Raw genomic sequence first — 144,179 nt, forward strand, 5'->3', positions numbered from 1 at the left:
TCATGTCCACTTCACTCTTGGACAAAGGCCAGACCTCTTCTGTGTCCGTGGACAGACCTAAACCTCATCTGCACAATGTCATTCGTAAACTTAGGAAACACAGGTGATGTAATTGAAAAATGTGGAGTTTCTTTTCCTCATTTCACAATCACATCACCTGTGTTTCCTTTGCTTAGGTATCTCATAGTGCAGATGGACTCTAGCATATCAAAGAGTACACATAAGTTGAGCAGTGAATACAACAATTTTGACATTTAGAGAAGATTCAGCTTCTTATGTTGTTGGAGATGAAATGAGGCCTGTCTTGCAACATGGTGCATCTTTTGCATCACTGCTGCATCGGTTTCATGTGGCACGGGACTTTACAGCATGACACATCTGCCTAGATGCATCAAGTTGTAAATATGTCGCCACATAGCAAATCTTTTGCACCGCCGCTGCGTCACAAAAGTCACGCACAGTGACGCAAAATAAGCTTACACCTATCATAAATCTGTCCCTAACATTTTAAATGATTGATTCAGGATGACGATAAAGTGTGGCCTATCCAGAGGTTTGTTTGAGGTGAGGCCTACTCAGGGTTGCAGATGAAATTTACGCTTTTTGAAGAGTACAGAGGAGATAATACATGTGAAGGCCTACCAATGAAGTAAGTCATGTCCACTTCACTCTTGAACAAAGGCCAGACCTTTTTTGTGTCCGTGGACAGACCTAAACCTCATCTGCACAATGTCATTCGTAAAATGTGGAGTTTCTTTTCCTCATTTCACAATCACATCACCTGTGTTTCCTTTGCTTAGGTATCTCATAGTGCAGATGGAGTCTAGCATATCAAAGACTACGCAGAAGGTTACAACTGTATGGAACATGGCTATGTAAGTCAAATAATCAAAATCTAGATTTGCCAAGCACACATGGGGGCGTATTTACAAGGACCTTGCACCACAGGGAAAGGTCTTAAATTAAAATGGGAAAAATAACATCAGAGAGACTCAAAGGCCTTATAAATATGCCCCAAGCAACCTATGAAGCTCTAGCATTACATAACAAGAAACCTAATTGATTTCAAAAATCGTTTTTAAACACATCATCTAAATAAATTATATACCTACATTCATCAGGAAGTGACTTAAAATGCCCTAAGACACATGAAAGCGTTTTTTTTAAGCCCTTGCTCCATTTTTAGATCACTTTTAACATGGCTATGTAAGTCAAATAATCAAGATCTAAATTTGCCAAGCACAGATGGGGGCATATTTACAAGGACCTTGCACCACAGGGAAAGGTCTTAAATTAAAATGGGAAAAATAACATCAGAGAGACTCAAAGGCCTTATAAATATGCCCCAAGCAACCTATGAACCTCTAGCATTACATATCAAGAAACCTAATTGATTTCAAAAAACGTTTTTAAACACAACTTGTAAAGCAATTATATTCATACATTCATGGGGAAGTTACTTAAAATACCCTAAGACACATGAAAGCGTTTTTTTTAAGCCCTTGCTCTATTTTTAGATCACTTTTAACATGGCTATGTAAGTCAAATAATCAAGATCTAAATTTGCCAAGCACAGATGGGGGCGCATTTACAAGGACCTTGCACCACAGGGAAAGGTCTTAAATTAAAATGGGAAAAATAACATCAGAGAGACACAAAGGCCTTATAAATATGCCCCAAGCAACCTATGAAGCTCTAGCAGTACATATCAAGAAACCTAATTGTTTTCATAAATCGTTTTTAAACATATCAACTAAATCAATTAGATACCTACATTCAAGGGGAAATGACTTAAAATGGCCTAAGACACATGAAAGCGTTTTTTTTAAGGCCCTTGCAACATTTTTGGGTCACTTTTAACATGGCTATGTTAGTCAAAGAATTAAAATCTAAATTTGCCAAGCACAGATGGGGGCATATTTACAAGGACCTTGCACCACAGGGAAAGGTCTTAAATTAAAATGGGAAAAATTACATCAAAGGAAGTCAAGAGCCTTGAAAATATGCCCCAAGCAACCTATGAAACTCTAGCAGTACATATCAAGAAACCTAATTGATTTTTAAAAACGTTTTTAAACACATCTTGTAAAGCAATTATATTCATACATTCATGGGGAAGTGAGTTAAAATACCCTAAGACACATGAAAGCATTTTTGTAAGACCCTTGCACTTTTTTTGCATCATTTTTAACATGCCTATGTAACACAAAGAAACAAAATCTATTTGTAAAACACTTGACACAAAGCAACATTTTAAATACACAACTTTCTTCATAATTTTCTCCCTAAACCATACTATTCTCTACCTAAATTAAATGAATCTTTTCTCACCTTAGCAAATACTTTATGAGTTTCAAAACAGTCTCAGAAACACACCAAATTGTCTTTGCAGAGCAAAAGGTATGCACTCCAGAGTCTGCAGCTATGAAAAGCACAGAAATGCTGTAACTCATCACACATATCTCTCATGTCACCCAATCAAAACTCTTCCCTCACTTTTTTCAAATCAACACCCTTCCCCCCTCTGGCCTTTCTGCCTTTTTTGCATAGCAACCACCTCCTGAAAGACCTCTCATGTTTGCAAGTTCACACAACAATGTTTCAATTGAACTCTGAACTCTCAGTGCACCTGCGTATCCAGTGCAATCTTTCATTAAATGATTTTTTCTTGACCATTCAAATTACATCTTTCAAACAACACATCCATGCACCCTAACTTTCTGTTTTCAGCAATCAAAATCCACCAATCACTGCTACTGCTTCCTTAACACAGAAACTCCACAGTTTTTTTCATTTTAAACTCTTGTTTTTTCAACTCCCATTTCATTGCCACACTTCATCTGACTGCAGCAGAACCTCCTCTCACCATGTTTTCTGTCTGGATTGTTGGACATAGTTACATCTACTGGGCTCAAAGGTATGCTGAGAACAGAAATTTACCTAACCTCAATTTACAAGATGTGGAAATTAAGTGGTTTGGCCACAGAGGATTAAAATGTCACCAATTGATACCATTGGTGAAAACCTTTATGCATTTGCCTAAACCTGACCTGTTAATTGTGCACTGTGGAGGAAATGACTTGGGCACTTTGACTGGTGTAGGTCTGGAAATGCTTTTAAAGGACACCTTTGAGCAATTGATGGCACTTTTCCTCAAACTGCCTTGGTATATTCAAATATATGCCAAAGACAGAAATGGAGGTAGTCGAACCAATTTTGTCCACAAATTGAGAAGTCGAGGAAGCATGTAAACAAATCTGTTTCAGCTTACATGAGAGACCATGGAATGGGCTCCATGTACAACAATAACTTGCGTTACTACATGCAAGATATCTACAGAGGAGATGGAGTTCACTTCTCAGATGAGGGCAACAGAGTTTTCATTTTGAATTTAAGACTGTGCATTGATACCTACTTATAAGTACCTAAATGTACCATAAACCCAAAAGCTCTTCTCAGAGCTACCCTACATCTGATCACTCACAATTATTATTTTACTCTAACTTTTTTCACAAATTTTCAACAAAGTACGCTCCCCGGAGCGCTACCCTGTACGCGAACCGGAAGCTAACCGCGCGAAATTTTTAAAAAAAATGTTTTTTTTCCTCACATATGGGCCTCCTCAGCCACCCTCAGAAAACCTAGGGGGTCAAGATACGTCTACCGTGCCCCCTTCTACCCATTCTGAACATTATTTCCCCTCCATCTTGTATCTTAATTCGACCGAAACACAAAATGATGGACTCCCGTAACGCTGCCGGTTCGCGTACCGGGGCGCTCACCGGGAAGCGCTCCATCAAAAAAGGTGGGAAAGTAATTTACAGAAGAAACCCTGGAGACACTTTCACCAAATATAGATTAGCTCATACTACATACCAATCCCTACCATTTTCACAAATTTGGTTGGAATTCCATTTAGCCATTTAGCCTGTAGACCTCTCTAAATACCCTGAGGTAAATTACTTCACAAAACACATCTGAAGTGTTGGAATTGACAACCAATTAAAATGTTACTTTAATTTTCTATTTTTTTTTACCTGACATTTGATTGGTTATGTACCTGAATATATATAAAGGAAGAGAAGGAAACACAGCCATTTTTACTACTACTTCCTGGTGTACATTTCAATAGGATTTTCACTAATAACTTCAACTTCTTTTTAAAGGTAAGTTGTTATTTTAAAAACTGAAGTATATTGTGCACTTTAAGTTAATATGGTAAACTTTTTCTGATAGTTATATACTATCCCTCTGTAGTAGTTATAGATTTAGATAGACTTCTCTGTTATAGTTATGGATGGACTTAGGCTTCTCTTGTATAATTATGAATTTACTTACGTTAAATCACATACACTTTTTTATATTCCTACTTCCACCCTGATACTATACACTGCCCAAAGATAAATTCACTGTTAAAAACTGCCTATCTAAAATTAATCCCAACAGTGCCCTATCTCTACTAATATATATTTTTTTAATGCAAATTTCAGACAAAATGGAAGGCGAACAGAAAGTTTCATTTGAAATTGTCCTTGCAGAGACCAACCAAGAAATCATTGATCCAAATGACATTGAATTTATGGATGAAACTTGGGACCAAGAACTACTGCAATGTGTGCAATCAGTAGATGTCCTCCTTGAAAATGAGGACATTTTACACACTCAAACATTACAAGCTATGTTCAATGAAAATAACGACATTTCAGACAGTGAAATATTAGACATTTTATTAAATTTTGAAACACAATGACAATAATAAATAATTGCTTAAAAAATAAAGAAATTAAAAAAAAATCAACAAAACAAACAATCAATTAACATACAATATTTGAAAAGTCTATCATTCTTTTTTCCTTATAGTACGCTCCCCAGAGCGCTTCCCGGTGCGCGTACCGGGCGCTCCCCACGCAAAAAAAACAAAAAAAAAATTATATTTTTTTGCCCCGCGGGGCCCTTTTAAAGCCTCCACATCAAACCTAGGGGGTCAGGGAGAATCTACTATGCCCCCTTATGGTCATTTCCCCCTTTGTTTTGGCCTCCTCTTGTCTCTCGATCCTACCGAGAGACAAGATGGCGGCCGCTCCGGACTGTTTAGAATGTTGACAGACACCGGAGAGCCAATCAGCTTCGCTACGCAAAGTTCCGTTACGCGCCAAGTACGCGAACCGGAGCGCTGCCCGGAGCGCGCTTACAGATATATATCTTTTTTTGAACGTTAATTTCTCAAAATCCAATGGATCACATATATTGAGACCTAGCAAAGGCACATCAGGCTACCAGTCCCTACAATTTTGCCAAGTTTCGTGCAAATCCATTCAGCCGTTCGGGCTAAAAGTGAGGCCAACCGCCCTATGGAAATTAACATTGGAAAAACACGTTTTGGGACCCCCCTTTTTTCTCAGCCCCCCCTTGACAAACCCCCCCAAATTTTCAGTGGCTGCTCAGAAACAAAATGTTCCATTTTCCTGAAAATTTCAGCCAATTCCGTCCACAAACGCCAAAGTTATTAGACATAGAATTTTCAAAAATCCCATAGAGAAAAAATCCTAACTATATATACCTACTGGCTACCGCCAGTAGGTAATATATATATATATATATTTTTGGAAATTTTACTGTATTTTACATCTATTTGGAAATTGCATTGCTAAGTGTAAAAGAATGGTAGTATGTTTTCCATGTTCATTAGTAAATTTGCACAGGTGTTTTACGTTAAACACTCGCTTCCACTTTAAAAGGTGTACCCAGTCAAAAATACGCTGTCATGTGATCAAGGCTCCGTTAGAGCCGAAACGTTGGTGACTCTTTCTGCGTGAATAAAGCTGTTTATACCTCGAGGTCCGTGTCCGGAGTCTGCTTGCTGGGTCTGCACGAGCGTGCTAGCTGGGAGACAGACGGTGCACAGGAGATATAGCCAGTGGGATTCGTCCTGGCTTTACACGGGACCCTCCTCGAAAATTGGTCGGCATCTGGAAATCGAATCCTTTCCCTGAACGGCGTTTTGGGAAGTTGGAAACTCCGGTAGGAGTACGGTGCCTGACCCCCGGCTTCCGGTAATTGACCGGAACATTGAGCGAAAGATTCAAGCGTCCAGGGCTGTGCACGACTCGGGCTCGAGTCAGACGGAAAGCACACAACCTGAGGAAACGAGGGCGCTCGTTCAAGGAAGCTCATCAGCAATTTTGTCAGCTGGGGAAGGAGAGAGGACGATCCGGAACACAGGTCTGTGCCGGCAATTTGGAAAGCGGCCAGCCTAACGTTACCGGCACAAGTTTGAAACATTTGCAGAAAGATGTCAGGTGACAGCGTGAGGGAGCGGGAGACATTGGCGGCAACAATGTTTTCCGACGACACCCCTATCCCTGACAAGACTTCAGGGAAAAAGAACACAGAAGCTAGTGGCAGCAGCAACACCCCGAAAATAAAGGAATTATTTAAATCATTGGAAAAAAAGTCGTTTCAGGAGCAGGCCAAGTGGTGGGAGTCGAAGTCACTTCAACGCTACATTGAGGTGAACCGCATCCCACGGGGCTTAAGAATCTTAACGGCCCCCACGTATGAAAACCCAAATGCTGATCTCATGAAAGAGTGGGCAGAGATTAATTTGGAGGCCTCGCGACGCCAGGTGCAGGTACTCATTAAGTATGCAGATATTGACAGAACCAAGCTCCTTACGGAAATATCAGAATTATATGATGAAATTGATGGCCTTGGGGAGGAGGAAGAAAAAGGCAGACTCCTAAAGATAATGCAAGAACGTCTGAAAAAGGAGGAGGCAAAGATCGTGGCTAGAAAATCGTATAAATTCCAGAGGGACAGGAATGATTACGAGTTGGGCCAGATCTTTACTTTTGCACGGAAATTTGATACTCTTCGCAGGGGTGGCGCCAAGCAACAACAACCACCCAATAGAAGGAACCCCCCGAGCCACCTCAATCCCGCAAGGAAAGATGTAAGTGTAGCAAGCGACTCCTCAAATGCCACTGTGAGCTCTGATCCGGATTCGGATTTGGAAGGAGAACGCCATAGACAGGCGGAAGCAGCATCATTGCCTAAACTCACGCCCGGCCAGGAGATGATTTTTTTGGGCCAGGACAGGCGGAATACCCTGAGATCATACACAAAGGGCAATCAAGGAAACACAGGGCAAATTACAAGCGCCGCCAGAGGGCGAGGGTGGCAAAAAAGAGGAAATCAAAAGAAGAGGGGCGGGGGAGTTGGGCGGAGCCATCCGCAACAGGAATAAAGCCAGCTTCCAACCGCACTATTGTCAACCTCACAGAGCTAAAACTTACAGATAAAGAGGAAAACATACTTAAACTTGGTTTGTCATATGCTCCCCCTTGCGACTTTGATTATGCCAATACCAGATGCAATGTGTATAAGGCAGTCAGGAAACTGAAATTACGTAAATTCTACGCCTTAAAAAACAAAGGCGAAACAACGCCAGACATGGAAATACAGCAACCTGAGGCCTCGCAAGGAACACGCATCATAAGCGAGCTTTGGGAAACAGGGGGAATGGGATATGATATAGCCCAGAACACCAAAGGAGCCAATAAAGGGTGGGATGAGAGTGGCAATAGAACAACCACAGCTACAGATTTTAGAGCACCATCCACCTTTTTTCCTATCCTCCTACGAGACAATATAGACATTTTCCATGAGAATGTGGTATTGGATTTGAAAAAGTTGCAAATGAAGATGGGGAGCACTAAACGGAGATACTCAGCCCAACACCAACAATACAAAGCACTGACTGAGAAACTCAATAAGGAAAAGAATGTGATCATCAGAAGCAGTGACAAGGGGGGCAATGTAGTCCTCATGACTAAAATAAACTATGACAAAGAAGCCTACAGCCAACTTAATGATAACGATTGTTATGAAAAGATAAATAACCGGGAGCTCTTGACCATCAAGGACGATTATCATCGGAAACTAAGTAAGTGGCGGTCAGCCAAACTCATTACTGACAATGAATTTGAATATTTAAAGGTTGAACACCCAGTAACACCGATTCTGTATTTTTTGCCAAAGATACACAAAGACCCCATCCATCCACCGGGAAGGCCAATAATATCAGCAAGAGGAAGCCTCCTAGAACATACCTCAATTTATATAGATCACTTTTTACAAGGTTATGTTCAGCAATTGGGGTCTTATATACGGGATACTGGGGACTTCCTAGTAAAAATCAGAGATGTACAAATTCAGGAGGGGGATTGGCTGATAGCCCTTGATGTTACATCACTATATACTAGTATATCGCATAATGATGGTCTCGAGGCAATAAGGTATTATTTATCAAGAAGGAAACCAGGCAATGAAAAGCACACGAAAATGTTGTTAGACATGTTAAGTTTTTGTCTCTCAAATAATGTGTTTCTATACAACTTTCAGCTGTATCGCCAAAAACAGGGGGTGGCTATGGGGGCCAGTTTCTCCCCAAGCTACGCATGTTTGCACATGGGGGCTTGGGAGGAACTGGTCCTGGGACTTGGTTTCCAACATATCATTAAGAACAACCTAGTAGCGTGGTTCCGCTTCATTGACGATTTGTTCGTCATATGGAGAGGTAGTCATGAGGAGGCCCTTAAATTCATTGAGGATATCAATGATAACCCCCTTAACCTCAGATTCACTGCATCACTCAGTCAGGAAGCGGTCACCTTTTTGGATGCTGAGTTATATACTAATGGGTGCCGTTTGGAGTCCAGGATCCACAGAAAAAAGACAGCAGGTAACAGCATTTTACATGCTGCTAGTGCGCACCCAATCCACCTGATTTCCAGTATTCCATATGGGGAAATGCTGCGTCTAAGACGCATATGTAGCAACCCGGAGGAACTGGAACAAGCACAAATGGAAAGCAGGGAGAGGTTCATTGAAAGAGGTTACTCTGCAAAGGTGATAGATAAAGCTATGCAAAAATCCCTATTAAAGAGTAGAGATGAGCTCCTTATTAGTAAAGCAGATAGGGAACTCCCTAGTGGAGGCACATCCAAATCGGGCAATGGTGAGCCGGAAAGCTTCAGATTAATCACAGGATTCACTAGACAACATCAGCAAATTAAGAGTATAGTGAACAAGCACTGGCCCATTGTACTGAGGGATAATGTTATAGGCAAAAGTTTGCCCAAATCTATCTCTGTAACCTATAGTAAAGCCCCCTCCCTAAGGGACCATATAGTTAAGACCAACCCGGACCCTTTTGTCAGAACTGAGTGGTGGCAAAGCAACAAGGGCTTCTATAACTGCAAGATCTGCAAAGCGTGCACCCATGGTGAAAACACCAAAACTTATAGAGATGGGTTCACAGGCAAGGAACATCCTATAAACCAAGTGCTCACATGTAAAACAGAATATGCTATATATGTTTTACGCTGTCCCTGCGGCCTACAGTATGTGGGCAGTACCAGGAATGCTGTCCATAAACGCATTTTGCAACATCTGCGAGCTATAACGAATATGGACAGCACATATCCTGTTGCACGCCACTTCAAGGACCTCCACCAAAGTAACAATGGTGGTCTCAAATACTGGGTTATTGATTCTGTCATTAACACCAAAAGAGGCGGGGATAGGGAGACTAAGCTGAGGAAACTGGAAACAAAATACATCCTCATGCTTAACACCAAGGTGCCCCATGGGTTGAATGTGACTGAGGATCTCCACACTAGCCTGCTCTAGACGACTCCAAATATCAGGTATGTGTGCTCTCCCCCACGTGGGTAATGTCCATGGTACATACCCGGCTGGGAAAGTGCTGGGACAGACCCCGTGGGGGCTGCGAGCCAACACAATTCACAAGAATTTATATTGAGATTAATAATGCTGCTATAAGAATACTATTAATGTTTAGATATTTTTGTTTTTTCACTGTGCACGTTTTTTTCTTCAAACCAGGTTAATTACCATTGATATACGAGGAAATGTATAGGTATTTTAACATTTGGTTGTATATATATATTTATTTATAGTTTGAATTACTTTGGTGTTGGGTTACAGGCCCCGTGTGGACCTGATGTATTTGTTTTAACTCGTTTTAGCACATACATACTTTTAACATGGAAACCTTGGCACTCTAGTAGTGATTTTCAGCATGGATTTGTATGACTACTGAGTGACAATTTCGAAATTAGTTGTACCCGTTTAGGATTTGAGGCTATAGTAAAATAGACTATATAGATCCCTGTATGAGTAGAGATATATTATTCTGTCTCCTCACCAATATTATGAATCAGGACCCGAGCATATTACAGTATAAATATTTGCACATTGCCTATTTTGCACATAATGATGCACTTTTAAAGCACTTATGCACTTTAGAAAGTTAGCACGTAGCACTTTATATGTACTTTATATGTATTTTATGCTGGGATTCCTGAATTGGAAAACTAAAGTGGGGAAAAAATTCTTCTCACAGTTATGTAATTATAATGAACGGGGTTTGTTTTTATCTATTTATTTCCTATAAGCATGGTTTCTAAACGGGACAGTACAATAGATCAGTGCGCTTTTCCTTTAAACTTTTTTAGTCATCGATGTTACTTAATCTGTTGAAAGTCACTCTTATAAAATTTGAATCCAATTGTATTTTACATGTATTAAGAAACTTTTTGGAAATTTTACTGTATTTTACATCTATTTGGAAATTGCATTGCTAAGTGTAAAAGAATGGTAGTATGTTTTCCATGTTCATTAGTAAATTTGCACAGGTGTTTTACGTTAAACACTCGCTTCCACTTTAAAAGGTGTACCCAGTCAAAAATACGCTGTCATGTGATCAAGGCTCCGTTAGAGCCGAAACGTTGGTGACTCTTTCTGCGTGAATAAAGCTGTTTATACCTCGAGGTCCGTGTCCGGAGTCTGCTTGCTGGGTCTGCACGAGCGTGCTAGCTGGGAGACAGACGGTGCACAGGATATATATATATCTATATATATATATATCCAAACGGCTTGGCTCGAAATTTTGTGGTCCAACGGCGCTCTCTCCACCGGTGTCGGACTACTAAGCAGAGCCCTGCTTGGTAAATATTGCAAAAATCTCTTAGAATAAGAGAAGAAGTCCGCACTCACAAAGAGATTATTTCCCAATCTTTTGATTTATTTCGTCACAAATTCAGCATTTGAAGTTACAACCAACGCGTTTCACAACACACAGTTGCTTGTTCACGGTAAGGTAACCAGTGTCCAGGCTCCTCCTATATTTTTTCGAAAAGCCCGCCACATTTTCTGATGCTGATCTCACTTCCTGTGAGCCCACAGGAAGTTTGATGGGAAATGTAGTTTTTAATAGTAGTTTCTTCGTATTGTATGAAACAATTTACACAGTTGTTTATACCAAAACAAAAACTGGCCATATATACATAAACGAATATATTACTTCATATATTTAGTCAATATATTCATGTCATTCTATTTTAACAGGTAAATATCCCAATTATTATTGCAATTACCTAAACATTAGAATATTCTGCTCAAAAGCCCCCTGGTGGACATTTTTGCGTACATTGTTACCATAATTTGGCTACTATATTCGAAGCTGCAATTATATTCAATCATGCCCTCCGGTGGGCTTAAACAATGTAAAGCAATTTAGCAAAAAGGGGGTTCCCTTATTTCTACTACTCAAAGTATATTAAGGCAAAAGCAATTAGCATATTCTACACACTGTATTGGATTAGCCCGCATATTGACTACCTAATCAATCATAATACTCTATTTGGCCATGTGTAACAATAGAATTTTTTGTGTGTTTCATATATTCAAAAACTACATTTAATTATTTACATTTTTCTTAAAACCAATGTTATCACTGTTGTCTCATTTCCTCGTCCAAAGGTACATCATTGAAACACAGCCCCCAAAAGGAAACCAAGGAAAAGTAGAAATGTATAAATGTACATAAAGTTCTTCACTCTGATTTAAGCCCCAAGGGGTCATTGTTCGGAAATTCAGGATTTGTCTAGATTCTCTGCATCTGAGTTGTTTTTCCTGATCACCACCACTTTCATGTGGCAGTATACATTCAAGTGCATATGTCTTCAGGAGTTTCCAGTCACTGTTGTGAGCTATCTCCATGTGTTTCGCGACTGCATTACTCCTATCTTTGTTTGTAGTCGCTCTAATATGCTCCAGAATGCGTTTTTTAAATTCATTTTTCGTGCTTCCAATGTACTTTAAAGAGCACGGGCATTCAATCACATATATCACATGTGTGCTCATGCAATCAATCAATTGTCGTATTTGCCACATCTTTTGGTTGGGTAACATAACTTCCTTTTTATTTATAGCAAGTTGGCATACCTTGCAATGTTGACATTTTATGAATCCTTTGGTATTGAGCCATTGGATTCCTTTTTTCTTTTTCGTATGGTCTTGAAAATGACTCTGTATTAGTCTGTCTTTCAAGTTTCTTGCTCTCCGGAAACTGACAAGAGTATGGTTACCCATTAGTTTTCCAGTAGTTTGATCCATTTGTAGTAATTTCCAGTTTTTCCTCAAAATATTTACAATTTGTTTTGATTCCCTGGTATAATCTAGCACCAGTCTTATTTCTTTTTCCTCATGTTGTTTGTCACCCATGGTATTTCTTATTTCTTTTTTGGTGGTCAGGGCATCTTTTCGATTCTTTGTGTTAGCCCTTTTCCATCCTTTCATTATGACGTTGTTGTTGTATCCTCTGTGTTTGAATCTATGGGCCATTTCATTGCTTGTTTTTGTCCATTCCTCTTCCTCAGAACATATTCTTCTCAATCTGAGGAATTCCCCATACGGTATGTTCTCTTTAACAGATGGTTTATGGAAACTTTCAAAATGTAAGATAGAGTTAGTTGCTGTTTCTTTCCTGTGTAACGTCGTTTCCACTTTGTTGTCTCGAATATATATCTCCGTATCCAGGAAGATAGCTCTATCCTTACTGATTTTATATGTAAACCTTATGTTTGACGTAGAGGAATTTAGGATTTGGAAATAATTTTCAAATTCCTGGCTTGTTCCTTCCCATATTATCAACAGATCGTCTATATATCTTGTCCATTTGGCAATTTTTTCCACAAAGAAGTCGTTATCTGTGTGCCATGCAACTTGTTGTTCCCACCATCCCATGGTGAGGCAGGCGTATGCTGGACTGAAGGAAAAACCCATGGCGCATCCATGGATCTGCTGGTAAATTTCTTCTCCAAAAAGGAAAACATTTTGTGTTAAACACATCTCTACCATATCAATTAACATCTGATTATGTCGATTGAATTGAATGTCACGCTCTTTCAAGAAAAATGCACATGCATTTAGGCCAATGTCATTATCAATATTTGTATACAAAGATACAACATCCATTGTGACCAATAGAAAATTAGGTTGCCAAGGTAGATCCTCTAGATGTTTCAGGAGGTCCGGTGTGTCTCTTAAATAAGAGCTCAAGTTAGTTACTAACGGCATAAGAAAGAAGTCTATATAATTGGCCACTGGTTCCATTAAAGATCCTTTCGATGACACAATCGGTCTCCCTGGTGGTCTTAGTGGGTTCTTGTGCACCTTAGGAAGAAAGTAAATTGTTGCTGTTTTTGGATGTTCGGTGCATAGGAACTTCATTTCGTCCAAGTCAATCAGATTTTGACCATTCCACATTTTCAATTTTTGATCAAGTTTGTCCTTAAAGACTTTAGTTGGATTCATTTCCAATTTTCTATAATATTTGGTGTTATTTAGTTGTAGATGTGCCTCTGCAACATAGTCCTTTGTATTCAAAATGTCCAAGTTTGTTATTGCTACCAACGCGGGTAAATCTGCTGTTGTTAAGCCATCTTCTCCCAACATTAGATCCATCCGTCTCTTTTTTTTGGTTTTAGCATATGTAGCCATTTTTTCATTTTCTTCAAAGGTTTTAGCCAACTTGATTTTCCTGATATACTTGTATATATCTATTCTTGTTTGTGCCATATTCATTGATTCTGTTGGGCAGAAAGATATTCCTCTTTTCTGGCTTAACAACAGCAGATTTACCCGCGTTGGTAGCAATAACAAACTTGGACACAAACAATGAAAATGAGATGATCCCCGAATCCAAGGTGGTACCACAAAAAGGAGCAGGTTTAACTGGTATGAAGGTTCCATCTAAATGTTACCCACAATTACCTCAAGGAAATAAAATTGATCTATTCCAAGAGGCGATCATCAAAGATATTTACAAGATCAAAGGTACTAAATATAAAGATAATCTATCAAAAGATGAAAGGATTGCTTTGAAAAACCTAACTGATGACAAAACAATAACAATAAAGACAGCCGATAAGGGCGGAAATATTGTTATTTTGAATACAAAGGACTATGTTGCAGAGGCACATCTACAACTAAATAACACCAAATATTATAGAAAATTGGAAATGAATCCAACTAAAGTCTTTAAGGACAAACTTGATCAAAAATTGAAAATGTGGAATGATCAAAATCTGATTGACTTGGACGAAATGAAGTTCCTATGCACCGAACATCCAAAAACAGCAACAATTTACTTTCTTCCTAAGGTGCACAAGAACCCACTAAGACCACCAGGGAGACCGATTGTGTCATCGAAAGGATCTTTAATGGAACCAGTGGCCAATTATATAGACTTCTTTCTTATGCCGTTCGTAACTAACTTGAGCTCTTATTTAAGAGACACAACTGACCTCCTGAAACATCTAGAGGATCTACCTTGGCAACCTAATTTTCTATTGGTCACAATGGATGTTGTATCTTTGTATACAAATATTGATAATGACATTGGCCTACATGCATGTGCATTTTTCTTGAAAGAGCGTGACATTCAATTCAATCGACATATTCAGATGTTAATTGATATGGTAGAGATGTGTTTAACACAAAATGTTTTCCTTTTTGGAGAAGAAATTTACCAGCAGATCCATGGATGCGCCATGGGTTTTTCCTTCAGTCCAGCATACGCCTGCCTCACCATGGGATGGTGGGAACAACAAGTTGCATGGCACACAGATAACGACTTCTTTGTGGAAAAAATTGCCAAATGGACACGATATATAGACGATCTGTTGATAATATGGGAAGGAACAAGCCAGGAATTTGAAAATTATTTCCAAATCCTAAATTCCTCTACGCCAAACATAAGGTTTACATATAAAATCAGTAAGGATAGAGCTATCTTCCTGGATACGGAGATATATATTCGAGACAACAAAGTGGAAACGACGTTACACAGGAAAGAAACAGCAACTAACTCTATCTTACATTTTGAAAGTTTCCATAAACCATCTGTTAAAGAGAACATACCGTATGGGGAATTCCTCAGATTGAGAAGAATATGTTCTGAGGAAGAGGAATGGACAAAAACAAGCAATGAAATGGCCCATAGATTCAAACACAGAGGATACAACAAAAACGTCATAATGAAAGGATGGAAAAGGGCTAACACAAAGAATCGAAAAGATGCCCTGACCCCCAAAAAATAAATAAGAAATACCATGGGTGACAAACAACATGAGGAAAAAGAAATAAGACTGGTGCTAGATTATACCAGGGAATCAAAACAAATTGTAAATATTTTGAGGAAAAACTGGAAATTACTACAAATGGATCAAACTACTGGAAAACTAATGGGTAACCACCCTCTTGTCACTTTCCGGAGAGCAAGAAACTTGAAAGACAGACTAATACAGAGTCATTTTCAAGACCATACGAAAAAGAAAAAAGGAATCCAATGGCTCAATACCAAAGGATTCATAAAATGTCAACATTGCAAGGTATGCCAAATTGCTATAAATAAAAAGGAAGTAATGTTACCCAACAAAAAGATGTGGCAAATACGACAATTGATTGATTGCATGAGCACACATGTGATATATGTGTTTGAATGCCCGTGCTCTTTAAAGTACATTGGAAGCACGAAAAATGAATTTAAAAAACGCATTCTGGAGCATATTAGAGCGACTACAAACAAAGATAGGAGTAATGCAGTCGCGAAACACATGGAGATAGCTCACAACAGTGACTGGAAACTCCTGAAGACATATGCACTTGAATGTATACTGCCACATGAAAGTGGTGGTGATCAGGAAAAACAACTCAGATGCAGAGAATCTAGACAAATCCTGAATTTCCGAACAATGACCCCTTGGGGCTTAAATCAGAGTGAAGAACTTTATGTACATTTATAAATTTCTACTTTTCCTTGGTTTCCTTTTGGGGGCTGTGTTTCAATGATGTACCTTTGGACGAGGAAATGAGACAACAGTGATAACATTGGTTTTAAGAAAAATGTAAATAATTAAATGTAGTTTTTGAATATATGAAACACACAAAAAATTCTATTGTTACACATGGCCAAATAGAGTATTGTGATTGATTAGGTGGTCAATATGCGGGCTAATCCAATACAGTGTGTAGAATATGCTAATTGCTTTTGCCTTAATATACTTTGAGTAGTAGAAATAAGGGAACCCCCTTTTTGCTAAATTGCTTTACATTGTTTAAGCCCACCGGAGGGCATGATTGAATATAATTACAGCTTCGAATATAGTAGCCAAATTATGGTAACAATGTACGCAAAAATGTCCACCAGGGGGCTTTTGAGCAGAATATTCTAATGTTTAGGTAATTGCAATAATAATTGGGATATTTACCTGTTAAAATAGAATGACATGAATATATTGACTAAATATATGAAGTAATATATTCGTTTATGTATATATGGCCAGTTTTTGTTTTGGTATAAACAACTGTGTAAATTGTTTCATACAATACGAAGAAACTACTATTAAAAACTACATTTCCCATCAAACTTCCTTTGGGCTCACCGGAAGTGAGATCAGCATCAGAAAATGTGGCGGGCTTTTCGAAAAAATATAGGAGGAGCATGGACACTGGTTACCTTACCGTGAACAAGCAACTGTGTGTTGTGAAACGCGTTGGTTGTAACTTCAAATGCTGAATTTGTGACGAAATAAATCAAAAGATTGGGAAATAATCTCTTTGTGAGTGCGGACTTCTTCTCTTATTCTAAGAGATGTGCAATATATATATATATATATATATATATATATATATATATATATATATATATATTCCAACGAGCCAAGTACATTTGTGGCACACTGGAGGAGTATTGCGGTAGCGATGGTGTGCTTGGAGCGCTGCAAGCCACGGGAGGGCTTATACCGGGCCCTGATGGGACCGCGATTTCACGGTATAGCCCGGAGTATTGCCACTGGCTTACCGTATTTGCCCATAACGGAGGCTGCAGAAGGCGTTGGGCAGTGGGGGTTCATTGTTACAGCCCCAAGCGGATTTTTTCCGAATCCTGGCAGCCTGTTCAAACATCCCACCACTAGGGATGCTGGTACTTGCAGTCCACCATCTTTCCCCGAATGAGGAGGATGCACTCAACATTCAAAAGGGACTGCTGCAAGGAGTCAGGAGGGGAGCACAGGCATCTGAAGAGGGACGAATCCCGAAACGCGTCATGCCTTACGAATCTCTGTATACAATTGCCTTCCACTGCCCACTGAGTTCCTCGTTGTCTTCCTGGTGGAGGCGACTGTTTCTTTGATATATATATATATATATATATATATATATATATATATATATATATATATATATATACATACATATGTATAGTGTAACATAATTAAGAAGAATATTTATTTTACATTATAGTAATGTTGTTATTATTTTAAATGTATTACTATATATATAACCAGTTTCCCCGATGCCGGGGGGGGTTGGGGTCGCAGAAATAACGGAGTGCAATCGCTGATTTAAGTTCTTGTTGCTTTATTCATAATCCATGGGGGGTCAAAGAAACAAAACAACCGACGCGTTTCGGCAGCGTCCGCTGCCTTGGTCACGGTCAGCTTTGTGTATGTGACTCACACATTTTGAAACAAGCCAGAGTAGTCCAAAACACGCCCCTTGGGGGTTTGACCATTCCAATATGGGAATTCTGGGACTCGTAGTTTTTTATGACAATTCACTAGATCTGCATTTCAATCATGTAAAACAGTTAATGCCTGTATCTGTACATTCTGTGATTTGTGTATTTTAGTAAATCATAGTCCAACATGCTCAATTTAGTCTATTGCAAATTATTATCACTTTTCAACAATTAAAGCATTCTAGGCATTTTTTAGTGTGTTTTAGAGCAGTTGTGCAATGAAAACAAATAATGCCCTCCGGTGGGCCAGTGATGAGGCAAGTCATAGTTATAGATTAATATATTCATACACACGTGCATATTTCCATATTAATAGATTTCAAATATTGAAATACTAATAGAATGTAAAATATATAGAAACCCACATATGTATTTATATATATAGTATATATATAGTATTACATTTAAAATTGTTGAAAATAAAAAAATTTAATGGGAAAAAGATATTTTTATCAATTATGTTACACTATATATATGAAAATGTAGATAAATGCAAACATATATATATATATATATATATATATATATATATATATATGTGTGTGCTTGTATGATTATATGATTATATAAGCATATATTTATATTTTATTACATTTATATATTGAAATATTTAACATTCACAGTAAAAAAATCTTTTTTGTCTATTTTTGGACAATATTAGTGTCAATATTTTTTCTCCAATATCATTGGGCTTACCATTAAGGGCTCGATTACGATGGCAGTCGGGCAATTGTTCGACCACCATTGCAGCTGGATTGGGACCGACCGACGGTGGTGCCACCCACCAAATTATGATGCGACCGCCGCGTAGGAAGTCAGAATCATGGCTCTTTCCATTGCGGCTCCCAGTGCTGTAAGAACTCCTGTGGCCCTCCTAATCATTGATGCTGCAGCAATTTTAGACTTGTAGTGCTGCCATCAATGTCACATCACTGAACTCATAGGGATTCTGAAAAAATCCCAGCATCACATAGAGAAGATGTCTTGCAAATGAGCCACATCCATTCAGGAGAATAATAAGGGTGTAGTATGTGACTGGTGTTGCACTTAGGGGATCAGTGACATAATATCGAGAGAACAAATATCGACTCACAGAAATATCTAAAATGTGATATTGTTAACAAAAAGTTGCCTCCCTATACATAACTATACAAGTCACTTATATCAAACACAGGAATACCAATGGCAAGAATATCTAAATCTACATATATTGAAAACAAACATAATGGTAACAAAAATCTTGTGACTTATAAATACTCATATACTATGTGAAAAATATCAAAAACAATAATATCGACTACATAAATATCATTAAAACAACAAATAAATCTGATAAAAAATTGCTAAAAACACATTATGTAAAAAAAACAACAGTTAATATATCCTAAAAATATAACAAAAAGATATCAGTTTAGTTGAGTTCAGTTTAATAAGCTTTATTCAGTTAAAAGACAAACCATAAAAGCATACATACATATAAAAACTTGCTAAAAGGGGATAAACCCCAAAGCAGATTGTGCAAACATACAGAAAATGCAAACATTTTTGTAAAAATCAGTAGTAAAAAGTCTCAATGCATGAACATTAGTCAGACAATCATAATAACTGCCTGAGTATGCGTACAATGGACCAAAGACCACCAAACTTGTGGTGGCTGTCTGACCACCGCAACCTCCGCAGTCGGTCCGCCCGATTACATGTGCGGCGGTCAGACCATGAATAGCCTAACACAAGTCCGCCACTACTCCCAGGATCCTGGATCCCACATCGGTGGCGGTTGGGGTAGCTGACCACAATGGCAGAGGTGCCGATGTCAGGACTGCTGTGCATATTACGAGTTTGCTTTCTGACAGCCTTTTCATGGTGGGGATCCCACAGAAAGGCAGGGAGAGGGCCCCAAACAGGGCCCAATGCATTTTTACTAATTTTGGCATTGTGGCTGGAGGTACATGTTTTTGCCTGCACTGTCATGCGTGAACTGTGTGCCATGCTCAACATGCATGTCACAGTGTGTGCATCATAGTACAGGCGCTGCATTGTGCAACATTGCCTTCAGGCTCACTCTGTGACATGAAGCATGACCTCCCCAGCAAAATGCCGGGCTGGCGGTCAACTTGTAATAATGTGGTCGGGAAGCAGCAGGCTTGGCGACTTTCTCTTATCGTCACAACGGTGGTCCAGCGGTCGGACCGTCAATCTCGCAATCACCCCCTAAGTCTAAACACTCTAATTCTCCATCTGAGTTAACAAAGCAAACACATCCCTAAAATCAACATTATTACCCTCAGGAGTTGTACATAAATAATTACAGATGGAGCAATTCAGGAGGAAAATCAGTGTGGCTTTCACAGCTGATGCCATAGAAAATACACAGAGGCCCCCTTTAGATTAACCAATCAGTCAGACAGAGCATGATGTTGACATTCCATACTAACAATATTATATTGTCTTAGACAAAGGGAATGAATAGATAAAACATTTCTGCCAGTACATGTATTATTATTCACATTGTTTTGAATTGAAAGTGAAAAGAAAAAAAAATCACCTGTCTTTAACAGTAGAATAAATAAATCTGTGCACTGTGACACATACTCTATCAGTTTGGAGCAATTGTAAAATACACTAATTCTTCTTTACACTGTCTAATATTTAAAAACCTTAAGAAAGGAATTAAATCCTAGTTCACTGCTCTTTGTACACCCAACAACAGAAAAATATGTGTAGATGAGATTGGGGCGTAATAGAGTCAAATGGGCACAATGCCAATTCTTTTGCAGTATACGCGTTGGAAGGATAAGGCAGCAGAAAATGGGCTAGGCCTAACCTGAAACCTATTTCTAAAATATATAAATACAAAATATTATTTGTCACCAAAAACTTAACAATCAAACAATATTAACATACACCACCTCTAAAATATATAGGATACATATTTAAAACACATTTAAACACAATAAACATGTATACGTATAAAGAATATCTATTCCTAACTCAATACAAATAAATATACTATTAAATATATACACTTACATAAAGTACAAATTTACAGCATTAATGATAATTTCCAAAATAAGAATATAACTGCCAAAATATATTTAAATAAGCCTAAAGCAACCAATAATATTAAACTATACACAACTATAACCAACTATAACCAATAAAATAGCTCAAACAATTAAAAAACCAATATAAAAGCCAAACAAATTAAAGAAAATAATATCTCACGGTATACCAGACATTTCAAGAGGAGCGACCTCTGCTGAATTTTCCCAGAAAACTACAAGGCTACAAACTATACAACTATACGGCTACATTTCCAAGTAGGTATTAATTCTATTTAAAAAAAGTAAAATAATAGTAACTTGCAAAAACACAATTTAAGAAAAAATGTCTAACAAGCTGTTTAACATTTCGCTTTTTGAACAGATTATCCAAGATTCTACAATACACCAACACAAACTACACATCTAACACCACAAAATAAAATAAGTATGTTTAAATAACAACTTTAAACTTACTGCAACTGCAAAGCCAAAATATGCTAATCACCCAAGGGTCATCAAACACTAAAACTATATCACATGCAACAAATAAAACAGCCTTTTCTCTCCCAACAGAATAAAAGACATGTTACATGAAGTAGCTTCCTGAAAGAAAAGACTGCAAAGAGGCACAGCTTTTCTAAAGATCATACAAGTAACTTTAAGTAAGAAATAGTTAATGTATATGTATCAGTATTTTGATTTAAAAAACATATAGTAAATATCAAATTTGTTATATATTATCACAGTAATTAAAGAAATAATGAAAGAAGGCACAAAATATATAACATCACAGAAGGAAAAACTATTACTGTGTTACATGTGATACACCTACAGTCAAGAAAATGCTTCTAAAGAACATATCATTTGGAAATGTACAAAGTATTATTCCAATGCATGTTATTGGAGGGCAACTACCAAAGAAACACTAGGTTTTAATGTTAAAGAACATATTCACCCCCAAATGTAACAGAAATAGAAGTGAGAGAAGTTTTAGAAAATGTCAGAGAAACAAGCACTACTACTCAGAAACCCACAACACAAATAATCAAGAATATACTACTCCAAATACCTGAACATATAACGGGCCACTTACCATCAATACCCACATTCAAGCACCTGATACGTAGCCCTAATAGGGTCACCAGTGACACCCCACCTGCTCCTAAAACATACAGGGAGCTAGACATACCAACAAATTTAACATTAACGCATAGAAATAAACTCTGCCTACTATATGACAATACAAATAATGACAAACTAGTTCTAATCTTCTCTGCCTCGAATAACTTACTACAACTGTCCCAATGTCAAACATGAATGATGGATGTACATTTAAAATGTGTCCACAAACCATTCCATCAACTATATACCGTACAATGTGAATTTCAACACACCAATATTCCTATTGTTTATGATTTACTTCCTAATATATAAGACAGCACCTAAATTGAACTGCTCACGAAATTCAACAACAGAGAAACAACTTTGAACAAGCTATGATTCAATAATTCCTAAAAATATACCCCCACACAGCCATCCAAGGATGTCATTACTATTTTAATAAATGTATATAGTGTAACCTACAGAAATCTGCACTAAGGTCCTGCTTACAAGTTTGGCAGTCTTCCAGCAGGACTGCCACAATGGCGGTTCTAGAAAGACCATGAAACCCGTGGCGAACCCGCCCACTGGACTGAGTTGAATACAGGGTTGGTGGAGTGACGGTGGAGGTATCAAGGTGGCAGGTAAGTTTGGCTCATAGGAGAGCCTAAACAGCATACCACCACCGCGACAGTGACTCCAGCACATCTATGCATGGTGCGGCATGCACTATGTTGTGCATGGTACACAGTACACGCACGGCCCTGCATGTTTGGGGGCACACATCATGTGCCCGCCACATACACGCCCATTGTGAGATTTACCCAGAGCCCTCGTTCTATGCCTTTCCACCAAGCATTTCATAGTGAGGTGTCTGCCATGAAATCCTTGGTGGAAAGGCAAGTCAGAATCTGCTCAGCGGTGCTGGCATCAGAACCACCGCCATTTCCGTCTGCTTTCCCCACTGCCACGAGATCCTGGCTGTGCAGTCAGACCACCAGGGGGGGGTGCTGTCGGACCACGAGTACGGTGGTCCGACTGCCAATTTGCCTTTGAGTTTAAAAAAGTATTGTTCTAGCCTACGTCCCTGTCACAGAAGTAGGCAACCATTACAACATGCTAACAGAAAGCCCCTGTTATCAAAATAATGAAGAAAAACGTACTCCCTTAATGGACTATTTCAAGGACACATTGATTGGAAGACTACATAGGTCAGGACACAGATGCCAACCAAAATTTCAGATGCCATTGTGGAATGTCTATGACCGTATCTTGACACAGGAAGCAAAAACAAACAACGCAGAGGAAGGATGGTATAATACCTTCCAATCCACATTGGCAGAACCTAACCTACAATATACACATTACAAGAAGCCTTACAAAAGAACAAATCTACCAAGAACTTAGAATAGAACATTCAATTGCCGAGATCTGCCCTAAACTAAGTAAACAAACTAAAAAAAATTATGGGATGCTACAAAGCAAAGTAAAGGACTAGACTACTTAAAAGTAAAAGGCAAATGTATCCTGTAATCCACTTATAAAACTTACCACAAGGGGGCGTGGTCAAGATGGTGGATGGGTAGGACTTCTTTCCCTGTCTCTCTGTTCCTAATGCTGGCTAAACCATACAACAGCATGTGATCGCCCTAAGAAAGCCCTGGAGCAGTGCCGAAGTGTTGGGGACAGGAGAGTGGTCCCATCTGTAAACCAAACCTTACCCAGACGCCTCCTTTGGCCCCTTTTGGGAGTGACCGCTTGCGGCTGTGAGGCTTACGAGAGAAACACAGGGAGCAGCGCTCCACCTCGAAGCGGGGTCCATAAACCACGACTGCATTGAAGTGCAAAAGGCACCCGGTGGAGATATGGCTTTGTACCATAGATGTGGTTTCCGTATACACATCAATTCTACATGGAGAGGGTCTGGAAGCAGTGGAATGGATGCTACTCAACAATGATGACATACAAGCCAACAGGATTTTTCTCCTTGAATTGTTACACTTCAGTCTGTTTCACAGCTATTTCACGTGGAAGAATGCCTTTTTACTCCAAAGAACTGGAACTTCAATGGGCTTTCCTGGGGCCCCATCTAACGCTAATATATTGATGGCAAAGTTTTAAAAACACATACATCTTTCAGAATGATAATTGGTCCGGTAATCTAATAACGTATATGCGTTATATCAATGATATTTTACTAATTTGTAAATGAACAAAACAACAATTGAAGAACAGTTGTCAGGAATTGAATACATATCCAATCCATGAATCCAGTTCATCTTTAACATGAGTCAACACAGCATCAAATTCCTAGACATTTAATTGGACATCATGGAAAATGGGTTACAAACAATTGTATTCAAGAAACCGACAGACAAGAATAATGCCTTACATTATACCAGTTTCACCCCTTTTCACTCAAAGACATTTACCATTATCACAGTTTCAAAAGAATCACCTATGATTCATCAAATTGCACTGAAGCAATACAGGATTCATATTCACAATACACAAAAACAGGATATCCCATTAAGGTACTAGATAACGCAAAGAACTGAGTTCAAAACATGAAACTGAAGGTTTACTGCAAAAGTCTCCAAAATCATCTCAACAAAGAGAGATATGCATACTGAAGTTCTCTACGAAATACTCAGCCATCAAACGTATCAAACTCCAAAGATGAGACCAGATTTTAGGAACCTATGCACAGAAAAATTGCTGTTTGCACATTCTCCTTCCAAAAACTTAAAAGAACTTCTAAAGAAAAAATTGATACCCATTGATAATACCTACACTGGCTTGAAAAAGATTAAATTAAAACACTCCTCAGATTGTAATTCTGAGTTGGTCATATATGCCATCAAATGCCTGTGTAGTTTAGCATATGTGGGAAGGACACCAAGAGAAATCAGAATCGGGATAACCAAAAATAAAAGCATGATAAGGGCTAAGAATAGGAACTCATGTTTAGCAACACATTGGTTAGACACAAAGCACACCATACCACAACTTTGATTTGCAATCTTAGAAAGACTCACTCCTACTCCAAACAGGGGCACACACAAACTGTTAGCTCAGAGAGAAACCTCTTGGATCAAACAATTACAGATCTTAATACCAAAGGGGCTCAATGACAATATTGAAATTTCTTTGTAGAATGAAGGATAACTTTCAGATGAATTTGTTTCACATGTTATACTACTGTTAAATGAGTCCGAATTGGGACCACATAAATTCCTCCATTATTTCAGGCTTTGTATTACCATGTATATTCCCAGCATACATGTAAAGTATTTGCATGAAACTAAATATTTTTACTATCTTCTGTTATACACCACCACTATATCCCTTATCTCTCAACATTTAATTTTCATGATTTTAGGAGTTTATTTTTCATTTTTTCGTTTTTCCACTGATCATAATTTTCCACTTTCATGCATGCATGTTCTGAGCCATTTGCATAATTTTTGCGACTCTGGCAAACTTTTTTAGAGCAGGACGAGTCGACCGCCCACCACGAGTGAGGTCTTTTTTTGTGACATTCCTGTTGTTTTAGTCTTTTTTCACACTCTTTTACAAGACCATTGCACGTGGCATAAAAGATACGCCTGGATACAACACTGCTTGCTAGGAGGAACTTAGATGCACATCGAGTCACTTTCGCGCTTGCTTAATCGGTATAGCAGGTAAGCATTTACAGCCCTGCCGGCGTCCTTTAATTATTACGGTATCAGCACGGTCGCTTTTTCATGATGCGTTTCTTTTTACAGTTATTTTCCTTGTCACCTGTGGAACACTTCTGAAGACCAAAAAAAAAACATTGATCGCAGTTGTAAGTAACCTGGTAGAATTGTAAGAGTTGAGTAAGATAGGTCTTGGATATTTCGGTTTTTAACAGCAGGAATATTATTATTATTATTTTTTCAATGATACAGCACGCATCCTGCAAATAACAGATTGCACAAACAGATTTATTGAGACCTCCGGTATGTTTAAGATCTGACCATCAGGCGCACATAGCACATGGTGTCACAGGTGTTGGTTTTGATTAACAGTGAGGCTGTTGGGGATTATGTTGTGCACACGGCACCAAGAAAAATGGATGCAATACGCTATTTTCAACTTGTTGCACTAGGCTAATTTGTCATTTTTTGTAAACAAACATGTCATTTGGTATAAAGTTGGGCACATGTCACCACAAAAATGGTTGTAACATGCCATTCGCATCTGGTTTCACTGGGCCAATTTATCTTTTGTTCTGCAATACAAACATTCATACTTTCATGTGGGTTTGAGAACATATATATTTATTTAAGCTTCACCATGCTGAGAGTCAGCATGTATGAATACATGTAAATAATAACAACTATAATAATTCTAATTGTTCCTGGATGGATACAAATCAGATTGTGTAAACATAAATATGTTACTTTTGCCGTTCCCCTGAGGAAGGGTTTAAAGAAACCCAAAAGGTATTGGGAAACAAATCAGAAGCACAACAGAAAGATTGTTACTGTATGATACAATGTGATGTAACATTGTTTATTTTATGTATGTTCTGGCCGCATTGAGCCTTATGGATTATGGCAAAGTTGTTTTTCTTGTTTTCAACAAAAAATTGATGACGAGAAAACAAAATATAGAGAAAAGGCATAAATAAATGTATGTCTTATCAGATTAAATTGTTGAAACATTTACTTTATCGTAAGAACCCTAGTGGTCGAGAGTGGGGTGCATTGTGTTGTGTGCACAGTTTTCTGTGCACCTACTCAGGATGCTGCAGCAGAATCAGTGACTCGCTCCTTCCTTGAATCCCTTTTCACGTCCCTCAGAGAGGACCTGCAGGTAGTCAAGAGGGACCTATCCAATGATATAAAGGAGAACTGGAGAGTTCTTGACTCCTTCGGAGATCGTATAACCACCTTGGGGAGCAAGGAAACAGCCAAGCAGAAGATGTGAAGATCTGGCAGCAGGAAATCATGCGCCTCCGTGACCAGCAAATTGATCTTCAGTCCCATGCTGAGGATCTTGAAAATAGATCTTGTCTGCACAATATTCGAATTAGAGGAATATCATCAAAGGCGGAGGGTGAGTACCTCATTGGTTACATCATGTATCTCTTTTGTGCTATACTGGAGGCCCCCCCAGACCTAGAGATAAAAATTGACCGATCACATGGAACTGGCCTAGCACGATAGGAGTCAGCCCCTCCCAAAGACATTCTGGGCTGCATCTACAATTTCCAGGTGAAGGAAAACATATTGCGCAGGGCCTGGGAGATGCATCCTAACAACTTTGGAGACAAAACACTAACACTCTGCCAGGATCTGGCGATGATTACCTTACAGAAAAGGTGAGATTTCCAACTAGCTTCTTCCCACTTGCGAAACATAGGGGTGTCATATTCATAGGGGAATTAATTCCACCTCATCATTTGCTTCAATGGAAAACTTTTTCAGCTGCAGTCTCTGGAGGAAACATGTCGAGGTTTGGGCATAGACTTTCCAGCTGATGGATCACCATCAAAGACTTCCCATTCCCATTCAACAAAATGTTTGCCTCGCTAGGGTGGAGGCGGGGCAGGATGGGGAGTACTCGCCCAGACCCTGCAATGATTGGCAAGAGACAACAGGAGGTGCTATAGTGAATCGTTAAGGCACTGGATGAGACAACTCCTCATGACATGGCTGGGCACGTAACTATCACCATTCATACTGATGGCTCGCTGTGTAGGTGTTGCCACTGTTTGGACCCCTCTATTTTGGACATATAGAACTGTAGGTACATTCTCTTAACTGTAAGTTTATGTTCCCATTTGCACTCTCATATGTTTTCTTGTTGGAGTTCTTTAGCCTGGGGTTACAGGGACACAATACTGTCTGTATAACTAGAAACAAAATGATGTTTAATAAGGCTTTCAGGCCTATTGGGAAGAACAATGACAGTTAGACTTTTAGGGTCCTTACACTTAATATGAAAGGCCTCAATAACATAGCCAAACGCAGTGTGGTTCTGTCTTATCTGGAGAATTCACAGGCAGAAATATACCTGCTCCAGGAGACACATGTTCTGTCAAAGGACTGTTATCGACTCCACTCACGTACCTTTCCAAACCAATTTTTCTCTTCTGCGTCCACTAAGACAGCGGGTGCGGCCATCCTGGTGGCATACACTTTTAAGGGGAAAATTGTATGCTAGGTGGCACAATTGAAAGGCCGTCTCCTTACCTCCACTTCCTCTCGGATGCCGGAGAGAGGTACCGACGGATAGAGCGGGGCCTCACATACCTGAGCGGTTGCCGGTAGAGGTGAGGTCTTCACCCACAGAAAGCTGGGAGAGAATTGTTGGTCTACTTCGCTAGGATACATTGGGGCTCCAAGGTCCCGGTAGTAAGCCTTTTTATACTGTTTGATCAAATCTATCACATATATATAATTTTTTATCACTCACCATTTTGGGTTTTTTGCAGTAGCATTCGATCCTTTTAGGTCCTGATGAAAGCCGGATAAATTAGTCCTTATGGCAGAAACATGTTGACCTTCCTGCACCATACAACGGGGTAGCCATAAATTTCTAACTACCTACATGTTTGTTTTTAATTATTGGCACTGGAACATCCCTTATTAAACATATTTTTGTTCCATTGATCAATTTTTATTTCACTATAAATTTTTTTGCACTGCACTATATCAGTACCACCTTTGAGATACCTTAGGCTGGAGTATACCATTGGTATCCACCTCCACACCATCAGATGATGGCCAGGGTGATGGTTGGATCCTTCATGAATCTCAAGTGACGACACTCCACCAATCAGGGTGGTCTGATGAGACTTTTTCAGAATTTTTTCCAGCCTTGGGCATTACTCAAAAGGTATAGCTGCATCACTAGTCCCACTCCAGTTCACACTCTGTGACACTATTTGTAGACCCTATCGTTCTTTTTCTTGTTGTTTAGCTGTAGTAGGGGTTTGGGACATAGAGGTCTTTAAATATTCCCCTTTCTTTGACCCTCATTAAATGTAGTTATTTCGTCTCCTTACCTATCAATTTTATGACTGGTCTTTCATGGTGGGCACTGTCTTTGCCCCGAATGAGGGACAAAAAGCTTTCATACGCATTGCACTGACTGAGGTAATGTCAACACAGGAGCGGAGGGTCCTCATGGGGAGGAACTTAATTTAGTCTTGGACAATGATCTAGACAGGACGACACACAGACATGGCCAGATAGGGGCCCTGTCAAAAAGTGGGCATAGGTGGCTCATCGACCTGTGGTTTCAGGATTAAGGGAGAGTGTTCCACCCACGTGCATGTGAATATTCATTCTTCTCCCACATGCATAAAACCTTTGGTAGGCTAGATTATCTCTTAGGGATGAACGACATATACACACTGACTTCTAAAACAGAGATACTCTCAGCTGTGTTATCAGATCATGCAGCGGTATGACTTACAGTGGCACTTCCCCCGATCAAACGTGCTGTGTGGACTTGGAAACGAGGGACACACTGCTGCAGCACCCTGAAGTGGTGAAACGGGCCCCCAAGCTATAACTGATTATCTTGAACTTAGTAGCACTCCAGAGGTCTCCATTGCTATGGTATGGGAAGCCCTTAAAACGGTTATAAGAGGGAAATGTATTGCTATCTATGCCACAGATAATAAACTGTGCAAGTAGAAAAGAGACCACCTATCCCACCAGGTGAAAGAGTTGGAATGCATCCACCAGCATGCCGATAGATCAACTGACAGCTCTCCGCTCACAATTAGCAAGCATAGATTTTGAAAGGGCTGAATATGCAGCTTTCTGTTTTCGTCACTCCTTTTGTGTCAGAGTGGACAAATGTGGCCGCCTCCTGGCCAACAGACTGTGAGTCCAGCAACAGGCTTCTGTCCTGTATTCTCTCAGCACCTCAGCTGGGGCACACGTTACTGACGATAAACTATTATTGGACGCATTTAAGGATTTTTATGCAGAGTTACGCACCAGCCACCACCTCGATCCTGCAGACTGTGCCTCGTATCTCCACGATGCACACAAGTGCCACCTTTCCCCTAACCAGACAAATTCACTGGAGGCCTGCATTCGCTTAGAGAGACAAAATTCAGCCCTCTCTCGACAGAAAACATTGACATCCCCGGGGACAGATGGGTATCCATCTACTTTCTATAAAACATTTTGTCATGTTCTTGCATCTATCCTTACAAGAGTGTTTAACTCTTTTGTCTCCCCTGGCGCCATCCCTGCTTCGATGCTGACTGATTATGTGGCTGCCATTGAGCAGTTCATATCGACTAATCTCTCTAGTGAATGTGAATATCAAGTTATTTACTAGCATTTTAACCACCATATTAAGTCCTCATATATCATCTATCATTGACCTGGACCAAGCAGGATTCCTTCCCCAGAGACAAACCAGTGATAACACTAAGCACATACTACATATCATAGGGAAGACTACCTGATAGATGGGGTAGCTTATGCTCTTAGCGTTGGATGCTGAAATTGCCTTCTACAGAGTTTATTGGCCTTGCCTGTAACAAGTCCTGGCCCACTTTGGATTTAGAGAAAGATTTAGGACATGGATGCTGAACTGTTATCACCACCCCAATGAGACAGTTAGAGTGAATGGCCATGTTTCCACTCCCTTTCCAACTAGCAGAGGCACACAACAGGGGTGGCCATTGCCACCCAGTTATTTGCCCTTAACTCAAAAGTTCATGACAATCCCAAGATCACTGGGCTGGTTTTGGGGGAGAACATCATACTATTCACTTATACACTGACAATGTACTGATGACTCTTGATAAGCCCACCATGGGCCTTCTTGAGCGAACTGGAGACTTTTGGCCTGGCTTCAGGGTTTCAAGTTAATGTGGTTAAGTCCCAGGCACTTAATCTTTTGTTGTCCTCTGCCCTGGTAGTTCAGCATGTGGCACAATACCCTATCCAGTGGGCAGAGGTGGCAGTTCCATATCTGGGGATTCTGCTGGCCTCTTTCACACAGATGGCTTCTACAATGAACAACCATACACTGTACACACAAATCAAAACTATGTATCCCGCTGGAGGCATCACCAGATTTCATGGCTTGGAAGAATAGCAACCCTTAAAATGACTATTTTACCTAAGATCCTCTATCCCCATCAAACGCTCTCCCTGACACTTCCAAGAGGGGTGATTCCCAAATTGCGAACTGAACTGTATCAGTTTGTGTGGTTAGGGAAGAGACTGCGAATGAAGAAAGAGCTTTGCTACGTTTCACTTCACGCTGGAGGCTTAGGTATCCCGAACCACCAACTATACTACCAAGCAGCTCAATTATGCTATCTGGAAGAATGGAACAGGGATCTAAAAGACTTTGATTATTTCAGGATCGAGCGGTGGAAGGTACTCTGTGGAAAATCACCTTTTTGAAAAAGACACACCAACCCAAAAGTTTATACTTATTCCCTATCACGAAGGCGACAATGGAAGTCTGGGATAAAACCAGTGTCAAGCGTGGCCTCACGTCCTTCCGCTTTCCTCTAACAGCGTTAATAGACATCACGGACTTCTCACCAGGGGGGGGGCCTGGAACATTCGATAAGTGGTGTCAGAACAGCTGTAGCTCACCAGGTCATATGATTGACGAGGAGGGAGGATCCCCTTTACTCAATTACTCTCAGATTGTGCTCCCTACCAGAGATGGCTGATCCCCAAGTCTACCGATAAATGGCTTATTTCTGATTTATATGCCCTTTTGAATCAGCCCACTAGGCACATGTAAAAGGCTAGTCAAAACCGATGGGAGAAAGAACTCAGTAGGCAGCTGACTGCCAAGGAATGGGGAGATATATATTACAGAGCCAGACACACAGCTTGTAATACAGCCCTTTCTGAAAAATTCACTAATGTGGTTACCTATTGGTACTTCACTCCAGTATGCTCACACAAAACTAACCTGGAGCGCTGCAGAGATTGCTGGAGGGAGTGTGCAGCCAAGGGGACATTGATATGTCTATTATGGGACTGCCAGCGAATTCTAACCTATTGGACTCAAGTGATTGATGACATCGAGCTGCATCTTAATACACAACTTCCAAGATTTCCCTCTAACACACTAATGGGTCTATTTAATCCCTCACATATCCATTAAAATCTATGTGAGGGAGACAAATAGGTTTAGCTTTGGGTGCAGCTGTCCAGAACATCCTCATGAATTCAGGGCTGACAAATATGCCTACACATCTGGGATGGCTCCACTGTTTGTGGTATATACTTAGCATGAAAAAGATGACACTATGCCTCAACAATCAGGGCACATCGTTTGGAGAACTATGGCATCCTTACTTGACATGCAAGACTTCTGGGAACTAATGTGTCCTAAATATCTTAGCATACTGCACCTCCCTGAGTTTGTCCCTGTTCCCCGATCATGGAAGGGCTCTCAGTGATATCTATTGTGCTGTTGACTACTTATCCTCACAGGAGAAAGCTGAGTGATTTGGGGTGGGTGGTGGGTGGGACCTTGGGTTGGGAATTGACTTGTTTGTTATAATTTAATGCCATGGATTGCATAACTTTGTATTGTGCTGTGCAATATGACACACCTGTGCTATATTATTTGACATTCTTGATAAAGATAGTTTAACCATAAAACTTACCACAAAGCTCAGAAAGTACAATACACAACAGCAGAGAAATAAAATATTTTTTATACAAATAAATTATTAATATTATTTCACTGAATTCAAAATAATAAAATAAACATTACTCACTGATATAATAAAAGTATTTATATTAACATTTAAAAAAGGTATTAAAATATTAAACAAATACAACTAACAAACTTATTAGACATAATAGTATAAATACAATATACAATATCTGAAGCATATCACATTTCCCACCCTTACTAAATAAATAAATAAATTAAACTTACAATTTTTTTGCTGCATATCTTTGTCCAAATCCAGATAGGAAAAAAACGTCTAAAAGTCCTTAGAATGATAATGAAAAGCCACCCAAAAAGAGCAATAATTAAGAAAAAGCAAAGGTATTCCTTCGAGGCAATCCACAGCCTGTAGGTTCCATAAAGAACCCAAACAAGGATTAAGAAAATGAACCGCTCCAGAAAACACAAAAAACAAGGAGATATATATATTTTTTTAAATTTCATTTAAAACCAATGCATATTTCCTTTTTTTTTTTTTTAAAAAGGGAATGTCCAACTTCCCTGAAAAACACTTCGGAAACATAAACCAGCAAAAAATAAATGACACACCCTCCCGTATAAAACACTGCGGAGATCATTACGATGTCGGTCGGAATTGCCTCTGACCAACATTGCAACGATCTAGAGACCAACTCTGACCAACATTGCAATGATCTAGAGACCAACTGACCTCCGGTCTGTGGGCCCGACACCGCAATTATGATGTGACCGCACCTTTCTCTATGGGAGCTTGTGCTGTGGTTGGAAACTCACCACAGCACAAGCTGTCATAGGGAAATGGGAGTTTCATTAACCCTGCACTGCATGGCAGGCATGACATGGTGCCTGCCATATGGTGCAGGGATTAACAGGGGGGTGCCATAAGTGCCCCCCGGCCTCCCAACTGCAGGCCACTGAGGCATGGGGGCACTGCTAGGGGGCACCAAAGTCACTTTCTGATAGGCTTTTTATGTCAGAAAGCCGAACATTAAAGGCCTGTCCGAAACCAACATCATAATTCCCAATGCCGAAATGCCATCCATTCGGGATTATGTGCGGCCCCTGACTGGACTGGAGCAGCTGGTTTAACCTCTGACCACCTTCATTGTAATTATGCTGTAGGATTTTAAACCTATGATGTCAGTTGGTAAACCTCCGATGAGTGGTCTGAGGCTCACCGACCAACATCGTAATATGGCCCTACATTCTGAAATTATAACAAACATACCATTAAAGTATACATAACTAGTTAGCAACACATATCTTAATCATTACTAAGGGCCTGATAACGATGACAATGGGAAGAGTCCCACTGTCACGTTTTCGGTGGTCCTCCCTCTCACTTTCCTGGCAGATTGACTGCCCGATCCGAAAGTGAGTCGAAACACTGCCTCAAGACCACAGCCTCTGCTGACATTTCTGCTCCAACAGCAGCAGAGGTGGCCCATGGTGGGGAGTCCCGTGCAGCTCACTGCCAGCCCAATCAGGACTTGCATTTTTGGTGACCTGTTCCTTGCAGAGACACCACCATGCGAGAGTCAGCAGAAAGGCATTTAATGAGCTGAATTAATGGCTCAAGGGCAAATGTGCCCATGTGTTATGTAGCTGGTGCCCATGCAGTACCTTCCAGTGCCTTTAGGTCAGGTGCGTACAATGTTTCACTTGCACAGAATGCAAGGAAACAGTGCAACTGGCTGGAGGCACCATACTATGGCCGGCATTGGCTGGAGGCTCATTTTTAGAGTTGAAGCAAGCCGATGCCATGTTTCTACCACCCACACCCCGCAAGCCATGCGGTACACTTATAATACAGCAGGCAGAATGCTGCCGATGTGGCAGCATTTTCTGGACTGCCACGGCAGCGGGCTGGTTGTAAGGCTGCCTTAGTTGTAATCAGGCCCTCAGACTACAAATTACTTTCCAGTCCTATAAACATCTCAAAACACCACAATACCAAATGCCATTACAAACACAGTAAAACTCACAAAACACTAAGTAATAACAACACACACATTGTTTACACAACTATACTAAATACCCCCAACCTTAACCCGCTCGATGCGTCAGACGGCCCCCAGCTGCCCGACATCACGGTTAACCCTGGGCATAGTTGGCGTAGTAGCACTTTGCACTACGTGAGCTACGCGTAGCTACGTGACCTGCGTAATGCACTGTGCAAAATGCTGTTCGCACTGATTGCACAGTGCCGGATGCTTGTCCGCACTGTGCAATCAGTGCACACCACATCTTGCACACTGCAAGTGGTCGTTTTCTGCCGCTCGAGTAGATTTCTACTCAAGCGGCAGCTTTCTCAACGCGGACTGGTAGTTTCTCATCATGAGCGGTCGCGAGCATACGCGACCACTCGCAATGAGAAATCTGACCTCCCTGCGTTGAGAATCTCGCCGGGAGGTTTATTTTCCACACTCGCGATTGGCAACTTGATGTTGCTGATCGCAAACGAGGAAAAAGTCTCACCGGGATGTCATTTTGCTCGCCCGCAGGCGCCAACTTGCCGTTGAGGACAGCGAGCAAGCAGAAAAGGACTGCTGCACTACTCTACGCTACACGTGTTTGCACTGTGCTACGTGCAATTCGCGTAGTGCGAAGTAGCGCAAACTTTGTAAACTACACAAGCATAGCGTAGTACTTCACCCAGGGTTAGACATGGTGGGCATGTGCGGAGGATGGCCGGGGGCCATCCGAACCACACCCACCCTTTATTTTGCCCACACCGCAATGGAATTTCCGCCGCGGTTAAAGGGTTAAAAACCCCTTAGGAAACAGTACAAAGTACTGTACATTTAACGATGAACAGCAGCATCCAACTGCGACTTCTTCCTTCCAGAAATAGCCTTAATTATCACTAATAGACTACTAAATATGGTTAGTGGGAGAAAAAAAATGGCCACCTAATAAAAGTGAACAGATGTGAAGAGTATCTCCCTATAGGAATCAATGGGAGAAATAGCAGGTATGTTATTAAAATGTGTAAAAAAATTCAAAATGTAAAAAATATTAAACATTTACAAAAATGTCATAAAATTACAAAAACATTGTAACATATATATTAAATATTATACCATATATAAAATTATTTGATATATATTAATAGTATTATGTTAATTAAGACGTTCATTATGTATATGAAAGTATTGCAAATAACATTAAAAAATATTTTACAATGTTCCAAAAAAATGAACATTTATAAAATGTAAAAAATAATTAGGAATATTATTTTTTGTATATATATTACAACAATTAAAAAATGTTGGGCCCGATTCACAAAAGTAGTCTGAGAGAAAATCCTAACTTTACGACTTTCGGTATTCACAAAGGGCATTTAGGAGTAGTAAAGTTAGGAATCCTAACTTTACTACTCCTAAATGCTCTTAGTGAATACTGAAAGACGTAAGTTTGGATTTTGTCTCAGGTAAACTTAAGTTTTGGTCTTCTTAAGACCAAAACTTAAGTTTAACTGAGACAAAATCCTAACTTTGCAACTTTCGGTATTCATAAAGGCCATTGTTATGTATCTATGTAAACATTTACTTCCTTTTTATGTATAACTGTATTTCAAAACTACTACAAAATTATAAATGGTATTTTCCTTAATTAAAAAATGTATAAATATATATGTATATTTTGTTTTTCTTATACGTGATAATGTATAAATAAAAATATTTTACAAAATAAAACATTATGTTACCACACCAATTCAAAACAAAATGATTACAAACTATTTCACAATACCAACATACAACTTAATATTACCACTTCAGTACAAACAAACTAAACACATATTTAACATTTAGAGGTTAAACTAACTATACACACAACAATATAACTTAACTGAGGAAAGGCATCATACACTAAATCTGTTAAATATACTATTCCTACTGCAATCTTAAATAACTAAGGTAAGGTGTTAGTAACTAAAGGGGCAACATTTACTATGCCCACTCCAATATACCTTAACTAAGGGAAGATGTTGACACTTAAAGGGTTACATTTTCTATCCCCACTCTAATATAAAGTACCTCAGGGAAGGTGCTGGACACTAAAGGGACAACATTTACTATTTCCACTCCAATATAAATGTAGAGCCTTATTAAGAGTTATGTGGTCTGTGGACCGCCGTACCGGTGGTGGTGGTGGTCCGACCATGGCAAGCTCATCTGTCCGAATGACATATTACGAGTTGGATGGATTGGCTTTGTGAAGACCGCTGATGAACTGCACACACCACCAGCCAATTTTGACTGTGGCGACTGGGGAATGTTCCTATGAGGCTTTGGGAGGCTCGGACCACCAGTGAAACAGCCCGCACAATTCCGAGTTGCTTTACAGCTGCCGTGATCGTGGTGGTCCAACCACCACATCTAAGAAGGCAGAAAGGGAGGGATATAAGGCTGAAACTCACCTCTCTCATCTCCACTTTTACTCTACCATCACAGAGCCCACCGTATACCTCCTGCTGCTGTTCTACCTGATCGACCACATTCAAAACCCACTCCGTTGTGGAAGAAATCGGCGGTAAGTTGCCATAGATTCCTCTGCAAAATGATATGCCTTCATGGACCAGGCAAGGGAGTTGGGGTCCCTAAATAATTTACACGTATACAGGGACCCTGTCTGGGATTGTTTTATAACAATCATCAACAATTCATCTGTAGGATGCCCTCCAAAGCTAAAATAGTGGTACTGCACAGGAACACTGTACACAAAGGGACATGTGTTTGCAAATTATATACATATATACATTGATAGTGATTTGTGCATTATTTTGTGTTCCGCAACAGCACCTCCTCAAAAATATCACACATATAAATGTCTGCCACACATCTTTTGACCTTTCTCAATTGTCACCCATGTTACTTCTGATCTTCTCTAGTCACACAGGTTACCATTTCTGAAGTGTTGCTAAAGTGAGATTGAACTGACTACAACTGCCATGAGGCCTTGTCACTCAACTCTAACCAAGACTCTACACTCCTTTTGCCCCTTCTCATTTGTCAGCCTTTTCAATACTGATCTTCACAAGTCATACAAGTTACCATTTCTGAAGTGTTGCTGAAGAGAGATTGAACTGAATACAACTACCATGAGGCTGTGTCACTCTAACTCTGACCAAGACGCTACACTCCCTTTGCCCCTTCTCACTTGTCTGCCAGGTTACTCTTAATCTTCACTTGCCATGCAGGTTACCATGTGTCAAGTGTTGCTAAAGTGAGATTTAGGTGACTACAACTACCATGAGGCCTTGTCACTCCAACACTAACCAAGATGCTCAACTCCTTTTGCCCATTTTCACTTGTTCTCACTTGTCTGCCATGTCATTACTGAAGTTCACTCATCATGAAGGTTACACTTTGTAAAGTGTTGCTAAAGTGAGATTGAACTGACTACAACTACCATGAGGCTTTGTCATTCCAACTCTAACCAAGATGCTATAGTGAATGTGACACAGTCACATTGCACACATCCCAGGCGCTGTTTAGATAGAAACTCTCTCTGCAGGATAACTATGTCTCTATCAGGGGGGGACCCTGATAGAGACATTGGAGGGGTAGGTTTGTTATTTGCAGTGGGAATCTTAGGTTTGGGGTGAATTTAGTGTCAGCAGTTACTTTTCTTTTTTTTCTTTTCTGGGCTGGGTGTAGGGAGGTGAAAGTCTGTTTTTTAGGGGTGGAAGGGATGTATTTGGGTGTGGTAGGGGGTTTTGGGGCTTTGGGAGGGAGGCAAGTTGATGAGGGGTAAGGGCAAGTGCAAACAAGAGAGATTCACAGAGAAAGGGGTTGGGTGTTCAGGATGGAGTTTTGATTGGGAAGAAGGGGGAGTGGAAGTCTGGGCTGGGTCTTCTGTCTGCACTGTCTGTTTTGTCTGTGTCAGTTGTGTGGGTGACTGAGAGTTTGTGAGGTTTGGTGGGAGTAATGTGGATGTGCTGGGTGTTGTGGGTGGCTGTTGTTGTGATGTCTGCAGGTATGGATGTGTCTGTGGAGGGGTCAGTGTGTGTTGCTGTGATGTCCACTGGTATGGTTGTGTCTGTGGAGGGGTCAGTGTGTGTTGGTGTGGTGTCTGCAGGTATGGTTGTGTCTGTGGAGGGCTCTGTATGTGTTCCTGTGGTACCTGGGGGTATGCTGGGGTGGTGGGTGGTGAGGGAGGTGAGTGTTTGCTGTATGCATGCATGTTTGAGTTTCTTGGATGTCTTCTGTTTGAGTGTGGTGCTTGTGTCTGATGTAGGGGTGCATGTGCTTGGGATAGGAACAGGAAGAGGAACTTTGGATGGAATAGAGGTAGGAGGGGGTTAGAAGGATGGGATGAGTGGAAGGCTGCCATGAGAGAGGACACCAGAGCCTGAAAAGGTCTCTGTAGGTTAGACATGCAGTGTGAATGCCTAACCATTAGGCAACCATCTGGTTCAGCTGGGTGCGTTGCTGCCTAGATGGAATTCAGTCCTGCAGTCTGACTCACAGAGTTGCTCCTCAAGAGGTCAATTGCCTCTTCACTCGGGGCAACAAGCATATCAGGGGCAGGGGCTGAGGTGCCTGGAGTGAGGGAGACTGCTCCCTTCTTAAGGGAGCATGGGCAGCCAACTAGTGGGGGGACAACAGGGAGGGTGGCAATGGAATGGGGGATGGCGGTCAAGGATGCACGTAAAACTTATCCATTTGGATCTGCCACCAATCGGTAGTTTCCACCGGAGGATGACTCAGATGATGATGAGCTTTGGCTGATGTCCTCTGGAACACTCCCCACACATTCCTGGTCACAGGTTCCCTCCGTGTCTGACGTCTCACATCTGGAACTACAGTAACCAGCTGTATCACCATTGATGTTGGCCCCTTCTCCTCCACTGGCCCTGGATGTATCTGAAATTACATGGAACGTAGGTTTATTGCAACTGCATTTCCACACCTGACCATCACAAATCCACAGAAAACATTGAAGAAGTCCCCATATCACACCACCTACATGGTTTACTCCATAGGCTTTACATTTACAATGAGCACATGTCTGCATGCTACATAACCTTGAGTCCACTCATGTCATAACCCCAGACAGGCCCAAATGCATGGATGGAATTCTCTACACTCCATCCTAATGTCCATACTAGGATACTTGAACAAACACCTTACGTACTTTGGTGCTTGTTGTGTACCATTGTAAAAAGATGTAACCAACAAGGATGGATCTAAGTGGGAGATTTACACAATGCTCACACAATACCCAAAAGCCAACAAATCTAACTATTACTCATAACACATCATGATGTCATGAAGGTCAAGTTGAACACCTAATGTAGCATCAATTACTGGTGTGACAGACATCATGTCACATGCAAATGCTCATTGCACACGGTTGACACTTTGCTTTCCAAATTGCATCACATGTCCACTGCCTGAACAGTCAAAAGAAAGCTGGACACATGTAGTTTAGCTATGTATCACAGTTAAGAGATAAGCTTCCCTGAAAATAATGAGGACAAAACATTTGGGCATTAGATACTCTGAATTCACACAGCCCAACACTCAATATAGCCATATGATTATCCCCAATCCTGCTTGGTACAGATGATGATGCCAGTCATAGATTGTATGTCCACAAACCAATACTCCTTTGAAGAGTTTGGGTGTCTCTTAACATCTACGACATGAATATGTGGGATCACTAGAATCCCAATGGGCAGGTAGAGCACACCACTCTTTGGTATTGCTTAATCAGATTGCCTTGTAACAATCAATGTAGACACTCACATATGATCCCCACAGTTCTACATCTCACTCCCTCATGCATATCACCAGTCAGTCAATGAATGTTTGAAACACTATTGCAGAGGAACCATCAGCTGGCGAATGCACACTGGCCAACATGTAGGCATTAATGTTGATGGCACCAGTGATGTTTGCACCCTCATTTCATGGCATGACCACTACTTACCAATGAGAAGTATTGTACAGTCACTGCATGTACTGTAAACTCTATGTCATGCCATATGCAATAGGCTCACCAGCACATGAGAGACATGGCTCCTCACACAAGCAAGACCTGTGTGGTACAATTGTCACCCAGATTTGCTGAGAACATGAGACGATTACTGACTTCACTCTGCCAGATGTCTGATCAAAAGGATAGAATTGGATGTGGACAAGACTTTGCTGTCTTCCAGGTCAGAAAGATAATAGGCACAGTACAGCAGCATGCACCTACTACCACATTGACTCATCTTATGTGTGGCACATGGGCCACCACCAATATGATTGGTGAAATGCCTGTCTGTAATGATCAAAGTTGTCAATATGACATGTATGACTGTTCCAGGACTCACCCCTTTGTTGCTGCTGTTGGGTCCTCAACTGCCCATCAAAGTCCAGATAGGTCACCACCAGTATGCGGGCCATCTGGGGGGGGTCAGGGTCTGGCACATGCCCATTCCACATTAGGAGGACATCCCCATCTGGACCTCCACGGTCTTTCAGGTCCAGCACGACAATTTCTCCTACCTCCTCCTGCAGTGGGCACTACACCAGTTGTAGACCCTCAGGGTCCACATGGGTCTCCAAATGGCCTTCTTCTGATGGGCATTGACCTGCATGGGTGCAATAGATGTAGAAACAGATTGTAACTGGAAGTTTGAGGATAACTATCAGCTTGATAAATAATACATTGACATCTAGCAAAAGCCTTCATCAAGAGTCATTAAAATTATGTATGTCACATTCTACGCAAAACTAAATCATGGATAAACACTTTTGTGATCATCTGTTGACTAACCTTGACCCTGGTCATGACCTTAACTGAGTCATCCCACTAACATAATGTAGTCCAGGCCCATCCTACATGGAATGTGATGTGAGGTTCCATGACAGACAAGACACACCATTTTGACCCTTTGAAGGGTAAACTACCAGTGCATGACTGTCCAGCCACCTTTCCTCCCTGGCCCATTGGATTGATGCATATGGTTCATAGAGGCAAGTTCCATAGTATACACAACATCCTAAGACTAAGGTCACAAGATAATGGCTGGCATGTGTGACATTGAGAGCTACCTGTCAGGGGGCTGTGTTGGCATGTGGACTACTTCTTTGAATATCCTAATAAGTCAATATAAGTTTGTGTTGTTTGTACCCCTTTTGCCATATGAGGCACTGTATCAGGGATGACAATAAACATACCAGTGTATGTGTTGTGTCATACTGAACATTGCAGCCAAGCAGATTATTCACATTTCTAAGTCTCTTCAAAGGTAACTCACTATCTACCATGTTCATGTCTCAGATGTGTAATAGGCAAGTACAGTGAGTGCAACATTATTGGAAAAGTGTCAACAGACCTGTGTAAGTAAGGGGGCAGTCATTAGTGACAGACACACCTTGACACTGTTGGTCAATGGAAAGAAGTGTTAGGTCAGGGGGTCGCCTCAGTCACCATGACTCATATAATCCATATAACAGCTATCATGGCTACTAGTGGTATGGATAGCTCTTTCTGGGAATATCCATGAGTTAGCAGGTCTACATGCACATTAGTCTGTGCATCAGTTCTCCTCGCACAGTAACTCTGGCCCAGGCTGGGCCATGGCCCAGACTGCCCAATAACCAATGTCAGCCCTTGTTCTCTGAAGGCTGAGGCTACTTATCCAGAAAAAGACTCACATTTCCACCAATTCAATACTGAAAAGTCAAACTTCTGGCCATTCCATATGTGAACATATTGTTGTTTGGTTCTCTGAAGGGGTCTGTGAAGTATAGCTACCTCCCGGACAACCTCTTACAAAGTCTGGTGTGGACTGAGTGATCAGTGGGATGGTGCATTTGGCTAACATCACCGTCAAATGTTTCAAACAGAATACAGACATGACTCATGTTGTGAAGCCTATACATAATGCACATATACCATGATGTGATTTGAGAACTCATTGTAGCTTCTATGAATTTGAGCCCAATATAGAGAAATGCATATAACACACGCAGAAATCACCCTCATTACACATTCCAATGGTGGCCTTCTCTCCACAAAGCCCAGGGCCCCATAATCTATTGCATGTGTGCCCTATATAGGGGCCACACAATGTATGCAAGCAACATAATTCTTACACTCTGATTCTCAGAATCACAATGTAGCCTACGGGAATAGAAAGGAAGCAGTGAAATTGAGTAAAAAAAGTATTTGAGTGCTTACCTATTCCTCTGGTAAGCCATAGATCTGAGAAAATTGGGCAAGTACCTCATCTAACTGTGTATCCAGCTCCTCTGGAGTGAAGGGACGGACCTTCTCCCCTGTAGTTCGTGACATGATTGCTCCCAAAGATGTCAAACAGCAACTTAAATGGAGGAGATGTTGATAACAGCAATGTTAGGAGGCAAGTGAGATTTTTTTCCTACATCCGCGTATATGTACGTCGTCATCAGCGTTAGTACACACAGTCATTGGGCCGCAAATTTCATTGTCCCCAATAGAGGCAAGGCATTCACTATGTTAGCGGTGGGAAAAACTGTACATAGGCAAAATGTGTGTGGCGCACTGTCCTCCTCAGTTGGAGGTAATATATGTTATGCTGCTCTGACTAGCGTGGCAATTTAAATTCTCAGAAATAATGATGTGCAGAGTACTGTTACAGACCTGTGAAGGGCCCCTTTGAGATGAAAGGAGGATGTTCAAGAATTGACATTGATGATGTAAATGTGTACTGCTACATGAAGCATTGATGTTCAGGCACATGACGTTTGTCTTACTCTTCACATATGTTACTCTGCACACTGTGACCAAAATAGATTTTTGCATTACTCCTCACATAGGTACCTTGGGAGAGGGAGGAGACGCCAGCCTCCAGTGAACTGCCCATTTTCAGACCTACACACCATGGAAGAGCAACATATCCAGAAATTCAGTTTGAATAGGCAAACAATCCCGGATCTATGTCATCAGTTGGAGCCTGACCTCCTACCTCACATCAATAATCCTACATCAAAACCACCACTTGTTAAACTCATTTCAGTTTTGCATTTTTTGGCCACAGGCTCATTTCAATTCATTGTTGCTATTTCTGGTGGAATGTCACAACCTTTGTTCAGTTGGGTCCTCACAAAGGTTCTATCAGCACTTTGAAAGAAAATGTGGGCAGATCATCCAGTTCCCCAGACATGATAGCCAATGTGTTGGTGGTATTCTACGGATTTGGTCACATCCCATATGTGATTAGATCTATTGATGGCACCCATATTGTTTTAGTACCACCACATGACTGGGAGCAAGTTTACTGGTTCAGAAAGTACTTCCAATCTATCAACGTGCAAGTTGTCTGCTTACCAGATTTGTACATATGAAATGTCTGTGCCCGGTTCCCAGGATCTGCACATGATTCCTTCATACTGCGGAAAAGCACCATACCCTAGCTGATGTCCTCTACTCACCCAGGAAGATGTGTAAGATCACCGTGGCCTGCTGCATACTCCACAACATTGCCCTGCGACAGAACATACCTTAAATCGCAGAGGATGCAGGCCATGAAGACCCACCGGTGGAGACTCTGGAATGCCAAATGAAGGTGATGATAATGGTGAAGAGGTAGGGGCTAACTTGTATCAGGATTACATCCAGAACTACATCTCCTGAGTGTAAGTATGGTGTGGGATGTGATGACTTTGACTTTTCTTGCAACACTTATCTGGGGGAAGGTGTGGGTATTGTAAATATAGCTTTGTTCATCTGCAAATTACTTTGGGACTGTGTTCTCTAGAAGTTGACAGAGTCATGTGTGTCATATCCATGCTTTCTTAGCTAATCTCTCTGTGATAGTCTGTTTTAGGTACATTCACCATGTCATTTTCATTTGGAAATTTCAGAGTTGTGACATTAGCAGGTATATGATGATATTCAGATGTCAGAAGTGGACATGGATTTGTCCTGAGAATGTCTGTCACAGAGTTTGGGTGTACAAAGCCAGTACAAAGACAGCTTCACAGAGATAGGATGGAAATCACCTGGCTTCCATTGGACTTGTTCCTTGTGGTGCGTTGCAATATGTGTGCCATCATGTTACTCAACACAATGTTGTGTTGTGCTCAATTCATGCTATCCTGCCTTCCCATTGGCTAATTCCTCATTGTGTATGAACTGGATGTAGCTGTTGGTGTGTCTCCTCATTGTAGGCCAAAGTGCTTGTGGCACATCACTGACATTTGTTTGTCACATTCCACCACTTGCAAGCAACACTGAGTTAAAATGACCCTGTGGTCAGAACGGTTGTACTAATATGTGTTTGTTTATTTGATGTAGGATTCCTTTTGTGAGGTAGGCAATATGGCTCCAGCTGATGCCGCAAACCTAATTAATTGTTGCCTATTGTGTGGGATATTGTCAAATGTATCTCCTCCTTCCATGTTGTGAAAGTCTGAAAGTGATTGTGTGATCATTGATCCAGAATAATTGAGTCATGTCTTATTTGCTATGTGTCTGACATCATGTCAGCCTATGATTTGAGCTATGGAATAAAGATGTTGTAGGCCAAGCCACTTGCATGTATGTTTTTTGTGACATGGTAGTGATCCTGAGTTGAACATTGTTTACATACAACATGTCCATGCTTCCAGAAGTCCCTGTTTTTAACGTTGCAAAGTTCTCATGAAAGTTCATTTACAATGTTATGTTTGAGAATTACAACAGGAGACAATGCTTTGGTGATGTGTGTTTTTGATGAAGTAAACAAGGCCAAGGATTCAACTTAAAATTAAAGAGAACATAGGAAGGGGTAGATGCGGGTGAAAAAGCCCTGCAGAGGGTGGTGTTGATGTCCCGCTGCACCCCAACCAGGGAGGCTACCTCGGTGTAGATGTTGGCCATCTTGGTGCAGATGCCAGCCACCTTAGTGTAGATGCTGGCCACCTTGGTGTGTATGGCAGGAATCACCTGGTATTTTTCCCTCTGCAGCCCTTTAATTTCCTGGATTTCAGTCAATACCTGGCCCATTGTACTTTGTGAGTCCTGGTAGACTCCCAGGACTTGGGTGATGGCAGCCTGGGTGTCAGTGGCCTCAGTGGGCTCAATCTGCGGGCCCACAGTTACCCTCCCACTATGCATAACCCCACAGACCTATACCCTTAGCACAGTCTACAACCTCCCACTTGGTCCTAGTTCCTCCGTGACTGGGATAGTGTTAGCTGTCTGAGAACTCAGGACTGCGGGAGCACAGGATGGGATTGACTGTTCAAGGTACACAGGTTGGGGGGCAGTGGTTGGCTGAGATGTTGCAGCTGTGGTGGAAAGTGTTGTGGGCACAGTGAGCCCCACTGTTGATGTCTGCCCATGCTGACCAGATGGGCCAGGACCGTCTTCCACATCCACCTCTTCAAGAGCATTTTCATCACAGGGGGCTTCGTCCTGGGGTGGTGACGTACTCTGTTCGGGTTCCAAACTCTGTGCAGGTGCAGAGGCAGATCGACCTGTTGAGAAATAAAGAACATTGTTAATAGTGGAAGTGAGGTATCTACATCCACATTGATTGTGTCAAAGTAAATGGGAACCAAGAATGGAACAAAATAGATAGAGATTAGTATTGCCATCTATTTGCTTGGAGTTGACGTTGGTTACTAGACATTTTCTGACATTCAATAGATGTTGTAGATTTCATAAGCTCATTAGATCTGCAGATATGTGGCATTTTGACTTTAGGGATGGACATGACATCTCCAGAACTCTGCTACAAACACAGTGTAGTCATAACATGTGTATTTGTCCATTCCAAGGCCTTATTGTATCTAATTCAGGTAAACATAAAACTTAGTTGTATCTGAAGCATTGCTCATCATGTGAGAAGTGAAGAGTCAAGGGGTCACCTGGCACTGCTAATCAGTGAGGTTTCCTTCATGGCTCACATATATCAAGGGTACACCATTGCTATTGTGTCGCTCACGCCTACAATAGTTTCAGTTGATGGGTCCAGGACACCATCAAGCAAAGTATTCAGACATATATCTGGGTGGAGCATTGTCTGTACATTGCATAGTCCTGGATGAGTGAAGATCAGTGGTGACATGGCAGGCAAGTGAAAAGGGGCTAAAGGAGTGTAGCATCGTCGTCAGAGTTACAATTACAGTGTTTCATGGTAGTTGTAGTCAGTTCAATGCCACTTTACCAACACTTGACAAATGGTAAGCTGCATGACTAGTAAAGATCAGAAGTGACATGACAGACAAGTGAAAAGGGGAAAAAGCTTTTTAGCATCTTGGTTAGAGTTGTAGTGACAGGTCCTCACAATAACAGCGGTAGCTTTTCTACCTCTACTTACCAACACTTGACACATGATAAGCTGCATGCCTAGTGAAGATCAGTTGTGACATGGCAGACAAGTGAGAAGGGGCAAAAGGAGTCTAGCATCTTGGTTAGAGTTCCAGTCATAAGGCCTCATAACTTAACTCAACAAAGGTGTTGGTGACTTAAAGGGTTCAATTTACTATTCCCACTCCAGTATAAAATAACTCATGAAAGGTGGTGGACACTGTGAGAAGTTGGCCTGGTATATGATGTTCACTATTCTAGTGAGCACCTTGCACCAGTCCAAACAACCCTTATGGTGATGGTTGTAAAGTCAACCTTATAGACCAGCTATCCTAGGGGTAGGAAGGACAAAAGCAGTGTTAGGCTAAACTCAAGAGGGCATGTGAAGCCAGCTGTTTTACCATATGCAATCCTTTTAATACCAAATGAAAGGACACCACACAGGTTATATATTCAAAATATATATGTATTTATTTCTAAAACAACCCACTGGACTCTTTATGAGAAGAGGAGCACAAGCGCATAACAAGTAACTTAATATAGCATCCAAAAGTTGCACAAATATGGATAGGCCCTGGTGGCCCGCTAAACCATATACTAAAATAGTGGTATAAGAACCACGTCCCAAACAATGGTAAGGCCTAGGGCCTTGGGAATCACTGGGGCTACACTGTACTAACAATAGTTAGGGAGCAGGAGGCCCACGTGATGCGGGTGCAGTGTCTAAATGCACACGCGTGCACACATAGAAGTCAAAGGGTGCGGAAAGTTAGAAAGTTAAAGAATTAGGAGTCTTCCGACTTCACTAGAAGCTAACCACTTGAAACTAGGACACTAGGAGAGTTAATCTTTACAGGAGCACCGCAGTATTCGCGTTACCTCACCCACAGGAAGCGGGTGCATAGGTGTCAAAGTGTGTCAGGTTTCGTCGTGGAGTTCTATGGAGCCTTGGAGAAAAGATGCTGCAGGCGACCAGGAGAGAAGAGTCCGGTTGGATCCAAGGGTGGATCGAGGATGAAGAGTACCTGAAAGCAGAGGGGACAGAGTCTGGGTCACTAGCCAGTGACCAGGAAGGAACCAGGAAGGAACCAGGCGATGTCGGGATACGATCAGGTGATGTTGTGAAGCTTGTCTCTGTAGCCACGTTGACCAGGAGGTGTCGACCACAACCAGGAGCTGGATACAGACTGTCCCACAAAGGCTCTCGCTGTTGGCGGTGTTGTATCTTGATTCGGAGTCAACAGGCCTTGGCAAATGCAACCCATGCAGGAATCAAAGATGGCTTCTTACTCAGGCCAGCAAGGACTGAGGGGCTTTTTCTTTGCAGGGAAGCAAGGGCCAGTCTGGAGCAATCAGACCAGTGGTGTAGATTTCAGATTTCATCATCACAGAGGCCACTAGCTAACGGGCAAGTGACCGGACAGACACATCAAGCAGGAAAATGCAAAAGGGCCCCACACAGCACTCAGTGAGTGTGGAGAGGTGATCTTCAGTGCAGTTGGTGCTCGGGGCTGGGGCTTCTCAATCCCCAATGCACAACTTTGAGGGTGCCTCAGACGTTGCACGGAAAGCAATTAGTTGGCTTTCCAAGATGGTCGGTCCCACATCTCTCATCACCTCCACGGGTCTCAGCATTGCTGTGGCTGTGGATCGGGCTGTTGGATGTCTGTAAGTCTGGGTCTTGCCAGGCTCTGTGTTCAAGCTCCGGCGGGAGCAATGACAAAGCAAACCGTTGAGCACTTGATGGTGCCTGCTTGCACAGGGTGGTCACTCCTTGACCACAAGGGAGATTCTTCAGTCTTCTACGTCGAGTAGGATGTCGAAGGGTCCAGAGTTTCATATCAGAGTTTCAGTCAGGATTATCTAAAGTCTAAGGACACAACTCCTACCTATATACCAAATCTAGGGGCTGGATTACCTGCTAGGTCCCTCCTATGGGTGGGACCCAGGAAGGGGGTGGTTATACCCCTTTCCCTTTGTCCAGTTTCGTGCCATAGCTGGGGCTGGAGTGTCCCAGCACCGGTTTGAACTGGCCTATGCATGGGACACCTTGTGTGCCCCAGGCAGTGTCTCGTTTCATTCAGCCCTCCCTGCCCCAATCCACTATCTCCTGTCTGGGGTGGTGCTAGCACCTCCCTGTAACAGGAAACCTATTGTCCAAGCCTCCCTCACTGGAAGGACTCCCAGCAGCAGGAGGTCAGACTTGTGTCTGTGGCAGCAGCATCCATTTTGTGATGCTGAGGCTCTGGTTAACTTTAACTGGGATTAATGGAAGTAACATGTCTTTTCCCTCTAGAAGGGTGGAATGCTACCCCCGTCGCCAGAACTGGCAAGGGGGTAGTATTCCAAAGTGTATGACACCTTACACGACATGTTTTGATAAAGCCAAACCAAAGTTAGCAATAACCACGAGGATTATAATGCACTTAAGAGTATATGGTATGGTAATATCCTCGAACAGCTATAAGGACATGGTTCTGAAAGCTGCAGACAGGCTCAGCTCATGCTAAAGCACCATCTCACATAAAACCAAGCACTCTGCCTTCAGGATTGGTAAGGCCTGCCATAGGAGTGACTTATAGGTGCATATGTGTCCAGATATAAGGTTAGACATAGGAATACTATTTCTAAGCAAGGGGTGATTACACGACCTTGCCCCAGCTAAGTGATCAGCCAGTTGTGTCAGCTTGGATGGCCAGCCAGCGGTGGCAAAATATATGCTGCAGCCCCTGGTAGGCCTTGGATGCACCTTTGCCCTGGGTACCTACAGTACACTATACAGGGGCTCATAAGGTGACCCAATATCCAATTATTTATGTACCTAAGGTACATGGAGTCCATTTTATAGCGAGAGCAGATAGCCTGGGGCCCTGATTAGCAGGATACCTGGCCAACTAAGTCGAAAACTAGCTAAACACAAGGCAAAAAAAATCTGGGGTAACCAAAGTCCACCTTCCTACAGACACTAAAGGAGCAACATTTACTATTACCACACGAATATAAACTAAGGTCTTTATTATGAGTTTAGTGGTCCACGATGTTGAAAATGAGTAGGAAAAAAGGCCATTGGTGACAACGTTTTCATCTATAAATTTTTGTCATGAAGTCTGATTTACAAAAGCAATATACTATTACGTCCGCTAGACCCTTCTGATTGCGGGGGTATATAGGGTTCTTTTAGAACCCAAGGTACCCAGAGCCAAAAACTGAACTGCACCACACGATGGTTTTTCATTGTGTACTGAGTACAGACCAGTTCATATGGTGAAATATGTAGGGTTAAAAACGGGTATCATGGAAATCTATGTATTTTTTAAATGGGCATGAGATATGGTGTTTAGGAATAGTAGTTATTTGTACATATCTGAATTTATGGGTATCTGTACTAGTGTTTGATTTATAGGGTATTTTCCAAAATGTCTTCTTTCTTATACACTGACTTCATTTGGAATGCTCGAATACAGTGAAATCCAATTGGTAGTAAAAAAGTTGCATTATTCTATGGTCCCACATGCTTCCGATAAATATAGTACCTCACTTCTGTGGGTGGGCCTAGTGCCCACAACAGGAAAGGACCCAAAAGACAAAATGCAAACACCACATTTTTTAAACGGAAAACTGACCCTTTATTCCAATGTTGGTAACTGTGTATTTAGGGCCGTAGCTCATCCAGCACATAGGGAAACATAGCAAGCATGCCCCATTTTTTTAAACTAGACACCTGGGGATATCAAGGGATGGGTGACTTGCATGGCTCTCATCCGTTTTTTTTATTCAGAATCTCTGGCAAACCTTAAACTTTGACTAAAAAACTGATTTTCCTCACATTTCTGTGATGGAAAGATCTGTAATATGTGGGGAGCCACAAACATCCTTCCACCCGGCATTCCTCCAAGTTCCCTGTTAAAAATTGTTACTTACGTGTGTGGGTAGGACGAGTGCCCGCAGCAGGAAATGCCCCAAATGCAACATTGAAACATCACATTTTTCCACTCAAAGCTGACCCTTTTTTTTTGCAAAGTGGGTAGCTGTGGATTTTGGGCCTTACCTCAGCTGGCATCTAGAGAAACGTAGCATTCTTTCACATTTTTCAAAACTAGGCACCTGAAGGAATCTAGGGTGGAGTGACTTGTGTGGCTCTCACCAGTTTGTTTTTACCCAGAATCCCTTGCAAACCTCAGACTTTGCCCCCCCCCCAAATATCCTCACATTTCTGTGATGGAAGGTTCTGGAATCTGAAGGGTGCCACAAACGTCCTTTCATCCACATTCCTCCAGGCCTCCTGATAAAAATGGTACCTCACTTGTGTGAGTAGGCCTTGTGCCTGTGACAGGAAATGACCCCATATGCAACATGGATACATCACATTTTTCCACTCAAATCTGACACTTTTGTTGCAAAGTGGATAGCTTTGGATTCTGGGCCCTCTCTCAGCCAGTGCCTAGTGAAACCTAGGACACCTGGAAGAATCCAGGGTGGGGTAACTTGTATGGTTTTGACCAGGTTTTTGTACCCAGAATCCTTTGCAAATCTCAAACTTTGAATAAAAATGATTTGCCCTTACATTTTTGTGATCAAAGATCTGGAATCTGAGGGGAACTACAAATGTCCATCCACTCAACATTCCCCCAAGTCTCCTGATAAAAATGGTACTTCACTTGTGTGGATAGGAGTGGACTAATTCCGGCAACAGGAAACAGCCCAAAACGCAACATTAATATATCACATTTAGTCAATCGAACCTTACTCTTTTTTTGCAATGTGGGTAGCTGTGGGATTTTGGGCCTTAGCTTAGCTGGCCCCAAGGGAAACCTAGCAAACTTGTATATTTTATAAAAACCAGAAACCTGGACGAATCCAGGTCGGGGTGACTTGTGTGGCCCTAACCATGTTATTTTTTTACCCAGAATCCCTCGCAAACCTCAAGCTTTAACTAAAAAACACATTTCTGTGATGGAGGGTTATGGAATCTGTGGGGAGTCACAACCTTCCTTTCACCCAGTATTCTTTCAGGTCTCCTGATACAAATGGTACCTCACTTGTGTGGGTAGGCCTAGTGCCCATGACAGAACACAGGCCAAAATGTAGCATGGATACATCATATTTTTCTATTCATCAAATCTGACCCTATTTTGAAAAGTGGTTAGTGGTAGATTTTGGCCCATAGCTCACCCGGCACCTAGGGAAAGCTAAAAAAATTGCACATTTTTAAAAACTAGACCCCTGGGGAAATACGGGGTGGGGTGAAGTGTGTGAACTTCAGCAGCCTTTTTATGCGGAATCCTTTGCAAACCTCAAACTTTATCTAAAAAACAGTTCCTTACATTTCTGTGATGGAAAGTTTTGGAATCTGCGGGGAGCCACAAACGTCCTTCCTCCCAACAACATCCCAAGTTTCCCGATAAAAATGGTACTTCACTTAAGTAGGCAGGCCCAGTACCCACAACAGGAAATGCAACATGGATGCATCACATTTTTCCACTCAAAACGTGGCCTTTTTTTGCAAAGTGGTTAGTTGTGGATTTTGGGCCCTAGGTCAGCCACAACATAGGGAAACCTAGCGAACTTGCACAGCTTACAAAACTAGACACCTGGGGAATCTCGGGTGGGGTGACCTGCATGACTCTCACCAGTTTTTTTTAACCCAGACTGTTTGACTCCATTAAACACATTTTCCTCACATGTCTGTGTTGGAAAGTTCTGGCACCTGCGGGGACAGAAATGGATCATCCAAGGTCAGAGGGAGTCCCTTGATGAGTGCTCCGATTGACCTTGGTTTGATCTGTTCCAGTAGCAGGCACTAGGCCTAGTCTCACACATAAGGGAATGTTATTATTGGCGAAAGTTGGGTGATGCAGGGTGGCAGGAATTTTGTGGATTCCACAAGTTTCTGTCACAGAAATAGAAGGGAAATGTGTGATTTCAGACAGAGTTTGAGGGTTACTGAGTCTTGTGAGTAACAAAAATGGTGGGTTCTACACAAAGTATACCACCTTGGACTCCCCTGGTTGTCTAGTTTAAAAAAATGTCTGTAGCTCGTATGTTTGCATGGGTGATGCCTCAGCACAGCTCCAAATACTGCGGCTACCCCTGTTGCTTATCTCGCAACATAGCAATTTAGGGCCTTTTATGCCATGGTCTCTTGGTCCACCCACACAAGTGGGGAATTATTCTTATTGGGAGACATGTGGGAACTCAGGGTGGTAGGGAATGTGTGGGTTCCCCGCAGATTCCAGAATTTTCCATCACAGAAATGTGAGGAAAATGTGTGTTTCTTACCAAAGTTTGACATTTGCAAAGGCTTTTGGGTATAATTACCTGGTGAGAGCCACACAAGTCATGCACTCCCCTGGTTGTCAAAAATGTGCAGGTTTGCCTATGTGCCACCTGAGCTAGAGCCCAAAATCGACAGCTACCCACATTACAAACAAAAAAATACATTTTCCCTGCATAAATGTGATGCATCTGGGATGCATTTTTAACACTTTCCAATCATGTGCACCAGGGTCACCCACATAAATTGACTTCAGATTTTATGTGGAGACAAGTGGGAATGCTGGTTAATTGTCAAGTTGTGGACTCAACAGATTACAGAATTTTCCACAACAAAATGTAAATAAATGATTAAACGTAGCCATGTATGCGCTTTCAGGGTTTTTTGGGCATTTTTGGAACGTGAACATGATCAATGCAAGTTACACCATGCTAGACGTACCCAGTTTTTTAAATTGCAAAAAAATTAGGAGTTCTTAATAAGGGCCAGATTTTCACATTGGCGATGGAAGGGTGTGGTTTTCCAGAGTAATCAATTTGCCTCTATGGGAACATCTACGAAACTGAGCGACCTGTTTTACGATTTTTCTAGGAATAATAACAACTAACAGAGTGGCCCAGTATACATTGCAGACTCTGTTTTGAAGTATTATTGCACATATTGCACAGGATGCCTTTTTGAAGCTTCCAAGATTCAACGGTTTCTAGGGAAGTTTAGCCAGGCAACATTTGTCCTGATGAGATCTGAAAAGTAACCGTTAGTCAAAACATTGACATTCTCTCCCTAAGTTGCTTTCAAAACACATTATGATTTGCCGGGATACTCCATGTATGAACAGAGAGCTCTTATGTTTGTTTGATATAAAATCATATACCACCTTGGAATCTGTTTAGTGCCTTGTTCTAAGCTGTTGTACTGTATTGTTTGCACTAGTTTTGATACATACTGAAATGTATATTGACATTATAAAAAAAAGTGAAAATCACCATCATGCAAGATATTGTGTCCTGTATCCTTTTTCAACAACATTGCCTATGATACAAGTTGCTAATTAAGTTTAGAAGTAGAAGTGTTGCTGAATGAGTCCCACAGGACATTTGTTTGACTTATAACACTTACTCTGATTCTCGTGGGGAATCATGGTGGTCATTGTGTTGTATACATAAGTTCCCTAAAAATCACTTCAAAAACTTGTCAAGACTTTAAGTTTGTACCACACAGGGTACTCTGTGACCAACTTGGGTTATGTACTGTCCACTATTAGGTGAAGTGTGGGCACTATAACGCACTTGTCAATCGGTGAACAGAACACCTACCACGTTCTGATGGTGGATAAAGGTCTCAAGCAGGCCATAGCAAGTCAATGATTTTCTCAAGTAGAAGAAAACATATTCTACACATGCTTTCCTAGTAAGGTCATGGCAGTGGAAGGTAGGTATCCATGTACAGCCATTGAGAGCTTTGCCTTACGGCAGCTCCATCACAGTCAATTTCCTTTTGATATGGTACAACATAAAGCAAGAAGAAAACACAGGGCAGGCTGAGATGGGCACTGAGGACAGTAAACATGACTCTCCTGCTTCTTACCTTGCTTAGAGCAGACTTTACAATGATGGCATAGTCAAGTCTATGTAGCTGTTTGAGGAATGCGGTCGACTAAGTGCTGATCCAGCAGCCTTGCCACGTCCTCCAGAGCATATGCAGCAGAGTCTGCTGCTTCTGTAGCAATAAGTCTTCCTGTGGTAGTCTAATGATAAACAACATAAGGCCATCTAGATCAGATAGGTAAATAGCTTCTTATACCAAATGTGAGTTCTTACGAGTCGCATTGTATGACTGAAGAGCCTGGTCATTCTTATCTACTCCACCCATGTTCTTATTGTAATCAAGAATACAGTTGGGCTTGTAAACTTCGGCCATCTGATCCCAAATCATGACAGGGGAAGTGCTGTCATCATGAATTGTAAGCAGGTACATATCAGAGGGCTTTACTGAGAGCAGTTTGTTGGAACACAAGACAATGCTCCGGGATTTCTGTGACTTCTCACAAGCAAACTCCTGTGGGAATTCTGTGCGACAACAACAAACTGTACCACATGCCATACTACCAATTTTGTACAGGTCACTGAACAGTTCTGCTCCAGCTATAAAGTTGTCCACATAAAGGTTATAACCTTTGTGAAGGAGTGGCTGGGCAAGCTCCCATACAATGTTTTCTGTGACTGGTAGTGTGGGACGGCAACCTACTGGGATTAGAGTGGAGTCCTTCCCTGTATACCCTCTCAAGCTGTACCCATCGCCAGTAGAGCTTCCACACAGCATGTACAACTTGATGCCATAGCGAGCTCTTTTGATCACAATGTACTGCTTGAACAGCGGCCTCCCTTTGTACAGGATAAAGGACTCATCAGTTGCGATATTATTTCCAGGAATATCTGTCTCTTGAAACCTGGCAGACAATTGTTCCACAACAGGCCGAATTTTGAACAACCTGTCATTGTCTGGATGGTCCCGGGGTAATGCAGCAAAATTTAAATGCAGCTTTGGCTGCAATAGCAAAAACTATCTCTGCTCATGTGCAGTATGAAGATGGATGTTACCCAAACCGTGCAAGTAGATAAGTAGGACTGCAAGTCTGATTTGTGCACCAACCCTAGTTTGAGCATAAGGCTAAAAAATGTTTGCAACTCATCATGTGAAGTGGGAGTCCACTGATGTGCCCTAGGATGAGACCCTAGAGTGCCTCCATACTCCATCAGAAATAGTTCAGCACACACATTTGTTTGCTGCATAATTTGCTCAAGGAAGTCAACATCCAAAAAGAGATGGATTTAGGCAATAGGCAAAAAATTGGCTGTGTTGACTTCATATTCATTTGGGGCTGTACTAAATTGGGGGGCTGCCAAGAGAGCACTCCGTCTGTACTCCATCTGTACTTGCCGCTGCAAATGCTAGCTCTCTGGGTTGGTCTACCCTGCTATGGTCACTCCACTGCACAGAGTGTGCTTGTGAAGAGACTGCATGACTGCCATCATCATGTCCCTCAGAATCACTTGGAGATGAGTCGCCACATGGAACTCCATCAACTGAAACATAATTTCCAGATTCTGCTTCATTTTTGTCTCTCTCGAATGCTGTCTCAGTATATTCTGTCTCAGTCTCTGTCCTCCATAACCCATGTTAGGGCCTGGGCAGCAGTCATCCACTGCGACACCATCTCTGCTGACTGGCTAAAACCTTCCTTCTAAAACATTGTTCTACATAGAAGGCAAAAGTATTGTTCTAAATTAGTCAGTGGATGTTTGCGTGTTTAGATGTGTGCAACAGTAAATGAGCACAAAATTACTTTTCTTGTTCCCTGAATCTGCAGGTTCTCCAAAACCACTAAAAAGAATACCAAAAAAGGCACAGTATTATTTCACCCTGGAAGATACCAATTACCACAGCATCCTTTTGTTGTGGTTTTTGCAATACATTACTGTTGGTGGAGATGCTGGCCCTTTGCCAGTATAAAACTAATATCCTGGAGCCAAAAATCTACCTTTGGACGCAAGAAGCGCACATTTACTTACTAACCCCTGCAACTTTGTGCTCAGGCATGCTCCTTGCGAAAACACACAGTGCTATCATCATGGTCACTGGAATTATGTGGTGGGAGAACACCCAATTATGTGACAGGGTTGACTACATTATGTGGCAAGAAAAGGCTAGGTATGCAATACAATGCAACACTTTACTTCATTATTTTGTGAATTCAAAACATAATGATACTGCCTAGGCAAAGATTTCACCTCAGTTTTTCATTGGTATAGCAACCAAATAAAGAAATAAACTGAATGACGACCCGTTTATTTTGTGCAGTGCCTTCCACTGCATGACAATACATTTTTGACGCATGTGTAGCGTATAGTTTTTTTATATTTGTGTGTTTTCCCATGGAGGGCATGCAATCACCCCACCAGTGGAAAACACACATTCATTCAGAAAAGGGGCATCAAAGGGGGTCAACCCATGTGCTTAGGGCCAACCCAGTACTACATCACTTATAAGTTTTCTAAAAATAATGTGGGCCCAACAGGTCAGCCAATATGTCAAGAGGGCTCCCCCCTGACAATTTCCCTTTTTCGTGTGTTTTTCCCCTGGGGTGTGATTTCTGCCCTCAGATGAATAAACACTTTATTTATCAATTCTTTGAGCCCCTAAGGAGGGGGGGGGGCATTTACCTCAAGGACTAATCCACTTCTTGATCTTCTAATGGACTAGCAAAGGATCGTCATAAAATTTCAAACGTCTAGCTGGAACATAACATGTCAGGTCCAAGGACAAATTGCACAAACCAGTTTTGCTGCCACTTGTATGTATAGTAAGCAATAAAGTATTTCACCCGATCTGCTATTGGAAACCAATGCAATTTTTTAATAGCAGCGCCGATGAGATCCCAGTGCTGAGCACCAGAAATGGCTCTGGCAGAACTGTTGTTGATTTCGAGTCTACACAAGACCCTCCGTGGGTGACCATGAACAGTTTGCAGCAGTAATTCAATTGGGCCCTGAAAATAGTCCACCCATTGTCGTTGGGTCTTTTGAGAGAGCAATGCTGCAACCTATCAAGTCTCTCTATATATGTATATATCCAAGAGAGAAGTCACTCAAACAGATGGATTCACCAAAGAACAAAAATATATTTCCGCCACAAGTAATTTTGTACTCCCTGACAGAAAGTGGTAACATTGAAGTGGAAATATATATATTTGATAGGCACAGACTCTAATAAAGGAGTGGGCCATCCATGGTCATTTCATTGTCAAATACCAGCTCGAGAAAGAAAGCAAGTCATTTTTGCTGTAGTGGAAATCTCACCAACCGAGCGTTATCAGTTTTGCGATGTCCACAATCACCTTGGTCTGACATTCACATCCATCTCATGATTTCTACTCAGGGGTACCACCAATTGGGTATCATCAGCACAAATGTGAATTACTATTCCACAAGCGGCCAATACATCCTGCAAAAGCTTCCTAAAGTAATGATGATGGAGATGACCCCTGCTAAACCCCACAGTAGTTTGGCGTGGCATCCGCATACTTCCCATTTCTGGAGACCTGGATGAACCTCAAACCACTTTAAGATGGGATCCCTGCAACCTGTTGAGCCAATGGATAAACAAGACACAACAGAACTAAGAGTGCCCCAAGACCCTCCTCGGCCACAAAAAATTGCTTTTCTCTTAAATCCAGCAAGCCATCTCTGTGCTCATGCCAGGTCTAAAGCTTGACTGCAGCTCACCCAAAAAAGATGTAATGCTGGTGATGTTGAGACATGATTTTTACCAGGTAAAGTGCGCCTTTACGCCCTTGGGCATTTGTTCGCGCTTTATAAGTTGGTCAATCATTCATTAACTCAAGGCAATCGGTCTATAACTGACCTAATGTTTTTTAACTTCAGGATATCTTAGATTTCTTTTTTAGACAATCTGGAATGTAATTATTAACTACCTCAACAATGATAGTCACTAGGACAGGAGATATTTCGCTCACCAACGAGGATGGACAGTGCCACCTGTACGCTAAGTGGGATTTATAGTACTAATTATAAGCTTTATCCAAGCTGATGTTGCTTTAGCCAATGCAAAATTCAGAGATAGGTCAGACGTAGCATGGGAGAGATAAAGGAGGCCTTCTTTTTTATTGCAAATCCCCTGACTTACCAGTCTGATTATGCCCACAAAATAATTGTGAATGGTGGTAGCTGCGGATACTTCATGTGAGAGTCTGTATTTTCTGGGTGGATGTTTGAAGGTGAATCATATATATGATTATGTGACTTTGTATGTGTTTGTGTGTGTGTGTGTAAATTACGTTTATTTGAATTATGTTATTGTAATAGTTTATTTATGGACTTATGGACTTGTGAAAAGGATGAGTGTGGAAAAAATGTAATGGAACATTGGTCTTTTTGTTGCTACAGTTAATAGTGCGAGGTATGAATTTTATAGACGTGTGTGTGTGTGTGTATGTGTGTGTGTGTCCCCTGGCCCTCTTGGAGCCAGCATTTTCAACAAAATTATCTCCACCACTCCCTCAGACTAGAAACTTGAGATCTCTCTTCCGCGAGTGACATGCTAGTGCAGTGGCTATATTTTCCCAGTTATCTTTCCCCTGTAGTGCCCTGTCAGGGCTACTGAACTCAAGCAGTGTGGGCTTTTTCCCAGTAGTGTCCTGAAAGAATAATACGACTACAGTGATGAACGTATTCTCACAGCAGTGCCCTGTCAGCACTATGTGACTGCATGCAGTGTTCATTATTCAAAGGAGATCATTGGAAGTCCTCGATTCTTTTTCAAGTGAGGTTGTGTGTCCTTAATGTTTTGACAAATACGTGACAGTGTTTTGATTGAAAACCTCCCAAAAGAGCGAGAGAAGAAAGTGAGATAAAAGAATATAAAGAGTGAGAGAGAAGAGGGAGAAAGAAATTGCCCACACCTTGTAATTTGGCATTTCCGATTAATACGGTCTTTCTTTTTAACTGCGTGCATTTTATTTACTTTTGCTGAAGTAATTTGTTTTTAACATTTCACATAATCGCGATTTGGAAACATGCATCTGAGGACCTGCTGTTTGGCTCTCCTTCCTGTGCATGCTCAACTTGCTCAATGTGTTTTTTATTATGGCGTTAGGTGGAAAGGAGGCCAGAAAAGCCGGATACCTAATTAAAGTTCATGTGCACCGAACCATATCTAACATCATTTTAACCTGTCTCCCTGTATGACCACATGCCTCACATTACTTATATTAAATATTCTCCTAATACAATTTTAATTACTCCCGAAATATCAAGTTAGTAAGTGAATACGCATTTTTTTTAAATAAATGTATATGGTCAGACAAACATGGTACTAACACAACTAAAATACCAATAATATTTCCAAATGAAGGGCTTTAAATAAATCACACAACTATTCTGGTCCCACTTTATCCACTTACCTCACACTCTATAATCATATGATGATAGCATGTACCCCAATTAGGTATTTCCACTACCCAATCACTGCTATGTTATGTCATTAAATGTGAAATTATATCAGTGGCAGGGCACACACATGTCAGACATTACTTATATACTTAACCTGTATGCATAAATAAGGTAAGGCTTTGACTGCATGTGAATCTCAATATCAAAAGTTATTTCTATATTTATCATATAATTAATACAGTTAAATGATTCACACACACTAGGCCCTCTCAACAACACTCATAGGTCCTTTAACACGCTTGGGAAAGGGAATTAACTGAATCTCTCCCATTGCAACACCTTGGAAAAAATAAGATATGAAAATGGATGTTAATGGGTTTTTATACGTAACATACTGGAATACCGAATCACATATGTCAAACATTATAACATAAAAAAACAACTGTGAGAATGTGGGTTGTCAGTTGAGGGGGGAGAAACCCTACTCAAACAACAGCCACAATTCTTCACAGGGTGTAACACAACCATTCATTAAATTAACCTGTGCTTGCCCCTCTGCTGGCTTGGCACAAAAGCAGCACACACACAGTAATAAAGTGATAACACCAGGAAAAGTTCCACAACAATTTAGAAAAATAGAGTAAAATGTAATCAATTATATAACACAAAACTAACAAAAAGCCAATGAGTAGAACCGGAGATTTCACAAAGCACAAAGCACCACTTGAGGTGGCGGACCTGGTGAAAGTCACAAGTCACAGTTCAGGCCGACTGCAATAGAGAGTAGGTCAGATACAGGGACATGGTTAGTCCTACTGAAAAAGTTACCTTGCAAATCCCGGCATGAAGAGATCTGTTTGGAGGCCACAAGGAGCAGGAAGAGTGTCATGGATGGTCTTCGCTGTCAGCCGTGGTCCGTGAAGGTAACAGCTGTAGGGCGGTGGGGCCGGATAAGGAGGGATTTCGAGGAACGATGCTGAGGGAAAATTAATTATTTATTTAATTTTCCCTCTGCATCGTCCCTCGAAATCCCCCAGTACTTGACCCCACTGTCCTGCTGCTGTTAACTGCACGGACTATGGCTGTTCACTGTAGCGCGAAGAGTATGGTGGCTGGCGTAGACGGCTGCCACTTTAGCACGAGGATTCAATTGGGCTTCATGGACAATCGTTGCTGGAGATTCACTTTGGCGGTCACCGCAGGCTGTTGATGCAGTAGCACAAGGGGCAGATTTCATGCTGCCAGTGGTTGCTGGTCGTCGCCTTAGCACGAAGAGTTGGCTTGACTGCAGGTTTCTGTCTGCAGTCGGCTATGGGAGGCAAGATCTTGGAGTGAACAGGCCCATCTGTGGTCACGAAGAGCCCAAAACCTCAGAATGTACCCTGTTTGATTCAGAGGAGTGCAGTCTAATGCCAGCCGAGAGCTCAGGACCTGGGGAGGCAGCTAGCAGGGTTCAGGGACTGACTCTTGTGGAGGCCAGTATGGTTTAGGCAGATCCAGTTGCAGGTCCAGGCAGCAGGTCAGCTGGGTAGATGCAGGGCAGCCTCTGAAGCTCGTTATATCCCTGAAGCTCTGAACAGGAGGTCAGTCAGCTGGCACTTGGAGTCAATTCAGCCTGGAATGAAGGGTGCAGGTCCATTCTTCCTTCTCAGCAAGCAGAGCAAGCCTCAAGCAGCAGGGCAACAGGGCTTCCTTCTTTAGTATCCACAGGCCGAGGAGCGTACTGACAAGTGGATCTGAGGGTTCCCATTTTATACCTGGTGCCCACTTTGCAGTGGGAGACCCTTCTGAGGTTCCCACTACAGAGGCGTCTGGAAGTTCCTGCCTCCCTGCCCCAGTCACAGTCTGTCCGGGGGCACAAAAGGCTAGTGTGAAGTCCTTTGAGCGTGAGCTGGGTCATTGCCTTTGAAGTGCATTTGGGATAGGTGACAGCTCTGCCCGTCCATTAAGCCAGGATGCCCATCCAGCCAATACACAGACCCTCTATTGTGTGGCTGTCAGGGAGGAATATGCAACGGTCAACTGCCAACTACACCTAGTCATGTGACCCAGGGTCAGGCTGTAGGCACCAAATGGGTAGGACAAGAAAATTCCATCTTTCTAAAAGTGTCCTTTTCAGAATTGTGACTTAAAATCCAAATTTAACATCAAAGAGGGTTTTAAATTACAGTTCCTCAGACACTAAACATGATATTCCTACCTGCTCCCAATCAAAAGTTATCACTTATTGAATGTAATATGGTAACTCAGTGTTATCATATGAGAGAGATAGGCCTTGCTGCAGTGGAAAACACATTTTTTATTTTTTCATTACCAGGACATGTAAACCTAAAACGTACATGTCCAACTTTTTAAATACAATGCTCCCTGCCCTATGGGCTACTTAGAGCCTTACATAGGGATGACTTATACGTATTAAAAAGGAAACTTTTAGTCCTGGCAAAAAGTGTATTTTGCCAGGTTGACATGGTAGTTTAAAACTGCTCACACAGGCTGGTCTGGCAGGCCTGGGACATGTTTTCAAGGACTACCTTAGTGGCTGACACAATAAGTGCTGCAGGCCCACTAGTAGCATTTAGTTTACAGGCCCCGGTGTACCTATAGTACACCTTTACTAGGGACTTAAAAGACAATTAAATCTGCCAATTGGGTGTAAGCCAATTTTGCCATGTTTAAAGGAGAGAACATCAGCCTTTTAACACTGGTTAGCAGTGGTAAATTGTGCAGAGTCCTAAAGGCCAACAAAAATGAGTTCAGAAAACAGGAGTGTTAAGGCAAAAAAAATAGGATGACCCTGCAGAGGAGGTCAAGTCCAATACTAATTGCAAACAATAGACACAGAAAATTAAAACATAACATTTTATCAAATCAAAATAAGAAGGCACAACAAATATCTTCTTCTTCTGGGTTCATAAAAGTGTTTCAACAAAAGATGAATAGAAACTAAAGTCAGGGTTGGGAAAGAATAATTATTTTCTATCACAGTCTTATAGGTAGGGTCTTCTGTTTGCCTTCTCTTCATAGCAGTAGGTTCCTCCTCATGGGTCTCGTCATCCTCTTGGACTAGGTGGATGCCAAGGCACCTACTTTTTGGGCCGGGCTGAAGTTTTGACTTTTTGCTTAGGTGGGAAGGGCCACACAAACCTGATGGGCCAGACGGGTTTTGAAGATCATTCTCATCAGCAGGAGTGCTAATACCACTGAAGGTTTGTGATCTTCTTTTGTATGGCAGAGTGACCAACGCAGTTGAGGCTGACTACAGAGATCTTGCTGAGTCACCATGAATTTGTTTCTCAATAAAATGATAGTTGATAATAAATTATTCTATTTTTTTGCTACAGAACATTTCATCTTTATTGATGCTCATATTGTCAAACTGCTCTTTAATTATTTTATTCAACCAACTGATGGAATTGAGGATCCAGATACATTTTAAGTCAATTTACAAATAATTATTGTTAGAAAAATTGATTCAGAGTCAAGTAGGGTTTGAGGAACAGGACTGGCCTAGAGTGTATGTCAGCTGTGAAACCTAGGGTTGGTTGGCTCTCCTATCCCAGGGTCATTGTACTACGCCTTAGCAATACTATGCAAAGTAAAGTCCCTCAAACACTTAGCTGTCAGTATTAGTAATGGTGAACAATCCTAGACTTCTTATGGTGGTTAATGTGGATATAGATCACACTTTTATTGCAATCTACAAGCTCAACTACCATACATTTCTGACACACAGGTGTGATTCAAAGACATCTAGATTTGCTGATTCCCTGAACTCAACCTACCCCTTTTTGTAGAGTTGGGTCTACTAGATAGATTCACTGTTAAGTGCAGCACCACAGATCAGTTTTTGCATACTATTATTGACAGTATTTTCTATAATCAATCAATCAATCATGCCTTTTGTATAGCGCACTACTCACCCGGGAGGGTCTCAAGGCGCTTGGGGGGAGGGGTATGCTACTGCTCGAACAGCCAGGTCTTGAGTTGTTTCCTGAAGGCGAGATGGTCCTGGGTCAGCCGAAGGTGGATGGGGAGGGAGTTCCAAGTCTTGGCAGCCAGGTAAGAGAAGGATCTACCTCCGGTGGTGGCTCTTCGGATGCGTGGTACGGCTGCGAGGGCGAGGCTGGTGGACCGTAGCTGGCGGGTGGGCGTGTAGAAGGTCAGGCGGTCGTTGAGGTACTTGGGGCCCAGGTCGTGGAGAGACTTGTGTGCGTGGGTGAGGAGCCGGAACGTGATCCTCTTGTCGACGGGGAGCCAGTGCAGGTTCCTCAGGTGGCTGGAGATGTGGCTGCGTCGGGGGACATCCAGGATGAGTCGGGCGGAGGCGTTCTGGATGCGCTGGAGTCTTTTCTGTAGCTTGGCTGTGGTTCCGGCGTAGAGGGCATTTCTGTAGTCCAGTCGGCTGGTGACGAGTGCCTGGGTGACAGTCTTCCTGGTCTCGGTCGGGATCCAGCGGAAGATCTTGCGAAGCATACGCAGGGTGTTGAAGCACGATGAGGAGACGGCGTTGACTTGTCTGGTCATCGAGAGGGAGGGGTCCAGGATGAAGCCCAGGTTGCGTGCGTGGTCGGTTGGCTTGGGTGCGGTGCCCAGGGCTGGGGGCCACCAGGAGTCGTCCCAGGCGGAGGGCGAAGATCCCAGGATGAGGACTTCCGTCTTTTCCGAGTTCAGTTTCAGGCGGCTGTCCTTCATCCACTCGGTGACGTCTTTCATCCCTTCGTGTAGGCAGCTTCTGGCGGTGTCGGGGTCTCTGGTGAGGGAGAGGATCAGCTGGGTGTCGTCGGCGTAAGAGATGATGTTGAGGTTGTGCTGGCGTGCGATGGCTGCGAGAGGTTTCATGTAGATGTTGAAGAGGGTGGGGCTGAGTGAAGATCCTTGCGGGACGCCGCAGATGACTTCGGTGGCCTCGGAACGAAACGGGGGGAGGCGGACTCCTTGTGTTCTTCCGGCGAGTGATCCACTCCAGTGCCTTCTCTTGGATACCGATGTTGCTGAGGCGCTGGACTAGGGTGCGGTGGCAGACCGTGTCGAACGCAGCGGAGAGATCCAGGAGGATCAGGGCCACTGTTTCCCCCTTGTCGAGCAGGGTCCGGATGTCGTCGGTGGCTGCGATGAGGGCGGTCTCGGTGCTGTGGTTGGCTCTGAAGCCGGACTGCGAGGGGTCGAGGGATCCGTTCGTCTCGAGGAAGGCGGTCAGCTGTCTGTTGACGATCTTCTCGATGACTTTAGCAGGAAAAGGGAGGAGCGAGATGGGGCGGAAGTTTTTGAGATCGGTGGGGTCCGCTGTAGGTTTCTTCAGGAGGGTGCTAATCTCGGCGTGCTTTCAGCTCTCCGGGAAGGTGGCAGTGTTAAGGGAGGCGTTGATGATGTTCCGGAGTTGGGGTGCGATGGTGGAGTGGGCCTTGTTGAAGACGTGGTGTGGGCAGGGGTCGGTCGGTGATCCGGAGGGGATGGTGTTCATCGTGCGGGCTGTGTCTTCGGTGGTCACCGTGGTCCAGGTGCGAAGGGTGGCGGTGGGGGGCGTTGGTTCGACGGTTGGGTGCGTGGGTGGGGCGCCGAAGCTATTGTGGATGTCGGCGATCTTGCGGTGGAAGAACGAGGCGAGGGAGTCGCAGAGGTCTTGTGACGGAGTAATGTCGTTGGTGCCGGTGCTGGGGTTGGAGAACTCCTTGACGATAGTGAAGAGCTCTTTGCTGTCGTGGGCGTTGTTGTCCAGTCGTTCCTTCAGGGATTTCTTCTTGGTGGTGCGGATGAGCTGGTGGTGCTTGCGGGTAGCGTGTTTGAGGGCGGTCATGTTGTCGGTGGTCCGGTCGAGGAGCCAGGCTTTCTCGAGGGTGCGGCAGGTCTTCTTGGAGTCCTTTAGGTCGTCGGTAAACCAGGATGCCTTCTTGCTTCTGGGTCTGCTGGGAGGGTTCTTTAGTGGCGCGACTAAGGGCTTGACTTAGGGCTTGATTACAAGTTTGGTGTTGTTGCAGTGGCCGCCATGGCAGTGTATTCTGACTGGAAGAAATGCCAGGCAGTCCTGTGGCAGCGGTCCTGTGGTAGTACCGTTCTAAGGCTCAAAGAAGAGCCTTAGAAGGGCACTGCTGTGGAAGAACCGCAACAATGTTGTGCATTTCGTTCTGTGCAGGAACAGGGGTCTATATAGACAGGTGAGACTGTTTGCCCCCTTGCAGTCACTCCCATGCACAGAAGCAACAGGGTGCCCTGCCGGGCCCCCTTGGTTTCCTCACAGCCACACTTTTCATGGCTGGCTCACGACCACAAAAAGGGTCGCAGCGAGGAAACTCATAATATGCTTGGTGGGGCTACAGCAGTACCGCCAGCATATTACAGCCTCACACTACTGAACCACCACCGCGGGATCAGGAATCCCCGGCGGTTGAAGCAGTCTTTTGGTGGTACCACCACCGTAGTTGTAATATGGCAAGTGGACCGCAAGTCTGGCCATCCAGGGACTGCCACCACAGGTTTGGCGGTCCTCTTAAAACTTGCAATATGCTTGCAGCATATTACAGCCTCATACCAATGAGCCTCCGCTGCGGGATCAGGGATCGCTGGCTGTTGCGGTGGCCCTGTGGTTGGTCACACCTTGTAGTTGTAATACATTGGGCAGACCGCCAGTCTTGCAGTCAAAGGACCACCACCATTGGTTCAACAGGTCAGTTGCTTACAAGCAGGGTCTCAACTGTGCCCTGTGCAAGAGGCCTGCGCTAATGATACAGCCCCAAAGCCATTTGCAATGAGTAAACACATGACAAGAAATTTGATACTATTTGGACATTTGATTTGATTTGGTTGGTAGAGGATCAGTTAAGCAATAGAAAACCAATAAAATTAGCATTGATGAAGCCAATAGATTTGGCATTTGTATGACCTTTTAACATACATTTATACATGCACACATTCACATAGGGTATACACCATTTTTCTCTTGCAAACCACAAAACGAGCTTGACCCTTTTTTTCTCCCAAGTCTTGCTGCAGCCTTTCCCCTGGTTACAATCGGAGCTGCAGTATGCAATGCCAATAAAATTAAACCTTGTCTAATGTTAAATAAAAGGAATGGTGCATACTATTATCTATAATGTCTAGGAGAAAATAATGTTACGAAGCAGAATGTTGTGTTCATGTGAGTGGGGAAGCAATCCAAGTCACTTTATTCTATCCCCCTCCTAATATTCCAGACACCTTCTCACCTTATTCTTTTGTATTACTGGTGATGGGCCAGCTTGTTTTTAGTGAATGAGGGCTGTGCTCATCATGATTCAATCAGATACTAATTTCCCCCTTCGCAACACTTGTCTCCCTTCTATCTTGCCACCTGACAATTTGGGAGACCTTGGTCAAGTGGTTCAGTTGTGATGCTCCCTTTCATTGAAAAATGAAACTCCAACCCAAATGAACACCACAATTGTACCATGTTCACTCAGGACAGTCCAGCATGGGCAAAAGAAGTCCCAGAGTGCACCTTTGCTCTGATCTCTGTAGAAAGGAAGACATACGCAGATCCAGATCCTTACTTCTTTATTTCCAATGTAGTACAATTACAGCGGCACTGAACACACCTCCAACCTCCAACCCTCCTCCTTCAGCAACTGCCTTTCCTACCGCATAACCTTCTCAGTCATATCCCATGCATTCCACACTCCACACGTGCACACACAAACACGCGCTATCATACACTATCATACCACGAGACAATCCACGCGCACGACACGACACATACAAACCAATACCACAATCTCCATCCACACAAGCATGGACCAAGATCGTACATACATACATACACAGACTGTGACCCTCAAGAAATTTAGAAAGATTCTAGAATTTTGTGTATGGCTTTGATTTAGTAGCTCTCTGATCCATGTTTCGGCAAAATAGGACCCAACAACCTGTTGATGGTGAGATCATTGTCAAGTCTTTTATGAGCAATTGTGTACGTAAAAAAAACGTATTCAAGACCTGTGCTAATTTGTTAGTGCCTGGAATACTTTTTAAAGCCTGCCTGAACTGTCTATTCAATTCTAAGTGGCATTATGATTGAGTTGTGAAGTGAGATTGTACTACTTATAGGCATCCTCCTGTTCGCTCATCCTGCTATCAACAACAACAAGATATACACAAGATGAACAGTGAGCAGAAGGATGCATCTGGATGTGAACCTGCTTTCTGGCTGAGGTAGATTGCTGGTCATGCTCTGAGACGGTACCAGTGTTGATGCCTCAAATCACAGCATTAAGACGTCTCCTGGAAAACTCAGCTCACCATGCAAAAAGTGGAAATTAGGACCAGGGAGGCCATGAAGCAAAGAGGGCAAAACTTTACAATTAGCAACAGAGATGCACATTGCACATATAATGGACACAAGATTTTGGTTGTAGTGGATTCTTCAAAGAAAAGTTTATTGCATTCCAAAACATCCTTAAGAGGAAAGAAATGAGATATGGACTACAAGATCTTGCACTTAAGCTGAAGCTTGTCAGAGACAAGAGGAGAGAAATTTATGAGCCTGAAGAACTTGAGATATTTTTGGAAGGTCTATAACAGGTCCCAGTGAACACCAGATATTTTTGCCACTAGGAGCTAGGGTTGGCCTACCATGAGGATTGAACTCCCATTGCCCCGTTGCTTTTATGGGCCAAGACCTGGTCATCTGAGGATCTAATGTTCTCACAAGACTTTATGCAAGATTGTACCAACTTAGATAGTGCACTGTCTATCCCCTGGCTTCGCTTTGTGAAGGAACATCTATATGTTAGGTTTGGGGCATTTTTACTATAATCCTGAAAGTATTAACATAAATGCGAAAGATGTTATAAAAGAGGCATCTTATGCCAGGGCCCATCTGCGTCATGCACAATTGGTAGCACCAGATCGCCTTTGTTTATTTATCCCCTGGAGAACAGAAATTTTACCTAACCTTTACCACTAACGTCCAAGCACGATTTGATCTGACTAGGTTTTGATAAAATACATTACACTATTTAGTGGCATTTCCTAAACAGTCAGGTTGAGCTCATAGTTTTCACCCTATCCGTGTGACAATTTAACAGCACAGAGCACGTTGCCCTTTATCTTGTTTTGTCCCCTATTAAGAGCTGTGGGACAAATTTTTATCCCACTATTAAGGGAAATAAGGCTATGCAAATACATTGCCGGTTTTAATTTTCTACTGTCTTTATCTACTTTAACTATCTGCACTGCTGTTTCGAATTTTATTAGAGTTGCAATGTCTATAAGAAAACATTATGAACTATTATAACTGAAGACATTTTGAGTAACCTTTTTTTCTTTTACAAATTAGTTACATGGTCTATATTGTACGGGTGATACTAGAGATGGATGTTTAGCGTATTTGACATTAGGGTTAAGATCTCCTTTTAATTTGTATGCATTTTTCATTGATTCTTTCATTATCTGCTTTTATCTACGCCTCTGTAACCATGATACGTTAATTTTATTTTAGTAATGTATTTGTGTAAAACTTTTATGGTTCTGGTAACCAAACAAAGTTATTTTGACTGATTGATTGACACCAGAATAACATTTCATGTAAATGGGCCTAAACCAAATAACTCTGACTCTACTTCAATTGGACCCACTGATAACATACTTCTGTCCTCACACTCACAACAGTTTGAACTCAGCCATATGGAAATCATTCTTGACGAGCCTGCCCAGAAATGGGTGTGCAAAGTAGCAATGTACTAGGAAACAGCCGGGTAGTTACCAGCGGCTGAGATTAATTTAGGCATTCCCATCATCACTTTTTTGTATACTTCACTGCAAAGTCCTAAGTGTGACGTGTATGCTGACACGTGGGTCTCATGCTCATTGTGCTATCGGAACCACGCTTATCTTGACTAACAAACCTTAATCACAGTGACACCAGTCGTGGTTCGCTTGTGTTCTCGTTCAAGAAGGGTCTGGCCTGACAGTTCCGGACCAACTGTATCTAGAGGAGAAGGGTTAAGACTGATTTGCACATGGCTGGATACAAAGTGAAGTGGCATGGTGTACAAGATAATGATGGACTTGGATGTGGCATGTGTATTTACTAATGTCTGAGATTAATTTGACCGGAAAATCCATCTCTTTTTGATATACTCCAGTGCAACTCCCTAACTGCGATGGGTATGTCCAGACGTAGACCCAATGCTCACTGTGCCACTGGAACCAAGCTACACCCATCTGACAAATCCCAATCAGGGCGACACCAGTCTTGGGATGCTTATTTTCTGCTTCAGTGAGTGTCTAACCTGGCAATTTGAGCTTGATTGTTCCTATTCGAGCTAGGTCAAGACTGACTTACATACGGTTGGAACCAAACTGAGGTGGCATCGTATATAATAACCATTGACTGGGATGCAACCCTGAGTAATTGATAGTGGCTAGGCTTAATTCACGCATGCCATACTTCACTTTTTCTTCTACTTCAGAAATAATTATGGTAGCAGCAACTACCCAGTCACAAACCAAATTCAACCTGGAAATAAACTCACTGATCCAATTATCACACAATAATAAGCCCTGCCTCTGGGCTTTTCAATGAACAATTGCTTCATGAGAGAAGATGGACTCCCTAATGCCACAATTTTGAGAGTAGGGTAATAAGAAATACCAAATGAATCAATTTGATCTGAACTAATTAAACCAGTTGTGATTGGATCAGGCCACGTAGGCATCTCAGTGCTATTGGTAGACATCAATAACAAGGGCAACTCAGCTATATGGACCCCAGTACAATATCTCACAGATAACATAATATTCAGTGATAACTAGACCACCTCAAATATTCCGTAATGATGCAGCTCAATCACCTGAGATAATCTATCTCATCACATAGCTCCATTGAAGCCAATACATATAATTGGAACACTGGAACGGTGGAAACTTTATAGAAGTCAATGGAGTGGCTCAGGGGCAATATTGACTCCAACATTCCAATGCTTGTCTTTCTGTTTCTCTTATTTATTTAGAAAATTCTACTCTCAGTGACTGTAATCTTCTAACAGCCCGGGACTATGCCATTTGTTAAAGGCCGTTTCCCTCATTATAGGCACATGTCTGTCGTTTTGGTCTATAACACAGGATGAGGGCCTTTATTCATCATTATTGTCATCAGTAGTGGGCTATAATGCTGTAATTTAAATCAGTCACTGTCATTTATTATTCTCATGTGGCCTCAATCCATTGCCATGGTGTAGCACGGTTACAACGAATTTTTTACAACGCACTACCATTACATCGCAACTTTTACCACGCAAACCATTACAACGCAATGCGCTGGGGGGCGCTCTAGGATAGGGAATGTATTTAATATACTATCCAACACCTTCCCTGCTATCCACGGGGACTGGAGTTGGAATAGTAAATTAAATAATTCACTATCCAGCGCCTAAAAGCATTATGCGTTGTAATGGACTGCGTGGTAAAAACCGCGTTGTAAAGGCATGCGTGGTAAAAGCATGCGTTGTAGTGACACCAATCCATTGCCATGGCTGGCACACTTGCAGGTGACGTATTGGGCTTATTAGCACTAGGTAGAATGCATACCGTTCACTCTGATCAGTGAGCAGCTCTTATTTACAGTAGAAGAACTTACAAACATTGAAGTCTACCTCCAATTCTCTAACCCCAGTAAGTCTAAATCAAATGGAGTGGTAGAATGTATTAATGTATTATATCATTGCATGTAGTAATAGCATACTGTTGTAAATATACGTATGTGTTTTGTAGTTTTAGCTGAGATGAGGATCTTTCAGTGACATATACATATATATCTATATATATATATCTATATTCATTGAAAAAACCATAGGTTATAGACCATATATAGTTAGGAATTTGCATTTACAAAACCTTGAAAATTCACTGAAAAAACCATAGGTTATACACCATATATAGTTAGGAATTAGCATTTATAAAACCTTATTTTACTCACACAAAACCAATGAAATTCCATATATAGTTAGTGGTACTAACTATATATCACGCACCCGCAATCCACTGCTGATCATGTCACATATGACATCATTCATGACATGGTCAGTGACATCACTGATGACATCACTGATGACATCTCAAATGACATCACTGATGACATCACTGATGACATCTCAAATGACATCACTGATGACATCACTGATGACATCACTGATGTCATCTCAAATGACATAACTAATGACATCACTGATGACATCACTGATGACATCTCAAATGACATCTCAAATGACATCACTGATGACATCTCATTTGACATTACTGATCACATCACTGATGACATCATTCATGTGATATTATGATGAACCTCTTCAGACTCTTATATAACCTTAGATACACTCAGTATAAACAGACACTCACAGACTGTCACTCATCCATGGAGTTACTCACACACATAGTCAGTCATGCAAAGAATCAATCACACCTCCATTTCCTCAACTATACAGTTATACACACCTTACTTATTCAAACATATACTAAAACATATTTACTCACTTATACAATCCTGGATACAAGTTCACAATGATCCATACAGCCACTCACACATTCACTGGCTCTTATGCACAGTTATTTATATATGTCAACTCTCACATGTACTGTATTTTACATATGTACTTACTTTGACATGTAGCACTGAGATAGCCATTCACTCACCAATACACTCATGCACACAGTCAACCGCCCATACAGCTGTTTCCACATGCACTTTTGAACCCATACATCTAGTGAATCAACTGCTCACACATCTATGCACAGAGTCATACACCTCCCAGCCACCCACACACACACTCAGTCTCCCATAAAAATGCTTGGGCAACCAATCAATAACCCATATAGTTAATCATATAGCTACTGATCAACACATGCAGCAGTTTACAGAACAACAGACATAATGATGCACAAATTAAGACAGTTTAGTCACTAACCCATGCACTCAGTGAGACACATTTAATCAGTCACTCATACAGTCAGTCATGCCCCTACTAAATCCTTCATCCAGACACTTATACATCCACTCATTCTTAAATATGTAAGACATATTTTAACTTTACAGAAAAATACAGTCACTGGATGTTGTCATCAGTGATGTCATCAGTGATGTCATTTGAGATGTCATCAGTGATGTCATCAGTGATGTCATTTGAGATGTCATCAGTGATGTCATCAGTGATGTCACTGACCATGTCATGAATGATGTCATATGTGACATGATCAGCAGTGGATTGCGGGTGCGTGATATATAGTTAGTACCACTAACTATATATGGAATTTCATTGGTTTTGTGTGAGTAAAATAAGGTTTTATAAATGCTAATTCCTAACTATATATGGTGTATAACCTATGGTTTTTTCAGTGAATTTTCAAGGTTTTGTAAATGCAAATTCCTAACTATATTTGGTCTATAACCTATGGTTTTTTCAATGAATTTCATTGGTTTTTTAAAAGCTAATATCTATAGCTGTAAAATGTATTCTTCTTTAAATATAAAAATATATTTTATATGTTTATTAATAATTTTTTTTTAATATTTTTTTTGTTTCGCTCCCGGTCCGCGAACCGGGAAGCTTTCCGTTAGCTCAAATAGATGCCGCGACCCGGTCCGCGAACCAGTAAGAAATGAACATAGTGACGGTATCGCGTTGCCGCGAAATGCGTCTTGTGACGTATCGCGTTAGCGCACCCGGAAGTGCCCCGGGGCGCGGACCGAGGCGCGAAGCGCAGCGACCCAGAAGCGATCCGCGGCGCGTCGCGAAAGCGCGACGTATCGCGTTGCCGCGTAATGCGTCTTGTGACGTATCGCGTTAGCGCACCCGGAAGTGTCCCGGGGCGCGGACCGAGGCGCGAAGCGCAGCGAACCGGAAGCTAACCGGGGAGCGTTCCGCAGCGCGTAACATGAGCGTGAGAGGTCATGTGACTTGGTAATAAAACTTTTCATTGGTTCATTTCACTTTTGGTTTCATAATAATGGAAGGCTAGGTCAGGTGACCTAAAAATAACACTTTTCATTGGTTGAGAACTTTTGCTTTTCCCAAATGATGAAAACCCCTCCTTCTTTCCTCACTCTGACTTTCATCTTGGTGAGAGAAAGACCCTTTTACTTTATAGAGAAATGGCTTCCATTGTTGCTTCAGGTAGTGTTCCCCCACCACCACCCCCACCTCCTCAAGGGAAGAAAGGACCACCTGCTCAACCAATGTTTGAGGAAGATCAAGAAGAGGAGGAAGAGGAGGAAGAGCCTGAGTTTTTGCCAGAGGAGCCCAGGAGGTACAATAGAAAAGAACACTACATCTGGCAATTTTTTACATTTCCAGCAGGGCAAAAAAAAGTTAATGCAAGATATGTGTTTTGCCGTATTTGCAAAGATCGACTGTCAAGGGGCACTGACAAGAAGTACAGCTTCGGCAATTATACGATGCACAGGCATATGAGTAGGTGGCACCCAAATAATTATAGTGCTGCCCAGCTTCGTGATGAACAACAAAATCCCCTGGCAATGGTGAGAACATCTGCTGTGAAAGAAATATCGGGACCAGAGGCGAGGGAGGTGATCCCGAACATTCAACTAGAGATGGGGGAAGTAAGGCAAGTGTGCGTGTGGTGCGGCCAAACACTTTGCAACGGAGAAAGAAGCATTATTCTTATAATGAGAGCTATCAGAAATCATGATTGCCCGAAACGCCCCAAAAAATAAATTCTTCTTTTTTTCGTTGCTCCTGTTGAGCCCTTCTCAATGAATCATTTTTGTTTCCCCCCTCCCCCCCAAAAAAACAAAAAAATTACAAAATGTTCAGAAAAAACAAAAAAAATATAAAAAATGTTCAGAAAAATAATAAAAAAAATTTAAAACAACAAAAACCAAAAAAAAGTTCTTTTCAGAACTACCTCCCATTATAAAAAAAATTGGTAGAATTTTGGAAACTCTGCCAATCTCTATTTCTTATAGTTCGCTTCCAGTTCGCACTCCGGTACGCGAACCAGGAGCGAACCAAAAAATTTTTTTAAAAAAAGAACAGTAAGTATAAGGGAAGGAAACAGACAGTTATGTTAAAAGAAAGACAGCTACAGGGAGTAAAGAAAACATACTGTTACCCGCAATCCACTTCTGATCATGTCACATATTATATCATTCTTGACATGGTCAGTGACATCATCAGCAGTGGATTGCAAGTAACAGTATCTTTTGTTTACTTCCTATAGCTGTCTTTCTTGTAACATAAATGTCTGTTTCCTATCCTTATACTTACAGTTCTTGTTTTAAATTTTTTTTGAGATCATTCAGAAACAGTAACATTAATAGAGACAGAATGAGTGAATAATAATGAAGAAGTATGAGAAGAGAGGGACTGAGAAAAATACTGGAAGGAGTAGAATAATTAAGTAATAGAGAAAGGAATGAGAGAAGTAGCAAACGCAGGAAAGTAAGGATTAAAGAAATGAAGCAGTAGAACTAATAGATGTTAAATGTGATAGATTAAATGATTGATTCAGTATGACGATAAGGTGTGTCCTCTCCAAAATTTTGTTTAAGATGAGGCCTACTTAGGGTTGCATATCAAATTTATGCTTGTTTGAGAATACAGAGGAGATAATACATGTGAAGGCCTACCATTGAAGTAAAACATGTCCACTTCACTCTTGAACAACGGCCAGACCTCTTCTGTGTCCATAGACAGACCTAAAGTTCATCTGCACAATGTCATCCGTAAACTTAGAAAACACAAGTAATGTAATTGAAAAATGTGGAGTTTCTTTTGCTCATTTCAAAATCACATCACCTGTGTTGCCTTTGCTTAGGTATCTCATAGTGCAGATGTAGTTCAGCATATGAAACAGTACACAGAAGTGCAGCAGTGTATGCATTAATACATGTGACGGCCTACCAATGAAGTAAGTCATGTCCACTTATTACATCATTCATGACATAGTCAATGACATCATCAGCAGTGGATTGCGAGTTAAAAGAGTAGAAAACATTTACCTTATAATTCTTGTTAACTTTTTCAAATATTTTTTCATACTTTCAATCTGTAAAAGAGAGAAGAAACATTTCAAAAATATTAAAACATGTATTTAAACATTTGAAAAGACAAGGGAAAAGGTTCAAGAAGAAACAGTTTTTCAAAAACTTTGAGATTTACAGAAGCCTCTGCTGCTATACGTCCCCTACACAATCCTAAAGATATATATTTTAAACAAACAGTATCTTGATGCTGATGAAGTGAGGCCTATTTTGGAACATGGTGCATCTTTTGCACTGCTGATGTCTCACAATAGTGATGCAATAGCAGCGCAAAAAAGATGTAAAGCCATCATAAAATTGTGTCTAACATTTTAAATGATTCTTTCAGGATACAAATAAGATGTGTCCTTTCAAGAGGTTTCTTTAAGGTGAGGCCTATTCAGTTTTCAAAAAAAAAACAATACCCAGAAGTGCAGCACTGTAAGCATTAACTTTGACACTTACAGAAGCCTCAGTTTCTCCATATCTACCTCACATTTCTAAATGTATATCATAAGTACAAAAAATAGAACATTAATTATACATGTTAAATGGTTTATTTTTGCTGTTCTCAGAATGTATCAAATTTCACTAAAAACAGTGACTTGAAGGTATTCATCATGTAACAGCGGGGAAAAAAAACACAATCAAAATCATTGTGTTTAAAAAACCCATACAACATCAGAAATCAAAATTCAGAACTCCTTAAAGTTAACTTACTTTCCATGACGTCCAAGGATGTCCTATGAACAGCTTACACTCTTTTGTGCTGTTATTACTTTCAGCCCGCCACTTTCTGAAAGAAAATCTCCATCGTTTTTAAAAACACGTTACATGCAATAAATGACTTCTTGCTCTCTACCACAATTTTCCACAAGGCCAAATCTGGTCAGAGCCATTTATAACTCTTGGATTTCTTGTAAGCCAATCCCGTCATTTGGCATTTCCGCAACTTTCAGAATTAAAATGTTGAAGATAATTTTCACAATCCTGGAATAGTAATATCTTCCCCTTTTTGCTCAGTCATGTTCTACATTTCCTATGACACTGATACTGCTTACTATGAAGCAGACTTACACTACCTCTATGACTACTACAATTATTTAATTCTCTACATCACTTTTAATCACAAAGCAATGTAAAACAGTAGACAGCATTGCAGACTTACATTCCCTCTACTCCATGTTTTGATTGGCTGCTTCAATTAGCTTATAAAAAGAAACAGATTTTCTGAACTCATTGAAAGTGCACGTATTTCTTCATGACGTCCAGTCCTATGGTTAGAAGTTATGTCTCTGAACTACACTTATCCTCAAGGCCAAATTGTGTAGGAGCCATTAGAACTTCTTGAAATTCCACAGAGCACATCCCGAGATTCTTTCCCTAAAATTTTGGTTTTAAAAACACCAGGTAAGAGTTTTTAAGGTCATACGGCAATTTTTTTTTGAAAATTAAAACAGAATCATTGCAGAATGACCAGCCATTTCTAGACTTTAAATAAGCTGTGTAATGTCCTGATGTTATTGAAGGGCCGTCATGATATATAATTGCTGCAGTTACAAAAGTCCTTCCTGATATTGACAACTGCGAAGCTACAAATTTTTTTATTAAAGTTGTCAATTTTGTTCCATCAGGCCTACATCGTTGGAACATTAAAATGACATACTGGCCATATGTTCGTATAAATAATGTGGACATCATTTCAGATTTACATTGGCTACACTCCATGTTGTGATCAGCTGCTTTTACTAGCTTATTAAAGGAGACTGATTTACTGTCTGGCAAAGTTAAATATATAAATCTTTCTGAGTCTACACTAGTAGTACTTGATACCATACAGTTCTCGCAGTCATGCTGCCATTGATAAGAAAGCCCAAACAGGTGATCTACATCTACACCTTCAGCATGCAATACATCAAGCATATACATTAAAAACTCCTGACAATCTTGCTGAATATTTTGAGAGAATTGTGTTTGGCCTGAACATCTGTCTAACAGATTTCGAATTTCAGACACACTTTCTATGTTTCTTCTATCAGTGCTACATTTCTCTAACACAGAATTTAACAAACTGCAAAATCTTTGATCAGAATTGACCACAATCTCTTCTTTTACATTTTTTAGAGAAAACAAAACATTAACCACTACATTAGCATAGCAGTTGACACCAGAACTGTTTTCAAACTGAAAACCAACAACATCTTCAACAGAATCCTTTTTGTTTCTGCTTGTAATTTTAGGTTCATTGACTTTTTGTCTTTTTGCTACAACCTCCCCAGTATTGTTCTCATTTCTTCGTTTCCGGCCTACCACACGTTTCTCAAACAAAGGATACTGAGGCAAATGTGGCGCATACTCTCTTCTTAACCTATTGTATTCCTTAACACAATCTAGATCCGCACAAATGTTTGTGACATCACACTCAATCAAGTACAATCCCGATAAAGTTCTAACTCGTGACAATGCCACATATGCCATACCCTCCTTGAACACAGAACTGCCAATATTCACCAATGCACTGTCTACACTTAAACCTTGCGATTTATGGATTGTCACCGCATATGCCAAGCAAACAGGAAACTGCTTACGGCGAACATATAAGTCTTTTACAAGCAAAAATCTAGCAGAACAACGAGCAATTAGCTGTACTTCCTCAATGCCATCAAATTTAATTTTTAAAAATTCAATTCCATCTCTATTTCTGTATTTCACAAAATCAACAACATTACCCATTGATCCATTTACCAGACCTCTTTCAACATGTAAATTCCTTCTTAAAATTATACGGCAGTTCAAGCACACATTCAGAGTCTTTTCAAAACCTGCAGTTTTAGATATACTCTTCTCTAATGAATCCAATTTAGTTTTCAGATTCTCAGACAAAATAATTGTTGATCCCATATGCTCTACTCTATCAATAGCTTCCAGTTTCACAATCTCTTGCTTTTCTAAATGCAACATTTTGTTGTTAAATTTGGCACATTCTGCAAGAGTTGGCATCAAACATATTCCAGATTTCTTCTCAGTAATTTTCTGAAAAATATTCTCAGGCACAACATCTTGTTCTGGATATAAATTTGACAGTAATCGTGCATGTAAAGCTTCTTTCCCATGCTCGGTCACTTTTCCAATTCTAACATCTTGTAGAATAGTCTTGTAAACTTCATCCTTCGCCTGACGCATATTTTCATGCAGTTCAGCATAATTGAAGTTTAACCATATATTGACGTTGCCAATGCTGCCTAGGCACTTCCTGGTATCTTCATGCGTGAGCATTTTGAACACAGGTTGCCCTTTCACTGGTGTCAGCTGCAGAAGATCTCTGAAAACAATGATGTGTTTGCCACCAAATAACACATCATACTCTGTTTTGAGAACTTCTTGCATCCTCAAATGCACAAAGGCAAGCATGACATTGGAAACCATGCTTACTTCGTCAATGATAAGAAGTTTCATTTTCCTCAAGATTCTTGAAACTTCAAAACAAGCATCTCCAGATAGCTTGTGATATTGTAATTTGTTGTCATGCTCCACTGGCAGCATCAGTAAACGATGTAAAGTAATCCCTTTAATATTATGTGCTGCCAGTCCAGTTGGAGCAGTGACAACACAAGACAGCGATGACTCTGTCCTTTCCTGCAAATAGCATGAAATTGCTTTAATGAGGAAACTTTTTCCAGTTCCCGCTTCTCCACTCACGTACAGTCGGACAGGCTTCAACGACGTACATGAGCACTCTTTCTTATCATGACTTAATCCATGATCAATTTGCATGGTAACTTCGTCATATATTTTCCTCTGCTCAACGTTGAGTTGTCTTTCCAACTCTTCTAAGTTAACCGCATCCTCTTGAGCATGTGCCATGGCTCTTTCCACTTCATTCATAGCAGTGGCAGCTTCATTTTCGATAACAGGTCCTCCTAGTGGATCCTGACTCAATGAAGCAGAACTCTGACTGTCCTGAGAACTGTCTCTGGCAATCTCGGCTGCAATCGTTGCTTCCTGCTCAATTTCCGCATTCAACATTTCTACATATTTGGGAAAAGCAGGACATTCTATGGTCTCCTTGGCGGCATTGAAAGAGTCTTCGTAACAGAGGAAATCTCCAAGCAGTTCCTCTTCTGCACGCCAAGGCTTGAAAAGTTGCAAAAGTGCTAAATAGAAAAACTCCTTTTTTTCAGGAGATTCGCCACTCAATTTTCGATGGTTTACCAAGTGGCATTTTCTTTGCTTGACCAGACATCCCTCACTTCCTATTACAGCATACACTCCTTTCTCAGTATCTTCTTTGATGTTCCTCTTGAATATGTAATTTTGCAGAACCTCATACAGACAAACATTCTCGAGGTGACTGCTTCGATTTGGATAATATGTATCCAACATGTTTGTCTTCAAAATGTCGGTACTGTTTGGCTCCTTTTCCGCCAAATACTCAATTTCCCGCACAGGTTTGAGAACTCGATTACGCGTTGCTGCAAGACCAAGACTCGCCCAAACGATACTCCTGGACTTGGCATAGAGACTTGCTGAAGACAACCGGTCAGAACATTCGTACGCTCCGATTTCTCGATGCGACAACATCTTCAGACTGAAACTGTACAACTTCTTGCTGAGGCTCTTTTCATGGGAAATGTCCTCCCACATATCCTTCAATTCTGTCTTCTCTTTTTTGGTGATGTAAGACGTCACATACCGAGCCACAGCCATACAGTTATCAGCCACAAACTGTATATCCATGTTAGCATTCCACATGGACAAAATCACCGGGTTGTAGTCGTTGATGTACTTGGACTCTTGGTTCCTCTTCAAATTGTAAGTGTTTTTAGGTGATTTCTTCATGACATTGTGTCGCAGCGAAGACATCAAACTGTTTACTCTTCCTTTAGAAATCACCGGTCGTGGAAAGCCGAAACGACATTTAGTGTAGAACTTGTCCTTGTTTCGGAATTTACGACGGCAGTACTTTCCACATCGATGGCTTTGGAAACGCAGAACTTTTTCTCTTAGGCTTTTCTTCTCCTTTGCGTTTGGAACAGCACACGTAGAATACTGTTGGATAAAACTCATCACTGAGTCTTCTGGATCCGTTCCAAATTTAGGTGCATCCTTGATCCACAGCAACATATGTATATGATGAGCACCTCTTGCTTGGTACTCCTTTCTCCAGAAGAAATCCAACACCTCTCCAAGAGGTGGATTCTTCTTATTCATGATGAAAGACATCATAGCTTCAAATCTATGATTGAAGTACCTACATACATTGACTGGATCCAAAGAGCACAGTTCTCCAGGTGTCTTGAATTCGATGTTATCTACGTTAGCATTTGCCTCTCGTAGAAATTCAAGTAAGTCTTCCCAGCCATACTCGGCACAGCTCAGAGTGAGGAACCATGTGGGAGTACCTAAGTTCCTCAGCATACATTTTAAATCACCATGACGACGGTACCAGTACTCATTAGTACCACGCTGACACGCCATGAGATTAATCAGGTGAGAATCCAAAATACTGTCTTGGACATTGACTTTATCCATAAAGTCACTTGCCGAGATGTTTTGCATGTGTATACCACTTTTCAAGATGTGGTTCACTGCATATGATAGTCCAGACAGATCGCTTTCAAACAGGAGATGAAACAAATAAGGAATGCATTGTCGAAACCTAGCATCTCCTGCATACAATCGCAAAGTCCGGTATTCAGAAGCAGGAATTTGATGAGGTCGCTCATCATATCTTCCTCCCTGACCTGTTGGAAAAAGCTGTGGGAAACACCGAGCTTCCAAACTTTCCTCCCAAACACTAATGGGACTCCCTTTGGCTTGTTTCATTTGAAACAACTCAATAGCATTCCCCATGACTTCCTTGGAATGCAAAGGATGAACACTATAATGTTCATATATTTCTTCACTAGTAGAGGGTTCTACTTTCTCAATTTGACCAGCACACAAATCGCTATCCTCTTCCTCACTTACTTCCTCTTCTGCAACATATACATTCTTATAGTATTTATTATTTTTTTTCAAATACAATGTTGCCTTTTTAACTTTCCTAACATCTACTAAATCTTGCCATATTTTCTTATTCTTTGTCGGAACCCCATTAACTAAGATAACCAGAGGTTCCTCTTCCACTTTTTCTACTCCAATTGTGTTAATGTTTTTCTTCAAATCTAGAGGCAAATAAACAACTCTTCCCTTTAATCCTCTCTGTAAATCTGATGGAGGCAATTTCCTTGTCTTTGGCTCCATTCTTACAATAGCCTGAAAGGGATGGATACTTTGAATCAAAATAGATTCATAAGTATTTAAATCCTTCAATTCAGAAGGAATCTCAACCAATTCCAGATTATTATGAACTGCTCTAGCAGGCATCTGGTTTTGATTTAATTTGCAACAACAATAAGTACACACACGTTGATCCAATCCCAAATCAAAACAATTTTCTACCATCAAGTATGTTGCAAAATCCTTCCATTCACTATTATTTTCCCTTTCACTTTTTGCATATAAATCCACTAACTTAGTCTGATTCTTATAATAAGTGCGTCGACAACACACACAAGTGAAATTAGGCCTCTCACTTGATTTCACCTGAAACGTGGCAATTTCCCTCTGAAAATTATCTGTACTGGAAACCTGTACACTATCTTCCACATGACCCTCTTCTTCTTGCTCAATTTCAACATTCTCCTCTTTACTTCCAAAGTAACAAAACTCAATTTCTTCACATATATTCTTCACATCTATTTCAGAACCATGCAAAAGAGCAGCGCATAATTTTTTAAGCATAATTGCTGGACTCTTAGCATAATACAACATTCTAACTAATTTCCTCACTTTATTATGATGCACTGCTATCATCCTGAAATGATGAAAAACACTCTGGCATACTCTCCTGGAAAGACAAGCCAGTGAATGACCATGCAAACCTGTCACTTCTCTCACTCTGCAAGGATCTAATTCTTGCAACAACCTTATTTTCTGCTTCAAACTTTTCTTATTAAATGACCGTACAAAATCACAAAGCAAATTGATGGAATCCTGTCGCACACTGCAAATACTACTACACTTCCAGGTGTACACAGGACCCTTAGCACGTCTTCCTAAAACCTCATTACCTAACACCTCTTCTGCCTCTGTTGTCAAAAGTTTTTCTTTTTCAACTGGACAACCATCTTTCACTTCATAAGCACGACCACTGGTGTCAACTGCATGCACCAAATCATTATCCTGGAAATAACTCTCCTCATTAAAAAATGCCTCACAGCTTGAACTATGCATCCATTCTCCAGAAAAAACTTCACAAAAATTACTACGATTAACTATTCTCTTCCATCTACTATTTCTTTTGAAATCATAAATTGCCTTGTTTAGCTTCCTAATTCTATTGATTATCAAAATAAATAACTTACGTTTAATTTCAAATGCCTGATCAATAACTTTCTCAACTTTTTTTTTTCTCTTATAAAAAACCAGTTTATGTTGACGTTTCTTAATATTTTTTAACAAATTGCCAATTATCCTGTTGCGGAACATTCGTTTACGAATCTCCCTAAACTGTTGTTTCCTTCTACTATCATGCACAGAGTTATCTCTTGCTCTAGCAGTAACATTTTTCATTGGCCTTTCCTTTCCATTTGAATTCCTTCTCGTTTTATGGACTGAAACATTTTCTGTAGTAATATTTTTTTTACTACACATATTTCTTATGAATTGTTTTGTGCTCTTACCCGGTGCTTTCTTCGTGACTTGACAAATCTTTTTGTTAGAGGACTGCTGCTCATTTTTTTCACCTGCTGTCTTTGACGTTTTGCAGCCTTTCTCTGTCTTTCTATTGTAGGCATGGTGAAATCTTGAAATGATCTGCAGTTGAATCTGTGGTAAAATATAATAAAAAATGTTATTAACCATTATTACCAAACAGTAAAACAATAACAGTGATCAAAAACTTAACACACTACTTGACATTTTAAATAGAAGATTTTTTAGTCCTTGCAAATTTACAATACAGAAATACCAGAAAAGAAATGACATTTATATTTATGTTACCTATGCTATTTTATATGTGAATCTGATCTAATTTTATGAGCATATTTTAATATTTTATTGAAGACACTACACATAACCTGCTTTTGAAGGTGTCTTTATTTTTAAATTAAACGGTTTACCTTTTTACTTTTTATTAATTATACATTTTAAAAATAAATGTTTATATTTCCATAGGCTCAAGCAGGTCAGCTTCCCATCCTATTTCATATAATTCCGACAAATCTGCATCCTCATCACGCTCTTCTTCATCCTCAGGATTTAAATCATCCAAGGGATCAACATCCACTGATGTTTCAATTACAAGTTCAATGATGAGGTCAAAATCAACTGATTGCAGATTGTCGCTCATGTTGAGGTTGTCTTTATCTTTAAAGAAAGATAACAACAATGAGATGTTGCAGAGTAAGAGACAAATCTCAGAGATTATAATAGTAAAATTGTTTAACAAGAGTAAAATTTTGCAGCTATTATTTAGCCATGTCCAGCGATGCTGAACAGGTGAAGCCTATGTCTAATTTTTCACTGAACAGGACTCATCTCTTCTTAACCTTGGATAAGCCTCACCGACTCTGTGTCCCCTGCACATACTTAAATGTAAAGGGGCAGATTTATGTTAAATGGCACATCCCCAGGCATGCACCAGTTAACGTGCACCACTGCTCTGCCACCCATGGTGTGCCGCATTTACAATCAGATAGGAGAAACCTGCGTCAAAACCCTGCGCCTGCTTTAAGCAGGCATAGGTCTTGACGCAACATTGTGGAGATGGTGCACCCTTGAGCGTTGCTGGAGCTGCATCACACTTGCGATACAACTCCAGCAATGCGCCACCTTAACGGCACAGATGCGTCACGCATCTGTGCCGTTTTTGCCCCATGCTGCGCCGCATTGTAAGTGCAGCACACCATGGGTGGCGGAACAGCGGCGCAGGATGACTGGCACATCCCTGGTGATGCGCCAGTCATCATAAATCTATCCCTAAGCTTCTTATCTTGTTAGAGATGAACTGCCATATGTATCATCTAATCACTAATTGCAAGTTACCCATTCATTTCCATGGGCTAGGAGGCTCATAGGAATGAAGGTTTAATTTGCGATTAGCAATTTGCTCATCACAAATTAGGAATTTTTCCAAAGGTGCAGGGGTGTCTCAAGAACACCCTGCTGCACCCCTGAAAAAGAAATTTGGGGGCATATGGCACACATACATGCCCTAAGGGCATGTGTTGGCGTCATATGTGACCTTTTGTTTTTTTAAAAAAAAGCTTTTTGAAAAGAATTCACAAATTACCACCAATTTACCACAATAGTTTACAAATCCTTAATGTCATTTTTTACATATTTTTTGTTTGATACATTGCATTTAAGTAGTCTCAAAAAAATGTGCAAATCCTTCAGTGCAATTGCAAAATAAGGAATAGCAAATTTTGCTACTCCTTATTTTGCATCAAACTTGTTTGATACATACCATTTGTCTAATTAACATTCGCAAAGGCCGAAATTCGTAGAATTTTGATCTTTGCGAATGCTAATTAGCTTGATACATATGGCCCCAAGTGAGGCCTGTCTTGCGACATGGTGCATCTTTTGCATCACTGCTGCATCGGTTTCATGTGGTACGTTTTTTTTACACCATGACATATCTGCCTAAATGCATCAATTTGTAATGTTGTCGCCTCATAGCAAATCTTTTCCACCGCCGCTGCATCATAAAAGTGACGCACAGTGGCAGAAAAGAGGCATACACCTATCATAAATCTGTCCCTAGCATTTTAAATGATTAATCCAGGATGACAATAAGGTGTGGCCTATCCAAAGGTTTGTTTAAGTTGAGGCCTACTCAGGATTGCAGATTAAAGTTACGCTTGATGAAGAATACAGAGGAGATAATACATGTAAAGGCCTACCAATGAAGTAAGTAATGTCCACTTTATTGCGCCAGTCATCATAAATGTATCCCTAAGCTTCTTATCTTGTTACAGATGAACCACCATATGTACCATCAAACTATTTTGCATTTCCTAAATAGCAAATTTTAAGGAATAAATAGCAATTCTTTACCATTCCTAATTTGCAATGAGCAAATTGCTAATTGCAAATTACCCATTCATTTCCATGGGCTAGGAGGCTCATAGGAATGAAGGTTGCAATTTGCGATTAGCAATTAGCTCATCACAAAATAGGAATTTTTTCAAGCGTGCAGGGGTATCTCAAGAACACCCTGCTGCACCCCTGAAAAAGAAATTTGGGGGCATATGGCACACATACATGCCCTAAGGACATGTATGGGCGTCATATGGGACCTTTTGTTTTTTAGAAAAAAATGCTTTTTGAAAAGAATTCGCAAATTACCACAAACTAGAAGTTGGTGGTAGTTTCCAAATCCTTAATATCATTTTTTACATATTTTTTGTTTGATACATTGCATTTAAGGAATCGTAAAATTTGCAAATCCTTCAGTGCAATCGCAAAATAAGGAATAGCAAATTTTGAATTAAGGACATTTTAAGTCATTTCCATATGTGCAGTGTTTTGAAATTATGATTTGAAAATCGTTTTTGGGGAAAAGTAATGGTTTGCAAATTTATGACAAGGACATAATGGTGTATGCTTCTCTATAAGGCATTTCAGTGTCTCTGATGTCATTTTTCCCATATTACATTATAAGACCTTTCCCCATGGAGCACATTCCTTGTAAATATGCTCCCACCTGAGCATGGCGAATTTAGATTTTGACTGTTTGAGTCACATAACCATGTTAAAAGTGACCCAAAAAAATTGCAAACGTTTTAAAAAAACACATTCATGTGTCTTAAGGACATTTTAAGTCATTTCCCCATGGACAGTGTTTTCTAAGTGGCGCAAAAGAGGCATACACCTATCATAAATCTGTCCCTAGCATTTTAAATGATTAATTCAGGATGACAATAAGATGTGGCCTATCCAGAGGTTTGTTTAAGGTGAGGCCTACTCAGGATTGCAGATTAAAGTTACGCTTCATGAAGAATACAGAGGACATAATACATGTAAAGCTCTACCAATGAAGTAAGTGATGTCAACTTCATTGCGCCAGTCATCATAAATGTATCCCTAAGCTTCTTATCTTCTTAGACATCAACCGCCATATGTATCATATAACTATTTTGCATTTCCAAAATAGCGAATTTTAAGGAATAAATAGCGATTCTTTACCATTCCAAATTTGCGATGAGCAAATTGCTAATTGCAAATTACCCATTCATTTCCATGGGCTAGGAGGCTCATATAAATGAAGGTGCAATTTGCGATTAACAATTTGCTCATCGCAAATTAGGAATTTTTCCAAAGCTGCAGGGGTGTCTCAATAACACCCTGCTGCACCCCTGAAAAAGAAATTTGGGGGCATATGGCGCACATAAATTTTAACAACATTCCTTTACCTCAAAAACGATTTTCAAATCATAATTTCAAAACACTGCACATGGGAAAATTACTTAAAATGTCCTTAAGACACATAAAAGCGTTTTTTGATTGCCTTTGCAGCATGTTTGTATCACTTTTAACATGGCTATGTAACACAAACATTCAAAATCTAAATTTGCCATGCACAGGTGGGAGCATATTTACAAGCAATTTGCGCCACAGACAAAGGTCTTACACTAAAATGGGAAAAATAACACCAGGGACAGTCAATTGCCTTATAAAGAAGCATACACCATTATGTCCTTGTCATAAATTTAAAAACAATTCCTTTTCCCCAAAAACGATTTTCAAATCATAATTTCAAAACACTGCACATGGGAAAATGACTTAAAATGTCCTTAAGACACATGAAAGCGTTTTTTGATTGCCTTTCCAGCATGGTTGGGTCACTTTTAACATGGCTATGTAACACAAACATTTAAAATCTAAATTTACCATGCACAGGTGGGAGCATATTTACAAGCAATTTGCGCCACAGAGAAAAGTCTTACATTAAAATGGGAAAAATAACATCAGGGACAGTCAATTGCCTTATAAAGAAGCATACACCATTATGTCCTTGTCATAAATTTAAAAACAATTCCTTTACCTCAAAAACGATTTTCAAATCATAATTTCAAAACACTGCACATGGGAAAATTACTTAAAATGTCCTTAAGACACATAAAAGCGTTTTTTGATTGCCTTTCCTGCATGGTTGGGTCACTTTTAACATGGCTATGTAACACAAACATTCAAAATCTAAATTTTCCATGCACAGGTGGGAGCATATTTACAAGCAATTTGCGCCACATAATTCATAATTTTCTCCTTAAAGCACACTATTCTCTATCTAAATTAAAGAAATATTTTCTCACCTTAGCAAATACTTTGAGTTTGAAAACAGTCTCAGAAACACACCAATTTGTCTTCAGCAGAGCAAAAGGTATGCACTCCAGAGTCTGCAGCTATCAAAAGCACAGAAATGCTGTAATTCTTCACACATATTTCTCATGTCACCCAATCAAAACTCTTCCCTCACTTTTTTTCAAATGAAAACCCTTCCCCCCTCTGCCCTTTCTGTCTTTTCTGCATGGCAACCACCTCTTGGAAGACTTCTGGTGTTTGCAAGTTCACACAACTTTGTTGCAATTGAACTCTGAACTCTCAGTGCACCTGCATATCCAGTGCATTCTTTCATTTAATGATTTTTTATTGACCATTCAAAATACATCTTTCAAAGAACACATCCGTGCACCCTAACTTTCTGTTTTCAGCAATCAAAATCCACCAATCACTGTTACTGCTTCATGAACACAGAAACTCCACAGTTTTTTTCATTTTAAACTCTCATTTTTTCAACTGCCATTTCATTGCCACACTTCATCTGACTGCAGGAGAACCTTCTCTCACCATGTTTTCTGTCTGGATTGTTGGACATAGTTATATTCACTGGGCTCAAAGGTACGTTGAAAACAGGAAATTACCTAACCTCAATTTACAAGATGTGGAAATTAAGTGGTTTGGCCACAGAGGATTAAAATGTCACCAATTGATACCATTGGTGAAAACCTTTATGCATTTGCCCAAACCTGACCTGTTAATTGTGCACTGTGGAGGTAATGACTTGGGCACTTTGACTGGTGTAGGTCTGGAAATGCTTTTAAAGGACACCTTTGAGCAATTAATGGCACTTTTTCCTCAGACTGCCTTGGTATATTCAAATATATGCCAAAGACAGAAATGGAGGTGGTCAAACCAATTTTGTCCACAAATTGAGAAGTCGAGGAAGCATGTAAACAAATCTGTTTCAGCTTACATGAGAGACCATGGAATGGGCTCCCTGTACAACAATAACTTGCGTTACTACATGCAAGATATCTACAGAGGAGATGGAGTTCACTTCTCAGATGAGGGCAACAGAGTTTTCACTCTGAATTTAAGAATGTGCATTGGTACCTACTTATAAGTACCTAAATGTACCATAAACCCAAAAGCTCTTCTCAGAGCTACCCTACATCTGATCACTCACAATTATTATTTTACTCTAACATTTTTCACTAATTTCCAACAAAGTACGCTCCCTGGGGCGCTACCCGGTACGCGAACCGGGAGCTAACCTCGCGAATTTTTTTTTAAAAATGTTTTTTTTTCGCACATATAAGCCTCCTCAGCCACCCTCAGAAAACCTAGGGGGTCAAGATAACTCTACCGTGCCCCCTTCTACCCATTCTGAACATTATTTGCCCTCCATCTTGTATCTTAATTCGACCGAAACACAAAATGGTGGACTCCCGGAACGCTTAAGGTTCGCGAACCGGGGCGCTCAACGGTTCGCGTACCGGGTCGCTCTCTGGGAAGCGCACCATCAAAAAAGGTGGGAAAGTAGTTCACAGAAAAGCCACTGGAGACAATTTCACCAAATATAGATTAGCTCATACTACATACCAATCCCTACCATTTTCACAAATTTGATTGGAATTCCATTTAGTCATTTAGCCTGTAGACCTCTCTAAATACCCTGAGGTAAATTACTTCACAAAACACATCTGAAGTGTTGGAATTGACAACCAATGAAAATGTTACTTTCATTTTCTATTTTTTTTACCTGACATTTCATTGGTTATATACCTGAATATATATAAAGGAAGAGAAGAAAACACAGCCATTTTGACTACTACTTCTTGCTGTACATTTCAATAGTATTTTCACTAATTCCTTCAACTTCTTTCTAAAGGTAAGTTTTTATTTTTAAAACTGAAGTATATTGTGCACTATAAGTTAATATGGTAAACTTTTTCTGATAGATATATACTATCCCTCTGTAGTAGTTATAGATTTAGAGAGACTTCTCTGTTATAGTTATGGATGGAGTTAGGCTTCTCTTGTATAATTATGAATTTACTTATGTTAAATCACATACACTTTTTTATATTCCTACTTCCACTCTGATACTATACACTGCCCAAAGATAAATTCACTGATAAAAAATGCCTATCTAAAATTATTCCCAACATTGCCCTATCTCTACTAATATATATTTTTTTAATCCAAATTTCAGGCAAAATGGAAGGCGAAAACCAAGTTTCTTTTGAAATGGACCTGCAAGAGAGCAGCCAAGAATTGATTGATACAATTGATCAAATTGACATTGAATTTTTCGATGAAACTTGGGACAATGAACTACTGCAATGTGTACAAGCAGTAGATAACCTCCTTGCAAATGAGGACATTTTACACCCTCAGAGACTACAATGTATATTCCATGATAATTATGAAATTTCTGACAATGAAATGTTAGAAAGTTTAATAAATTATGAAACACAATCACATTAAAAAAAAATGCTTAAAAAATAAAGAAAATAAAAAATAATCAACAAAAACAACAATCAATTAACATACAGCATTTGAAAAGTCTATCATTCATTTTTCATTGCAGTACGCTGCCCAGAACGCTTCCCGGTTCGCGGACCGGGCGCTCCCCACGCAAAAAAAACAAAAAAATGTTTTTGTTTTTTTTGCCCCGCGGGGCCCTTTTAAAACCTCCACATTAAACCTAGGGGGTCAGGGAGGATCTAGTATGCCCCCTTATGGTCATTTTCGCCTTTGTTTTGGCCTCCTCTTGTCTCTCAATCCTACCGAGAGACAAGATGGCGGCCGCTCCGGACTGTTTAGAATGTTGACAGACACCGGAGAGCCAATCAGCTTAGCTACGCGAAGTTCCGGTACGCTTAAGGTCCGCGGACCGGAGCGCTGCCCGGAGCGCGCTTACAGATATATATCTTTTTTTAAACGTTAATTTCTCAAAATCCACTGGAGCACATATATTGAGACCTAGAAAAGGCACATCGGGCTACCAGTCCCTACAATTTTGCCAAGTTTCATGGAAATCCATTCAGCCGTTCGGGCTAAAAGTGAGGCCAACCGCCCTATGGAAAACTCAATGTTAAAAACACGTTTTGGGACCCCCCTTTTTTCTCAGCCCCCCCCTTGACGAAACCCCCCCAAATTTCCAAGGGCTGCTCAGAAACAAAATGTTCCATTTTCCAGAAAATTTCAGCCAATTCCGTCCACAAACGCCAAAGTTATTAGACATAGAATTTTCAAAAATCCCATAGGGAAAAAATCCTAACTATATATACCTACTGGCGACCGCCAGTAGGTAATATATATATATCTATATATATAGATATATATATATAGATATATATATATAAATCCAAGGTTCGCTTCAAAGCAAAGAATCGCGCACTCGGGAAATTGCAGCAATGAAAGTTTTATTTTCAGTTACACGCTACGCGTTTCGACACTCCTCGTGTCTTGATCACACGTGAACCATACGGGTGAGTAGTGCATGTTTATACAAAATAGTAAACATAAAAGAGGTAACAAAGAAGAAAACCTGTAAACCTTGTTACAAATGTCTGTAAACAGATCATCCATCTTATAATGGAGTATCTATGCGGTAAAGTATATGCTATGTGCAGTTTATTATTCCGCAAGTCGCAATCCACTGAAGATCACGGACTGAAGAAAACCTGTCACATAATTACGGACAAGTGCCCAAAATTATTAAACACAATACTGTCTAGCCCAAATTTTCATTCTACCGCATTATGAAACATCATATCATACGGCTTGTAATTATATCCTGTTGCAATGAAAATAATTGTAACGTTCATGGCAAAAAAGTAGTATTTTGTTCCAAACTAGCGGGCCAGTGCCCGATCCTCAAGTCATCACACAATAACATTGCGACATGTTGTTAGTCATCATACTGGCTAGACTATGTCACATAAATCTGAAATCCTTTCGGTCTAGTGCCAAATAGTACCCAGATAATGTGAAACATAAAATATGAATAACATAGTACGTGGAATCGTCCTGTTACCTCCAAATGGCGATTTCAATCAAACAACAGCCCTACAAACACAGGCTAGAGTGCATATACAAGTGAGGTGAAGCTCTGCTTTCATACAGGTGAAGGTGTCTTACATCCCGGTGATAAAAAGAAGAAAGGTCAAAAGACCGTGAAGTAAATGTGATAGAAGTGACATCTTTCTTCCGTTACTCCTACAAAATACACATGAACATACTTGTTAAACTCTCTTCTATAAAATGTAACTAATAAAAAGTTATCACAATTGTACAGCTTGTAAACATCACTGGGCAAAAAATTGAAACTGAGGTATAGACCAGTTAACATGGCAACTTGCAAGAATAGGGGCATGAATGAACCACCAGGACCTCATGGACCACAATGGAAACATGTAGCAAAGCAGTAAATCAAAGTAGTAAGTTGGAAAGCCTAGTCCTCATGAAGATACGTTGCAAGCTCCTCATCGAGGTTATGCCCCCTGGAAACTTGGTTTTGAGCTCCATTATCCATCTCGATTACTTCTTCCTAAGGGCTAATTCCCGGTTCCCACCCCTCCTTCCTACATTCACTTGTTCTATAGCGTAGTATCTCAGGAGGGAGTTGTTTGGTTGGTGGCACTTCTGAAAATGTCGAGCAATGGGGTACCTATTGTCAACATGTGTAATGGCTCTAAGGTGTTCTTGTACACGTTTTTTAGCCATGCAGGTAGTGCTCCCCACATATTTAAGTTTGCACGGGCACTCCAAAACATAGATAACAAAGGTAGTGTTACATGTCAAAAATTGTTTAATCATTTTCTGTTCTTTCCTGCCTGGGATATCTATCCCCTTGACCATTACACTAGCTTTACAAGCCTTGCAGTGGCCACAAGGATAAAAGCCTTTAAGGCCTTGTATATGTTGGTTATTCTCGGTGATATCACCCTTAACCAGAATGTCTCGTAAGTTTCTGCCTCTTCTGTAGGTGATTTGAGGTCTATCCCTCAGAAGGGGACCTACTATATTGTCCGCCTTTAAGATCTTCCAGTTATCGGCTAGAATTTTCTGGACCTTTCTGGATTTGCAATTGAAAGTTTTTATGACACGAGTCACATTGTTTGTATCATTCTCAGTGGTTTTAGGCTTGAGCGTATCAATTCTGTTGATTTCTGTAATTTTCAGAACTGCTTTTGATAAAACCCCTTCAGGGTAACCCCTTTCCCTGAATCTGTTCAGCATCTTTTCTTGTTCTATTGCAAAGCCTTCATCACTGCTACAGTTTCTCCTTGCCCTCAGTAGCTCACCGTACGGAATACTCCATTTGAGGGGGTAAGGATGAGCACTGAGGGCATGGAGTAAACTGTTACCAGCTGTGTCCTTCCTGTGAAGTTTAGAGACTAATTTGTCCTCAACCACTTTGATTTCTGTATCAAGAAATTCAATACACTCAGAACTGATATTGTATGTCAAATGAATATTGTAAGTATTGATGTTAAGTTTTTCAATGAAGAGAATAGCTTCTTCTTCTGTCCCTCGCCATACAAGGAACAGGTCATAAATATACCTGATCCATGTGGTAACCTTAGCAAAATCTTTCACTAAGTTAGCATCATTCCTGATTTCCTCCTCCCAATTCCCCTGGAAGAGGTTCGCGAAGCTGGGAGCAAATGCTGAACCCATGGCCGTGCAACGTACCTGCTTGTATATGGCACCGTCGAACATAAAGATATTGCTTCTAAGACATATCTTCATCATTTCGATGAGCATATAGGTATGTTCCAAGAAACAAATATCTCTATGTCTAAGGAAGTGGAGGCTTGCTTCCATGCCCTGGACATGATCGATGATCGTGTACAGGGCATTAACATCCATGGTGATAAGCAGACAACCGTTCGCCCATTGTAAGTTGTTAATTTTGTTCAGGAAGTCTGTGGTATCCCTGATGTAGGTAGGTAACCCACAGACAAATTCCCTCAAGAAGTGGTCAATATATTGGGAAAGATTTTCATTGACACTTCCTATCGAAGAGATAATGGGTCTGCCAGGAGGGACCCTAACATCTTTGTGGACCTTAGGTAAAAGGTAAAAGATGGGTAATTTCGGATAATCCTTCTTAAGGAAACAAAATTCCTGCCATGATAGCAAACCTTCATTCCTCCATTCATTCAATTTGTCCCAAGTCTCAAGTATACTGTCATTGTAATTAGTCATGGTACATTTGACATAAAAGTCACTGATGTTAAGTTGTCTAAGAGCCTCTCTGGTGTACATGTCCCTCCTCCACAACACGATATTCCCACCTTTGTCTGATGGTCTAAGAATAATGTTCTTATCTTCTGCGAGTTCAAGAAGGCATTTTCTCTGTTCTCCTGTCAGATTCATATCTCTATTGTTCCTTCTATACTTGGTATGCTTAAGTTTTGTTAGTTCTTTTATAACAACATCGTGAAATGGATCTATGGCATCGTGAGGCATAATGGGGCAGAACACAGATTTTGGTTTAAATGCGGTACACGCTGCCTTATTGGTTCTAAGTTCTTCCTGACTATCAATGTAACCCATGCCCTCATTTTCGGGAGAGGTATCTCCCAAAGAAAACATGGCATTCTCTTCGTCCATCATTTCCAATATTTCCTCTAAATTGTCACTAATATCGGCACTCCTATTTTGTTTAAAGAAATGCCACTTGTTGAGTTTCAACTTTCTGACAAACTTGAAAATGTCCACCCTTGTATTGGTATAGTCAAAAAGTTCAGTAGGGCAAAAACTGAGACCTAAACAAAGTGTTTGTTTTTCTCTAAGGGTTAGAGTACGTGAAGACAGGTTTATAATAGTTTTATTTACCGTTTGTTCATCCATAGTTAATTCCTGTAACCACCTTTTTTGTTTCCCACTGTTTTTTTGGTCTTTTCTTCTCCTCTGCTGGAGCTTGAGTCGTCTCTTGTACGATCTCCCCTGCCTTTTCCTCTTCCCCTTGGTCTGCCTCGTACTGGATTCTTCTTGAGTACTGGGTTTTCTTCTGATGCTTTTTTCCGTCTCGCCCTTAGTACTCGAAACTCGTCTAAAAAATTTGCCTGTTTGGTGATTACTTCAAATTCAGAAGAAGTACTTGTTGTCAGTCTTGATGTCTCCGTATCAGAGTCTATGGTTGCGCTAGATGTTTGCACTTCGTCTCTTACTGTGGTGGTAGCTACAGATTGTACTTGTGAGCCAGTTTGATTGTATAAATAATGATACTTCGGACTGTAGGTTAAGATCCGGCCACTTTCGTAGTCACCACAATCCCTGTGGAGTTTGCGTTGTTTTCGATATTTGATATCATCTTCATAAGTGTGGCAGGGTATGCTCAGACGTGAGTCCCTTGCTCACTTTGCCACTGGATTCAAGCAAGCCGGGCTGAAGACGGCTGGAATGCCAGAAACCGGTCCTCGGAAGCTTGTTTCCGGTCCAGGGAAGACATGGCTTGGCAGATCGGGCTGGACTGTTCCCATGAGGCATAGGGTCAGACTGATGTGCATATAGCCATGTCTGAACTGGGGTGGCAGAGTGGGCTAAAGAACGGTGATGGATCAAACCCAGATCTTTTGACTGGGTGTGAGTGTTTGATTGGTTCAAATGCTCCGTCCATCACCACCCCCTTTAGTACCACTTTTCGCCGCCATAAGTGTGGCAGGGTATGCTCAGACGTGAGTCCCTTGCTCACTTTGCCACTGGATTCAAGCAAGACGGGCTGAAGACGGCTGGAATGCCAGAAACCGGTCCTCGGAAGCTTGTTTCCGGTCCAGGGAAGACATGGCTTGGCACTTCGGGCTGGACTGTTCCCATGAGGAACAGGGTCAGACTGATTTGCATATAGCCATGTCTGAACTGGGGTGGCAGAGTGGGCTAAAGAACGGTGATGGATCAAACCCAGATATTTTGACTGGGTGTGAGTGTTTGATTGGTTCAGATGCTCCGTCCATCACCACCCCCTTTTGTACCGCTTGATCTGTACTGAGATGAGCCTGCTTCCACACAAATTTAACTTCAAAGTCAAAAGACTCTCAGATAAAACCTCAAACAAAAGACAAACAAACTAATAGATCTCGCTTTCAATTTAGTAAAGAGAATAAGTGCTATAGATGTAACAGTATTGGTCACTGGGCAAATGATAAATCTTGTCCAGCTTTAAATGCCATATACACTTATTGTAAAAAAAGGGTCATTTTGTTATTGCATGCAGGATCAAAGCTTCTAAACAAAGAGTCAATGAGGTTTGTCATGAAAATTCGACTGATCAACATGACTTTGAATGTGGACAGATTGTTTTTCAGAATGGGGGTGATGGGCCTTTAGATTTTATACCTGTGGAAGGTTATAAAAACCAAAGTATTGTTCGACTCTGGTGCGAAAATCGCTATCATTTTAAATACATTTTTCAGTGATAATTTAAGTTCAAAAGTTAACCTGTTAAAAGCTGACATTTGTCCCACTGCCTATGGGGGAGATCCCATTGAATTGAGAGGATATTTTGTGGGTCTAATAGAGTATGAAGGCCGTTTTACTTCTGGAAAAATGTAGTCTCCAGGAAGGGTGACAGTATAATAAGTTGGTGGCATCAGAAAGATCTAGGTGTAATGTTAGACCCCAATAACACTCCTCCTATTATTCTTAAAAAGAGAAGTGTTATCAAGTCTGTTGATCACTCTTCCTTACAAACTCAGCTGATGGAAGAATATCCGCAGATATTTGGAGACAAATCGGGGTGTTAAAGGGTTATTGTCATAAGATAAAATTGTTTCCAGGATCTGTTCCAGTATCTAGTAAAGTGCGCAATGTTCCCTTTACTGTTAAACATGAGATGTTAAAAGAGTTGGAGAAGCTTAAATCTCAGGGCATCATTGAGGAGGTGGAAGGAACATCATGATTGGCTCCGGTAGTAGCTGCTAGGAAAGCCGATGGGTCTCTGAGATTATGTGTTGATCTCAGACAGCGCAACAAATGTGTACTCGTAGATAAATATCCACTTTCAAACATCTCTGAACTTTTGAGTATGGTATGTGGTGCCAAGTTTTTTAGTACAATTGATTTGACATCCGCATACCACCAGATTTTGCTTGATCAGTCTTCCAGGGATTTAACTGCTTTCGTTACACCTTTTGGAACTTTTAGATTTATAAGACTTCCCTTTGGCCTAGTCTCCGCCACCTCTGTCTTCCAGCGAGTAATGGAGAAAGTATTAGTTATTGTACCTGGAGTCTGTGTCTACCAGGATGATATTTTAGTGTATGGGTGTGATGAATTGGAACATGAGAAGAGAGTTCAACACATGTTAGACAGACTTGCTGCTCACAATTTTACCCTTAAACGTGAGAAGAGCAAATTTGGTCTTGACAAAATTGATTATTTAGGTCACACTATAACTGCGGATAGGGTGGTTCCCAAGGCGGAATCAGTGAACACCATTAGAGATCTAACTGCTCCCACTTCCAAAGAAGAACTCATGTGTTTTCTGGGGATGGCAGAATATTAAAATACATTTCTCAAATATTTTGTGGACACCACATTCAATATGAGGAATTTGGTTAAAAAGGGGGCGAAATTTGTGTGGGACGAGTTATGTGAAAAAGAGTTTACTGAAATAAAACTCAAATTACAAAACGCACCTAATCTTCGAAATTTTGATCCCACTAAATGTTCCATTATATCTACTGATGCCAGTCCTAAAGGTCTTGGTGCTGTTTTATATCAAGGTGGCACAAGTCCATATAACACCATCATGTTTATTTCGAGAAGTTTGAAAGGTCCTGAATCTAGGTATTCAGTAATTGAGAGAGAAGCTCTTGCTCTCTATTGGTCCATTAAAAAGTTTTTAAAATGTATTTGGGTTACGTCCTTTGTAGTAAGAAATGATCACAAACCTTTGTGTGTAGTGTTGACAAGCAAAGGTATTGATTCTATTTCTACAGCGTCTGGATCAGAACAAACACACACTCATGGAGTGAAACGGAATCCCATCAGTCCACCACCATGGCAGAGCATCGTCATCTGGGATTAGCAGTGGGTTACATGAACAGTGCAGCCCACACCAAATGATGGAAAAGCTGCACTAGATTCATGACCCAGTAATCGATAAAGCCACAGTTAGGTTACAATCAGTGGTGCTGATGATTTGCAGTGCAAAAAGTGAAAATGTGCATGAATTAAAATTGACTACTAAGACACTTCAATAACTTTAATAGACGCTATCTTAGTGTCAAAACTAAAAACAAGCATTTGCAAAGCTATAGGTCTCGCATTTACACGAGTTTAACCTATTGGCATTGTAAACGACAATGCGTTTTTATGTATGTTTTATAAACCAAAACCTAAATAAAAGGCATTGTCATTTACAATGCCAAGAGCTCAAGCTCGCGTAAATGCGAGACCATCTTAATAATATATAGCATCTGATATTTATCCAGCCACTGCGTAAAAAGGGAAGTTTCTCTGGTATTTGTGCAGCTCCTGGCCAAACTGCATAATTGTTGCTATTTAGTCAGCAGTCCAATAAGTAATAAAGTATATTTGCGATCTGCGTCACAAGCCTAATTGTACCTTCTGGCAAAGCAGGGCATAATCTGCACAATTTAGCCAGCGGAAGGGTACACAGTGAAGTGTCTCTGCTACCTGCAAGGCAGCCGGCCAAATAGTAAATAATCTCTACTATTTAGCCACCTTCCGGATAAATAGTGGATAAAGTTCACAGTTCCTCCGGCGGCCGGCTAAATAGTTCTACTTTTTCTAAGTGAATAGTCAGACTTACTATAAAGCAGCCTTTTCCCCTCATGTTAGGGTTTCAGCCTCTTTCGGGCAAAATAACGGTCATCATCTTTTTCCTTTTTGAAGATTACGAAAAGGTCAGCAGCTGGTCATTGAGCAACATGTTGCGTAAAATTCTCTGCATTCTTTTTTTTTTTTACATAGCAGTTCTGCCCCTGCATTAATAATAATGTATGCAAAGTTTGAACAGCTGTAAACAATTATTTGTGTTTTGAATTTGTTGTTTGTTAATGTATATTTCAAAAAGGAAAAAATATTGTTTTCCTATTTTTCCCTCTGTTTTTACTCACGGGGACAGTATAACGCAGGTCTTGCAAGTAAAATACTGACCTGGTCAGGTGGTAAATCTGCATACAGTGTTTGCCATTGATTACGCCATTTCCTGCCACGGAGATTACCATTTTACCTTACAACATTCCAATAACAGAAGGTTGCGTATGCCGTTGTCATTTTAAATGTGTAATTTGAAGGGCTGCGTTACCCACACACGCAGCTGGAGGGGTATGCAGATGAAGAGGCTGCGCGCGGGCAACGGTAGGTCACCGTGGTTTTTTAGAAAGATTAATGTGAAGACAAACAGTTTAGACTAATTCGAAGCAGAAGCTGGAAAAGGGGCACATTTTGATGTTCTTTGCCTTTTTTCACGTTTTTTCATTCCAGTCTGCACAAAATTCAGTAACAATCCCTCGGGACTCGGGACTCGGGATGACAGCAGCAAACGGGGGCAGTACCCAGTGGCAGAACTGACACGTGTTGCTCACGTCTGGGAAGCCGCATCTGTTGTTTTCTTTTTTTTTTTTTAACACATTTATTTTTTTATTGACACCACAGGAAAAGCGAAAGTGAAATGCCTGCTTCCCGGTCGTTTAGCATATGTATGCAAACTTTCTAAGCGATTGGGCAAGGCCGGAGATCGACCCCCCCTCCCCCCCCTGCAGGAGCAGGGCTGGGATGTGCTGGCTCCGGAGGCAGCAGCAGGGGAAGAGCAGACCGGAGCGCGCCGAGCAGGAAGACAGGCTCCAGGAGCGCCCCAGCCAGGCCGGGGCTCCCGCACACCGAGCACAATGAAGGCTGCCGCTGCCCTGCTGGGGGCCGCGCTGCTCTTTGTCCTGCTAGCCGCAGACCGCGCGCAAGCCAGTGAGTATTTTTCATTTTTCTCCTGTTTTGCTCCAGCTCTCTTGCTACCAATGGGTGAGAGCCGAGGCGAGGCACCAAGCAGCACAGCCGGTGCATCAGCCGGGCAAGGCTTGCCTCTCTCTCCAGTGCGTGCTCGGCTAGTCGGGGGGTCACTTTACCGACCGCAGCAGGAGGACTTCGTCCCTTGTCTGTGGTGGAGGGACCCAAAATGTGGGTGATGGAAAAGACAAAGGTAAAGATAGGGAGTGTTCCCAACACCTACACAAGCAGAAAATATCTGTGCCTATCTCTCACCTGTGTTTAGGAAGAAACAACGCCTCGCCCAGCACCAGGAAAATAGCCGATTTAGATACATTTCTCAGATGAGCCCTTTTATTGTCGTTTTACCAATACTACTGGGACCTGCCTAAACTATAACCACGACGTGTCCCTGATTTTGTCATTCAGTTTCACGGGGCCATAGCACTCTCTCCCCAGACCAGGCACACCAGTAAATGTATGTGAAGTTCTCTTAAAATCGGGTCGCCATGTGTGGTGCCCAGTACTGCTGATAAACAAAGGGATGATGTATTAAGGTGGAACTGATTTTGTTGGGTGGAAGAAACCTTTCCTTTTGGTAAAAACTTGGAAAACGAGGCAGGGGATGTGCACGGCGCCGTGTGTGTCTGTGTGCGCATGCGTGAGTGAGGCTGTGAATCAGAGGCATGGCATCTGCACGGCGCCGTGCGCGCCCTCGATGGCAAATCGGAGACGCTCGTGCCTGTACACGGTCTCACATTCCCCCTAACACGCCAGCAAAAGGTCTATCGCTACGCTTCGCTACGCTCGACCTAACAAAGTGCTTATAGTTTGAAAAAATAACTATCATTAGCGATAGATTGGCAGGTTTACATGTTTCAGCCACGAAGGTATTATTCTTTCGTCAGGACCAATACACTACTATGCTACTGCAAATGTGATGAAATACTGTGCAAACACAAATAAAGAAAATAAACAATTGGTGCGATACACCCTACCAGTCCCTGTGAGTCACAAGTTGTTGTCGGATATCACAGGAACTTCGAGTTCATTCCCATCTTTATGTGGGAGTACTCCTCACCTCACTTGGCAACTGCTCAGTGTATGAGACCCCGCTCTGTCCGTCGGTACCTTCTGCTTGGTCAAGCCTGGGGTACCGACGGACAGAGCGGGGCCTCATACACTGAGCAGTTGCCAGTACAGTACCTGTGCCCCGATTGTCTGCCAGCAAAAACAGGCAGATTCAGCTGTTACGGCTGTCCCCGGACCGTCGAATAGATTCTAGTTCTGCGCAGGACTTGGGTGCACAGTGTAATACCCGATAAGTCCTTGTGAAACGGATATTATTTCCAAGTGGCTTAATCTTATTAAGGAAGGTGTAAAAGCACAGGGAAGGAGAGCTGTGGCTGCTGTTTAAGGGTGAAAAGTAAAACAAAAGATTTCCCAGTGGGATATACTATTTCCTGCTCATAGATCAGGGCTCAACTTCTCAAACACCATTCACACCATTCATTTTTATGGAACGGGAAAGCACTCACCAGAAGGAAAACCACCTAATATAATACAGTAAAAAATATAGTAAAAAATGTACACTTTATTCTAAAATATACAACACTAATCGATAAATCAAAAGATAAAAGAACACTTAAAAAACACAATTGAATACACAGTTAAAAAGCCACCTAATGTGGACGTGGAGAAAATTAATCTAAAGAGACACTTGAATCTGTCATTAGTCCGTCATTTCAGGCCCTCTTTTGTCAACACTACGAGGAAAAATATTCCTTTCGTTCAGTTAGAATGTTGGCAAGCCGAATATGACTTCGGAGTTGGCGTCGACGCGTTTCGGAAGCTTAAGAATTGATAAGGGCTTCCTTCCTCAGGACGGTTTGTATACGTTTTCTCCACAAATTGATAGACAACCTAATGTGTAAATAACATAAAATATGGCTATTAGTACCCTCTTCTATTTTACACTTATTACTATTTTTGACATTGCTATTTTGGTTACACACAAAGTTTATGCTCATTTTATAAATCACGATAAGGGCGATAACAACAGCAACAACAGTTCATAATCCCTGTGGGTTTCTCAGTAATATTGAGGCCTTGTTTTTTACATAATTGCCATGCGAGATACTAGATACTAAGTATCTCTTACACAGAGTTGGTTATACACCCAGTTACGTTCATGGGAAAAAAATTTTAAAAGTAACATAAACACAAAATAACATGTCGGGTTGACAACCAATTTATGTGTCTAGATCCTCTTTTTGTACACTGCTTCCATTGCGTTTTCACCCTGCGAGATTAGCATCTACCACACGGGGTCCTAATTTTTTTGAAAAACAACAACAGGATGGCTACACATCAGAGCAGGATAACTACACATAAACGTTTCCAGATCTACTGCTGTTTAAGGGTTACAATGGGCAAACCGCAGAAGGAGGGGGAAGAGCCCTTAAAGCTGAATAAAACAGAATCGGCCCCGCCTGAAAACAAAGACTCGCCTCGCTTTAGCCAGGAAAGCTGCTCAAAAAGCAGCCAAAGACAGAGACAGAATTAAAGAGAAAAATAAAGAGGAGAATTCAGCGGAAGATACTCTTCTCGAATCCTCGGATGACGATGGTCACCTTTCATCCTCCTCTTTGAACGTCATAGAGTCAAAGAAAACAGCCGCGGATAAAGCAAACATTCTAAATGTATCGCTATTCCCTAAACCAGAAACACCGATAGCTATTTCTCCTTCTTCAGCTACAGAGACAGCATCTCCGGATCTAGAAGGGAAGAATAAGAATGGATCTGGCGGTATAGGAAGCTAGGAGAGGAAGGATTTTCCTTTTTTTGCAAAGAGAATTACCCCAAAATCGATTCCTCATCAAGTACCGCTGGTTCCTACTCCCCCGGAAGTGTCTGTTACTTCCTCACCGATTAAGGATATAGGTCAAACTGATTCATCCATGATGCAGTCCCAAGATCAGAGACCGGAGTCTTTACTCGTATCTCCAGTTCATTCCTCCCAAATTGTGTCAAATGACTTGGTAGATGAGGGAACACCTGGTCAGATCTCTTTTCAAAATCTGAATATGCAAGAGGGTGTACAGGTGGCAGCACAGATGGCAGCAAAAGAGGATGTCCAACTGAGTATTAATAAGAGCCCAAGGGATATCAATGTAGACCCTGTAACAGATGAAATTAATCTGTCAGGGGCAGAAGTTAGATATCAATTGGATATCCGCGAGATGCTGAATCTGATTCTGGACGAAATCCGAGAGATAAAACACAATCAACAAGTAGAGATAGCTACTCTTCACTCAAGAATGGATAAATTCGAGGAATCTATGTTGGCATTTCCCAGTAGATTACAGGCGGCAGAGACTAGGATTTCCGTCCTTGAAGACAAGGTAAATTTGGTTGTGGGTGAGGCTAGGGAGGCAGCTAAGAAGAAGGTCTCGCTCGAGCACAAACTTGAAGAGCTTGAAAACCACTCGAGAAGATCGAATCTCAGAATAGTAGGGGTTCCGGAGGGAACAGAAGGCTCCGATACTATCCAGTGGGCCACCTCTTTTATTCAACATGCAGTTCTGCCCGAGTTCGAGGGTGATTTGACTATTACAAGGGCTCATCGGGTTCCAGCACAGCGTTTCGCAAATTCACCATTTCCTAGAACGATACTCTTAAATGTTGCTGATTTTAGGATCAAGGAGAAGATTTTGTCCAAGGCTTATCAACAACGGCAATTCTCTGTTTCAGAAACAATAAAATGTAGGATTTTCCCGGATATGACTGCGGTGGCTGCCAAAAGGCGCAAGGAGTTTGTTAAAATCTTGCATCTATTCAAAGCCAATGGCGCCCAAGCATCGATTGCACAACAATCAAAGTTGAAGGTCCTGGTAAAGGGGAAGTTCTATATGTTTACTGATTTCGAAGATGCTCAATCCCTCCTTAAAAAGATTTCTTCAGGGACTAATGTTTGATCCCTCCTTAAAGAGATTTCTTCAGGGTCTAATGTCTGAAAATGCTAGGGGAAAGAATGTTATTCTCTAATACCTTGGTCCGATTGAGCAGAAGTATTTGGAGAGAGTGGGGCGATCCAGGGTTACGGGTCACAACAGGGTGTAATAAGAAGACACCCAAAGAAGACAGAAGAGGGAGGAATGTGGGAAGCGTGGATGGGGAGGTGTGGTCCACATTCCGGGGGGGCTCAGGGTGGTGGGGGGTAAACGCAGTAAAGCGGAACATATGCAGTAGGATTAGTAATTGGATCTCTATTAATGGTCGGTACGGAAGTTGGAGGATATTTTACATGGTTCTAGATGAAATATAATTCTTGTGATATCCTGTCCATTAATGCGAATGGGTTGCTGAATTAGCAGAAGTATGGAGCTTTCTTGAAATGGGTAATAACTTTTAATCCTCAGGTGGTCTTTATCCAGGAGACGCATTTGAAGTCAAATGCCCCGAAGCTGTTCTTACCGAGATATTTCTCTCATGTGTTTTTTTCTTCAGCAGGGATTGCCCAGAGGGGAGTAGCTATTTATTTTGCAAGGAGTCTTCCTTGGGAAATCTTACAGATTCAAAGAGACTCCAGAGGAAGGTGGGTATGGGTTGCAGCGAAGCTGCTGGGGAAAACATTTAAATTTGGGAATTATTATGGCCCCATCCTCGACAATATCTCGGGCCTGATGGAGATTAGTGAAGTTATGAGGGGCACTCCAGGGCCGATCATACTAGGAGGAGACTTTAACTATATCCATGATCTGAAGAGGGATACTTCTAATAAGAACAAGAAGCAATTAAAACCTAGGACAAAATGTGTGTTCGAAGCACTTTTGACAGAATATCAATTACGGGATCCCTGGCCCTGTATGAATGTAGATAAGGAGGCCTTTACATGCTATTCTAATCGGTTTCATTCGGCATCCAGAATAGATTTTTTTTTATATCTAGATCACTTCAGATCTCAAGAACTGTGATAGGATGTAATCCGTTTTCTGATCATGGGAGGGTCGAAGTCGAGATAGTATTAGGAGGAATGGAGGGGGAACGCCCCAGGTGGCAGCTGGATCGCACCCTTCTCCAAAACAAGGACTGTGTTACTGGATTTAAAGAGTGGGTGTTAGAATTTTTTTCTGTGAATAAAGATACAGCTAAGCCCTTTTCTGTATGGGGTGCATTCAAAGCAACAGCCCGTGGTCAGATCATTGCGTTTACCAGTGCTAAGGCAAACGATCGAAAGTTCAAAATATTTGATCTGCAAGCTGCCGCCGAGAAGGAATATACTTTAAAACTTCATCAGCAGTCGAATCAATGGGAGCAGGCTAGAGCACTACTAAGGGATTTTTTCACTCTGGAGGAGATAAATAGCTCAAAAGCCTTTCAGCAAAGGGTCTACGAAGATAGTCAACTGGTGGGAAAGCTTCTGGCCAACTCCACCAGAAAGAAGCAGGAGTCATCCAGTATTTTGAAAATTCTAGATTCTCAAGGTGGAATGGAAACACAGAGTGAAAAAATTTCAATGGTATTCCTGGATCATTATGAGAGAATTTATTCCTCAGAACATCAGGTAGAGGAAGTAATAATTCAGCAATATTTTTTTTATTTTTTTTTTAAGTTTGAGTTTATTGAAGTATAAAGAAGCAAAGACAGAAAATGAAGAAACAGTCACAAGTTATAAAAAAACAAGAAATCTCTCTTACATGAAAGTATGTATGATTGATGAAACGATACATGAAAACGTATAAAATAATAATGTTACTAAAAAGAAGTAATGAGGTCATAACCTGTAAAATAAGACAAAGAAATGATATGAAAAATATTAAATGCAGTTAAGAAAATAAAATAAAATCATGGTGGTTTTTGAACTTCATCAGTGCGAACATGAGAAACAGGTGGGATTGTAGCAACTCTGGATAAATACTCAGTGAGGGGAAGCCATAAAAGATCACGTTTGATTGCAAGAGAAATGGGGGAGACAAAATTAGTATCTAGACGGTGGTTAAAACATACTGCATTCCACCAAGCACGAAATGAAACATCATTAGCTTGTTTCCAATGAGAGGTAATATGATGTAAGGCAATAGCTATGAAAAGGTCAATTAATTTATAGCTGTGTGAGGAATTGACAAAAATAGGGGAAAGAGAGCCTAGAAAAATGTTATCAATGGAAAAAGGGAACTGGAAATTGAAAATCTTTTTAAACTTGTTGGTCCTGTCCCTGCTCCTCAGCTGATTTGAAACATATGTTGTTCGATTGTCCTCCCATTTTACGTTTTTGGCAGTTGGTCTGGTCCCAGTTTAAAAAGATTTTCAATTCAGCAATATTTTGATAATCTAGAAATCCCCAAAATCTCTGAAACTCAAAGTAATCAAATTGGGTGTGAGATAAGCTCTACTGAAATACACAACAGAATAAGGGCAACATCGGGAGCAAAGGCTTCCGGTCAGGATGGGTTCCCTATCAAATTTTATAAGGTTTTCATTAAAGAACTCGAGGTACCTTTGAAAAAACTTTTTAATTATATTAGATTAGGTGGTAATGTTCCTGCAGAATTCAAAGAATCCATAATCATAAGCTTCGTCAAAAAAGATAAAAACCCCGAGGATGTGAATTCTTATAGGCCGATTAGCTTACTGAACTCCGACTACAAAATACTTATGAAAATCTGGGCGCAAAGATTTGTGTTTGCGGCTCAGGAGGCAATCCATCAAGACCAGACTGGGTTCATTGCGGGTCGGTATATGGCAACAAATACTGAATTTTTGATACAGCCATTAGATTATTTTAATATTAATTCGATTTCTGCATGTATATTAATGATTGATGCAGAAAAGGCATTTGATTTGGTTAATTGGTCAGCTCTTTTTTTTCTCTTCGTCACTTTGGATTCCCTGCCCCAATTATTCGAATGATACACAATATTTATGAGGGTGCATCGGCCCAGGTAATTATCAATGCTAAGCAGGCTGGGAAGATTAAAATAAATCGTGGAACAAGGCAGGGTTGTCCATTGTCCCCCTTGCTCTTCACTTTTTTTATTGAACCCTTAGTAACAAAAATAAGGAACTAACAGCCTGATTCATGTACATGCCGTTTTGCGTGTCCCTAATAGCGAATCATAGCGATTCGCTATTGAGGACACGCAGAACGGCATTCATGTAGGAATTGCTACTTAAATAGCGATTCCTACATGTTCTTTATTTGCGAGTAGCAAATTGCTACTCGCAAATACTCCCCATTCATTCCTATGGGCCAAGAGGCCCATAGGAATGAATGGGGATTTGCGAGTAGCAATTTGCTACTCGCAACTAAGATAGCGATTTTAAGGGTGCCAGGGGTGTCCAAAGGACGCCCTGTAGCACCCCTAAAATGTACTTTTGGACAGGTGTTGCGCACACACATGTCCAAAGGACATGTGTGTGTGCTACATGCAACTTTGAAAAATGCTTTTAAAAGCATTTTTCTGAGTTTTTGCTATTTACCGACAGGTCTGACCTGTCGGTAAATAGCGGCCCCAAAAGTCCAAAATCGCTATTTTGTTTTGTGTCATGAATAGCATTTGAGGAATCTCTATTAGAGATTCCTTAAATGCCATTCCACGCAAATATGCGATTTCTTACATAGCGATTTTTGCATTTGGTATCATGAATACCAAATGCAAAAATTGCACTCGCAAAGGGCCAGATTCTCAGATTCTGGCCCTTTGCGAGTGCAATTTACCTACATGAATCAGGCTGAATGCTGCTATTTTGCCCCCCATCATCGGGATGTCTAAGTTAAAATTGTTCGCAGATGATATTATCCTCTATTTGGCTCCTGAAAAAGAAAACATCGAGCGCCTAATGGGGGTACTCAAGGACAATGAGAAGATAGGGGGGTATAAGATTAATGAAAAAAACCCAGAAGTTCTTGCATTAAACACCAGTCTAGATTTTCTTCCGATTTATCTTCAGCCCCAAGCAGCAAAAAGGGATCCGATTAGATACTTAGGTATCTTTGTGACCGGAGATTATGATAAACTCTATGCCTTGAATTATATAAAAATGAAGAACAAAATAAGAAATCTGCTAGATCAATGGTGCTTACTTCCTTTGTCATTGATTGGTAGGGTGTCACTGGTCAAGATGTCAGTATTGCCACTGCTTATATTTTTGTTCAGTAATATCCCAATTAAAGTCAATGTTGGTTTCTTTAAAGAACTTGAAACTATGCTGAGAGAATTTATTTGGAACAAGAAGGCCTCAAGAGTCAAATTCCGGTGGTTCAACTATCTGTTGATCAAGGTGGCCTGGCTCTTCCCCATTTTAAGACATATTATGAAGCAGCCTTTTTTGACATTGTGGCAGGATTACTAAGGACTAGGCAGACAAGAGGTAATTTCTTTCTTGAAAGAATGGTACAGGAAGCAGGTTCTCAAATTCCTATCTTTCTAAAAACTGAAAAGCTCCCCAAGAAATCAAGATACAAGACGATGAAAGGGTATACATCAAGATTGCTGCTCCTTTTTAAAAAACATGGCTCAGACGGTTCTAATTATTTGAGCTTGACGGAATGTGCTAAAATGGGTCTTAAGATTAGCTCGAATCACTTGAAAAACTGGGAACTTTCCGGGTTTTGTGAACTAAGACATTTATTTGTACAAAATAGGGTAATTAGCTGGCAAGAGATTTTAGCCAGAACAAACAATCCCAGGCGGCCTACGTTCTTTGAATATTTGCAGATGGTCTATTTTATTAGAAAGGAGATAGGTGGCTTCTCTAATTTTCCCACTGCCTTGATAACAGCCCTGTATGGAGACAAAAATAAAGGCATAGGATATTGGTATAAATAGCTTTTCTTTTTTAGATCATCTCCAGTAATAGATAGACATTTAGAGAAAATAAGCCTCTCGACACAGTGTATTCTTTCAGATAAGGATTGGGAGGTATTGTGCCATCTGGGAAATAAATCACTCCAGGCAGCTAACTACAAGAGAATGTCCTTTTTATCACGTTGGCTGGCGTACTATACACCGGATGCCTTGGAGAGAATGTACCCTGAAGTTGAGAATGAGGGCCAGATGTAGGTAGCCCTTTACCGGTCAGAATCGGCCGGAAAAAAACGATTTTTGTCCGTTTCCGACCGGTAAAGGGCTATGGAGATGTAGGGGCACAAAAAACTGACATATTCGGTAATTTTACCGAATCGGTAATTTTACCGAATCGTTAAAATTACAGAATCGGTAAATTTACCGATTCTGTAAAGGTTACCGATTCGGTAAAATTACTATTCGGTAAAATTACCAAATATGTATTTTGAGATGTAAGTAGCACTTCTAACAGTGCTACAGGGCCTTAAGAATTCGGTATTTACCATGCAATACAATTGCATGGTAAATTACGAATTCTTGTGTACATGCACATCTGTGCATGTACACCTGTGTCATGTGGCACACAGACATGCCCTAAGGGCATGTATGTGTGCCACATGGCGCAAAAGCCAGTTACAGGGGTGCAACAGGGTGTCAAAGTGACACCCTGTCCCCCTTAGCAATTCGGTATTTTTACCGATTCGGTAAATACCGAATCGGTATTTGCTATTGAATCCTATGGGCTTCAAGGCCCACAGGATTCAATAGCAAATACCGATTCTGTATTTACCGAATCGGTAAATACCTAATCTTACCGATTCGGTAAAAAATACAGAATTTTTACCTACATCTCATTTACAGATTCATAAATACCGAATCGGTAAAATTCGGTATTTATAAATCGGTAAATGAGATTTACCTACATCTGGCCCTAAGTGTTTTAGATGTAGAGCTATGGACCAGGGAGGATGGTGTCATATTTTCTTTTCCTGCCCGAAGTTGGAATCTTTTTGGAAGGGGATATTCGCAGATATTGAGCTGGCAATAGGGAAAGCATTTTTGCCAGAAGCCGAAGTGGCCCTGTTTGGTATATGTAAAGGGTGGAGCAGGTTTAACAAAACAGAAGAAGTATGTATTTGTATATCTTGTGTAGTTGCTAGGTCTTTGATTCTTCAAAACTGGAAATCCGGGGAGATTCCATCTCAGCTAAAATGGTTTAATAAAATGAGGAGATCATGTAATTTTGAAAGAGCTTATGCAGGTAGGGTGGGAGCCATCGCAAGATTTGAAAGAAATTGGAAATATTTTAAGAATTCGGAATTATTGAAGGGAAGATGATGAGGAAGGAGAGGAGAAAGAGAGTGCCGGCTTAATAATGAAAGTATCAGAGTTTTTATTCAGAATATTTGCACTTTAGTGTATTATTGCAGATCTATAATAGCTGTTTATGCACTTTTTTGCACTAGCACTTTAAAAATTGCACTTTATTGGACTATATTACATTTCGCAGTTGCACTTTATTGTGGTTTTGCACTTCCGCAGTGCTACTGTTTACCTAAAATTGCGGTTTTTGCACAAGGGCTGTTGTAAGTTGCTATAATATAATGGAACCGGCTGTGTTCTTTTTCCTCTTTTTTAATCCTCTCCTTTTAATCCCGTTTTGTCTCTTGTTATTTGTCTAAAAATTGTCTAATTGTTAAAACTTGATGTGAAAGATGTCTATGTTTTTTATTCTGCACCATTGACTTCCTATTGCTGTGTTCAATAAAAAATGTTTTTTAAAAAAAAGAGTGTGGTGTCTTTATGCTGAACAACACCCACCAGCTGCAACAATACAGTGTCCCCCACAGCTCTTAGTGTCTGTATTGTGTAAAACTGCGCTGTGTGGCTGTGGGAAGGGGGTTCTTTATGGACCGATAATTCGTGTTTGAAGTTCCTCTACATGTTGGGGAGTAGAAATGGGGTGCCGACTGCCCTCCCCTTTAAACATGTAAATGTGTTTCATATTTGGGAACTGGTATGTTCCACAGTATAGAGGTGCTTCATAAGGTAAAACACAGCGTAGTGAAAACCCCTCCATTCCACAGCAGAGCTGGTTGACATCCACGGTATGTTACAGGATTGCTGCGCACGTAAGACAGACGTTCTCCCTCACCAGCTGATTGGACATCGCTCTAGGGAAATGCCGGCTGTTTACTAATGCCCGGTTACTCACCGGTAATATCCATTACTCCGAGTCCTGGTCTCCCCGTCCCATTCCTTACAAGTGAGCAGCTAGTCTGCTCCACAGAACCCCTAGCCTAGCTGAGCTGTTTGCACTTCCCCCAGGATGACGTCACCATCACGTGACGATAAAGGGGGAAGTGCCGAAACCAAACATCCTGAGAATACCAAGGAAACCAGAACGAAAAACATACAATCACCCAAAGAAAACCCAAACCAGGGAGGGAGGGAAGGGCTCAGGAATGGGACGGGGAGGCCAGGACTCGGAGTAATGGATATTACCGGTGAGTAACCGGGCATTACCTCCTCGTCCTGTCTCCCCGTCCCATTCCTTACAAGTGAGCCCATGCCCAAGCACACGGTGATTGTAAGAAACAAACAGACCAAACAGTTTTGAGAAACAAAACAGGTCCATTGTAATCCATAGAAAACAGTACAGTACACAAACCATGTACCGCAGAAAGGACACTAGCCCCAAAGGCAGCAGAGGCCGCTATCCCCAACAGAAGACGATAATGCGTAACAAAAGCATGAGGAGAAGCCCACGTGGCAGCAATGCAAATGTCCCTCAATGAGGCCCCCTTGAACATGGCCCAGGAGGAAGACATGCTCCGAGCCGACCGACCCAGAACAGAAGAAGGCAGAGGACAGTGGGCAGAAACGGAAGCAGAAACCACAGCGCCCCGGACCCAACGAGACAAGGTGGACAAAGAAGGCCGAAGCCCCAGACCCGAGAGGCCATAGGTGACGAACAAGGAATCAACCCTACGGAAATCAGCCGTACGCTCCAAGTAGATGCGGAGAGCCCTCAGCACATCCAAGGAATGGAGGAGCACCGCCTCACGAGAGGCAGGAGCCGGAAAAAACACCGGGAGAACAATATCCTCCCGACAGTGAAAAGAAGACACCACCTCAGGAAGAAAGAACAGACTCTGACGGAGAACGACCATGACAGCGCAAAAGCGCAAGAAGGGGGGAGAAGCCATCAGCGCCCCAATCTCACCAACCCTCCGCCCTGAAGTAATGGCCACCAGGAAAACAACCGTAGCAGAAAGGAACTTCAGGGCCACGGAGTCCAAAGGCACGAAAGGAGGACCCGTCAAAGCCCGCAGAACCAAGGGAAGAACCCAAGGAGGCACAGGAGAACGAGAGACAGGACGTCAAAGCAAGAAACTCCACATAAGTTGAGCCACCAACGGGGAGACAGAGGAAACAGAGGAACCCCGAAAAGCAAGAATGGCAGCCCATCGTGCCCGCAGGGAAGAAACCGCAAGCCCCAAGACAAAACCATCCCGCAAGAAGACCAACACCTTCACGGCTGAACAGGAGGCAGAAGAGAGACCCCTCCCAAGACACCAGGTGGAGAAACTCTACCAGTGACGGGCATACGACTCCAAGGTGGAAGGACGCCGGGAAAGCCGGAGACAGTGGGCAACCCCCACCGAGCAACACAGACCCAGCAAACTCAACCACTCAAGAGCCAAACCCCCAGCCGGAGGCGTCGCAGGGAGGCAAGCTTGAGAAGAGGAGCCCGCAGGGGGAGTGAGACAGGGGAAACCTCCAATGAGGGCAAACAGAAAAGGTCAGCAGAAGGGGGAACCAAGACTGCCGAGACCACTCCGGAACCACCAGGAGAACCTCCGCCCGAACCAACCGAATATACCGGAGGAACCGTGGAATCAGGGCAAACGGAGGGAAGGCATAAAGCAGACTCGCCGAACACGGAATCGAGAAAGAATCGGTGGCCCACGCCAACGGAGAGGGAACGATGCTGCAAAAGAGAGGAAGAAGGGCCGAATCCTCCGAGGCAAAAAGATCCAGCCAAGGAAGGCGGAACCTGAGGACAATCAGATCGAACAGATCCGGGGACAGACAGAGGGACACCGAGGAGGGGAACACCCTGCGCAAAGAAACCGCGGGCCCATTCTCCCACCCCGGAAGATAGACCGCCGTCAGAGACAAGAGAGTCGACTCGGCCCAAAGGCCAAACTCCCGGAACAGGAGAAACAGAGCACGACACATGCCCCCCAGGTGATTCACATAAGAACGAACCACCTGAGTGTCCGTCAGCACCAAGACCGCCCGACCCCGTAGGAGAGGATCGAACCAAAGAAGAGCCAACCAAACCACCCCCAACACTTCCCAGTACGAGGACTGGAGGGATTCAAAACTGGACCACCGACCCCGAGCCTTGGAGGCACCCAGAACGGCACCCCACCCCAAAGCACTGGCATCCGTGGACAACACGCCAACAGACAGAGGAGGAAGGAGATCGGACCCCCGGGAAAGAGAGAGAGGAGACAACCACCACTGGAGTTCCGCCCGAATCCCCGGAGCGACAGGGACCAGAGTCTCGTAGTCCAAGGAGACAGGTTCCCAGTGCGACAGGACAAGATGCAACAGGGGGTACAGAAGCAGCCCGGACCAAGGAAGGAGACGCAGAGTGGACGCCATCTCCCCCCGACTCCGCAACCAGAGACGGGCAGACACCAGGGACTGGGACAGAAGCCGGGAGAGGTGACGAAACAAAGACAACTGGCGCTCCTGCAAGAGGAAAACCATGCCCATGTCCAAGCGGAAGAGAGCCCCCAGGAATTGCAGGGACTGGGAGGGCACCAGGGAGGACTACCTGTGGCAGAAAAGGAACCCAAAGGAACCCAGCAGATGACACACCCGGCCGACAGCCGACAGAGCCGGCGAAAAAGAAGGAGAGAAAGGACCGGCGGCAACCACCAACAGGCAAAGGCAGACAGACACTGAGAAGGGGAGGAAGCGGGGGTGGCAACACCGGCAGCGGCCCGGGACAGGGCACTTCTAGGGGCCCCCGGCCACGACCCCTGCCATGCAAGGGCTGAGAAGCACCACGAGCAGGAGGCCCAAAAGTGCGAAGGGAACCAAACCCACGACCCCGAGAAGGAGGGCGGACCGGAACCACCAGCACACGGATCTCAGCAGACAGCGTGACCATACCCCCCAGCTGAGGACTGAGCACCCCGGAACCTACAAAGGGCAACATAAGGAGGACCGACGTCCGGGAAGAGTCCGCCTCCCAGGAACGCATCCAAACAGGACGACGGGCAGCAACGGAAGCACCAGAAGCAGCCGCCGCCGCCCCCAAATCACAAAAGAGGCGCGGCATCCTCGCCGTCGGTTAGCAGAACCGACAGGGACTGGAAAACCTCAAGGAGCGACTGAACCAAAGAGATAGAATAGGCAGACGCCCGGGCAGAAAAAGCAGAAGCAGCATAGGAACGCTGCACCGCCCCATCAACCCGCCAAACCACAGCGTCCGCAGGAAGGGCGTCCTCAGAAACAACCAAACCCCGAGAGGAAAGGCCAGCCATCAAAGGTCAACTCACACAGCCTGAGGGAACTCAGAAGCACAACCCCCAAGAGGGTAACGCCTGGACAGGAAACGAGGAAAAGAAGACTCGTCCACCTCCTACAATACGTGAGACAGCACATTGCGTACCGCCCCGTGCAAAGGAAAAGAGTCAGGAGCAGGCTGGACATACTCCAAAACATCATCCTGCAGGAGGAGAGAAGCCCAAATTGGACCGCACATGGGCGACAGAACAGTGAGCTCAGCACCCTGAACAAATCGACCACGCACACCCTCATTAGCATCAGGACCATCGACATCCACAGGAGCAACCTGCGAATCCAAAGAGACACGAGGCACCTAGGGAGGAGGCCCAGCCGCGTCCCTGAGCCAGGAAAGCAGCAGCCACAGCCTCAGCAAGAAAGAGGCGCAGGGCATAAAGAGGGGCAGCAGAGGAAGAACCACGCCAGCAACCAGCCCAGTCCAAACCAGGCAGAAGGAATGACAAAATCCCAGTCAGGAAGGACCCCATGCTAAGGACACGAAGTCCCAAGGACACAAAATCCCACGAGAGCTGGAAAAGCGGGCCGGCACAAAAAGCACAGCCAACAGCCAGACTCGCCCCCCAAACGCACCGTGAAACACGAGCGCCGCACCTCCACATACAGAAACCCCTGCCCGCTAAAGCAGGGCACATAGGGACTCAAGAAACCACCCAGGAACGGCCGCTGAAGTAGGCCCAGGCACCCAGGAAAGAGCGGACAATGACAAACGGCCGCTAACGCGAACCGCGTGTCAAATGACAGACCGCCGGCAGAGGCAGCGCGGGGGGGAACACAGAGTAGCAAACAACAGGCGGCCGCTAAAGCAGGCCGCCGAAAGTAAAATAAAACAAAAGGAACGCACCAAAACTCGAGGCAAACTCCCAACAGCACAGCCAGGCAACAGGAACTGGTGCAGAAAAAAAGAACAGGATGTTTGGTTTCGGCACTTCCCCCTTTATCGTCACGTGATGGTGACGTCATCCTGGGGGAAGTGCAAACAGCTCAGCTAGGCTAGGGGTTCTGTGGAGCAGACTAGCTGCTCACTTGTAAGGAATGGGACGGGGAGACAGGACGAGGAGGTAATGAATGTTTGATCTATCTTTTAAATTACATTTAGTGCACAGTCACACTGCTCCGCACGTGCTTCTGCAGTGCAAAGAGTGTGTATGGATCAGGGCCCAGTCACGATGCTTGCGACACTGCTTGAGAGTACCATTACAAACGTGACTGCGCTATATATGCATGTGAGGGGATGTTTCCATTCCTGCACGATGAAGGAAGGATCAGGATGGCGGCCATGCGTTACTGCTCACCTGTGGGATCCGTCTCACAGGAGCTCAGCGGCACAGCTGTGTCAAACCACATCTGAGAGCCCGTGAGTTTGTCAGTGCCAGTCATAGACTTCATAATACTTCAAGCCGTACTACCATTAGCGCTAGAGTTCATTCGCTTGTCACCATGATCTATAGAAATGCTAATTTTAAGCTACAAGACCAACGTCAACCCCTAACAAATAAAGTTGCCTCAGCCTGGCCTCTGCTCTATGTTTACTCTTCTCATGTAAAATGTCCCATACGCTTTGTAAATAAAGTATAGCGCTTGGAGCATTCTGAAGCAGCCCTGTGCATTCGGAGCTATACAAGACAAAATATGTGCTGCTATCAATAACCACAATAATACTGCTTGTTCCAAATAGTGCTTCATATTGCACCTGCAGCGCTGCAAGCACATTTACATGGCAGGCGTCCGTACATTTAAACACATGTTATAGTAGATTTGTCTGTGTATCAGACCATAATGCTGTACTCTTCAGTCTCAGCAGTAGTGTGTATATTATCTTAATCTCGTACTTTTTGCCTAGATATTGGTCATTCCGTGAGTCGGCGCTACAAAAAACATACCCTCAACTTAGTCGCTGACTTTATACCTTTATATAATGATCACATTACACCCACCACGCAGTTTACTTTTATGCAGGACTTTGCCTCCCAGTGCCTAGACCCAGAGCATATAATGTTTTAATTACACTTTAAAGAGAAAATATTGAACAGTTGTTTTGCATACATGTTACTCCGCAAGCCGCGCTCGCTCGCATTTCTGGCCCAGTCACTGAATCCTTGCACTCCCTCAGAAGAAGTGACATAGAGCGGAACAGAAGTTCGGGGACTTGGTCCTTCACCGAGAAAGCTTCCGCCGGGTCATCCCACGAGCTCATACCTCATAACTGTCCCTTACCCCAGTAAACACGCCGTACATTAGGTCGCCCAGGTTATTATATCAATGGATTAGACCAGGTATATATAAACACGCACAATGCAGCTGCCTTCTGTTTTATGTCACAGTATACAAGCATTGCAATCAAACCAACATCTTGAGATTTTGTAGCTCGCTTACATCTGGCTATGCAATTGTTATCCCATTAATAACATATGTAGCTCTTTTACATAGCCCCCCCACATGTTTTTAATCATGGTGGATGGCACGCTGCAATTTCTACAACATGGGCCAGGCAGGTTGCTCATAAAACACTGTGCAGGTGCATTAATCCAGAGAGCTACCCGTCAGATAAAAGACTGAGGCCCAGATGTAGGTAGCCAAATACCGGTCGGTAACGGCCGAATTCGGCCGTTACCGACCGGTATTTGGCTTTTGAGATGTAGGGGGCAGGAAACAGGCCATTTCGGTAATTTTACCGATTCTGTAAATATACCGGTCGGTAAATTTACCGACCGGTATTTTTACAGAATCGGTAAAATTGAGATGTAGGTGGGACTCTTCTGAGTCCCACAAGCCCTACAAATTCGGTATTTTACCATCAAATTCAATTTGATGGTAAAATACCGATTCAGGTGTGCATGCACATGTGTGCAAGCACACCTGTGCCATATGACAGGCAGACCTGCCCTTAGGGCAGGTATGCCTGCCACATGGCCCCCGAACCTTTTTTGGGGGTGCTAGAGGGTGTCAAAGTGACACCCCCTGCACCCTTGTCAAAGTCGGTATTTACCATAGGAATGAATGGGGTAATCGGTAAATACCGACTTTTAAAGATTCGGTAAATCCACATCTGGATTTACCTACATCTCGGTACTTCTATTTTACCGATTCATAAATACCGAATCGGTAAAATTCGGTATTTATGAGTCGGTAAAATAGAATTACCTACATCTGGCCCTGAGTGCCTCGGGCTCCAGCGTGAAAGTCTCTGGTCCTACATGCACGTATTCGCCTCAAAGGGCACTCCGAGCGACCTGGGGGTGAGGGTAAGGTGAGCCCACACAAGTGAACTTTGTCCGCAGGGGAGAGCGGACTGTCCATCAGAACTTGTCAGCCAAGAGCTTTGCACTGACACAACCCCAGCACAAACACACGCTAGTCTTTACCTCCTCTTCCTAAAGTACAAAAACACAAGCATGACTCCGTCTGTGTTCGAACCTCTGCATCGGCACATCTTGCTGATTATGTACAAATCACTTAATCTTTTCCCCTGGTCGCCCTAAATACACTAATTAAAAAGAAGATGGTGTCAGGCTGTCCAAATGGGCCGTCCGAAAAGTGGACAAGAAGGTAACCCAAAAGCCCACTTTCCAATCATGTGCCATCGTTTAACATAAATGATGACGTGGCCAATGGAAAGAGGTCACTGGAATCTGGAATCGTATCGATTCCAAAAGGCACTCGCATGGCGAGGGCAGCACATGTGCGCTGCTACCGCCAGGCGAGACCTTAAAAGGGGAGCTTGGACCTGCCTACATAGCCATGCATGTAGTGACAATGGAGGGAACAAGAATGGTGGCATTATCAGTGTTGCACTGAAAGACAAAACATAGACTCATGTTGATCGACTCAGTGGAGCAAAACTACGTGGGCAGTCCTTTTCAGACAACCAATGCTTCCAACAAAAACTATGCAAACACCCCTCATGAAGAGCAACCAGGTCTGAGTGTAGATCAAGCAGCAATAAGCACTATGGTGGTTGAGAATGAATGAGAGCACGATCCAAATATTGTGGTAGGTCTATCAGCACCACAAGATTTACTTGGTTTGGTTAATCAATGCACTAGAAGCCTATATGATTCAGAATCATAATTGTCAGAGTGACCCATTTATCAGAGTGCAGAAGATAAAAAGTTGGTGCATTTACTGAACGTTTATAGGCATACATATTTGAGAAATCTGCGAGTTAAACTCAAAGATTAACAGGTAGATTCATGAAAGAAAAATCGGCTCGCAAAGGGCCAGATTCTGAGAATCTGGCCCTTTGCAAGTGCAATTTTTGCCTTTGGGATTCATCATCCCAAATGCAAAAATCGCTAATTGCGAAATCGCATATTTGCGAGGAATTGCATTTAAGGAATCTCTATTTGAGATTCCTTAAATGCAATTCATTAACCATTTTCTAATAGCGAATTCGCTATTTCTGGCCGCTATTTACCACGAATTGTAACTTCGTGCTAAACAGCAAAAACTCAGACAAATGCACTTTAGTGCATTTTTCTGAGTGGTATGTTACACACACACATGTCCTTTGGACATGTGTGTGCGCAACATCTGGCTACATTTGCTTTTCAGGGGTGCTACAGGGTGTCCTTTGGACACCCCTGGCACCCTTGAAATCGAATCCTTATTTGCGATTAGCAAATTGCTATTCGCAAATAAGGAATAACTCCCCATTCATTCCTATGGGCCTTTAGGCCCATAGGAATGAATGGGGAGTTATTCCTTATTTGCGATTAGCAATTTGCTATACGCAAATAAGGAAGATGTAGGAATCGCAATATTTTTTGCAATTCCTACATGAATCCCGTTTTGCAAGTCCTTAATAGCGATTCCTTATGAATCGCTATTAAAGACTCGCAAAACGGGTCTTTGATGAATCTAGCTGTCTATAGGTAAAGCAAATTGGTTATATTCAAGTGTATAATAGAGGTATACAGATTACCCCCCTGGACTTAACCTAGATGATTTGGAGAGCTACAAATCATCACATTTGCAATCAGGTTGGCTATGACGTTGTTTCTCATCCAAATAGTGCATGTTGAATACTTGCCAGAATTTAAAGAATTGAGTCCCATCACAGTACAGCTAGAGATGCAACATTGACTGCACAAATATAAAAAGGGAGCAACCTCTGCTATATAATTTATTATATAGCAACTCTAATTAATATATTTTAATAGCCACACCGCTATACTATTGTGTCTACAATGATTAGCCTGACTTTCAAGTCGTATGACCAGCAGATAGTTCGCAATTGCCACACACTTGTGAACCCAATCTAGATTACAAGCTTTCACCATGACTCTTTCCCAATAACTGGTACAAAAGATACTGTGAGGTGTCTGTTACACATCTAAACTCGTATTCTTCCTTATATGATGCAGATCCATTCTGTACGCACAAACATACACGTACTGTTCTAATATGTATGCAGTAAGACTCCTACATGTTTTAAATGCCACATGAATGGGCTTTCCATGCAGCAGTGTGAACACTAGCCCATTCCTACTTGACACAGCACCCAAAATGTGTTAAAAACTTTATCTTACAGGGGGCGTGGCTTGCGCGCCGCTACGTGATGGCGGGTCGCGCTGAGCTCCAGGGAGACCGAGGACTGTCGGGACGATTTAAGAATCCCGTTTCCAAGTGTCTCCTCTTCAGATTTCGACATGGGGTGTCGGAAGGTGTAGTGAGTGCTCCCATGTGGATTTTATCGATGGATGACGTCCAGAACGGTCCTTTTTGTTGACGGATATCATCTTCACCGGCACTTCAGGGAGCGGCGCCATTTTGTTTTTGCGGTGGCGTCGCTCGTTTCTGTTCCATCAGACCCATGTCTTCAAGCGTGACATATTGCACAGCGGATTTGAGGTGATATTTACCACTTTTTTGGTATTGAGGACCCTGTACAATTGTCTCTATGCATTACAGGTGCACTATTTACTTACTGGCTTCTGTTCTTCTCTGAATGCCGATTTTCACCTCATGTGTCTCGCTCTACTTGCTTCCCTGCCTACCTGAGGGTTAATGCTATGTAACCTGACTGCTAGGTTGCTTGTTTTTTGGCAGAATTTATTTTCCGCGCTTTTGGGTCTCTCTGGCTTCTTTTTTTTTACCTCACCTGCTCTTGTCCGCCATTTTGTGCGCTATTCTCCAGGTTATAGTCTGCGCCTATACAGCTACAGAGCTTCTGGTCAGTGGCAGTTGGTGAGCTTTGCTTTTTTGTGTAACTCTTAACCCTTGCTTATTTACGCTACGTCAAATTCTTTTTGAACTGCCTACTGTAGTCTATCCTTATGGCGGACAACATGGGGCCTTCCCCTACTGCAAAGGATTCTAAAGGGGCTTTAAAACGCTCTAAACAACAGTCCCCCTCTCCTGAATCCTCTCAGAAAGATACTAATTCCACTTTAGATGCTATTTTGGCGCGCTTAAATACTGTCCATGATATTGCGCAGTCTACTAAAACTAACACAGACTTAATACAAGTTGAGGTGGCTGCTATCAGGAGTGACTTTAAAGCTTTATCTGTTAGGGTTACGAATACTGAATCTCGTATTAGTGTGGTAGAGGATAATACGCATCAATAGTCGAGGTCTCTTCTTCAGATGGAACGCTCGATGGCGGCATTGCGCAGAGACCTTACGGAGCAGGAAGATCGCAATCGGAGGTCTAATCTGCGTATTTTTGGCCTTCCTGAAGATGCAGAACAGTCTGCCTCTTCCATGATTGATTTCCTCTCCAACTGGATACCTTCTACTCTACAAATCTCCTTTCAGAGAGACTTTGAAATTGAGAGAGCTCATCGGGTTCCTGCGTTTAAACCTAAACACTCCACTTATCCGAGAGCAGTAATCCTCAAACCGCTGCGTCATCAGCATTCAGAACAGATTTTGGCCCACATGAGGAAAGTTAAATCGATCTCTTGGAACGGCCACCGGATTACTATCTCCCAGAATTTTGCCAGAGACACTGTAATTCGGAGGAAAGGATTTCTCAACTTGCGAAAACGTCTGTTGGACATTCATATTCCTTTTTCTTTTGCTGGTCCATCCAAGTTTCGTATAACTTTCCAAGGTCGCCATCGGATTTTTGATGAACCTGCTGATCTTTCCTCTTTTTTGGATAACCAACTGGAATCACAGATGGACTCTGCTCCGACTCCTGGATCTTCTGGGACTTGAGTTTTTCTCTTTGTTGTTCCACGTGGTTTAGTGCGTCTTACTGTTCCACATCTGTCATTGCTCCTTCGCAGTTTATGTTGATCGTTGGTTGCTATTCGGTCTCTGGATGATTTGTCCGTTCTTTGTCAGCGTTATGTTGACTAGTATGGTTTTTACTCGTTCTCCGTCTCAGATGGATTCTTCTTCACCTCCTGGTTTCTAGGTTTTGAATTTTTGTCTTTCTTGTTTCTAGTGGTTTCATGAGTCTTGCAGTTTCACATTTGCCTTTGTCTTTTTGTTCCATATGTCGATTGTTGATTCCTACTCATTAATTACATGAGTTTTTGGTCACTTGTCTATTTTACTTTCACTTGTTATTGGTATTTATCCACTATTTCTGATATTTGTTTGTGGCCTTTTTGACTTTCTTGCTTGTCCTCCCTGATGTTGGTGTTTTTTGGGTCTTCGCTCATGCATCTCACATCTTCTGTTCCCTGTTTTCATATGTTTGATCACTGATTGAGATTCGCTTTCCAATTAATATGTCTGTCTCGTGTCAGTTTTAGCTTGTCTTATTATTGATATTTATCTACTTACTACCGGTATTTGTTTGTGGCCATTTTGTCTTTCCTGATTATTCTCTTTAAGATGGCCATTTTTTGGTACCGTCGTTAGGTATCTCATATTTGCTGGTCTTTGTTTTAGGCTGTCCTTTTCTTTCTCTTTACTTTTCTTATCTTTCGATTATTCATCTGCCCGTGCAGTGCTCTGCTCTTTTCTTACGTGGGTTATGATGTCTGTTTTTTGTTAAGCCGTTCGAGCCGTTGTGTCAGTTGTCCTCTTTATGTCCATTCATATGGTCTCTTTTTGTATATTTGCCTTTCTTGTACCTGTTTTATGCCTCCCGGGCTAGTATATCATTTTAGAATGGGATGGTATTCTGTTTATTTTTTCGCTATGTGCTTTTCACCTTGTACTTTGTTCATAGTCATATCTAATATTGCTTCTCATTTCAGATGCTTGATTTTCTAGTGTATATAGTTCTTGTCTTCTTGACCGCTATCCATATACCATGTATTACTGCTTTTTTATTATTTTTGGATAATTTCTTGCTTTTACATCATCTTTTGACTTTTATATGTTGTTTTTTCTGACTTGTTATATTGCATTTACAGCTTATTTGCCATTTAATTGTTGCCATATAGCTAAGATCCTGTTATCTCAATTTAGCTTTTATTCAACTGCTTATTATTGCCTATGCCTCAGTTTCATATTGTATTTTTCAGTCATTTGTTTTCGCCGTTTGTTCGGATGTGTTTTTGCGGACCTCTTTTATATACCTTCCATTTTCCGGTTTCAAGTTTGCTATTGGGTTCATTTTCTGGTTCTACATTCATTGCTTGCTGTTTCCTTCTCTTCATTTTGGGATCTATTGCTTTCTCTCCTGATCTTTTTCCTGACGGTCTCTTGTTTCCCTCTCCATGTTCCCCCTGATATGAGTCGGGTCTCCCATAGACCTACCCTGGCGGGTCTTTTCTTCTCTCTTTTTCCTTTCTTTTCTCTCCTTATCTTTCCCTTTCTTCTCCTCTTTCCTTTCTCTTTCTCTCTTGGGTCTCCTGGTGGCGTTTCTCTACTGTGTGTCCGATGGTAGTGTTTTATTTTTTTGTCCATTCGTCTCCTTTTTGTGATGTTGTTTTTCTGTCAATTTATGCCTGGCTTAAATGTAGTTTCCCTTAATGTTAAGGGTTTAAATCATCCGGTTCAGAGGGCTAACATTTTGGATTATTGTAAATCTTTGTCTTCAGATCTGATCTTTTTGCAAGAGACGAAGTTATCCCATAAAAAGGCTCTGTGGTTGCGGAATAGCTGGGTTATGGATGTTGCCTGCTCTGATGCTCTCGGTAAACGTAATGGTGTGATCACCCTTATTTCTAAAACTTCTGGCTTATCGATCCTTTCTTCTGACCATGACTCTGAAGGTCGTTGGATTTTGCCTAGACTGTCTGATGGTATTCATGATCTTTATGCTTTGAATATTTATGCTCCAAATTCTGATGATCCTCTTTTTTGGCAAAATATTACTAAATTAATCTCCCGTACGCCTCATAATGGTAATTTAATAGTTGGTGGTGACTTTAATTTACCGTTGGATCCTCTCTTGGATAGGAATTCTGCTTTTCCTTTTCGTCCTCCTAGAGCTCACAAACATTTATTACACATGTGTTCTTCCGCTAATCTTCATGATGTCTGGCGTCTTCATAACCCTACTGGCAGTGACTTTTCTTTCTTTTCCTCTCCTCATTCTAGTTTTTCTCGCATTGATTACCTCTTGGTTCATTCGTCTTTGCTACAATCTTTGTCTTCACCGTTCATTCATCCTATTCTTGTCTCAGACCATGCGGCGGTTTCCCTCTCCCTCTCTGGGCTCGCCCCTAAGAAATCCTCCCCTTCGTGGAAGTTAAATACGGAGATTCTTTATGATGATGCTGCGATCAGTGCCTTGCAAGCCGAAATTGAACAATTTTTTTCTGACAATGAAGGGTCCGTTGATTCTCCTGTGGTTTTGTGGGACGCCTTTAAATGTACTCTTCGCAGTTACATCATTAAAGTTATGGCGCGTAGGAATGCTGCCATTAAGAAGGAACTTTCTGATTTAGCGGACAATATTAAACGTAGTGAACTCCTTTCTCGTCAAACGAAAGATTCACAACTTTTACAATCTATTAAAAATCTAAAATATTCATTTAATACTCTTGTCACTAAGCGGGCTCATATTGGTGTTCAGGCACAAAAGTCTAAGCGATTGTTGTTAAAAAACCGTGCTGGTAAAGTATTAGCAGCCACATTGAAGTTCCAGGACTCTGGGTGTAAGTCGTCTCAAATTTCTTCTATCTCTGATAGATCCGGTGTTCAAAAATTTCAGACCAAGGAGATCCTTGCGGTCTTTCGTGATTTTTATGATAACTTATATACTTCTACTAATCCTTCGTCCTTGGAGGCTTGTCAGGAATTTTTAAGCACTATTCCTATTCACTCTGTTTCTGAGGATGTTAGGGAGCAGTTAAGCGCCTCAATTACAACTGAAGAAATTACTCTTGCTATCAAGGCTACTCGTTCTGGCAAAGCTCCGGGGCCTGATGGCTTTCCCATTCTTTTTTATAAAACGTTCCTCCCTTTCATGGTGCCTCGCCTCAAGACCCTTTTTGATGCATTCATTCAACGTGGTGCAGTTTCTGGTTCAGCGGCGGATGCTACGATTGTAGTTATTCTAAAGAAGGGAAGACGTCACGGACCCTAAACATTTTCACCCAATTTCCCTCCTTAATATGGAAGCGAAAATTTATGCCAAAATTCTGGCTAAACGTTTGGAGTCCTATATTCCTTCTCTGGTTCATCCTTCACAGACTGGGTTTGTCAAAGGTCGGCTTGCTAGGGACAACATTCGTACCTTTTGCCATATTTTGGGTGCAGCTAAACGATCTACGCTTCCTGCTGCAGTTTTAGCCCTCGACGCCGAGAAGGCTTTTGACAAGGTCTCTTGGCCTTTTTTACAAGCTGTTCTTCGTGCTCACAATCTTGGAGACTCCTTTATTACTATGGTGATGTCTCTTTATGCCCAACCTCGAGCGAATATTCGAGTGAATGGAGCTACCTCGGAGTTCTTTAATCTACGTCAAGGTACTCGTCAGGGTTGCCCCCTGTCCCCGCTTTTGTTCTTACTTGCTATAGATCCGCTTCTGAGACTAATTGATCTTCATCCGGATATTAAGGGCTTTACGTTTGGTTCACAGTGCCCAAAATCAGCGGCATATGCAGATAATGTCCTTCTTTTCTCTGATGATATTGTTTCAGCTATTCCTGCGATCACAGACACGATTGCCCTTTTTTCTAAGGTCTCTGGTTATACTCTAAACAGAGATAAGACGGAGATGTTTCCCCTTAATGCTTATTGTTTTCCAGCCCATATGGGCTCAGCTGGTTTCAAATGGCAATCTAAACAGCTCAAATATTTAGGGATCTGCTTTTGTAGTACTTTAACGGATACTGTGGCCTATAATGAGACTCAGACCTTAATTAAGGTCCGTCGCCTCTTAGAGACTTGGTCTCCTAAGCACATTTCTTGGTGGGGCCGACTCCAAACATTAAAAATGATGGTCACTCCTGTTGTCAACTTTATTTCGTCTATGCTCCCGCTAAATCTCTCTTCTTCTTTTTTTTGTGAGATTGATTCCATCACTTCCTCATTTCTTTGGAATGACAAGAGAGCTCGTATTGCATATAAAGCATTGAGGAAATCCTACGATATGGGTGGCTGTAATTTTCCAGATTGGGGGAAATATCAGATTGCTTTTTTAGCCTCTCAGGGAGCGTTGTGGTTTTCTTCACTCCCGGGCCATACCCCTTCTTGGATGTGCATCGAACAGGCCCTCTCTTCTCCTCTTCCGGTCTCTTCATTTTTAACCACGTCTTCATTATCTATTCTCTTTTCTCGTGCTATTATATTGGACACCATTGCAGCTGTTAAACTGGTTGATCGGAGATTGGCTACTCCGATTCAAAATCTAGGTAGTCGTCTTTGTGGCGTAATACCCGCATAAAGGTTATTATTGACCCTCCACTTATTCAATATTGGTCTGCCAAAGGTATCACATTGGTACGACATCTTTATAATTCCGACAATGACCCGTTACCCTTTTCTTCTTTAGCTCGGCAATTTTCATTCTCTAATCTGGATTTTTATACCTTTTCGAAAATTAAAGTCGCTCTTGCCAAAGTGCGTCTTGTTCCTGATTCCCCTTTGGTTTCTTTATTATCTATGTGGCTCAAGTCTGGTCATATTGCTTCACTCATATATAAATTTTTGTCCTCAACATCTTCAGACTCATGCACTATTGCGCAGCAAAAATGGGCCCGTCACTTTGGTACGGAGATAACGGACCACGTGTCTTCGGACACCTGTTCTCTATGCGCAATAAAATTGCGCCTTCTCTATTTCAATCCAAATTTTTTTCCATTAACCTTCTTCATTGGACTCCTAAGCGGCTTTGTTCTCTTCATTTAAAGGATGATGATTTATGTTGGAGTTGTGGATTGGAGGTCGGTGATTATCCACATATGATTTTTCATTGTTCACTTCTCCAGCCCTTTTGGGATCTTATTCCTAAACATCTCATGTTAATCTTTCAAATCAAATTTCCTCTTTCTTTTCCTATGATCTTACTGGGACCCTGGGCTTCCCAGGTACCTCTGCCGTTAGATACCTTGGATATGCAATTGTTAGATCTTTTATTGACGGTGGCTGTCAAGGTTATTCTTATGGAGTGGAAGTCTTTTGCTTCCGTTTCTTACCACACGTGGTGGGCATGGGTTTCCTTCTTGAGAAGTGCACACACTTCTGTGGATAGGGCTCATCTTACTCCCACTATTTCTTTTAATGTTTGGAGAACTCTAGATACTTATATGGATTTGGCCTCACGGGGGTTGGTCGATCAATATCCTTTGTGACGTCTGCCTGATTGGTTTCTGTAGTCTTTTGCTTTGGCGCGCCCTCCAGTGATAACCTTCCTTTTCCTTTTCCCTTTTTTCCTCTTCCCTTCTTTCTTCTTTCTTCTTTGTTCTTTTCTGTCTTCTGTCATCTTTCCTTCTCTTTTTCTCTTTTATCTTTCTGTTTTCTTAATAATGATGCCACTCATAGGCTCCTATGATTCAATAATGCCACTCTATTTCTTGATTGTCATTTTTGCTCTACGTGATATGAGTTTGGACAATTTATTGGCTATTGTTGTCATATTCCGATGAACTTGTGGCTCTTTCCTTATTCTTCATATTGGTATCATTATGAACTGTACCTGACTGTTTTTATCTTTTTAAATTCTTAATAAAATTATTGAACAGAAAAAAAAAACTTTATCTTAAAGCTCCCACAAAACACAGATTTAATCCAGAACCCTATTCGTACTATGATGATTACACAAACCTGACTCATATTTTCTTTCTAGCTAAAATGATTTACTCTTTATGGTTTTTGAGTGAATATGTAGAAGAGGGTTGTGCCTTTTTAAATAAAACAATGCCTGTATGGGACGGTCTGGGGAACAGAGAAAAAGTAGATACAAGAAGCAGACACTATATTCCCAGCATGTTATTATTTTAAACTTTTCTAAATTGGAAGTGGGATAAAATGTAAAGTTATAAACTAAATGCTTTGCTTACAAATGGTGCCTGTCAGATACTAATAAGGATTCTAATGGAACATGCATGAAATTATTGTAATCAGCGATTTCCAAAATGAATTGCAGGGCCACTAGTCAATGTTAAGTATGGTATGCTTCATGCCACTACCTAAAGTACGAAGAAGCCATGTCAAACATGTCAATCATGGTCTGTCAATTTGTATTTAGCTACAGTCCAAAGTACATAGAATCATTTCATGATATTATGAATGATTTCCTCGAAGGCCAGCAAAAAGGACTTTAAAAAGGATTTTTTTTTAGTTGCAGTTATGCCACTTATGCAAAAACCATTCAATTCTGTGAAAAAGGTAGTCAAAACGAATGAAAGAAATCGACAATGAAAATTTGAATGGTAGGTTAAGTGTTAGATTTGAGGGTCTCTAGTTGGCACAGGTAGGTACTGGTGACAAATAGGGACCCTTGCCTCTAGTCAGGGTAAAGGGGTACACCCCTGCTCACCCCCTTGGTAGCTTGGCACAAGCAGACAGGCTTATCTCAGAGGCAGTGTGTAAAGCATTTGTGAACACATACAGTAACCAAGTGACAACACTACAGATGGACACCACACAAGTTTTATATAAAAAATAAGTATCTTTTATATAGACTTATCACAAGGCCACAAACGACAACAATCCACAATACTGTACTTAAAATTATAGAATTAGCTTAGTTCTCTTTAGTTCTTAAAATGCGACACTTTGAGTCAATGTACCTTAAGATGCGACACGCAGGGCAACCAAAGTGAAGCAATGATGGAAATGTGGCAAAGATCTGGTGCAAAGAAATAAAGATGGTGCTTTCTCCTTGATGCGACACTCTTCCCGGTGATGCGGCGGCGTCTGTTGCGACGTCGATCCTCTTCTCCAGCGAGGCAAGGTACTTTACACAATGCTAGCCGCGACAGGCCCTGCGACATGCTTCTCAGTGATGCGGCGGCATCTGCTGTAGCGTTGATCCTCTCTCCTGGCGATGCAAGTTGCTTCCACAATGATGCGAGCCATGACAGGCCCTGCGATACTCTTCCCGGTAATGCGGCGGCATCTGCTGCGACGTCGATTCTCTTCTTCAGTGATGAGCCGAGACAGGCCCTGCGACACGCTTCGCGGAGATGCGGCTGTGTCTGCTGCGACGTCGATCCTCTTCTCCTGCAACACGCTTCCCGGCGATTCGGCGGCTTCTGCTGCAACGTCGATCCTCTTCTCCGGCGATGCGAGGCGCTTCGTGTTGTGAAGCGGTAGTACGGCGACACGCTTCTTGTTCTTGAGTCGTGCTTCAAGCTCCTTGCAACACACATGCCCTCAAAAAATCCAGCACAACTGCAGGCACTTCAGAAAGACTCTTGGGGAGCTGTTGGGTGAAGTCTGTTGTCCCTGAGACTTCAGCAGGAGGCAAGCTCTGTTCCAAGCCTTTGGAGATCCTTCTCACGTTGAAATAAAGTACACAAAGTTCCTTTCTCCTTTCTTTGGCAGTCAGGCAACCACTGCTGGCCAATCCCCAAGCACCACTTCAGCTTAGGGATAGTCTCTCCTCAGTGTCTCTGATTCCACTCCTCAGCAAAGGTTTCTTCTTATTGTCCAAAAGTGATCTAACTTCTTGGGATCAGGGTCCCAATATTTATACCCCAAAACCCTTCGTCCTCTGAGGGCAGAGGGGCCTTTGCCATGTCCAAACCAGTTCTGGAACACTCTGTTTACATGACTCCTTCTTTCCTTTCACAGTGCAGGGCAGAAACATCAGATGCCCCACAGGAGGTGGAGCCACCATTGTGGAGGAAAGGCACAGCCCTGGAGCACTTTGTTGACATGATTCCTTCTCTCCTTTCACAGTGCAGGGCAGAGACATCAGGCGCACCACAGGGGGTGGAGCCACCACTGTGGGGGGCAGACACAGTCCTATTCAGCTCCCAGGTGCAACTCTTCCCTCCCAATCTAGATGCAGATCTCTCTATTCTATTCACCACTGGGCTGACTCATTCTGTCTCCTGGAATCCCCCAGCCCTGTCACTCAAACTCCAGACAAGGAAGACACAACCTAGCAGAGGCAGGTTTGGATAGTTAGACAAGAAAATACCTACTTTCTAAAAGTGGTATTTTATACTCGGTTCGGTTTCCGGTTTCAAAGCTTTTATTCGATTTGTAAACAAATCATACAAGCAAAACATGAAATCAATCCATTACATTAAAAATTTAGAAAATACAAAATTTATACAGGAATCCGAGAAAATTCATGTAAAGATAGGACACATACTATCACACGTTAATATTGGATCATAATTAAGGAAGACACATAAAAGTGGCAAAAGGAATAAAAGTTAACAGTTAAAATCGTACAGACAGGAGTAGATAAATTAACACAAAAGATTAATCCTGGCAGCTGTACGTTGAACAGCAAACCCCCGCATAATCATAGGACATAAAAATTTCATTTTTAAAATTTGTTAATACAAGAAAAGAAAAACATGTACAGACAGGGTTAAGGATATATTAAACACTCACCCTGGCAGCTGTACATTTTGAAAAGTCAGACAGGAATATAAAAATCATGGCAACACAATACTTTTCCTGGCAGCTGTACATTTCAAAATATAGGTTGCAACGAAAAAACATATGTCCACGTTTTCTAAAACTGATACTAACACAAGGGCATTCTTAAAAGACCGTATATTGTATTTAATAAATATAGGTTTCAAGTACCTTAGTCTTATAAAATGATAAAATTTACAAAAAAGTAAGAAATGGCAGCAACTCTGGCGTGAAACATTGTCACAAGGGCAGGGAGTGTCAGATTTCTGTTTCTGTATTGGGAAAGCAACAAGATGGTGTGCAATGCCCAACCTGACGCGAGTTAAAACATATTGATGAGATGGGCGGCTGACGTATAGGAGATATGCTTGAAACCCTGATGGCAAGTTTAGTTCTCTATAGAACTTTACGGTAGTTAACTTGCCATATGCCTCATCTCGCCCTTTCTTTTTATACATCAAGAAAGTGTGTTTAATCTCTGTTTTGGGTATTTCTACCGCGAGTTCGGGGTCAGTAAGAACATCAATATCAAACAGAGTTTTAAACCAAAAATTAATGTATTTCAGCCAAAGAATACGTGAGGAAAAGTCCAGGCCTATACAATCAAGAATAATTTCTTGAGTGAATCGAGTTTCGGGCTTAGCCCAAATAGAACGCCACAATAAGAGTGGACGAACGGCTGCTAAGTCCGAGATAAACTCGACCCCAACCTCGTCATGAATTAATTGAATGGAGGCGGAGTGGGAAACACATAGCACTTTTCTTAAGAACTTGTTCTCCTCTTTTTGGAGGAGGGTGCCATCTGTGTGGCCCCACACTCCAGCCCCATACAATGCCGAGGGAACACAACGAATATTGTAGATGTTAATCATGTCACGAATACTTCGCGAACCGAGCTTAGACGAGAAGCGAAAAACACTACTGGTACATCGAGTCATTTTCAACCTAGCATTTTCAAGCTCTGATTTCCAGGATCCATCACTGGCATAGGTGATTCCTAGGTAACAGAATGTTTTAACTTGTAACATTTTATCGCTGTCTAGATAGAAATTGGACTTTAGTTTATTGACTGACTCGCCGCACAACATAACATAGGTCTTAGATTTGTTTACACATAGTCTCCTTTTTTGTATAAACAACATAAAACCATCAATAAGGCGTTGTAAGCCTATCTGAGTACGTGATAAAAGTACCGCGTCATCCGCATAAAGTAAGATTGAGACAGAATTGCCTCCAATCTGCGGGGCATCTGCTGATATGGTGGCCAAAGTGCGATCTGCACAATTAATGAAAAGAGAAAATAAAAGAGGAGCTAGTACGCATCCTTGGCGGATGCCCCTAGATACCTTAAAAAATGGAGTGCATTCGCCATGGCTACCATATCGGACTTTACAAGAAAGTTTCTGGTAAAGCCTAGCCAGGAAATGTACTATTTCTTTCGGCGCCCCTAACTCCAGTAAAACCTGCCATAAAATGCCATGATCAACTAAATCAAATGCGCTGCTCAGATCAGCAAAACATAAAAATAAATTACCCTTTTTAGCCACAGTGTACTTATTAATTAAAAGATCCAAGTTCACGCATTGCTCCAAGGTACCCATCCCCTTCCTGAAGCCGTATTGCACTTTAGTTAAAATGCTCATATCTTCTGCCCAAGTTTCTAATCGATTGAGCAGAATTCTGCTCATAACCTTCACTGAGGCATCCAATAGAGAAATTGGCCGGTAGTTTGAGGCCTCAGATTTACTGCCTTTTTTATGTAAGGGGACGATAACCGATTGACCCCAAGAGGGAGGGAAATTACCTTCTGCTGCACAATTAAAAGTTCTAACCAGAATGGGAGCCCACAGGTTAGGTTCTGTTTTTAATAGATCCATGGGCACCCCATCAGGTCCTGGAGCCTTCCCCCCCTTGCTATTAGCAAGGCCTTCTAGTCCCTCTTGCAGCGTAATTTCCAGAGGTATAGGTGCCCACATTGGCAAATCAACAAGAGGTAGGGTCAATGATAACTTTTCTGGATTAAAAATATTGGTAAAGTGAGAGACCCAGTCCTCGCAAGCAACGTAAGAAGTAATTTCTGGGACGCCTTCCGAATTTAAGAATGGACTGTTGATTATTTCCCAGTAGAGTTTACTATTTTTTGTCTCAACAGCTTCATTCAATTTATCCCAAGCTTCTCTCTGTAATACCTTTTTCCTGTTTGAGATAGCCAGTTTGTAATTAACCCTTGCTTCTTTGATGCTAATGCCATCACGGGGTTTGAGCCCTAAAACTCGTTTTAGTTCCCGTAAGGTTACAATACAAGGCTTGTCAAACCATCCCAGTTTTGTCGTTTTATTAGCTGAGGGTTTTTTAGTAAAAATACCCTCAATGATGGTATTGATGTTAATAAAGTGGGATATCAGAAGGTCGTGGTTAACAACATCATTAAGGCAATAGCTGAGCTCAATTTCACAGCTGACTACTACCTCCCTTTGTTTAGCCACAGAGTTGACCCCGGTCCACTTGATTCTCGGACCGTTGGGCCGTTCGGACACTATATCGGTGGTACAGGTTTCCCCAGTTCTTTGTGTAACACCCCTTAGAGGAAGGGTAACGCAGATACTGTTATGATCGCTAAGACCTTCCTCTCTCACATACAAACTTAAATAGTCCCCATGACATGAGAACAAGATGTGATCGATAAAAGTCCCAGCTTCCCTCCCTGTAAAAGTGGGGCAACTGGCGTTCTGCTTATTTTTGTTGCACATTAATAGGGATAAATCTAGTTTTAGTAGCAGGTTATTTAGGGTGGAGCCGTAATGGCAGTGCGGGAAGTGGGGGGAATCCTCACTCCTTCCTATACCCCCATTGAAATTATCCGGCTCCACACCAAAACCACAGGGGTTACCCTTGGATAGCTGGCATGGCTGCAAATTAAAGTCACCAGCCCATAAGATGTCTAGCTGCTTATTAGAAATGCCTATAGCCTTAGCAATTTCTTTTTCCAAGGGGTACAAGATGTTCCCTCTGGAGGCATCAAAGATGTTATTATAAAAGTTAACAAGAACCAGGTCCTTACCCTTAGCACATGCAATCCTTAACACCTGGCTATGGGCTCCCACATTTGAACTACTTCTAACCTTGTAGGATTCCAGTCTGTTAGAAAGGAGAATCAAAAGACCCCCCTTTGCCCTGCCAGAATTGGATTTAGTGGCATTAAGGCAATAGGAGGAATAACCTTCTACGTTGATATCTTCCTGACTCCAGGTCTCCTGGAGGAGGACTATATCAAACCCTTCTCCTATGAATCTGGACCAAAAAGGGGTATTTAATTTCCCTGCGATACCAGCAATATTCCATGATAACAAAGTAAGGTCACCAGGCTTAGTTACATGAGCTGGTATCTTCAAGAGTCCTGTTGCCACCTGACAAGCGGGGGATTGGGTGTTGAAAGGATGGGGACAAAAGGGGGGTGAATGGATGGAAGAACTTTCGGATGCTGTAGGCTTATGTAAAGCCATGTGACCACTAGAAAACACAGGGGCCACTATGGGGGCAGATTTAGGGCTGACGGGGTCAGATTGCACGACCACATCGGATACCGACCGCCTGTAGACAGTTGGAGTCGGTAAAGATGGGACATAAAGTCAATCAACCATCTCCAGGCAGTCAAATCTATTTGTGGTTTGAATGCCCTGCCACCCGCCATCCGCAAAACGGTTGTTATTGGGATACCAAGGACGAGGTACCCAATCCCTACCTCTAAACTGTTGGGTGTGCCATGGGTCGCCATAGTCCCATTGATGTTCTTGATTCAAAGGCCAATTTGGCGGTGGAATTGGGTAGTGGTAATTAGAAGTAGGGGGATAAAAAAAGGAGAGTCGGTGGGTGTCGATTCCTCCCTTCTTCTCTAGATCAGGCCATGAACATATATGATTCACAGTAGCGGCATCCTCACATGTGATGATGACACAATCCCCTTGAATGCTCTTGGGTATCTTACCCACCCAAGAAACCCTTCGTACCGAGGATATTCTGCAGGTGAATGGGGGCTTCAGGGGCCTATAGATGCAAAGCCATTGCAAAATTTTATTCCGGAGCGACCAGTGGGGTTCGTTAGTTCCCTCTGGGAGTTCCGGTACTCCTGTTAAAATTGCTGTAAATGGAGATACCTCTGGGGTCAATTGAAAAGGGCGTTTAGGTCTAGGCCTCTTTTTGTCTGCATGTGAATTAGCTTTGGGGGCCTTTTTGTTGCTGGTAGATTCCTGTAAAGGCTCATTAGTAGGGGCACGATTAGCTTCATTGGAAGTACCCCGTGGGGTCTGTGCAGCAAGAGTTTGCTTACTAGATGACGGTGTCTGGGGCGTTGGTTTATCTTTCGGCTTACATTTAATGCAGTTAGTACAGGTGTTAGAATTAGACAGTGCTAAAATGGTAGGGTCCTTTATTATAGATTTGGTACTAAACATAACTGTATTAGCAGATGGTTTATCTATATTAGTCTTAGCTGAGGGGACCCCCGTACAGGACACCCCAGCTGAAACCACAGGTATAACCGCCCCCGATTTAACTGCTCCTGCCCTTGGGTGGTTGGAAGATTTATCAATAAGTATAGCAAGCTGTTTCTCAATGGCCATGATACTCCGTTCCAGGGGTAGGAGTTGTTGTTTAAACAAGTCCCGAAGTCTTTCAAACAACTGGATATTATCGAAATCAGACAGTCCAGATGCACCCCCCTGGACAATACCATTAGAAGTGCTATATGAATTAAGCAAGACAGATGGTGCAGAGTTTGTGCCAGTAGACATATTCATGGCTGGTGCTGTAGTAGTCCCTTTCTTTTTCTTATTTTTCGGATGTTGATTGGCCTTATTCCCTTTATTTGTAGGTATTGACTGCTTGGGAATAGCGCCTTCTCTCACCCCCATAGAATGAGTACCTTGAGTCTGATCGTCAACTACAATCCGCTCTAGATCCGGGGTGATCTCAAGGTTCTCAATGGAATCCAGACCTAATGACAAGTTGGTGGCCGATAAATCTACGGCATTCGGAATGGAATGTAATTGTGCTGTAACATTTGCAGGTTGAGAAAGGCTGGGAATGGATGTTACTACTGGGACCGGGGTTACGGCTGTAGCTATGAGACCCAGGGAGGATCTCCTAGCAAACGCAAGGTCCTGGGAAACCCTGCGCTCCAAAAGGGAGATGTTTAAATTAATAGCTTCAGTGGTGGTGGAAATAAATTTGTCAATAGGACCTGTGAACTGAGCGGTTCTAAGTGCAGTCTTACTTCTGGATCCCCTTGTTACTGACATAGTGCGGATATACAGGCACAGAGGCAGCAAACCAAGGAATCACAATCACTCACTGAGCCAAAGAGTACCTGTGACTGATGAGATGGTCGTCAAGCGGGAACGTACCGGATCGAAAAGGGGGGGGCCCTGCCCTGCCTGGATCTATCTGGAACGGGCTGAAACGGGCCCGCCCTTGGCCCGGGCTTCGCCCGGGCGCTCCCGCGCGCGACTCGCGGTTGCGAGGGGCGTTCCGCTCTTTCAAGCGCCTCCGGGCGCTCGTGCGGCGTCACTTCCGCCGCCGGGGCACCTGGGAGTTGTAGTGCTGGAGCGCTATGGAGCTGAGCGCTGGTAACGCTGGCCGTTTCCCTCACGGCGTCGGTAGAGCGCTGGAGCGCTATAGTGGTAGGCTATCTGTATTCTGCTGACCTCGATGGCCGTTCACCTCACGGCTTTTGGAAAGGAAAGTGTCCCGCCGGAGCTCTGGACGCTCCGCTCTTTCAAGCGCCTCCGGGCGCTCGTGCGGCGTCACTTCCGCCGCCGGGGCACCTGGGAGTTGTAGTGCTGGAGCGCTATGGAGCTGAGCGCTGGTAACGCTGGCCGTTTCCCTCACGGCGTCGGTAGAGCGCTGGAGCGCTATAGTGGTAGGCTATCTGTATTCTGCTGACCTCGATGGCCGTTCACCTCACGGCTTTTGGAAAGGAAAGTGTCCCGCCGGAGCTCTGGACGCTCCGCTCTTTCAAGCGCCTCCGGGCGCTCGTGCGGCGTCACTTCCGCCGCCGGGGCACCTGGGAGTTGTAGTGCTGGAGCGCTATGGAGCTGAGCGCTGGTAACGCTGGCCGTTTCCCTCACGGCGTCGGTAGAGCGCTGGAGCGCTATAGTGGTAGGCTATCTGTATTCTGCTGACCTCGATGGCCGTTCACCTCACGGCTTTTGGAAAGGAAAGTGTACTCAAATTTCTACCATGTTGCCTGAGTCAGTTAGGATTATAAAATGTAACAATCTAACTGCCCATTCTAGCCTATGGAGAACAGGTAACCTTGCAATAGTGAAAAACAAAACTGGCTGTAATTCACTATTAGGACATGCCACACACACACGTCCTACCTTATACTTACAATGCACCCTGCCCTTGGGCCTACCATAGCGGTGTCTGATATGAAGAAAGGGGAAGGTTTAGGGACTGGCAATTGGGTGCACTTGCCCAGTCATCATGGCAGTACCAGACTGCACGCAGGCTCTGCAATGGCAGACCTTAGACATACTTTTATAGGCTGCTTCTGTGGGTGGCACAACCAGTGCTGCAAGGCCACTAGCAGCATTTGGTTTACAAGCCCTGGGCACTCCTGGTGCACTGTACTAGGGGCTGACAGGTAAACCAAACCAGCCAATCATGGAATCACTAATTAATACATTATTGTACAACAGGGAGAGCATATGCACTTTAGCACTGATCAGCAGTGGTAAAGAGCCCAAAGTAAAAAACAAAAAACAAAAACAGGTCAGACAAACTAAAGAAGGAAGTCAAAAAGTTCAGGGATGACCCTGTGAAAAGGGCAGTCCAACATTAAGACTAAAAGCTGGTGACTGAAGAATGCTTAAATACAAATGCATTCACTCTCCGAACAAGCTTCATCTGCCTTAAGTATTGTAAAAGAAGCTTTAGAAAAATAGAGAAGGAACAGGACAATGCAAAGTTATATTTGCATTGCAATCCCTCACAATGCAATTCTTTGTGTCCGTATACTTTTGGTGACAGCTGCATTGCTCAATCTCTGCACTAGGGTGAATGTTTGACATTGTGCAGCATTCTGTCCATCAATTGTTCTTTTTGCGTTTGTCACTCAAGGAATATTACTTCTCAATTGCCATTACTTCATTAACAACAAAGATACTGTTTTGTTAATTTTATGTTAAAAAAAATATGAATGACCTTTCTTTTAATTTTAATTTAATTTCCTAGTACGTAAAAGGAGCTTCCCGTGTGGTATTGAAGCAGTAAGAGTCTAAATTTGCTTTATGTTACTCATATTGCTTTTAGCAGCATGTCTCGGTGTGCAGGTTAGCTGATTCATAGCCATGCCCCCTGGCTAATGGGGCCCTATTTAAAGGAAACTGCCTCTGTACGAAGAATTCACCATTCAGGTTAATTCTGGCCTTAGGGAACCACTTATCCCACAACTATGTTTTTGGCTCCTTGTACTTTTGGGTGGAGGTGCATGGCTCCACGGCCAGGGCTCCTCCATCTACAGCTCCTCTTTACAGCAACTTTACTGTTTTGCTTATATTATGTTTTTTAAAACAATGTCACTTTTTTCTAATTTGAATTTAATTTCCTATTAAATATCACCAGGAAGTGAGCGAGTGGGCTCCAGTTTAGCTTTACTTTCCTCTTCTTGTTTTTTAGTAACACGTTTCAGTAGGCTTTAACTCATTTGTGGCCTCACCCCCTGGCTAACAGCGCCTAACTTGAAGTATGCTGCTGCGTGTCTTTAAGAAGGATACCCTCTTCAGGTTGATTCTGACGTGTAGGAACTACGGGGTAGATGTATCAACATACCCTTTTGCGATTTCTAAATAGCGATTTTTAAGGAATCACTATTTAGAAATCGCAAAATGGGATGTATGTAGAAATTCGCTATTTTTTAGCGATTTCTTATTCTTCCTTATTTGCGAATTCGCAATTTGCGAATTCGCAATTAAGGAATAATTTCCCATTCATTCCTATGGGCCAGGAGGCCCATAGGAATGATTGTGAAATAATTCTCAATTTGCGATTCGCAATTTGCTAATCGCAAATTGAGAATAATTTCAAGGGTGCAGAGGTGTCTCAAGAACACCCTGCTGCACCCCTGAAATTTACATGTGTGTGCATATGATGCACATATATGCCCTATGGGCATGTATGTGCGTCACATGCCACCTTCACAAATGCCAAATTGTGCATTTTTAAAAGAATTTGCAAATTACCACCAACTACAAGTTGGTGGTAATTTGCGATTCCTTAACCTAAATTCGCAATTCCAAAATGCTACATACATAGCATTTAAGGAATCGCAAAATTGCGATTCCTTAAATGCTTAAGCAAAATAAGGAATCGCAAATTTTTGCGATTCCTCATTTTGCAATTTTTTGTTACATGTCAAAACATGCAAAAAGACCATTTGCGATTCGCAAACGCAGAATTCTGCGAATTCTGGCCTTTGTGAATCGCAAACGGCTTGATACATCTACCCCTATATCCCTGCAGTGCTCTTATTTGTTTCCTAGTACTTTTGAGTGATGGCGAATGGCACCACGAACAGTGCTCCTCAATCTGCAGTGCTTCATTAACTGCAAAGATCCTGGTTTGCTAATTTTATGTTTTTAAAAATCTTATTACCTTTCTTCTCATATAAATTTCATTTTCTAGTAGACATCACAAGGAAGGGAGTTTCCTGCACGGTACTGGAGCATCAGGGGCCAAATTTATCAATGTTTTGCGCCGCCCTTGCACCACGCAAGGGGGCTCTAGGGTGAGAAAAAATCTAAGATTTATCAAGCCACGTAAAGTATTGCTTGATAAATCTAGAGTGCTGCAAGGCAGTGCAAATCAATGCCTTGCATTACTCTGCCCCAGGAAAGCGTTCCATGGGTGAGAGTGTTCCCGCGCATTCATCCATCAATTTTGCACATTCCCAGATTTACCATTAGTGGTAGATGTGGTAATCTGTCAACATGATATGCCTTCCCAAGTGAGGCGTAACAAAGAAAAATATATTTATTTCTCCTCGTTTTTTCCTCTATCTGCATGTGCTGCATTCGGCTGCACACATAGAAAAAGGAAAATGCCTCTCAGGATTGTTTTTGTGCACTAAGGTTTCCCTTCCTGCAGAAAAACAATTCTGTTTACAATGGGGGAACCCTTGCATCATGATAGAAGGGTGCTTGCATTTCCACTAGGCAGCGGAAAAATCACCAGCGCTAGAAAGGCCAGGAATGCGCTGTATAATGTTAAATACAGCACATTCCTGCCCTTTCACACAGCACAGCAAATCAAGGAGGCTTGCTACATTGCGCTGCTTAAAAAATTATGAATATGGGCCCTGGGATTAAGTATGGCTTTATTCCAACCTAATATTTGTTTCATAATATGTCTTAGTCCGTGCTCTAGCTCACTTGTAGTCATGCCTCCTGGGCAATGGGGCCGTATTTGAAGGACACTGCTGCTGTGCATCTACATAAGGTGTGCTTACCGATGAACAGAAACATTCTATGTCCATCCGCATTCAGCTCACAAATCTTAGTTCAACACCATCCATCCGCAGGCCATTATCTACTGTTCTGAACAAACTATACATTCTTTAAGGCCACTCAGTAAGCCCTGCCTGTTAGGATCCTTTATTTTCCCCAACTCCAAAGGCACCCTTTCCTGCAGCCACTGAAATGTGTATTGGTTGTTGGTTGCGGCACTAACCTAACACCCTCAATCTTCACCTATGAGATTGCTTCCTAAGATCTTCTTTCAGCGACCATGTATGAAATGCATGTTTCTCGATACAAATATGTGACGTTACAACGCAATTACAAAGCATGCTTTTACAATGTGTTTTTTACATTGCAACTACCGTTACAGCGCATGATTTTACAACGCATGCCATTGCAACGCATTTTTGAAAATTACAATGCATTCCAGTACAACGCATACCATTGCACACATACCATTGCATTGCATAATACTTTTAGGGCAACATTAGGGTAAGTGTTGGATAGTGTAGGGGGTAAAAATCACTCTTCCCACTCCAGTGAGTGCAACAGTAGGGAAAGTGTTGGATAGTGTAGGGGTAAAAATTACTATTCCCATCTACCCCAAAACCCATACCCACCCTAAAACTAAAAAATCTCCAATACTTACCTTATAATGCATTGTAATGGCATGCATTGTAGTGACATGTGTTGTAATGGCATGCGTTGTAATGGCATGTGATGTAAAGGCAGTTGCGTTTTAACAGTTGTGTTGTAAAAGCAGTGCGATGTAATGACTGCTTCGTAATGGATGTTTCCCTTCGATACTCGCTCTCTATCTTAAACCTTCTGGAAATCCCTGACCTTATAAACGCAGCTGGTCATGGGCTTTCGTACGGAAACCTGGCTCTGCAATCTCTCTGCCTCTGAAATCGCTATTATGGTCTCATGTACGTAAATGCAAAGTTGGAGACAGTCTGGCAACAATGTAATCTAACCGAGGCCTCTGTCTGCTGTGCTACGAGTGTCTGCTATTTACCTTATCACCTAATCAGAACACCTTCCTTATGGAAGTGTTGCTTTACCGCCCTCAGGGCTCAGAATCACAGTTCACTCCATCCCTTTAGTGTATTATTAGGCCCTAGCATCATTACCTTTTAAATGTTATTATGATTAGTGATTTTAATTGCCATATACTGCAGCTTGCGAGTGATATTGTATACAAAAAGGGGCTTCCAGCTTGCCCATTGCCTAAAATGTATTGGCCTCATTGTCATTTTTATTTGCTGCCTTCTAATTGGCCAACATGGGCTGGGGTCACTTTCTCTTTTTTCAGCTGGAGCATCGACCAAGTGTTGACTGCTTCAGCTTGATTGCTGTACTTCTGCTGATTGAGCTGTGATTGAGGTACTACTGTTATTTTTTCTTCTTTTCTATCGTCCTTGTTGAACCTCTTGCTATTTGTAGCTATGTTTTAATGTGTCACAAGCACTTCAAAGAAGCCCTTTTCTTGTCTGGATGTTTATTGTGAAAATAGATGTTTTTGCTTTCAATGTGACAACAGACGCTGTCTGCTTCCAAATGTATTTTCACTGAGATATGGACATGGTAACAATTGCTATTTTTATGTGATGGTATTTTTTGCTTAATGTCATGTTTTTTCTTTATCAAGCATGGAGAGATTAACTGATTTTCTCAGAATCACAGAGGTATCGTGCCAAGACCCACGAAGCATTGGCAAAGTCAATGGTGTTCACCTTTGAGACTATTGGCTCTGCCATTGCCTTTTTTACATTCTGTACAGCCTGGGCAGGGCTGACTTTAGCAATGATTTGTAGCTAAGCTGTACAACAGTGTTACTGCTGTGCAGTGCTTATTAATTTTTTTGAAAAAAGCGCATAAGTTGTGGCTGCATCATACCACTTTGTTCATTAGTTTTAGCCACACAGTACAGCATCCTACTTCTGTATGGCATTGCTTCAATACATTGTCATAGCCAATAGCTCTCATAGGTGATACCTATTGGCCTTGCCAATGCTTGCTCCTTCCAGTATCCAAAAATAAATAAATCAGTTGTTTGTTCTAAAGTGACTTTATGCAACATTTGGTCCAAAGTCAGTCCAGCTAATTATCCTGAGCTCCTATAAACTGCTCAACATTGCCTTATAGCAATCTTATTATTTTTGGCTTATTTTGCTAACCAACACTCTAGACGCAGTGGCACTCTGTAAACTCCTCTGGTCACATCATACCAATCCTACCTCTCCCTGGTGAATAGTGCAACATAATAGAAGAGGTCATAACTTAGAATATTTTTGGCTAAAATCATATAGCGTCAAAGACAAATCTGCTTATAATGCTGCTCTCAAAAATGACCACAAACACAACCAAGCAGCACGCAGGACTTACTACTGATCTAAATCATCTTGTGCAGTCAACTCATCTTGCAAAATCTATATTTAAAGTACATCCAATGGTGACTCCAAATGCTTGTTGGCTGGCCTCCTGACCACAGCTTCAGGGACAGAAAAGGCTCCAGCCACCTTGAACCCACACCCGGACCGGGTGAGTGAGCTCTGACCCTCTAAATGGTGCCTCTCTAGTACTCCAAGAGGATGGTGGGACCTTCCTGTTGCTTGATCCGCCAAAATTGCATCGCTGATCGGCCTGACTTTGCAGCAGCTCTCGCTACGTTCTTCTCCACAGCATCAAATCCTCTTCAGCATCTCTTCACAGAAGGGGTATCCTACCTCGTGGATCCCTTCTCAGCTACAGCTTGCAGCTTCCAAAAAAGAGACTAAGTTAAAAATGAAGGAATCTCTACTGTGACTTTATCCAGGTGTTTCCTGACAACAGTGTCTTCTCCTTGGACATGCCAGCTGCCTTACCCTGCTAGACTTTACCTTCTCAGACATTTTTCTTCAAAATTTCATTTAAGTCCGAAGGTAAGCAGAAACCAGGCCCAATCCACTTTGTGCATCTGAATCACACTCCATCACAGTCCGCCATAAAGTTTGACTTTGGCCCAGTCTCACACAACTAGATGTCTGCGGTAAACACTTTGTTCTTTTAGCCACTAGGTTCTACTTTCAATTTACAAAATTCATAACGCTAGTTCTACCGATTCGAATTTTGTCATTTTGGTGTCAAATAATTTATTATGTTTTTCTCCTTAGTTATTCATTGGCTATTTTTCTCCCTTTTCATAGATTTTAATCTCCTAACGCCTTATTATTACTATGGTAAGGGAGTTGATGACATAACTGGGACTGAGATGCAGAGGCTCTGCACGGAGAGGGATCTGAATGCAGAAAAAAGGCCCTAAAGCTGGACCTCCAGATAGCCCTTTGGACCTACGAGGTCAAGAGGATGCAGGCCACACCAGAGGATCAAGAGAATGACAACCCTGAGGATGAGAGTCTAGTTGTGGATGAGGAGGAGAAATGTCTAGCCATAGCTGTAGCTTCCTGAGGAGGAGGGAAACATGCCTCCAGGAAAGGAATTTCTGCTGGATCAAGGAGCAGTGTGTTGTCCCACAGTCTGTGCCCTGAAGAATTAGCAGAGAGAAAGTTTGAAATGGATTTCAGGTTGCAGCAGGCCAAGTTGCAAATGGAGGAGAAGCATGGTCTAGAAGAAAAGAACCTGGCTATGGATGAATGGAGGCTGGCTCATGAGAGGAACATGGGGAAGCTGGACATC

This window comes from Lissotriton helveticus, chromosome 6 (assembly GCF_964261635.1).
Source record: "Lissotriton helveticus chromosome 6, aLisHel1.1, whole genome shotgun sequence".
Taxonomy (NCBI): Eukaryota; Metazoa; Chordata; class Amphibia; order Caudata; family Salamandridae; genus Lissotriton; species Lissotriton helveticus.